The following is a 140942-nucleotide window of genomic DNA, read 5'->3' as shown; positions in this document are numbered from 1 at the left end:
ATCAACAGTTGAGGTGGGAGCCACAGGGGATGACAGGGGGGCAGATGGAGGAGGGGCAGCAGGGACTGCCCAGAAGTTCCCACCCTCCTTGTGCCCCGCCATAGTGAGCAGGGATGGAGGAGAAACTCTGGAGGGGGAGTAGGGAAAGGGGAAGCAGGTCGACCACTCCTCCCCGCTAGGCTGCAGGCAGGGGAGGAGGGCGCCAGAAGGGGGGGGCTGGAGGTGGGGCGATCAAGGACTTGGTGGGGGTTCAGTCACCAACACAGGATGGGATTCCGGCTCCTCTAGCTGCACTAGAGGAGGGGGGGGTTATAATAGCATTGGGGGGGGTGCAGTGAGACAAGGGTTCAAACTGAAACAGGGGAAGGGCACAAGCACATGGGAGGGGGCATGGGCACACAGAGCAAAGGGCTAGTCAGGGCAGAGGAATCGCGATGGGGGGCAGGGGACAACCAGGCTGGAGGGAAGACAAGGAAACCAAGCGGCTAGCTTTTAGAGGCTGGCGTGGGGCAAATAAACAAACAAAACTGCAGAGGGAAAGGGGTGGGGCAGGCAAACAAACTAAAGCTGCTGAGGGGCTGGGCCAAAAGCGGGTGGAAGCAAAGGGCCGCAAGGGGAGAGGGGGAGACTGCTGCAGGGGTGGAGGGGGGCATGTGCGCCCACGTGCGCTTGCAAAAAAAATCAGTTTTTGCTGGCTGCTGCTTCTGGCCCAAATGATGGAAACAGGTGTGGGAAGCCAAGCAAGCAGCTGAGTCCAGAGGCAGGAGCTGAGGCAGATGGTATACAGCCAGTGGGGGTGGTGGAGGGGGCAGCGATGGTGATGGTGGGGGTAGGGGAGGACACAGATAGACCAGGGGGCAGCTCCATCCCCCCCGTGTCCCCACAAACACAGTCAAGACCCCCACCACAAGAGCACAGTTTGAAAGTTACTCAGTCCTTGAAGGCCCCCTCCACAGTGGTCTGCAGAGTCTCTGCGCGCTCCCCCAGCAGCAAACAATCCTCTTCTGCCTCCTCCCGGAGGCTCCAGCAGCTCCCAGGGAGCAACAGCAGCTCTAGCAGGCAGCCTGGTGGCCAGGCAGGAAGGACCCCTCACAGGTGGTGGTGGTGTCCACAGCAGCAGTAGCAGCAGCAGCAACTGCTGGGGCTGGGGTCCCTCACTCCCCTCCTCTGGGGAGGGGGCCAGCAGCCCCCCCTCCAAGGGGCTGAAGCAGGAGCAGCAACAACCGGAGGGGTGGTCCAGCAGCCAGGAGCAGAGAAGGGGGGTCGTGTCTGGCCCAGCCAGGGGAGTAGCTGGAGCTGGAGCAGGAGCAGGAGCAGCAGCAGTGAGAGCCCAGGGCCTAGCAGCTGGATTTATTGGAAAACCCGGGAGGGGGGCGGGGGCAAGCCTGCCCACTTCTAAAGGGCCCTCCCCCAGCCTAGCAGGCACAACCACTGGACCCAGGAACCAAATGAATACTGGGGACAAGTAATGAAAAACAGGGATCGGAGTGATGGTCACAGGTTCAAAACAAGGATACTGGATGGGTACACCGAGCAGAGGACCCCAGACAGCGCCTACTGCTCCTCGAAGGTGTCTAGGGAGCCAGCGGACGCTGCCCAGTGGAACTCTGCCCAGATGCATGAGATGAGGGAGGAACGGAAATAGGCTCCACAGTCGCAGAGCACCCCCTCATCCAGCATCTTCCTCCTGGTGTTATAGATGGCGACTTTAGCTACAGCCAGGAGGAGGTTGACGAGGAGGTCTCGCGACTTTGTGGGGCCTCAGATAGAGTGTGCAAAAATGAACAGGTGCAGGGAAAAGTGAAGCCAGAACCTCAACAAGAGGTTCTGAAGGAGCCAGAATAGAGGCTGCAACCTGGCGCATTCAAGGTAAGCATGTGTCAGGTTCTCCCTCATGCTGCAGAAGGGGCAGGCCTCGAGTTTGGGGTGAACTGCGCCAGATACATGCCCACGCTCCGGCTCCATGAAGGAGCCACCAACCAATGTCCCCGGCGGGCCGTGGGACCAAGATGTAACAGAGGCTGGCCGAGCGGGGCTCCTCACCCTCCACAGGTGGTAAGTAGTCCCGCCACTCAGTGTTGGGGTGGGACGATAGGGTGAGGGAATGCAACGTGTGGAGCACGAGCATGTACAGTTGGTCCCTGGGCATGGTTCAGAAGCGAACTGGCTGCAAGGTGCACATCTGGCTCGGAGTATGGGAGCAGGGAAGCTGCGGGGGACTCGCAGAACAGGGGCCCAATAAAAAGGTCCGGAGGGCCCGGGGTGAGGGGTGGGCGGGGAGTGCCCTCTCACAGGGCCCGCCGTAGGAAGACAAGAGAAATGGGCGACAAGGCAGCGCCCACCTCCTGGAGTACACGCAGGGGGATCGGAAGGGTGGAGAGCCCCATGCATTGACCGAGCGCACGGGGAGCCACCCAGTCCCCCCTGTTATAGTCCAGGAGGTCTCTGACCCTGGTGATTTCTGCCAGGACCAACCTCCGGCACATTGAGGGAGGCTCCGTCACCTGCACACATAGATCGGGGTTGTGTAGTAGAGGCTCCGCCAGGAGGTCCACCCCCTCGGTGGCCACAATGGACCTGGTTGCCGAAAAGAGCTTCCAGGTCTGGAGGAGGTCCTGGTAGAAGGCCGGCAGCTTGGGAGAGATCTTGCAGAAGGCCCCTCAGGTGAAGGAAAAAGAGCTGCCAGTCACATCAGAGCCCTCAGAGGTGGCAGAGGAAGGCATGTGCCAGCATGCTCCACACCAGACTACCTGCACCATAAAGGAGTCTCTGAAGGGCCTGGAGGCAGAAGACATGGACCTGACTACGAAGGCAGACCAGGCCCTGTCCTCCCTCCTCCAGGGGAGGACTCAGAACCCCTGCAGAGACCCAGTGCAGTCCTGGCCAGAAAAACTCCAGGGCTGTCCTCTGGAGCCTGGCCAGGGGTCGGGCTCAGGGTGTTGAGCCGGTGCCAGACCATGGACAGGACTAGCTGATTCAGCACCAGCACCCTCCCTCACAGGGAGAGACACTGGAGCAGTCCTGTCCACCTCCGCAGCTGCTCACCCACCCTGGCCTCCAAACCCTGCCAGTTCTCCAGAGGAGAAGGCTGCATGTCGGAAAGGTAAACGCCGAGATAGAGCAGCGGACCCATGCTCCACCGGATGGCTCGAAGAGCGGGTGGGAGGGAGCTCACCTGCCACCCGTCCCCGACCACCAGGCCAGAGCTCTTGACCCAGTTGACCCGGGTGGAGGAGGCTGCCGATTAGACAGCCTGGCAAGCCTCCACCCGCACCAGGTTGCCCAGTTCCTGGACCACGAGGAGCACGTCGTTGGCGTACGCCGACAGGACCAGCCGCAGCTCTGGCTCCTGAAGCACCAACCCATCAATCTCCGGCAGAGGAGACAGAGGAAGGGCTCGATCGCCAGAGAGTACAGCTGGCCCGAGAGGGGGCACCCCTGCCGTACTCCCCACCTGAAGCTGACCGGCTTGGTCAGGGTCCAGTTGAGCCTGACCAGACACTCCACCTCAGTGTACAGCACCTGGAGAAAGCCCATGAACTGGGGCCCGAAGCCGAACGCCCACAGGGTTCCCAGGAGATACTCGTGGTCCACCCTGTCGAATGCCTTCTCCTGGTCCAGGGACAGGAGGGCAAATGACAGACCATCCCTACACCCCAGCTCCAAGAGTTCCCGGATGAAGTATAAGTTATCAAAGATGGTGCGGCCCAGGACGGTGTAGGTCTGGTCTGGGTGGACCATGTCCACCAGCATGGATCCCAGCTGCAGCGAGATGGCCTTCACTACGACCTTGTAGTCCGTGCTAAGGAGCAAGATGGGACACCAGTTCAGTAAGTCGTGGAGGTCCCCCTTCTTCAGCAATAAGGCGAGCACGGCTTGCCTGCACGAGAGAGGGAGGACACCACTTTCCAAGGACTCAGCCCAGACGGTGACGAGGTCTGGGCCAAGGACGTCCCAGAACACACGGTAGAGCTCCACGGTCAGTCCGTCCATGCCCGGAGACTTGTTGGTGGAAGCGATGGAGGGCTTCTGAGAACTCAGCCAGAGAGAGAGAGGCAGCTCCAGTCGGTCTCGGTCACCCACACTGACCGTCGGGATTTCAGTCCAGAGCATCCTACAGGCTTCAGCGTCAGTTGGATCCGGGGAGAAAAGGCCTGCATAGAAGGCCCTGGCCCTTCCACACATCTCCTGTGGATCCGTAAGGGGGGGTGCTGTCCTTGGCCAGAAGGCAGGTGACATGCTTTTTGGCCCCCCTCTTTTTCTCCAGGGCATAGAAGAAGTGGGAGCCATGATCCATCTCCCGAAAGAGACGGATGCGGGACCGAACGAAGCCACCCCGGGCCCGATGGTCCTCCAGGGCCCAGAGCTCCTCCCGCTTCTCCCAGTATGCTGCGCAGAAGGGGTGGATCCTCGGGGCCGGAGGCCAGACACCTCTCTAGCTCTAAGACTTCCCGCTCCAACTGCCCTCTCACCACATCCCCCCACTGGCTGTCGCCCCGGGTGTAGTCTCGACAGAAGAGCCAAGCGCAGACCTTCCCCACATCCCACCACCGCCGTGCCAAGGGAAAGGCGCGTCGCTGCCCCCACTAAGCCAGCCAGAACTCCAGGAAGGATGCCACGGAACCCATATCCTCCAGCAAGCTGTTATTGAAATGTCAGTAGACTAGCCCCAGTCTCTCTGAACTGAGAGAGGCCGTCAGAATCACAAAGTGGTGATCCGTGAACGGGGCTGGCCGGATGCCGGAGGCGTGGGCCCGTAAACATGAGAAATAAATTTGGTCCAACCGGGAATGACGCGACCAATTGTCCTCCACCCGGACATAGGTGAAGGCAGTATCATCATCTCAGTAGTGGTTGCACCAGACCGTCCACCAGGGAGTGATGGTCCACAATCTCCCTGAGGACGCCCGCCGTGGCCGGGGAACTCTCGAGTCCTGAGCAGTCCCGGTCCTGGAGGGTAGTGTTGAAGTCCCCACCCAGGACCAGGCACTTGTAAGGATCCAGGGTGCCAAGGAAGGCCAACGCCTGCCGGTAAAAGCGCACCCTGTGCCGGGCCCGTGTTTGGGGCATAAACGTTGACTACGTCTAAGATCAGCCCCTCCACACAGGCCTGGACATGCAGCAGGGAGCTCAGCAAGACCTCGGTGACCCCCAGCACCTCGGGCCGTAGCTCAGGGGAAAACAGGGTGGCCACCCCAGCTGTATGAGTGCTGAGGTGGCTAAAATAAACCCCGTCCCCCCACTCTAGCCGCCAGCTAGCCTCGACAGCTGGAGCCGTATGGGTCTCCTGCAGGAAGATCACAGACTACCTCCCCTCCCGAAGGAAAGAGAGCACCTGGCTCCTGTGGAGACTCACCCTATATCCCTGGGTGTTTAATGTAGCAAAGATGGTGACTGTCATAGTGAGGGCTGGGGTGGATCCTCACGGGCAGGGTGATCGACAGCCTCCAGCAGGCCCCAACAACCCAAAAGTCGATAGGGAGTCACGGAACCTGCGGGCCCGCTGGTAGGCCGCAATGCCCTGCCTCCCAGTCACTCTCCCTTCCCCCAGAAGGGTCTTCATGGCCCGGAGGACACAATGGAAGTCCCCCCAGCGCTGGAGGGCGAGCTGCACCTTGTCCTTCGAGCCACGGGTTTCAGTTAGGAAACGGCGCAGCTCTTCCCTCAGCACAGAGGGGGATGCGGCAGCCAACCCGCTGCCGTCCTCCGGTGGGGCCCCTGAGAGATCCTCACAGCCTGCGGAGACAGGCAAACAGGGAGCTGAGCCCCGGCGCGACTGCACCGGGCAGCCCATCCCCATCCCCGGCAAGGGAAGGGTCGGCGGAGGGAATACTGCAGCCCCCATGGTGTCGGAAAAGGAGAGACGAAAACTGCCCCCTGATGGCTGTCAGTGGGTCGTGGAAATGAGACAACCTCGGTGGTGGCAAAAGCATGGGAGGTAGAGGGGAGAGGGGCAGGCGGTGCTTTGGGGGCAGGAGCAGGGCCAGGAGTGGGATCAGGATCAGGGGCAGGAGCAAAGACGGGACCGGGACCAGGGGCAGGGATTAAAGCCGGGGCGGGGACTGAGGCTGGGGCTGGGGCAGAAGAGGGGCCAGGAGCAGGATTAGGGGCAGGGATAGGAGCATGAGCGGGGACAGAGGTGGGTTCATGGTCCCCAGCAGCTGAGCTGCCGGCGTGTGGCTCCTCTCAGCCAGGGCTCAGGGCCAAGGGGGTAGGGGCAGGAGGGGGGCTTTTGCCGATGCTGGGCACGGGAGTTGCCATAAATGTGTCACCCGCGGCCATGACGTTAGGCATGGTGGGGTCAGCAGCAGGGTCAGCAGCTAGCTGCTCTGTCCGGGTGGTGGAGGGTGCGCCCACATGTTCGGGGCCCGGCCACTCAGCATCAGCTGTCGCCCAGTGGGGCTCGGCGGCCTCAGATGGAGTGCTATCCGTGGCCAGGCAAATAGGGAGGGCCAGGGGCGCCCCCAGGACTAGAGTGGGGGCGACAACTGGGGGTGAGGGACAGGCAGGAGGAGGGGGCAGCAGGCTAAGCCACCGCCCAGATCAAGGCCCGCTGGTGGGGGGTCGTCCTCCCCCTGGGTGACTGGGGTCAGACCCAGGGCCTCAATCTCCTCAAAGATGGGTGTAAAATTAGTCCCCGCAGCTCCAGAGTCCTCCCCGCCAGTAACCGGGGCAGTGATCGCCCTGGCATCAGTGGCAGTGGGGTGCACAGGTGGCAAAGGGGCCGGGGGAGCTCCTGCAGAGGCCTCTGCAGGGGGGGACTCGACAAGGCGGGCGGGATCGCCTCTGTTCACTGCCACGGCTTCCAAGGCCAGCGCCTCCTGCTGGGCCCCATCCGGGTCAGGACAGAAGATATAACAGCATCAGCCCCCCACAGCATATTTTGGGGGGCCTCCTCTCCCACCTCGTCAGAGGGGAGGGATCGAGCCTGTGATTTGCGGGCGCTGTGCTTCCCTCGGATGAGCACCCAGCCCTCCGAGGTGGAGGGCCGGTCAGCAGGGGTAGGGCCAGGGGGCAAAGGCAATGGTTCCGGGGCTCAGGGCGGCAAGGGCAGGACAGCAGGGGGAAGAGAAACCTCCCACTGGGGCGGGCCCTCTCCCTTGGGCAGCGAAGGTCTCGCCGCCCTCTCCTCTACAGGCCCCACCAAACTGCAGCTGATGGACGTGAGGCCCGCCCGCTCCTCTGGATGCAATGGGGGGCTGCCCCCACAGCCCGAGCGGGGGCTATGGCAGGAGGAGGAGGGGCGGAGGCAGTGGTAGCCGGGCCACCAGGTTCACCAGTGATGACAGGGCCACCAGTGACGACAGGGCCAGTGCCCTCCCGGGTCTCGGGGGTCCCGGATGCCCCTCTGTGCCAGGCCATGGGGCAGTCCTCCAAACATGCATTGGGGAAGCATTGGGCCTCCCCCATCATGTAATGGACCCGGTAGTGGGCCCCCTGGTAAGGCACTAGGAAGGACCCCTCGAGTGCCTCTCCGTCATGCACCGCCGGTGGCAGTTGGAGTTGGACCTGCCAGCAGAAGGACAGGACGTGATGGAGGGCGGGGTCCTTTACAGCCCAGCAGGAGAGGGCTGATGACGGAAATGGGCTTCCCCAGGGCGGAGAGGGCAGGTAACAGGGAAGCATTGGGAAGGAAGGGTGGGAAGGAGGTCAACACCAGCCATACGCCCAGGTCCTCCAGGTGTTTTAGGGGGACAAACACCGCCAGGCCCTTCTCCACCCCCTCCTGCGCAGCAGCCTCCAACGCCAGGAAGAAGACGACCTTCCCATACATTTTGGAGGCCGCCACGAAGGCCGTGGGCGCCACCACCCGTGCCAATGCCCGCACGTATGTTTCAACGTGGGGCGAGGCTGGCACCAGGAGGCAGCGGACGCCGTGCTTCCTGGTAAGTGAGGGGAAGGGACCTCGGCCACCAGGGATGGTACCGAAGGTGGCAGTTGTCGTGGACGGCACGGTGGCACGTGGAGAGGCAGCGGCCACCTGGGCGTACGTTCTGGGGGCCTGAGATGGAGTGCCCCCAGAGCTGGTGGAAGGAATGGCAGGGGAAGGAGGGGTTGTGGCAGGTGTCGGGGCCACAGCGGGGAGGGCAGCCCTGCCCATGGCAGGGAGATTTTGCTTTCCGGGTGGGGCCTTTGCCCTTCTTGTTCTCCTGGCCCTTCTTGCTTGTGGAAGGGGGGGCCATGGCAGCGGTGGAGTCTGGACCAGTAGTGGCCAAGAGGGAAGCCGCAGGGGCAGGCAGGGGTGGTGGCAAAGGGGGAACCACGGGGTCAACAGGGGCAGGGGTAGGAGTAGGGGCAGAAGCAGGGTCCTCCTCCATTGTGGCAAAAAGCAGGAGGAGGCCCTAATATGGGGCTGGGGCAATGGGCAGCCACTCCTCCCCGCTAAACAACATGCAGGGGAGGAGGGTCCATCAGGAGGGGCAGGGTTGGGGGGAGAAGGAACAGGGCTAACCACTTCTCCTTGCTAGGTTGCGTTCAGGGAAGGAGGGTGCCCCTAGGGCGGTGGGGGCAGGGGAAGGAGGGAAAACCACCACTCCTCCCCGCTAGATGATGCACAGGGGAGGAGGGTCCAGCAGGAGGAGCAGGGCAGTGGGGGAGAACGAACCAGACTAACCACTCCTCCCTGCTAGGCTGCGGTCAGGGAAGGAGATACTAGTGGGCTGGGGACTACAGGGGGGACCGGGGGAAAGGGAAGAAGCAACCACTCTTCCCTGCTTGGCTGCAGGCAGGGAAGGAGGGCGCCCGTGGTGGGGGATATAGGGGCGAAAAAGCAGGTTTGACCCTGGGAGCCATGCCACAGACCTCTACTACTTGAGAGGAAAATTAATCATTAAACACGCTTGCTTTTAAACCATGTATAATATTTACAAAGGTACACTCACCAGAGTCCCTTCTCCACCTTCAGGGTCCAGGAGCCCACCTTGGGTGGGTTCGGAGGTACTGCGTCCAGGTCCAGGGTGATAAACAGATCCTGACTGTTGGGGAAACCGGTTTCTCCACTTCCTTGCTGTGAGCTAGCTACAACCTCCACCTCATCATCATCTTCCTCGCCCCCAAAACCCGCTTCCGTGTTGCCTCCCACTCCTTTGACGGAGTCAAAGCACAGGGTGGGTTAGTGGTGGCTGCACCCCCTAGAATGGCATGCAGCTCATCATAGAAGTGGCATGTCTGGGGCTCTGAACCAGAGCGGCCGTTTGCCTCTGTTTTTTTGGTAGGCTTACCTGAGCTCCTTAATTTTCATGCAACACTGCTGCGGGTCCCTATTATAGCCTCTGTCCTTCATGCCATTGGAGATTTTTTCAAACGTTTTGGCATTTCGTCTTTTCGAACGGAGTTCTGCCAGCACGGATTCATCTCCCCATACAGCGATCAGATCCCGTACCTTCCTTTCGGTCCATGCTGGAGCTCTTTGGCGATTCTGGGACTGCATGGTCTCCTGTGATGATAAGCTCTGCAGGGTGACCTGTGCCGGTGAGCTCACCATGCTGGCCAAACAGGAAATGAGATTCAAAAGTTCACGGGCCTTTTCCTCTATACCTGGCCAGTGCATCTGAGTTGAGAGCACTGTCCAGAGCGGTCACAACTGAGCACTCTGGGATAGCTCCCGGAGGCCAATACCGTCGAATTGCTTCCACTTACTCCAAATTCGACCCAGCAAGGCTGATTTCAGCGCTAATCCCCTGGGGGGTTGAGTAAAGAAATCGATTTTAAGAGCCCTTTAAGTCGAAAAAAAGGGCTTCGTCATGTGGACGGGTGCAGGGTTAAATCAAGATAACGCTGCTAAATTCGACCTAAACTCATAGTGTAGACCAGGCCTCAGGCAACAAACACAGATACTACAAACTCTGCTTGACCTGCAGGTTCAACACTCCCAAGCTCACCTCCCTCTGCAGCCCATGGAGAGCACAATATTGGGGCATCCCTCTATCCCCTCCCAAGATTCCACATGGCATCATGTTGCACTCCACCCCAGGGACATTAAAGCCTATCACAGCTTCACATACATTGACCTGTGAAAGCAACAGATGGTGTAGGTGTACCTGAAATGGAGATGAATGTTCCTTCTGCTTCATAAGGTCTGTTCCCTTAATTTATTAAATTGTAATAAGTTTTAAATATATATATATTTTCATTTCACAATTTTTTTTTGCACTGAATCCTGTTTCAAAATAAATGTCTATTTAAAACTGGTTTCAGAGTAGCAGCCGTGTTCGTCTGTATTCGCAAAAAGAAAAGGAGTACTTGTGGCACCTTAGAGACTATCTAATTTATTTGAGCATGAGCTTTCGTGAGCTACAGCTCACTTCATCGGATGCTTATGCTCAAATAAATTGGTTAGTCTCTAAGGTGCCACAAGTCCTCCTTTTCTATTTAAAACTGAACTCCTCTCCATTCATTTGCAATGTCTGCTATCAAATGTTTAGTAGGTCCAAAAGCAACCAATTACTTATTACTGCACAGTGTCACTAGGGTGACCAGGTGTCCTGATTTTATAGGGGCAGGCCCAATATATAGGACTTTGTCTTATATAGGCACCTATTACCCTCCACCCCCATCCCAATTTTTTACACTGGCTATCTGGTCACCTTAAGTGTCACACAACTCATAGGACTATTCACAATCAAAATTAATAGGTGCATTGATAATGTTATATTCCTACTTGTACAGCAATCACAGGGACAGATAGAGCAGTACAAAAAATGTGTTATTTTGGCTCACTGTTAAAGTGCTCTTTCAAAGCCTCCCTCATCCCTGGCCCCAGCCCAGAAACCGCATCCCTTCCCATACCCCAACCCCCTGCCTCAACCCACAGCCCTCTCCTGCGCAGTGCGCATCCTCTCCAGCCCCAGCCTGGAGCCCTCTCCTGCATCCCAAACCCCCATCCCTGGCGCCACCCCAGAGCCAGCATCCCCAGCTGGAGCCCCCATTTATGGACTCACCCCCAAGCCTGCACCCCCAGTTAGAGCCTGCACCCCCTCCCGCACCCCAACCCCCTGCCCCAGCACAGTGAAAGTGAGTGAGGGTGGGGGAGAGTGAACCACCAAGTGAGGGGGGAATGTAGTGGGTGGGGGACAGGGCCTCAGGGAAGTGGCAGGGCAGGGGCGAGGCCTCAGGGCAGGAGCCAGGCCATGGTGTTCGGTTTTGTGCAGCTAGAAAGTTGGCAATCCTACTGTTCAGTTTTTCAACAATTATCATAGACTTAACCCATTCCATAGGTCAATCCACCTTTGTGATCACACCTACGTTTTTTTATGCGTTCTTGTCTGAATGTGTGAATCAAAGTAAATGGGATTTTTTGTGCTGAGCACACAGTGGAAGTGTGTGGATATAGTGTAGTTACTGAATGCCTCAAATACAGCCTTGTAGCTAGTCTTTCATTGTTTCTTGTTCTGTCTCCTGCTGTTACATAGTCCTTCAGACACTGGAATGCATCTATCCTTGTAGTATAGAGAGGCTGCAATATATCTTTGTAAGTGTGCTGTAGGGTACAGAGATTAGCAACTACTCAGCTGTGTGTCATTTCCCCTATATGCTTGTGATGTGGCAGCTGCCCCACCCCATGAGAAAAAGGCCAGCAGCCAATCGACAAAAGTCTGTAGAGAGCCAATCAGGGCCAAGGAAGAGGCAGCCAATCAGGGCTGGGCTGGATCCTATATAAAGGCTGCCTAGCAGAGGACAGGGTAGTCTCTCCCTGGCTAGCAAGTGAGAAGGACTGGCTCCTGAGGGAAGGAGCTAGCACCTTGGACAGAGCAGTGTTAGGCAGGCTCCGGGGAGCAGAGGAGAGCTCCGGCCCAGTTACCTGCCAGACTGCAGCCCTGCTAAGAAGGGTTGAGAAGGTGCACAGGGCCAAAGGGGAAGTGGCCCAGGGAAGATAGGCGGATAAGAGGAGAGAGAAGAAGGGCAGAGAGAGGCTGCTGCTAGAGGGTCCCTGGGTTAGGACCCAGTGTAGTAGGTGTGCCTCATTCCCCCCTTCCCTCCTCGTATTGCACCTGGCCACAGAGGAGTGTGGCAAGACAGACTGCAACTTGCCCCTGAGCTGAGGGGCTAGACTTTGGGGTTGTGGTTGGCCACTGAGGCAGGTGCAAGCTGAAAGACTGCTGTTAACATGCCCCCCCCCCCCCCCAAAAAAAGGGGGTGAGACTGGAGTAGTGGGCACTGCCAGAGGACAGTGTCCTGAAGAGGATGCTGCCGAGCAGGGAGCAACGCGGATCCCAAGGCAACAAAGCAGACAACGGGTGAGACACCATGTGCCGAGGGTGCTCTGCAGCTGACAGGAGCTAATTCCCAGAGCACCCAGCGGGAGGCGCCAGCAGTGGTGAGTCCCGATCCCATCATAATGCTGTAACAGGATCCCTGGGGTGCAACTTGGAACTGGGGTACCACTGTTCCCCCTTAACTCTCCAGCCCCTGGGCTGTTTCTCACAATGCTTTGCTAGTGACAAGCAGCAAATCCCTCTGGGCGCTATTATCACTCAGCACAACATCAGGTGGAGTCCCACACCCAGACAGATTGCATGAAGGCACCCAAAGCCTCTCATGAATCACATGGAGAAAGGCACCAGCTAGTTCCCCCCACCTCCCCAGCCTAGGACCCCAGAGCTGTACTGTCCTGCCCTGGTCAAAAGCCTGACCAGTGTCAGTTTATTACCCAGTCTGCCCCTCCCTTGATGTGGAGAGGACATGCACCAGCTTTTGTACACTGAACAGAGGTTTCCTAAGCACTTCAAGCAAAATACACTGTTCTAGGTAAAATATAAAACAGGTTATTACCTACAGAAAGAGAGATTTTAAGTGATTATAAGTGGGAGGCATAAAAGGACAGATGATTACCAAAGAAAATAAAAATAAGCGCACAATCTAAATCTTAAACCTTATCAAACTAGACTGTATTTAGATCAAGCAGTGTTCTCACCCCACTGGATGTTACAGTCCTTAATGCACGCACTTTCCCTCTGAAGCCTGGACCAGTCGCCTCTGATGATCTTCATCTTCTAGGCGTCCCGGTTGTTTCCAGTGTAGGTGGGGGGAGAAGAAAGGCCCCTTCATGCTGCAACTGTTCCTTATTTTATACCATTGGCCCATGTGCCTGGCAGACACTAGCCCAGGCATGTCCTGGTGAGCTTTGTTGAGTCACTGTGAGCAAGCAGCCCCCAAGTCCCATTATGTGGTTCTCACATAGTTCAGTCACACAGTTGATTAATGGGTGGTTGTCATGGGGCACAGACTCTCCCAGCAGCACCTCCTGCTGGTCGTCTCGGGGAATTAGCGTCCAGCCTCCAGAGCGCATCCTTCAGGCCAGTGCCTTGCCGCCCCTGGCCCCCGTGTTCCTCCCGGACCCCGGTGCCCTTGTCTTGGGTGCTGCCCCCTGGCAGTACCCCCACAGTTCTGGGTCTCCCCCTTCCAGGGGAACCCCCCACCCACTATCCCTACCTCGCCTCAGTTGTAGGCTCCTGCCAGTCACCAGCTAGCTCCCGTGCCCTGGGACAGACTGCAGTATGAGCCACTCATCACAGGCAAGGGGGTTTGCCCTTGCAACCCCCATACCTAATACGCCTTCCCAAGCCTGCAGCCTGGGGCTTTCCTAGGCCCACGCTCCCCAGCTCCCTTGGCCTTCCCCAGCCCTGCTCCCAATCTAAGTACTTTCTCAGCCCTTGCAGCCAGGTCCCTCTTTCTCCAAGCTAGAGAGAGTCTCTACTGGACCTTCTGGCTCAAAGCCTTTGCTGGGTAGCCAGTGGTTCTCTGTGTTGGATCTTCGGAGTGGATACTACCAGATCCCTTTGGGAGAAGAAAATAAGGAGAAGACAGCCTTCATCGGCCTATTAGGTTCTACCAGTTTGAACGCATGCCCCAAGGGATTTCTGGAGCACCTGCCACATTTCGACGTCTTATGGAGAAAGTCGTGGGAGACATGAATTTACTCCAAGTGTTAGTTTATTTGGATGATCTGATTGTGTTTGGAAGAACCTTGGAGCATGAAGAAAGACTTCTTAAAGTGCTTGATAGGTTGGAGGCATCCGGTTTGAAGCTTTCAATTGACAAATGCCAGTTCTGCCAAACCTCAGTGAAGTATGTGGGTCACATCGTGTCCCAGTAAAATAGAAGCACTCGCTACCTGGCCACGTCCAAGTAACTACAGAGAACTCAAGACCTTTCTTGGATTTAGCGGCTACTACCGCAGATTTGTGAAGAACTATGCTACGAATGATCTTACCAGGGGATACCAGTCCAACAAGAACAAATCTGACACCAAGAATAAGAGGAGGCCCTCAAAGCCTCCTGTGCAGAGACACTATGGCCCCTTCGAACTGTTTGGGCCACAATGGGGTGAGAGATGTGAAAGGGCTTTTCGGGAAATCATTACTCGCCTAACTCATGTTCCAATCCTAGTCTTCACTGATACAAGCAAACAGTTTATCCTACATACTGATGCCAGTTTGGAGGGTCTGGGAGCAGTACTATACCAGGAAGTGGAAGGCAAACGTAAACCTATAGCCTTTGCCAGCCGAGGACTGTCTGACAGTGAAACTCACTATCCCATCCACAAGCTTGGCCTTGAAATGGACCATCTGTAACAATGCTGGTTCTGGCAGGACCCAACTGAGAGTGCCAATTCAGGACAAATTGCTTAAAGCAGGGCAGTTACAACCCAAGGCTTGGGTTTCTATGCACACCAAGGCAAACCAAACCAGCCAGACAGAGAAGACTTTGGTTTTACCCCACTGGCTAACCACAAATCACACAAGCAATTCCCTTAGACACTCCAGTTTCCCAGTATCACCACCAGTGCCACTCATTATGGGGATGAATGGTTATGAAAACCAATACCCCAATAAAAGAGAAAAGGTTCTCTCAATCCCAAAGGACCAAGCCCCAGACTCAGGTCACTATACAAATCAGATCTTACCCACAAATCACGCTGTTACCAATCCTTTAGAATCTAAAATCTAAAGGTTTATTCATAAAGGAAAAAGATATAGCTGAGAGCTAGAATTGGTTAAATGGAATCAATGACATACAGTAATGGCAAAGTTCTTGGTTCAGGCTTGCAGCAGTGATAGAATAAACGGCAGGTTCAAATAAAGACTCTGGAGAACATCCCCAGCTGGGATGGGTCATTCAGGCCTTCATTCAAAGCTTCAGTGCAGCAAAGTCCCTCCAGAGGTAAGAATCATAGAATATCAGGGTTGGAAGGGACCCCTGAAGGTCATCTAGTCCAACTCCCTGCTCGAAGCAGGACCAATTCCCAGTTAAATCATCCCAGCCAGGGCTTTGTCAAGCCTGACCTTAAAAACCTCTAAGGAAGGAGATTCTACCACCTCCCTAGGTAACGCGTTCCAGTGTTTCACCACCCTCTTAGTGAAAAAGTTTTTCCTAATATCCAATCTAAACCTCCTCCACTGCAACTTGAGACCATTACTCCTCGTTCTGTCATCTGCTACCATTGAGAACAGTCTAGAGCCATCCTCTTTGGAACCCCCTTTCAGGTAGTTGAAAGCAGCTATCAAATCCCCCCTCGTTCTTCTCTTCTGCAGGCTAAACAATCCCAGCTCCCTCAGCCTCTCCTCATAACTCATGTGTTCTAGACCCCTAATCATTTTTGTTGCCCTTCGCTGGACTCTCTCCAATTTATCCACATCCTTCTTGTAGTGTGGGGCCCAAAACTGGACACAATACTCCAGATGAGGCCTCACCAATGTCGAATAGAGGGGAACGATCATGTCCCTCGATCTGCTCGCTATGCCCCTACTTATACATCCCAAAATGCCATTGGCCTTCTTGGCAACAAGGGCACACTGCTGACTCATATCCAGCTTCTCGTCCACTGTCACCCCTAGGTCCTTTTCCGCAGAACTGCTGCCTAGCCATTCGGTCCCTAGTCTGTAGCGGTGCATTGGATTCTTCCATCCTAAGTGCAGGACCCTGCACTTATCCTTATTGAACCTCATCAGATTTCTTTTGGCCCAATCCTCCAATTTGTCTAGGTCCTTCTGTATCCTATCCCTCCCCTCCAGCGTATCTACCACTCCTCCCAGTTTAGTATCATCCGCAAATTTGCTGAGAGTGCAATCCACACCATCCTCCAGATCATTTATGAAGATATTGAACAAAACCGGCCCCAGGACCGACCCCTGGGGCACTCCACTTGATACCGGCTGCCAACTAGACATGGAGCCATTGATAACTACCCGTTGAGCCCGACAATCTAGCCAGCTTTCTACCCACCTTATAGTGCATTCATCCAGCCCATACTTCCTTAACTTGCTGACAAGAATACTGTGGGAGACCGTGACTTTTCTTTGCTAAAGTCAAGAAACAATACATCCACTGCTTTCCCTTCATCCACAGAACCAGTAATCTCATCATAAAAGGCGATTAGATTAGTCAGGCATGACCTTCCCTTGGTGAATCCATGCTGGCTGTTCCTGATCACTTTCCTCTCATGCAAGTGCATCAGGATTGATTCTTTGAGGACCTGCTCCATGATTTTTCCAGGGACTGAGGTGAGGCTGACTGGCCTGTAGTTCCCAGGATCCTCCTTCTTCCCTTTTTTAAAGATTGGCACTACATTAGCCTTTTTCCAGTCATCCGGGACTTCCCCGGTTCACCACGAGTTTTCAAAGATAATGGCCAATGGCTCTGCAATCACAGCCGCCAATTCCTTCAGCACTCTCGGATGCAACTCGTCCGGCCCCATGGACTTGTGCACGTCCAGCTTTTCTAAATAGTCCCTAACCACCTCTATCTCCAGAGGGCTGGCCATCTCTTCCCCATTTTTGTGATGCCCAGCGCAGCAGTCTGGGAGCTGACCTTGTTCGTGAAGACAGAGGCAAAAAAAGCATTGAGTACATTAGCTTTTTCCACATCCTCTGTCACTAGGTTGCCTCCCTCATTCAGTAAGGGGCCCACACTTTCCTTGGCTTTCTTCTTGTTGCCAACATACCTGAAGAAACCCTTCTTGTTACTCTTGACATCTCTTGCTAGCTGCAACTCCAGGTGCGATTTGGCCCTCCTGATATCATTCCTACATGCCCGAGCAATATTTTTATACTCTTCCCTGGTCATATGTCCAACCTTCCACTTCTTGTAAGCTTCTTTTTTATGTTTAAGATCCGCTAGGATTTCACCATTAAGCCAAGCTGGTCGCCTGCCATATTTACTATTCTTTCGACTCATTGGGATGGTTTGTCCCTGTAACCTCGACAGGGATTCCTTGAAATACAGCCAGCTCTCCTGGACTCCTTTCCCCTTCAAGTTAGTCCCCCAGGGGATCCTGGCCATCCGTTCCCTGAGGGAGTCGAAGTCTGCTTTCCTGAAGTCCAGGGTCCGTATCCTGCTGCTTACCTTTCTTCCCTGCGTCAGGATCCTGAACTCAACCAACTCATGGTCACTGCCTCCCAGATTCCCATCCACTTTTGCTTCCCCCACTAATTCTACCCGGTTTGTGAGCAGCAGGTCAAGAAAAGCGCCCCCCCCTAGTTGGCTCCTCTAGCACTTGCGCCAGGAAATTGTCCCCTACGCTTTCCAAAAACTTCCTGGATTGTCTATGCACCGCTGTATTGCTCTCCCAGCAGATATCAGGAAAATTAAAGTCACCCATGAGAATCAGGGCCTGCGATCTAGTAGCTTCCGTGAGCTGCCGGAAGAAAGCCTCATCTACCTCATCCCCTTGGTCCGGTGGTCTATAGCAGACTCCCACCACTACATCACTCTTGTTGCACACACTTCTAAACTTAATCCAGAGACACTCAGGTTTTTCTACAGTTTCGTACCGGAGCTCTGAGCAGTCATACTGCTCCCTTACATACAGTGCTACTCCCCCACCTTTTCTGCCCTACCTGTCCTTCCTGAACAGTTTATAACCATCCAAGAAGCAGGATTGAAGACAAGATGGAGGAGCTGCAGCAGCTTTTTATAGTCTCTTGCCATGTGGTCTCTTTCTTTGTCCCAAAGACAAGCTGTCCATCACATGGCCTGGAAAAACCTCAGAGTTCTGTCCATAAGCAGGTACCTGCATGCCTTGCTGAGTCCCAAGGCGTGTCTGCCTCCTCTCAATGGGTCAATTGTATCGAGGATGGTCCTTAATGGGCCATCAAGCAGGCTAAGCCAAGCTGACACCAACTTGTCTGGGATGTCACTCAGAAGCATAGCACAAGTTTGAAATAGACAGTATAGACAATACTTATAACTTTAAATACAAAAATGATACATGCATTTGATTGCATAATCATAACCAGCAAACCATAACCTTATCTTAGACACCTTATTTGACCCCCTTTATACAAGATTTGATGCCACTACAGGACCTTGGTTGCAACAATGTTCTATATGGTCCCAGTTCAAGTCAATAACATCACACCATCACTGAGAAATTTCGAGACTACTGGTATGGTGCTCAGTTCCAGGTGTGGACAGACAACAACCCACTGACTTATGTGTTAACAAGTGCTAAGCTGGATGCTACAGGGCAGAGATGGGTGGCCGCCTTGGCTAGCTATGAGTTCAGCATTCAATACCAATCAGGGAGAAGCAATGTAGATGCAGATGCATTGTCCAGAAGTTGCTGTGATACCCATGGATGGAGAGAGAGCTCTTTGCACTGTGAGTCGCCGAGAGCCAGAGGCCCATGAGAGCCTTCATGGATGTGTTGCAGAAGGTTTGGGCCTGCCCCCTGAATGCGTGCCTTCTGCTTCAGTGAACTATATTGCATTGGACCAATCTCCCTTGCCCATGCTCAATGCGGCTGACTGGCAAGAAGCCCAGCTGTAAGATATTGACATTAGTGATACACTACTTGCCAAAAGGGAGGGGTGAAGCCCAGCTGCGGTTGTCCCACCTAACCCAGAGGGTAAACTGCCATTGAGAGAATGGACCAAACTAAAACTGATTCAGGGAGTGCTACACCGAATTACCACGGACCCTTTACAAAAGCAACAAGCACAACTAGTGCTGCCAAAAGGGTACAGAGCCCTGGCCATGAGGGCCCTGCATGATGACTTTGGAGGTGGAGAGGACCCTGAAACTTATTCGTAGTAGGTTCTATTGGCCCCGGATGGCTGAAGATGGTCACAGGAAATGTGAGACTTGCGCTTGATGTGTTCAAAGGAAAACTCTGCCCACGAGGGCTGCATATCTGAAGAACATCACCAGCAACAAACCTTTGAAACTGGTATGCATTGATTTCTTGTCTTTAGAAGTAGACGAGGAATGTTGGGAACATTCTAGTAGTGACTGACCATTTTACACGGTATGCACAGGAATATCCCACACGTGATCAGAGGGCCAACACTGTCGCTCGAGTACTGTGGGGAAAAATATTTCTCAGTTTATGGATTCCCAGCCCAGATACACTCGGATCAGAGGCGGGACTTTGAGAGTCACCTTCTGAAGGAGGTGCTGAGGATAGCAGGAATAAAAAAGTCTAGGACAACGCCTTATCACCCGCAAGGTGACCTCAACCAGAGAGGTTCAATGGAACCCTGTTAGATATGTTGGGGACTTTGACTAGAGCAGAAGGCAACCTGGAGCCAGCATGTCGCATTCTGGTGCATGCCTACAACACCACAAAGAACGATGCTATGGGAGTCACCCCATATCTCTTGATGTTTGGGCGAGAACTAAGATTACTTATAGACTTGTGCTTTGGTGCATCAGAGGATGGAGATAGCTATGAAACTCATCAACAATACGTATCCCAACTAAGAACAGCTGTGGGATTCTTATCACGTAGCTACATCTGCAGCTCAGAAGAATGCAGACCGCAACAAACGTCGATAGGATGCTAGGGTACGTTTCCAGGAGCTCCAGCCAGAGGACAGAGTCCTGCTGTGAAATTTGGGTATTGCTGGCAAACACAAGATAGCTGACCGATGGAAGGCAATACCTGATGTAAGCAGAGTCAGGATGAGCTCCACGCTGACATCTGGTGGTGAGGTGTGGCAAGTTGTGGAAAAGAACTTCAGGGGCTGATCTTATTTGCATAGGCACACCCATCCCGCCTAGAATGAGGCCATAGCTGCCCAAATGGTCACTTTGGCTGCTGTGGGATCCCCAGTGTCTCTGTTATTGGGGCAGGAAGAATAAATTGTTACCCTGATTATGGGAACTGTGCTTGGAACTGTACTTGGCCTTTTGTTATGATGGAGGGACTCACCATCAACTAAGTAGCACTCGCTAGGTAAGGGTCATGGGTTCCAAAACTCTGTGAATTGAGAGAGGCTGGGGACAGGTATTTATACTTGGTGGCATGGGCCCCTTGGTGAGGGCCTTGCATGCTAATTGCACTTCTTCCTCTCTCCACTGTGGAATATCAGAGCTAATGTTGATTCCATTAGGAATCTAGTTACAGGCTGCTGAGCTGAATTCACTTTGGGCTAATGGTGCACCAGCACTGAGGCTCCCCTACTACAAGCTGAAATCACAAAAGAGCTAAAAACTGACTAAGAGCTGAAATCACTGAGTGTTGTGTTAAGTAGTGGGGGAGCCTGAAGATATATTGTGGAGCAGTTTGTGGACTGGCTGGTGGAGCAGTTCATGGGACGGTGGGAGCTGCTTGTGGGACACAGAGTAGTTTGTGGACTGGCTGGTGGAGCGGAGCCCTATGGAGCTGTGGGGCAGTCAGCTTCAGATCATGTAAGGTGCGCCTTACTACTTCCCCTCCCCCATTTCCACCCAGGTTGGGAGGTAAAACTCTGCAGATAAACTTTCGAACTCTGGGGCTGCCCTGACCAGGGACAGAGACTTTTGGGTCATTGGACTTTTGGTGATTTCAGTTTGCTGGACTCAAGAACCCAAGGGAAAGGACACGCCCCAATTTGCATGGGGTGGATTTTTGCTCATGGGTTGTGTTATGGTGATGGAAAAGCTGGGAGACCTGCTGGTCTACAAGATCAAACCTGAAGAGGGTCCAGGGCAAATAAAGACAGTGCATAGAAACCTTTTGCTTCCTGTAGGGGAATTGGTAGGCACCCCTTATGAGATGGGCCACAACAGGGCAACCAGGCAGAACAAAGGTGCTAGACCAAAGCCACCATCCAACATGGACAGCCAATCCCTTGCAGCTAACCTACCCCTATGCAGCACATCTGAGAGTGAGTCTGAGGAGGAAGACACAACCATGGTGTATCCTGGAATGGAGACAAGATTTCACTCTCGATCAGCTGGACCAAAAGAGAGCGCCCCCTCTTCCACCCTAAACCCCATGGTGGAATTATTTAGGCCCATTTCTGACACCCCTGTGGTGCTGATGGGACCCCTGTGTGATGACACACACAGGTTATTGGACAGTGGAGACATACAGGATGTCCTGGGCACCTCGGACCCTCCACTGTTAGAACTAGATATGCAGGGGCCTATGCTAGTAGCCAAGGGACCCTCAAAGGAAACCTCTCCATCCGTTGCTCAAGCGGATGTCCCCCCTCCCATGGCAATAGAGATTCTCAATAAATGGGACAGGGTAATAAGACCAGTAAAACGGCTAACTTATGATACACCTGGGGTGACTAGCTTCCACAAGGCTGTGTGTTAAATGTATTGGCCCCTCACTAAAGTGGGCTCCCTGAGGCCCTTTGGAGGGAACCAGTGAGTTGGTATAATAGGGAGTGTGATTTGTCGCGACGACAAATTCTCTGCTTGGGGGAGGATGTAAGCAGAGTGAGGATGAGCTCTACCCTGACATCTGGTGGTGAATTGTGGCAAGTTATGGAAAAGAACTTTAGGGGCTGATCTTGTTTGCAGAGGTACACCCACCCCGCTGAGCATGAGCCCACAGCAGCCCAAGTGGTCACTTTGGCTGCTGTGGGATCCCCAGTTTCTCTATTATTGGGGCAGGAAGAATAAAGTGTTGTTACCCTGATTGTGTGAATCAAGGACGGTGGAACTGTTTTATGATGGAGGGACTCGCCATCAACTAAGTAGCACTTGCTAGACAAGGGACATGGGTTCCAAAACCCAGTGAATTGAGAGAGGCTGGGGACAGGCATTTGTACCATGTGGTGTGGGCCTGTTTTGAGGGCCCAAAACACCAATTGCAGTGCCTCCTCTCTCCACTGTGGAATATCGGAGCTAATGTTGATTCCAGTAGGAGTCTAGTTACAGGCTGCTGAGCTGAATTCACTTTGGGCTAATGGTGCACCAGCACTGAGGCTCCCCTACTACAGCTGAAATCACTAAAGAGCTAAAATTACTAAGAGCAGAAACCACTGAGTGCTGTGATTAGTAGTGGGGGGGCCTGAAGATATATTGCGGAGCGGCTGGCGGAGCAGAGCAGTTTGTGGGATAGCTGGAGTGGCTCGTGGGATGGCTGGTGGAGTGGAGCAGCTGGCGGAGCGGCTATGGAGAGGCAGGGCAGTCGGCCTCAGACTATGTAAGGTGCCTCTTAACACCCCCCCACATTTCCACCCAGGCTGGGAGGTAAAACTCTGCAGATAAACTTTTGAACTCTGGGGCTGCCCTGACCAGGGACGGAGACTTTTGGGTCATTGGTCTTTTGGGACTTTGGATGATTTTTGGGTTGCTGGACTCAAGAACCAAAGGGAAAAGACACTGCCCAATTTGCTGGGGTGGTTCTTTGCTCATGGTTTGGTTTATGAGCCCTAGTTGTGGTGTTTTCCCAATTTAATGCTGATGTCATTTACCTCATGTTATTAAAGATTGTCTGCTCCACTGAGACTCTGTGCTTGTGAGAGGGGAAGTATTGCCTTTTTGACGTGCCCAGGGATGTGTGTAAGATTTTCCCAGGTCACTGGGTGGGGGCTTGAGCCAGTTTTGCCTTGCGTTGTTGAGAGGGAACCCCTATGTACTGAACCCGGCCCTTGCTGCTATCAACTTGGCCTGGCAGAAGGGTTGCATGTATAAAGCTTATACAGGGTAAATTCATAAACTGTCTGCCCTCTATATCACTGATAGAGAGATGTACACACCTGTTTGCTCCCCCAGGTATTAATCACTTACTCTGGGTTTACTAATAAACAAAAGTGATTTTATTAAGTATAAAATGTAGGATTTAAGTAATAATAGACAGAACAAAGTAAGTCACTAAGCAAAATAAAGCAAAAACAAGCAAGTCTAAGCCTAATACATTAAGAAACTGATAACAGGTGATATCTCACCCTCAGATGTTCCAATAAGCTTCTTTCACAGACTAGATTCCTTCCTAGTCTGGGTCCAATCCTTTCCCCTGTTACAGGCCTTGTTACTTCCAGCAGACATCTCAGGTGGTAAGCAGGGGTTTTCTCATGACTAGCCACCCCTTTTGTCCTGCTCCACCCCCTTTTATAGCTTTGGCACAAGGCGGGAATCTTTTGTCTCTCTGGGTCGCACCCTGCCCCCCCCCCACCTTCTAAGTGGAAAAGTACCAGATTTGAGATGGATTTCCATATCAGGAGACATGGTCACAGCACTGTAAGACCCATAGTGTCCAATCCCCATGGGCTGGCCCACACGTACACAGGGAGGCTTTCAAGTAACTAAGGCTATTTAAAACCGATTGTTTCTGGAGCACCCTTAATGACCTCCACTTAATGTTTACATCAGTGATACAAGTTTATATCTTCTTCTCCTAACTCCAGAAATAATACATGCAAGCAAATAGGATTAACACACTTAGTAGATTACAAGCTTTCTAATTACACCATATAAGGGGTATTTCGTGTAAAGCGTATTCCAGTTATGTCATATTCATATTTCCATAAAGAATATGGAGTGCAACATAGCTTCTGATACAGCCTGTTGTGACTGCATGCAAACACACAAGCTAATATGGACTTGCCAAGACTCCACAGTTGCTCCCCTCCTCCACTAGAATTTGGATGAATGATTTTGTCACTCATGGGGCTACATGGACTAAACGCACTACCTTTGTAAATGGACTACATATCACACATACCTCCTGTTCACGGGTGGCTCAGGAAATTGTTGGGCTGGTATGGAGAGGCATAGTGACAGGGAGGGCAATATAGAGTTGCCAGCACGTCGTAGCAAGACCGTTCAAGTTTCTATTAAAACTTTCATTGTTAAATGCTTGTTTCATGGTTTGCATTTCCCAGCCTCTATTTTGAATTCCACATGCTGGTGTGGGGAGGGTGGGAGCAGGGGGATGCTAAGCCAAGGGCGTGCAATCTGCCATTAGCAGATGCATGCTGCTACCTGCAGCTGGTAATAACATTTGAACTGGTTCATAAATAGGAAATCCCTCTGATTCCTACTTTAATACAAACTTGGAGCTAGAAACTTATCGGACTCTGGGGTGACCTCTGCCTCTTTCATTTCTGCTGCTGGTTCTGCAGCATGCCGCTCTTCTGTGGGGAATCAAAAAGCTCCTCTGAGTAGGGACCCAGGATGTGCTGTAGCTGCTCAGGGGGCAAAGTCTCTCTGGGGACCAGTGACAGTAGCAGAGTCACCTCAGGAGCCCCCTCCAGCGCCTGTTGGCTCTGCTCCGGGCCGGTACAGGGTTCGGGGTAAGAAGATTGCCGTCCCAGCGGAGCAGGCTGGCAGGAGGCACAGGTGGTGGCAGGAACTCAGCTGGCTCCTGGTGTGGTTGCCTAGCAACCCAATGAGCTTGGCTGGGCCACTCAGTGACCTCACTAAGTGACCGTGTTCTCTGATTGGACAGAAGGGCCAACAGATCCCTATTTAAGCCTGGTACCAACAACAGCACAGAGGCTGCTCAACGTATTCCACATCTGAAGCTGCATCGCACCTGCTTCCTGCTGCAGAGAATCATACAATCGTAGAACTGGAGGGAACCTTGAGAGGTCATCTAGTCCAGTCCCCTGCACCCATGGCAGGACTAAGTATTCTCTAGCTCAGCAGTGCAAGTAGGTTGGTATGACATACCAGCAAGCTACTTTTAGCCGGTATGGTGTACCGGAAAGATACAGCAGCAGCCCAGCCGGAGGAGAGGGCTGGGAATTCTGCGCCTTTCCCCACTGGCAGGGGCAGCAGCAGGGAAAGGAGCAGAACACCAGCAGCTCCTCCGGCAGCTGCACACTCCCCCTAGTCTTGCCCCCCTGCCCCGCCAGCCCTGTCTCCAGCGCAGCAGGAGGAGGACAGAACCTCCACCCCCCTCCCCCATCCCAGTAACATGGGATGGATGTGGGGAGGGGATGGGGGTAAGGTGGTGAGGAGTCACACGGAGGCTCACATGGGGAGGTCACATGTCTCCCTTACGTGGTGGGCCCCACCACCTACCAGTAAGACATGGGTTTTACTTGCACTGCTGATCTAGACCATCCCTGACAGGTGCTGCTCTTAAAAATCTCCAATGACGAAGATTCCACAACCTCCCTGGGCAATTTATTCCAGTGCTCAACCACGCTGACAGTCAGGAAGCTTTTCCTAATGTCCAACCTAAACCACCCTTCCTGAAATTTTAGCACATTGCTTCTTGTCCTATCCTCAAAGATTAAGGAGAACAACTTTTCTCCATCCTCTTTGTAACAACCTTTTACGCATTTAGAATCATAGAACATTACGGTTGGAAGAGACCTCAGGAGGTCATTTAGTCCAACCCGCTGCTCAAAGACAGACCAACACCACCTAAATCATCCCAGCCAGTCAACTAAATCATCCCAGGCAGGCTTTAAAAACCTCTAAGGATGGAGATTCCACCACCTCCCTAGGTAACCCATTCCAGTGCTTCAACACTCTCCTAGTGAAAGTTATCATCATGTCTCCTCTCTGTCGTCTCTTCTCCAGACTGAACAAACCCAATTTTTTCAATCTTCCCTCATAGGTCATGTTTTCTGGACTTTTAATCATTTGTGCTGCTCTCCTCCTGGATTTTCTCCAATTTGTCCATATCTTTCCTGAAATGTGGCACCCAGAACTTGACACTATACTCTAGTTGAGGCTTAATCAGCACAGAGTGGAAAATTACTTCTTGTGTCACTCCCACTAATACAACCCAGAATGAAGTTTGCTTCCCCCCCCCCCCCAAGAATGTTACACTGTTCACTCATATTTAGCTTGTGATCCACTATGACTCACATATCTCTTTCCGCAGTACTCCTTCCTAGGCGTTCATTTCCCAGTTTGTAAGTGTGAAACTGACTGTTCCTAAGTGAAGTACTTTGCATTTGTCCTTACTGAATTTCATCCTATTTACTTCAGACCATTTCTCTAGTTTGTCCAGATCATTTTGATTTATAATCCTATCCTCCAAAGGACTTGCAACCCCTCCCAGCTTGGTATCGTCTGCGAACTTTAGAAGTGTACTCTCTATGCCATTATCCAAATCATTGATGAAGATATTGAACAGAACCAGACCCAGAACTGATCCCTGCGGGATCCCACTCATTATGCCCTTCCAGCTTGACTATGAACCACTGATAACTACTCTCTGGGAATGGTTGTCCAATCAGTTATGTACCCATATTATAGTAGCTCCATCTAGGTTGCATTTCCCTAGTTTGTTTACAGGAAGGTCATGTGAGACAGTATCAAAAGCCTTACTAAAGTCAAGATGTCCGGCCCTTGCCTGCTCTGCTCCAGCCATAGGCACCAACTCTGGGACTCAGAAAAAACATAGTGAGTGCTCAGCACCCACCAGTCACAGCTGTTCGGCAGCGCCCGCCTGTGATGGGTTTCTCCCTGGGGTGCAACCTGGAACTGGGGCACCACTGAGCCTTCTGTCTCACCAGCCTGGGCTGCATCTCACACTGTGCTGCTGTGACAAGCTGCAGACCACTCTCACAAACCTTGACACAGGCAAGGACAAACCCAGCTGCACTTACATGAAGTCTTCTTCTCCCCGGCTCCACAGCCAAGGATCCTAGACCTGTACCCTTTTTGTGGTTTTTAGATGCTGCTTGTAATTGTTAGAAATGGGCCCCCAGGCTGTTGCAAATCCGAAAGGACAGGAAACAGGAAGGGGGGGGGGGAAGTTGAGCTGACTGAGTGAGAGCTACCGAGGGTGCAGCAGCAGCTTGGTAAAGAAGTTTCCACTTTATTTTTAAAGTCCTGTTAAAGTTTGTTAGTACCTTGCCTGGTTGCTACAACACTTTTGCCCCAGTCAAAAGTCTGAGTTTATTACTCAGTCCAACTCTCTCTCAAAGTGGGGAGAACAATGCACCAGTTTTTGTTCCTAAGTAGATTTCCCAAGCTCTTCTAGCAAAACACCCTGTTTTAGATAAAAAAATGTAAAACAAATTTATTAACTACAGAAAGATAGATTTTAAGTGAGTATAAATAGTGAGAGTACAGATTACCTAAAAAAATAAGCAAAAATGCAATCTAAACTTTATAAACTAGACAGGACTTGAATCAAGCAGTGTCTCACCTTTTTAGATAGTACAAACAGTCCACCAAGCTTTGGTACAGAAGCAGGCTTTCTTTTTTCCTGCATGGGATCTCCTTCCCCCGTTCAGTCTTTGTTTCTAAGGTGTTTCCAGGTGTTGTTTTGTAGGGGGAGTGAGGCCAAGTGATGATGCCACTTCCCACTTTTATATCTTCTTCCAGCTTGTTGGAATGATCTTTGACTGTGACATGGGTCAAACCGTCTCCACTGGGTACGTGCTATCTCTGAGAGGTTTCCATTGTCCACAGTTCCTGGGGTAATCCTTGTGAGTGTTTGCATTCTCCTCCATAGGCCCTGTGATGGGGTGGACTAGCCCTGAGGCCCCCTGCTGGAGGCCTTGTGCCCTCCTACACCCTGCACCAGAAAAGGGCAGTAGAGAGATCCTCCAAGCTGCCTAGAGCGGCTGCCTGGGAAGCAGCCAATCAGGGCCCAGCAGGTCAGTGTAAGAAGAGCTGCAGGGCCAGAGCAAGTTCAGTTTCTTCCTAGGCCTGGAGAAGAGTGGCTGGTGCTCCAGGCTGGCTGCTGGGACTGCACAAGGACAACGCCCTGAGGTAAGGGTGAAGAATACATGAGAGCCATGGGGAAGTGGCCCAGGGAATTATAGCAGCAATGCCGTTTATTTAAAAGGACATTGCGGACAGCTGCTATCTAAGGAGGGATTTAAACTAGGTTCACTGGGGGAAGGAGACCAAACCCCTGAGGTAAGTGGGATACCGGGAGGAAGCACGAGCAGGAGTGCGCGAGAGGGGAGGGCTCCTGCCTCATACTGAGAAAGAGGGACGATCAGCGAGTTATCTCAAGTGCCTATACACAAATGCAAGAAGCCTGGGAAACAAGCAGGGAGAACTGGAAGTCCTGGCACAGTCAAGGAATTATGATGTGATTGGAATAACAGAAACTTGGTGGGATAACTCACAGGACTGGAGTACTGTCATGGATGGATATAAACTGTTCAGGAAGGACAGACAGGGCAGAAAAGGTGGGGGAGTTGCATTGTATGTAAGGGAGCAGTATGACTGCTCAGAGCTCTGGTATGAAACTGCAGAAAAACCTGAGAGTCTCTGGATTAAGTTTAGAAGTGTGAGCAACAAGGGTGATGTCGTGGAGGGAGTCTACCATAGACCACCGGACCAGGGGGATGAGGTGGACGAGGCTTTCTTCCGGCAACTCACGGAAGTTACTAGATCGCAGGCCCTAGTTCTCATGGGAGACTTCAATGACCCTGATATCTGCTGGGAGAGCAATACAGCGGTGCACAGACAATCCAGGAAGTTTTTGGAAAGTGTAGGGGACAATTTCCTGGTGCCAGTGCTAGAGGAACCAACTAGGGGCAGAGCTCTTCTTGACCTGCTACTCGCAAACGGGGAAGAATTAGTAGGGGAAGCAGAAGTGGATGGGAACCTGGGAGGCAGTGACCATGAGATGGTCGAGTTCAGGATCCTAACACAGGGAAGAAAGGAGAGCAGCAGAATACGGACCCTGGACTTCAGAAAAGCAGACTTGGACTCCCTTATGTCTACACTACGGAATAAGGTCGAATTTATAGAAGTCAGTTTTTTAGAAATCGGTTTTATATATTCGAGTGTGTGTGTCCCCACAGAAAATGCTCTAAGTGCATTAAGTGCATTAACTCGGCGGAGCGCTTCCACAGTACCGAGGCAAACGTCGACTTCCGGAGCGTTGCACTGTGGGTAGCTATCCCACAGTTCCCGCAGTCTCCGCTGCCCATTGGAATTCTGGGTTGAGATCCCAATGCCTGATGGGCTAAAACATTGTCGCGGGTGGTTCTGGGTACATATCGTCAGGCCCCCCGTTCCCTCCCTCCCTCCGTGAAAGCAAGGGCAGACAATCGTTTCGCGCCTTTTTTCCTGAGTTACCTGTGCAGACGCCATACCACGGCAAGCATGGAGCCTGCTCAGGTAACCGTCACCCTATGTCTCCTGGGTGCTGGCAGACGCGGTATGGCATTGCTACACAGTAGCAGCAACCCCTTGCCTTGTGGCAGCAGACGGTACAGTACGACTGGTAGCCGTCATCATCATGTCCGAGGTGCTCCTGGCCACGTCGGCTGGGAGCGCCTGGGCAGACATGGGCGCAGGGACTAAATTTGGAGTGACTTGACCAGGTCATTCTCTTTAGTCCTGCAGTCAGTCCTATTGAACCGTCTTATGGTGAGCGGGCAGGCGATACGGACTGCTAGTAGTCGTATTGTACCATCTTCTGCCAGGCAGGCAAGAGATGAGGATGGCTAGCAGTCGTACTGTACCATCTTCTGCCGAGCAGCCATGAGATGTGGATGGCACGCAGTCCTTCTGCACCATCTGCTGCCAGCCAAAGATGTAAAAGATAGATGGAGTGGGTCAAAACAAGAAATAGACCAGATTTGTTTTGTACTCATTTGCCTCCTCCCCTGTCTAGGGGACTCATTCCTCTAGGTCACACTGCAGTCACTCACAGAGAAGGTGCAGCGAGGTAAATCTAGCCATGTATCAATCAGAGGCCAGGCTAACCTCCTTGTTCCAATAAGAACGATAACTTATGTACACCATTTCTTCTTGGAACCCTCCATGAAGTCCTGCCTGAAATACTCCTTGATGTACAGGCACCCCCTTTGTTGATTTTAGCTCCCTGAAGCCAACCCTGTAAGCCGTGTCGTCAGTCGCCCCTCCCTCCGTCAGAGCAACAGCAGACAATCGTTCCGCGCCTTTTTTCTGTGCGGACGCCATACCAAGGCAAGCATGGAGGCCGCTCAGCTCACTTTGGCAATTAGGAGCACATTAAACACCACACGCATTATCCAGCAGTATATGCAGCACCAGAACCTGGCAAAGCGATACCGGGCGAGGAGGCGACATCAGCACAGTCACGTGAGTGATCAGGACATGGACATAGATTTCTCTGAAAGCATGGGCCCTGCCAATGCATGCATCATGGTGCTAATGGGGCAGGTTCATGCTGTGGAACGCCGATTCTGGGCTCAGGAAACAAGCACAGACTGGTGGGACCGCATAGTGTTGCAGGTCTGGGACGATTCCCAGTGGCTGCGAAACTTTCGCATGCGTAAGGGCACTTTCATGGAACTTTGTGACTTGCTTTCCCCTGCCCTGAGGCGCATGAATACCAAAATGAGAGCAGCCCTCACAGTTGAGAAGCGAGTGGCGATAGTCCTGTGGAAGCTTGCAACGCCAGACAGCTACCAGTCAGTTGGGAATCAATTTGGAGTGGGCAAATCTACTGTGGGGGCTGCTGTGATGCAAGTAGCCCACGCAATCAAAGATCTGCTGATATCAAGGGTAGTGACCCTGGGAAATGTGCAGGTCATAGTGGATGGCTTTGCTGCAATGGGATTCCCTAACTGTGGTGGGGCTATAGACGGAACCCATATCCCTATCTTGGCACCGGAGCACCAAGCCGCCGAGTACATAAACCGCAAGGGGTACTTTTCGATAGTGCTGCAAGCTCTGGTGGATCACAAGGGACGTTTCACCAACATTAACGTGGGATGGCCGGGAAAGGTGCATGATGCTCGCATCTTCAGGAACTCTGGTCTGTTTCAAAAGCTGCAGGAAGGGACTTTATTCCCAGACCAGAAAATAACTGTTGGGGATGTTGAAATCCCTATATGTATCCTTGGGGACCCAGCCTACCCCTTAATGCCATGGCTCATGAAGCCGTACACAGGCAGCCTGGACAGTAGTCAGGAGCTGTTCAACTACAGGCTGAGCAAGTGCAGAATGGTGGTAGAATGTGCATTTGGACGTTTAAAGGCGCGCTGGCGCAGTTTACTGACTCGCTTAGACCTCAGCGAAACCAATATTCCCACTGTTATTACTGCTTGCTGTGTGCTCCACAATATCTGTGAGAGTAAGGGGGAGACGTTTATGGCGGGGTGGGAGGTTGAGGCAAATCGCCTGGCTGCTGGTTACGCGCAGCCAGACACCAGGGCGGTTAGAAGAGCACAGGAGGGCGCGGCACGCATCAAAGAAGCTTTGAAAACCAGTTTCATGACTGGCCAGGCTACGGTGTGAAAGTTCTGTTTGTTTCTCCTTGATGAACCCCCCCCCCCCTTGGTTCACTCTACTTCTCTGTAAGCTAACCACCCGCCCCTCCTCCCTTCAATCACCGCTTGCAGAGGCAATAAAGTCATTGTTGCTTCACATTCATGCATTCTTTATTCATTCATCACACAAATAGGGGGATGACTACCAAGGTAGCCCAGGAGGGGTGGTGGAGGAGGGAAGGAAAATGCCACACAGCACTTTAAGCACAGCACTTTAAAAGTTTACAACTTTAAAATTTATTGAATGACAGCCTTCTTTTTTTTGGGCAATCCTCTGTGGTGGAGTGGCTGGTTGGCTGGAGGCCCCCCCCACCGCGTTCTTGGGCGTCTGGGTGTGGAGGCTATGGAACTTGGGGAGGAGGGCGGTTGGTTACAGAGGGGCTGCAGTGGCAGTCTGTGCTCCAGCTGCCTTTGCTGCAGCTCAACCATACACTGGAGCATACTGGTTTGGTCCTGCAGCAGCCTCAGCATTGAATCCTGCCTCCTCTCATCACGCTGCCGCCACATTTGAGCTTCAGCCCTCTCTTCAGCCCACCACTTACTCTCTTCAGCCCGCCACCTCTCCTCCCGGTCATTTTGTGCTTTCCTGCACTCTGACATTATTTGCCTCCACACATTCGTCTGTGCTCTGTCAGTGTGGGAGGACAGCATGAGCTCGGAGAACATTTCATCGCGAGTGCATTTTTTTTTTTCTTTCTAAGCTTCACTAGCCTCTGGGAAGGAGAAGATCCTGTGATCATTGAAACACATGCAGCTGGTGGAGAAAAAAAAAGGGACAGCGGTATTTAAAAAGACACATTTTATAAAACAGTGGCTACACTCTTTCAGGGTAAACCTTGCTGTTAACATTACATACATAGCACATGTGCTTTCGTTACAAGGTCGCATTTTGCCTCCTCCCACCGCATGACTACCCCCTCAACCTTCCCCCCTCCCTGTGGCTAACAGTGGGGAACATTTCTGTTTAGCCACAGGCAAACAGCCCAGCAGGAATGGGCTCCTCTGAGTGTCCCCTGAAGAAAAGCACTCTATTTCAACCAGGTGACCATGAATTATATCTCACTTTCCTGAGGATAACACAGAGAGATAAAGAACGGATGGCTAAAGCCAGCAAACATACACTGCAATGCTTTGTTCTACAATGATTCCCGAGTACGTGTTACTGGCCTGGAGTGGTAAAGTGTCCTACCATGAAGGATGCAATAAGGCTGCCCTCCCCAGAAACCTTTTGCAAAGGCTTTAGGACTACATCTAGGAGAACCGCAAATGCCAGGGCAAAGTAATCCTTTCACATGCTTGCTTTTAAACCATGTATAGTATTTTAAAAGGTACACTCACCAGAGGTCCCTTCTCCGCCTGCTGGGTCTAGGAGGCAGCCTGGGGTGGGTTCAGGGGGTACTGGCTCCAGGTCTAGGGTGAGAAACAGTTCCTGGCTGTCGGGAAAACCGGTTTCTCCGCTTGCTTGCTGTGAGCTATCTACAACCTCCTCCTCATCATCATCTTCTTCGTCCCCAAAACCTGCTTCCGTATTGCCTCCATCTCCATTGAAGGAGTCAAACAACACGGCTGGGGTAGTGGTGGCTGAACCCCCTAAAATGGCATGCAGCTCATCATAGAAGTGGCATGTTTGGGGCTCTGACCCAGAGCGGCTGTTCGCCTCTCTGGTTTTCTGGTAGGCTTGCCTCAGCTCCTTCAGTTTCACGCGGCACTGCTTCGGGTCCCTGTTATGGCCTCTGTCCTTCATGCCCTGGGAGATTTTCACAAAGGTTTTGGCATTTCGAAAACTGGAACGGAGTTCTGATAGCACGGATTCCTCTCCCCAAACAGCGATCAGATCCCGTACCTCCCGTTCGGTCCATGCTGGAGCTCTTTTGCAATTCTGGGACTCCATCATGGTCACCTGTGCTGATGAGCTCTGCATGGTCACCTGCAGCTTGCCACGCTGGCCAAACAGGAAATGAGATTTAAAAGTTCGCGGTTCTTTTCCTGTCTACCTGGCCAGTGCATCTGAGTTGAGAGTGCTGTCCAGAGCGGTCATAATGGAGCACTCTGGGATAGCTCCCGGAGGCCAATACCATTGAATTGTGTCCACAGTACCCCAAATTTGAGCCGGCAACGTCGATTTAAGCGCTAATCCACTTGTCAGGGGTGGAGTAAGGAAATCGATTTTAAGAGCCCTTTAAGTCGAAATGAAGGGCTTCATTGTGTGGACGGGTGCAGGTTTACATCGATTTAACGCTGCTAAATTTGACCTAAAGTCCTAGTGTAGACCAGGGCTTAGGGAACTGATGGGCAGGATCCCCTGGGAGAACAACATGAGGGGGAAAGGAGTCCAGGAGAGCTGGCTGTATTTTAAAGAATCCTTATTGAGGTTACAGGGACAAACCCTCCCAATGTGTAGAAAGAATAGTAAATATGGCAGGCAACCAGCTTGGCTTAACAGTGAAATCCTTGCTGATCTTAAACACCCAAAAGAAGCTTACAAGAAGGGGAAGATTGGACAAATGACCAGGGAAGAGTATAAAAATATTGCTCAGGCATGCAGGAGTGAAATCAGGAAGGCCAAATCACACCTGGAGTTGCAGCTAGCAAGAGACTTTAAGAGTAACAAGAAGAAAGTCAAGGAAAGAGTGGGCCCCTTACTGAATGAGGGAGGCAACCTAGTGACAGGATGTGAAAAAAGCTAATGTACTCAATGCTTTTTTTGCCTCTGTCTTCATGAACAAGGTCAGCTCCCAGACTACTGCTCTGGGCAGCACAGCATGGGGAGGAGGTGACCAGCCCTCTGTGGAGAAAGAAGTGGTTCAGGACTATTTAGAAAAGTTGGATGAGCACAAGTCCATGGGGCCGGATGCACGGATCGTCCTCCAGGCTGGCTGCTGGGACTCCACAAGGACAGAGCCCTGAGCTAAGGGTGAAGAATGTGTGGGAGCCATGGGGAAGTGGCCTAGGGAATTATAGCAGCAATGCCGTTTATTTAAAGGGACATTGCAAATGGCTGCTATCTATAGGGTCCCTGGGCTGGGACCTGGAGAAGAGGGTCTCCCCCAACCAGCCACTGGGCACCCCAGAAGGGGAACTGAACTGTAGTGGCCCAGCTGAAGAGCTGAGGCTAGAAAGGCCCTGAGAGGGCAAAGACACTGCCTCCAGGGAAGGAGCTTCGGGCACTGCTCCAGTTTGGAGCAGGGACAAACTGAGAGAGACATCCCAGGGGGCACCAAGAGAGGCCCCTGTTGAAATGCAGACCCCTTTTGGGCTACAAGTTCTTTATCTCTCAGACTGCGTATGATTTGACCAGAGGGCTGAGTCACCAAAGACCCACCACAAACAGAGAGAGAGAGTGTAGGCACACGCACTCGGCCAGGGGACACTCACGAAAGGTGAGTGTGACCCTGTTACAGGCCATCAACGTTGTCTGGCCTGTTTATTGTTATACCTGAAAGGCTGCTTGTGGGTGTTCCTAACCGCACAACATGTTTCAGTTGCACATACACAGCAAAACTTCACATGCCATGAGAGCGCCTACAGCTTAACAGGATATTTAATGTTCAACATATTTAAGACTTTTAAAATGATACTCCACAAGGCATACTTCGTACAAAACATATCACAATTATAACACCATGGTGAATATGGGGTGCAGTGCCACACTCCTGATGAGCTGTTTGGTAGCGCCGCTGATCAGCTGTTCAGTGGGGATGCTGATCAGCAGTTCAGCAGCTGGGGGAGGTACTTTTGGGAGGGCAGAAAGCAGCAAGCAGTGGGTGGGCAGGAGCCTCATGGAAGGGGTTAGAGCAGGGGCAGGAAGAGGCAGAGTGAGGGCAAGTCCTTGGGGGAGAGAAGAGGTGGGGTGCCTTGGGGCAGAGCAGGGGTTGAGCACCCCTGGGGAAAACTAAAAGTCAGCACCTATGGCTCCAGCTCTGGCCCCTGCTACCTCCAAACCCCTGATTCCTAACCCTTGGCTCCAGCCATTGGCTTGTCTCCTGGCCACAGCTCTAGATCTGCTTGTTGGTTCTGTTCTGGCTCCTAACCCCTGGCTCTGACCCCTGTTTTGCCTCCTGACCATGCCTCCAGTGCTGCCCTCTGGTTTTTCTCTGACCACTAGGTTGCACTGCTTACATGTCAGTGTGTGACTAGGTGAAGTCGTTCCCCCCCCCATCTTCTAGTGGGCTGCTCAAACTATCGCATGGGGCTCCCCTCTGGAAGAGCCCCAGCAGGAGCCCAACCCATATTCTCAGACATTATTGGGTCCTACAGGCTCAGGTCACCCCACTATGCAACCCAAATCCAATGCTCCAGCCCCTGGCAGCATCTTCTGTCCCCCCAACACTCGCATCCACTTTATGCAAGCCCAGGATGCCTCTACCTGGTGAGTTCAACAGGGATCATCCCAAGTTTTATTGGTTCCTTAACCAACCACAGTCATACCTTTTGGATTGGTCCCAAGTGGGATTAGTACTTAGTCTGCTCAGCAGAGAGGTCCTGAAGTGGGCCTCCCCACTCCTGGAGGACTCCAGACCTCTCCTTGCACACTTCAAGAACTTTGTACAGGCAATGGTTGGCATCTTTGACAACGCTAATCAAGATCCTATTGCAGAAGCTGTTCTCCATGCCCTCTATCAGGGTCCTGGCTCTATTGCCAAATCTGCAGCAGAACTTCTAAGTCTGACTGCAGACGCCCACTGGAATGAGGCTATGCAGTGACACCACTTTAATAACCCTATCAAAGATAAAATAGCACAGGTGGTACCTCCACCTAGCCTGGGAGCCTTGATTGATCTTTGCATTAGGATTGGTGATTAGCTAATAGAGCAAGCCCAAGAAAAATGCCATACTACCTGGCCCCAACCAGCCAAAATTCTTCCAGCTCCTGGGGGCCAGTTGTCCTATCAGACCCCAAAGTGATGCAAAATGCTCAGCCTCAGCCCCGCCTCTTCAGACAATGAAACTGTATTGTGGGATGCCTAGGCACATTGTAGCAGGGTGCCTGGCCAAAGAACAGCTCACTTCTGGGTCAGAAAACACCAGCCCCCCTACAGGTTTCAGAGGAACAGCCGTGTTAGTCTGTATTCGCAAAAAGAAAAGGAGTACTTGTGGCACCTTAGAGACTAACCAATTTATTTGAGCATGAGCTTTCGTGAGCTACAGCTCACTTCATCAGATGTTTACCGTGGAAACTGCAGCAGACTTCCCCCACTCTGAACTCTAGGGTACAGATGTGGGGACCTGCATGAAAAACCTCCTAAGCTTATCTTTACCAGCTTAGGTCAAAACTTCCCCAAGGTACAAAATATTACACCCGTTATCCTTGGAATGGCCGCTACCACCACCAAACTAATACTGGTTACTGGGGAAGAGCTGTTTGGACGCGTCTTTCCCCCCAAAATACTTCCCAAAACCTTGCACCCCACTTCCTGGACAAGGTTTGGTAAAAAGCCTCACCAATTTGCCTAGGTGACTACAGACCCAGACCCTTGGATCTTAAGAACAATGAACAATCCTCCCAACACTTGCACCCCCCCCTCTCCTGGGAAACGTTGGATAAAAAGCCTCACCAATTTGCATAGGTGACCACAGACCCAAACCCTTGGATCTGAGAACAATGAAAAAGCATTCAGTTTTTTACAAGAAGACTTTTAATAAAAAATAGCAGTAAATAGAAATAAAGAAATCCCCCCTGTAAAATCAGGATGGTAGATATCTTACAGGGTAATTAGATTCAAAAACATAGAGAACCCCTCTAGGCAAAACCTTAAGTTACAAAAAAGATATACAGACAGAAATAGTTATTCTATTCAGCACAATTCTTTTCTCAGCCATTTAAAGAAATCATAATCTAACACATACCTAGCTAGATTACTTACTAAAAGTTCTAAGCCTCCATTCCTGTTCTGTCCCTGGCCAAGACGACTACAGACAGACACAGACCCTTTGTTCCTCTCCCTCCTCCCAGCTTTTGAAAGTATCTTGTCTCCTCATTGGTCATTTTGGTCAGGTGCCAGCGAGGTTACCTTTAGCTTCTTAACCCTTTACAGGTGAGAGGAGCTTTCCCCTGGCCAGGAGGGATTTCAAAGGGGTTTACCCTTCCCTTTATATTTATGACACGCCCCCCAAATCTCAGCTAGGGTGAAACACTGGCTGGGATTTCTTCCTGGAGCTCTAGGAAAACAGAGTTAATAAGACACATGCATCTCTAAATATACTACCAAGTACATAAAGACTAACAATATTTTCCACATCTCAAGGACGATTTTAACCAGTTGATTCTGGGAAACTTTCACGGGAGAGTGCATCAGCCACTTTGTTAGAAGCTCCCGAGATGTGTTGGATGTTGAAATCAAAATCTTGGAGAGCTAAACTCCACCGAAGAAGTTTTTTGTTAGTTTCTTTGACGGTGTGAAGCCACTTTAGTGCAGCATGGTCGGTTTGCAGGTGGAAACGCCGTCCCCAAACATATGGGCGTAGCTTTTCCAGAGCGTAGACAATGGCATAACATTCTTTTTCAGTGACTGACCAGTTGCTTTCCCTCTCAGACAGTTTTTTGCTGAGAAACACTACAGGGTGGAATTCTTGATCAGGTCCTTTCTGCATTAAAACTGCTCCCACACCATGCTCGGATGCATCTGTGGTTACTAGGAACGGTTTGTCAAAGTCTGGGGCCGTTAGTACAGGGTCAGACATGAGTGTCGCTTTAAGCTTGTTAAAGGCCTTCTGACACTTTCCGGTCCACTGAACAGCATTTGGCTGTTTCTTTTTGGTTAGGTCTGTCAGTGGGGCAGCGATTTGGCTGTAGTGCGGTACAAATCGTCTGTAATAACCGGCCAAGCCTAAGAAGGATTGAACCTGTTTCTTTGACTTTGGGACAGGCCACTTTTGGATAGCATCCACTTTGGCCTGTAGGGGGCTGATAGTTCCTTGACCCACCTGGTGTCCAAGGTAAGTCACTCTGTTTAGGCCTATTTGACACTTCTTAGCCTTAACAGTTAGTCCTGCCTCCCTTATGCGCTCAAGGACTTTTTGTAGATGTTCCAGGTGGTCTGCCCAGGAATCCGAAAATATGGCCACGTCATCAAGGTAGGCGACTGCATATTCTCCTAATCCCGCTAGGAGACCATCAGCACTCCACTCCTTGCCAAAGCAAACTGCAAACTGCCTCTCTGCAGGAATCTTGGCCACCCCTTACCAGCACATTACCCCGCTCTGTCTCCCTTTCAACTCCAGAATTCTGCCATGCCCAATGTCCACTTAGAAGCATTGGTCAACTTGGGCGCCTCTGGCAATTTCATCAACCAGGAGTTTAAGGGGCATAAAATTCCTATCCTTTGCAAAGACCTCCCTGAGATTGTTGGGGCTATCAATGGGTCACTTCTCTCTTCAGGCCTCATTATACATCCAATAGCCCTTGTCAAGGTTCCTTCCCCACTCAGAACTCTAGGGTACAGATGTGGGGACCTGCGTGAAAAACCCCCTGAGTTTATTTTTACCAGCTTAGGTTAAAATTTCCCCAAGGTACAAACTATTTTACCTTTTGCCCCTGGACTTTATTGCTGCCACCACCAAACATCTAACTAATATATAACAGGGAAAGAGCCCGCTTGGAAACGTCTTTCCCCCACAAAATCCTCCCAAACCCTACACCCCCTTTCCTGGGGAAGGCTTGATAAAAATCCTCACCAATTTGCATACGTGAACACAGACTCAAACCCTTGGATCTTAAGAACAATGAAAAAGCAATCAGGTTCTTAAAAGAAGAATTTTAATTGAAGAAAAAGTAAAAAAATCACCTCTGCAAAATCAGGATGGTAAATACCTTACAGGGTAATCAGATTCGAAACACAGAGAATCCCTCTAGGCAAAACCTTAAGTTACAAAAAGACACAAAAACAGGAATACACATTCCATTCAGCACAACTTATTTTATCAGCCATTTAAACAAAACAGAATCTAACGCATATCTAACTAGATTGCTTATTAGCCCTTTACGGGAGTTCTGACCTGCATTGCTGCTCTGGTCCCAGCAAAAGCAACACACAGACAGAGAGAACCCTTTGTTTCTCCCCACCTCCAGCTTTGAAAGTATCTTGTCTCCTCATTGGTCATTTTGGTCAGGTGCCAGAGAGGTTATCTTAGCTTCTTAACCCTTTACAGGTGAAAGGGTTTTTCCTCTGGCCTGGAGGGATTTAAAGGTATTTACCCTTACCTTTATATTTATGACACGCCCCCCAAATCACAGCTAGGGTGAAACACTGGCTGGGATTTCTTCCTGGAGCTCTAGGAGAAAACAGAGTGAATAAGACACATGCACCTCTAAATATACTACCAAGTACATAAAGACTAACAATATTTTCCACATCTCAAGGACAATTTTAACCAGTAGATTCTGGGAAACTTTCACGGGAGAGTGCATCAGCCACTTTGTCTGAGATGTGTTGGATGTCGAAATCAAAATCTTGGGGAGCTAAACTCCACCAAATAAGTTTTTTGTTATTTCCCATGGTGGTATGAAGCCACTGTAGCGCAGCATGGTCGGTTTGCAGGTGGAAACGCCATCACCAAACATATGGGCGTAGCTTTTCCAGGGCGTAGACAATGGCGTAACATTCTTTTTCACTGACTGACCAGTTGCTTTCCCTCTCAGACAGCTTCTTGCTGAGAAAAACTACAGGGTGGAATTCTTGATCCGGTCCTTCCTGCATTAAAACTGCTCCCACACCACGCTCGGACGCATCTGTGGTAACTAGGAACGATTTGTCAAAGTCTGGGGCCCTTAGCACAGGGTCAGACATGAGTGTCGCTTTAAGCTGGTTAAAGGCCTTCTGAAACTCTTCGGTCCACTGAACGGCATTTGGCTGTTCCTTTTTGGTTAGGCCTGTCAGTGGGGTGGCAATTTGGCTGTATTGCGGTACAAATCACCTATAATATCCAGCCAAGCCTAAGAAGGATTGGACCTGTTTCTTTGACTTTGGGACAGGCCACCTTTGGATAGCATCCACTTTGGCCTGTAGGGGGTTGATAGTTCCTTGACCCACCTGGTGTCCAAGGTAACTCACTCTGTTTAGGCCTATTTGACACTTCTTAGCCTTAACCGTTAGTCCTGCCTCCCTTATGCGCTCAAAGACTTTTTGTAGATGTTCCAGGTGTTCTGCCCAGGAATCCAAAAATATGGCCACGTCGTCAAGGTAGGTAACTGCATATTCTCCTCTCCCTCTAGGAGACCATCTACAAGTCTTTGGAAGGTGGTGGGTGCATTCTGCAGCCCGAAAGGGAGTACATTAAATTCATACAGCCCAACATGTGTGGTGAAGGCTGACTTTTCCTTGGCGGATTCATCTAGCGGTACCTGCCAGTACCCCTTGGTTAAGTCCAAGGTAGAGATGAACTGGGCCCATCCCAGTTTCTCTAATAGTTCATCTGTGCATGGCATTGGATAGTTGTCTGGGCGAGTTACGTTTTTGCATGGACTACCGTAAGCTAAATGCTGTATCTCCCCATCTGGTTTGGGAACTAGAACCACTGGAGATGCCCATGCACTTTCAGAGGGGCGGATTACACCCATCTGTAACATATCCTGGATCTCCCGTTCTATAGCAGTTTTAGCTTGAGGAGACACCCAGTAAGGTTGGACTTTAATTGGGTGAGCATTACTTGTGTCAATGGAGTGGTATGCCCATTCAGTCAGTCCTGGGGTGGCTGAGAATGTCGGTGTGTAGCTAGTGCACAGCTCCTTGATCTGCTGTCACTGCATACGCCAACGGTCATGAAGAGGTTCACCTCTTCCACACCACCAGCACTTTTCCCTTCGTAGTAGACACCTTCAGGCCACTCAGCGTCATCTCCTCCCTGGGCTGTAAACTGACAAACCTTTAATTCTGTGGAATAAAAGGGCTTTAGAGTATTAACATGGTACACCTTAGGCTTTTGGTTGGAGGTGGGGAATGCTATGAGATAATTAACAGCTCCCAGGTGCTCCTGGACCATGAATGGCCCTTCCCACGATGCTTCCATTTTATGGGCCCGGAGCACCTTTAAGACCATGACCTGGTCCCCTACTTTGAAGGAACGCTCTCTGGCATGTTTATCATACCAGGCTTTTTGCTCTTTTTGAGCATCCTTTAGGTTTTCTTTAGCAAGGGCTAAAGAGGTTCGGAGGGTGTTTTGTAGGTTGGTTACAAAGTCCAGAATGTTAGTTCCTGGAGAAGGTGTAAACTCCTCCCATTGCTGCTTCATCAACTGTAATGGCCCCTTAACCTTGCGGCCATATACAAGTCCAAATGGTGAAAACCCTAAACTGGGATGTGGTACAGCTCTGTGGGCAAAGAGCAACTGCTGCAACACTAGGTCCCAATCATTGGAGTGCTCATTTATGAATTTATGTATCATGGCCCCCATTAAAATTTCTCCCCCAGGCCATTTGTTTGACGGTGGTAAGGGGTGGCAACCAAGTGATTCACCCCATGAGCTTCCCAAAGGCTTTCCATAGTTCCTGCATCTGTGAGGATGTGGGAGGGCCAACCTACCCTGGCAAAAATGTCTGTTAGTGCCTGGCACACACTTTTAGCCCTGGTGTTGCTTAGAGCTACTGCTTCCAGCCATCGGGTAGCAAAATCTATGAAAGTCAGTATGTACTGCTTTCCTCTGGGTGTCTTTTTCAGAAAAGGACCCAGATTATCCACAGCTACTTGCTGAAATGGAACGTCAATGATGGGGAGTGGCTGGAGAGGGGCTTTGACCTGGTCTTGGGGTTTTCCCACTCTTTGGCATACCTCACAAGACTGGACATAGGTAGAAACATCCTTGCCCATTCCCTCCGAGTGGAATGACCTCCCCAAATGGTCTTTGGTCCTGTTCACCCCAGCATAGTCACTAGGATGATCGTGGGCCAAGCTCAAGAGCTTTACCCAGTACTTAGTTGGAACTACCAACTGTCTCTGAGGATGCCAGTCTTCCTGATGTCCACCAGAAAGAGTTTCCTTGTATAAAAGTCCTCTTTCTACAACAAACCTGGATCGATTAGAAGAGCTGAGAGGCGGTGGGTTGCTCCGTGCCGCCGTCCAAGCTCTCTGGAGGCTTTCATCTGCTTCCTGTTCGGTCTGGAACTGTTCCCTTGATGCTGGAGACATCAGTTCCTCATTGGATTGTGGACCTATACTTGGTCCCTCTGGAAGCGATGTAGGGGATGGGGCTGTTTCCATTGACTGTGAACCGCTCTCCGCTGGTGCACTATGTTGGGGTTCAGGCTCCAGCTGAGCCTCTTGTGTAGCGTTATGGGCTGCTGCTGGTTCCGGTTCTGGGACTGGCTCTGTATGGGTCTCTGGGACTGGATCCACTACTGCTGTTGCAGATGTTGGCATGGGGTCCGGGTTCATCGCCTCTGACCGGGTCCTGGTAGAAGTTTCTGGAACAGAGCTAGGCGGGACATCTTGCTTAGTCTGGCTGCGGGTGACCATTCCCACCCTCTTGGCTAGCTTCACGTGATTGGCCAAGTCTTCCCCCAACAGCATGGGGATGGGATAATCATCATAGACTGCAAAAGTCCACGTTCCTGACCAGCCCTGTTACTGGACAGGCAACTTGGCTGTAGGCAAATTGAAAGAGTTGGACTTGAAGGGTTGAATTGTCACTTGGATCTCTGGGTCAATTAAATTGGGGACCACTAAGGAAGCATGGATAGCCGACACTTATGCTCCGGTTTCCCTCCACACGGTGACCTTCTTCCCGCCCACACTCACAGTTTCCCTCAGCTCCAAGGGTATCTGGGAGGTATCTGGGCCTGAGGACCTCTCATGTGATTCTGGTGCAATGAACTGTAATCGGATGGGGTTCTTGGGGCAGTTGGCTTTTACATGCCCCGGCTCGTTACATTTAAAACATCATCCAGCTGACAGGTCACTGGGGCGAGGTGGGTTGCTGGAGAACGGTGTGGCAGAACGACAAGGTGTCTGGAGTATTCCTTGGTGTGTAGTTGGGGCCTTGGGCTGCCCCCGGTAGTAGAGTGTGGTCTGAGGTTGTCCCTTCTGGTATCCGCTCCAACTGAGACCAGGGTTGTTCCTCTCTCCTCTCTCCACCCATTTTGTTCTGGCTTGCCCCCCCTCTCTGGTGGTCTGGGACTGCTTGTATCGATCAGCATAAGAAGCAAGACTTTCTGCTGAGTCCATTTCCTTATCCCATAAACGCTGTTTTATTTCCTCCTTGGACATATTCAGGAATTGCTCCTGAGTGATCAAATCACACATTCCATCAAAGCTAGTGACACCCCTTCCTTGGACCCATTTATCTAACAGATCCTTCATCTGGTTTAGATAAGCCACATTACTTAGTCCAGGCCCACTCTTAAGGGTTTGAAATTTTACTCTGTATGTTTCAGATGTAATTTGAAATTGCTTTAAAACCAAATCCTTGAATTTATAGTCAGAAGCCTCATCAATAGGCGTCTTATTGAATATGTCCAGAGCTCTTCCAGTTAATTTTGCAACCAATGTGGTCATCTCATGAGCTTCAGGAATTTTATGGAGAGTGCACAGTCTCTCAAAGGTGAGAAAATATTCAGCAATATCACTGGATTCATCATACTGTGGACATAGTCGCTCCCATTTGTGGATTGTTGGGGAAGGATGGTTACGGTTATCCAGTAGATTCCGCTCAGCCTTTGCCTTCTCCATCTCCAGTGCATGCTTCCTCTCTTTTTCCTTCTCCTCCTCAGCATGCTTCCTCTCTTTTTCTTTTCCTCCATTTCTTTTTCCCTTGCCTCCATAGCTCTCCTGTGGGCAGCCTCCCTTTCCTCCTCAGTATGCTTCTATTCTTTTTCCTTTTCCTCCATTTCTTTTTCCTTTGTCTCCATAGCTCTCCCGTGGGCAGCCTCTTGGGCTTTTTCCTTTTCCTCCATTTCTTTTTCCTTTGCCTGCATAGCTCTCCTATGGGCAGCCTCTTTGGCTGTTTCCTTGATTTCTGTCATGTTTGCCTCTCTGTTTTTAACTAACTTTACACCCGAGAGTTAGAACTAAAACAAACAAACAAAAAACTTGGCTTGTCAAAACAAAAATAGGTTGTGCTGTAACCAGATACCTATGTTCTCGGATCGTGACTGTCAGCCTACAGACCAATCCTTTAGAAAAAACTAACACCTTTGTCTCCAGGCAAATAGACAGAAAACCCCTCTAGTTGCTCTTAGGTAAAAAAACAACTTCAGGTCTGTGAAGACTTGTGAATTTCCCTGCAGGAGGTTAACTACCCTGCCTTTAGGTAGAGAAAACTCCAGCTCACAAAAGACAATTCCCTTTTGTCTCTGCTCTGGCCCCCAAGCAGAGACAAAGAAAACTCTAACTGCTTTCAACTTAAAACCTGCTTTCCAGCAGCCCAAAGGAAAAAAAAAATTTCCTTTTAAACTCTGGGCTTCTGGTTTAAAAAATCTCAAATTGATCTCAAAATGATTTCAAGTTAATCCCACCCCTCTGCCACCATGTCAAGGTTCCTTCCCCACTCTGATCTCTAGGGTACAGATGTGGGGACCTGCATTAAAACCTCCTAAGCTTATTTTTACCAGCTTAGATTAAAACTTCCCCAAGGTACAAATTATTTTACCTTTTGCCCCTGGACTTTATTGCTGCCACCACCAAGCATCTAACTAATATATAACAGGGAAAGAGCCCGCTTGGAAACGTCTTTCCCCCACAAAATCCTCCCAAACCCTACACCCCCTTTCCTGGGGAAGGCTTGATAAAAATCCTCACCAGTTTGCATAGGTGAACACAGACTCAAACCCTTGGATCTTAGGAACAATGAAAAAGCAATCAGGTTCTTAAAAGAAGAATTTTAATTGAAGAAAAAGTAAAAAAATCACCTCTGCAAAATCAGGATGGTAAATACCTTACAGGGTAATCAGATTCAAAACATAGAGAATCCCTCTAGGCAAAACCTTAAGTTACAAAAAGACACAAAAACAGGAATATACATTCCATTCAGCACAGCTATTTTACCAGTCATTAAACAAAAGGAAATCTAATGCATTTCTAGCTAGATTACTTATTAACTTAAGGAGTTATGAAGAGCATTCCTGATCTGTTCCCGGCAAAAGCATCCCAAAGACAGACAGACCCTTTGTCCCCGTCCCGTTCCCCCCCCGCCTCCAGTTTTGAAAGTATCGTGTCTCCTCCTTGGTCATTTTGGTCAGGTGCCAGCGAGGTTATCTTAGCTTCTTAATCCTTTACAGTTGAAAGGGTTTTGCCTCTGGCCAGGAGGGATTTTATAGTTCTGTATACAGAAAGGTGGTTACTCTTCCCTTTATATTTATGACAACAAGTTAAAGCATATTCCAGACAGTTGAAATGATTCTAAGTGGTTGTACCTTGTCACAGATGGACGGTCTGTCACAGGCTGCTGACAGTAATTGCTAAATGCTTTGAATCTTATACATTTCTTTCACTATCAACACATATGTATATACATCTTTATTAATACACACACACACATACTATACTATACACTATAGTATTGACTGACAAGCTGACTATACTATACTTGCAGAGGCAACTCATTGGGGGAGTGGGGGCAGGGGAAGGGTCAAGTGCTCCCTCAGCAGCTGGCCCAGGCAGAGCCAGAGCCAGAATGGAAGAGCCAGGGCCAGAACCTTTTCCAGTCACACTGGGACATTGCCCGGTGCAGTGCAGCGGCTGGCTAGGAGAGCACCTGGCTGTGCTGCCCCCCACCCAGGCTCAGCTTCTGGGGACAGGGGCCGAGGGAGCCGGAGCGCCCCATCCCTGCCCCTCTGGCATGCTCAGAGTTAGCTCCTGGCCCCATAAGTTCCAGGCCAATGGAAGCAGGGGAGTTGGCGTTGGGGGTGGTGGCGGCAGCATGCGGAGACCCCCTGCCCCTCCCAGGAGCCGCAGAGATGTGCTGGCTGCTTCTGAGAGTGGCGCAGGGCCAGGGCAGGTAAGTAATCCTGTTGCACCGCCAGACTTTTAGCACCTAAAATCTCCCAGTTTGGCTTCAGTAGCCTCTGGGAGATAGAGCCTGAGTCCAGAAGACTCCTGGTGAAACCGGGAGAGTTGGCAACCCTAAGGGGTGCAAGCCAGAGGAGCGATCCTGGGAACCAGAAGAAAATGTTCACGTTCCTGATCTCCTGAGTGAATTTCACCAAAGATACCCTGACAAGCCAGAGCCAAGGGCAGCAGGAGGAGCCCTCAAGGGGGATACTGTCAGGAACTCAGGTAACTCTGGGCATGGCTGCCCAGGAACCCAAAGTGCTTAACTGGGCCCAATAAACCCTCACGAAGGCCTGGTCCTCACTACAAAGTTACATCACCAACTTGGGTTGACCTAGTTGTGCATGTGTCTACATGTAAATTTGTCTCCCACATATGCTAGCGTAACAGGCCACTTACATAATAACACCACTACCTTGAGCCGAGGTTGATGGGTGGAGATTGACACAGTACTTATGTCAACTCATAGAATCATAGAATATCAGGGTTGGAAGGGACCTCAGGAGGTCATCTAGTCCCACCCCCTGCTCAAAGCAGGACCAATCCCCAACTGTAACAGTCCTCCAGCAGCTGTCCCACAATGCCCCACACTGAGTTCTCCAGGGTGACCATTATGAACTCCACTGCCCAGGGGTCACAGAGACTGGACGCTCCCCACCACACTTGTCCCGCCCCCTTTTAAAGCCCTGTGAATTTTTGAAATTCCTGTTCCTGATTGCCTGGCTTGGTGAGTGCACTCAGCAGCTCTCCATTGCCCAGCTATGTGTTCCAGACGTGCTCCTGCCTGAGGTAGACAAGAGGTATTGGATCTCCTGGGCCTGTGGGGAAAAGATCCTGCCAGCTGTAGAACCGACGATATCTATGAGCAGTTGGTTTGGGGGATGCAGGAAAAGGGGCACATCAGGGCCCAGTAGCAGAGCCACATGAGAGCCAAGGAGCTGCATGCCAGAAGGCCAGCAATTGATCTGGGGGCGAGCGGGGGACCTGCTGCTCTTACAGTGAGTTGCGTGTCATACTTTGCGTGCACACAACGTTATCAATACTTCTGAGAAGCTCAAGTTACAGGCCTTTGCCATGTACAGCAAGGAGGAGTTGGAGGCAGATGAGGAGGAGGGGCATAGAGGAAGGCAACCGGGGGACAGCGGTGTATTATCGCCGAGGCTGACAAATTTATAACAGCAGCCAGAGGCGCCAACTTCCCCTGGCACCGGTGGGTGCTTGCGCCCCCTGGCGGTGCCCCAACTCCACCCCTTCCCTGCCCCATTCCAATCCCTTCCGCCAAAGTCCCTGCCCCAACTCCACCCCCTCCCTGCCCCTATTGGTCCCCTTCCCCAAATCCCCGCCCCACCCCCGCCCCCTCCCCTGAGCATGCGGCGTCCCCCCGCTCCCCCCAAACCATGCAAAGTGTTTCACGCACAAGCGCTGGGAGGGAGTGGGGAGAAGCAGGACCCGGCAGCGCGCTCAGGGGAGGAGGCGGAGCAGAGGTGAGCGGGGCGGGGCACATACTGAAACCACCAATGATGGCGTGAATTTGTAAAAAAACTAAAAACAAGTTCGTATGGGGGTGGCAATTATTTCAGGGCCTAGGGGCAGAAAAATCATTAATCCACCACTGCTGGGGGATCCAGCTGTGCAGGAAGCCAGGACCTGTTTTTGACTCCACCACAGTCCAGCCACTCAAGCACAGGTGAGCCCAGTGGAGAGGAAATAACCTCTGGTAAGGGTGTACATAAATTTTCCATTACAGGGGTGCCCCCCCCCCCCAGAATAGCAGGACACAGCTTTTGACTTTTCATCAATTTACTTGTGCTAGAAGAGGGAGAGTGCTATGCTTTTCATTTCCCGCCCCCACCCCCCAGAGTGAGGCAGGAGGTGGGGGCCATGTGGAGCACTTTATTTATGTACACAGGGATGTCCCTTGAATCCTCCTGAGAGATTTCAATGAAACTTTCATGGAGGTACCTGCCTTTGCCAAAGAATTCTAGGGAGGGCTGCCTTATTTCTTTTTCCATGGTAGGACACTTTCCCATGTCAGTCAGCGATAACTTTGGCGGGCACCATTGCAATAACCAGGACAGCAGCATACCGGCCAGGATGGCTTCAGAATGCCAGCAGCAGTGCTCCCTCTGTCTGTGTAGCTCTCAAGAGTGAGATCTCAGCTGAAATCAGAATCACCTGTGGAAAATGGCACCAATCTTCAGTGCCAATGCCCTGTGCTACTAGTGTTCATGCACCAGAGCAATTCCCTTCTCATTTCCCCATCCACTGGCGGGCCATACTCAAGTTTTGCTTGTCATAGTGAATATGCTGACGATACCTCTGTGTGTTTTATCTGCAACTTCTGCCATTACGGCCCTCAGGGTCTCCCCCTCCACACCTGTGGAATGCCTAAACCAGATAAGGCGGAGAAAGAGGAGGACTTGGGTTGACATGTTCAATGAGATATTGCAAGTCTGGACAGTGAGCACAGGGCCTGGAGAGTGGACAGCATGGAGAAGGGCAGACAGGAGAGAGGCCCAGGATGCCCAGCTGGAAAAGGAGAGGAAGATGCAACATGACATAACGGTACTTCTCAAGCAGCAGACATGGAGACTGTAGACCAGACTGTAGGCAACCTTTCAGAAGTGGTGTGCCGCCAAGTCTTCATTTATTCACTGTAATTTAAGGTTTCGCATGCCAGTAATACATTTAAACATTTTTAGAAGGTCTCTCTCTATAAGTACATATAACAATAGTTTAGTTATATAATATAGAAAGTAAATAAGGTCTTTAAAATGTTTAAGAAGCTTCATTTAAAATTAAATTTTAAATGCAGATCTTATCAGTTTAGTGTGATCCTTTCCCCTTGCTGAGTTTTCCAATGTCTGGCACGTATTTGGATATTTTAAGCTGCACATAGGCTTCTGAGTGATCAGTTGTTAACTGGCTCCAAGAGGGACAGAGGACAGATTTCATGTGTGGAAAATATCTGTTCACACAGGTATGTGGATCCAAATGCTGAAAGCATTGCAAATGCAATTTTCTTCAAACAGGTAAATTTCACTGGCAGGGACGTCCAGCAGGTAAGAATAGAGGCTCCATGATCTTTCTCGGTAGCTTCAAGTGCACTCCGCAGATCTCCAAACTTTGGTGCCCACAATTCTGAGCTTTTTAACTGAATGAGCTGCATTTCAAAATCTTCAACACCCATCCACTGAAATACAGACAAATCCAAGTCACTTTCATTGAACTTTTCAGGTTTAATTAGAAAAGAAAGCTTTGGGCCAAATCCCTGGAAATCTTGAAATCTGTCAGAAAATTCTGATTCCAGTTCTTGCATGTGCATTCCAATCTCATCAACACTGACAGTGCAATGTGTGGATAGCTCTTTTATGTGTTGGAAGTAGCAGAAAGTCGAAGTTCAAATATCCCGAGAAAAAACTGCTAGTTTTACAACAAATGCCTTCCAGGCTTCATAAAGATCCAGAACCATTTGCCCTGCACCCTGGAGACAGAGGTTGAGTTCATTTGGGTGAGCGGTGATGTCAGTTAGAAACATGAGCTTACACAGCCTTTTGTCATCATCCACTTCAGGTAGTTTTGTCCTTTTTCTTTACAAAGTGCACCAAAATCTTGCCACAACTTAGCCACCGAATGTTGCTGTGAAGTGAAATGTCGTTATACACACTGTCCATCTCTTCTAGCAGTGCTTGAAATTGTCTGTCAGTCAAAACAGATCGAGCAACAAGGAAATTCACAATTCACGCCACAGTATTCATCACATTATTAAGCTCTGAATTAGAAATTTTAGCACACAGGTTTTCTTAATGGATGATACAGTGAAATTTGACTGTCAGGTGACCAATTTGATCTTCAAGTAACTTTACAAATCCCTTCTGTTTTCTGACCATGGCAGGAGCACCATCCATTGTCACACAAGATATTTTTCTGATGTCAACTCCTCGTTCTTCAAAATGGTTTACAAAACTTTCCACTATATCTTTCCCCTTTGTTGTGCTGCGCAGGGGTTTTAGACAACAAAGTTCCTCTTGGATTTCATTGGAAGCACAATATCTTGCAACAACTGCCAAATGTGGAACGTCGTTTATATCCACGCTCTCAACAGCTGCAACGCTAAACACTGCTGTGTCTTTTAATGCAGTCGTCTGTATTTCGTTAATGTTTTCTGCCGTTTCCCTTATGCGTCTCTCAACTGTTCTGGCAGAGACAGGAAGTTCTTTTATTCTAGATATGATCATATTTTTATTTGGCAAATCATTGAACAAAACCTCCGAACTGCTGAGAAAAACTTTTTATATGTTCCCCATCTGTAAACGGCTTTCCGTTTTTTGCAATGCACTGTGCAATCTTGTAACTTCCTTCTGTAGCTTGATTTTTACTTACATTTAAGCATTTAAACACTGCTTTGCTTCTCATATCCTGCTACTGCCTTTTTGATCAATTCAGTATTGTCTGCTTCGTCAAGAAAGGTTTTTTTCGTGCTTCGTTTCAAAATGTCATCGAACACCTGATGTATGACAAACAACACTTTCACAACAGACAGTACAAACAGCACGGACCTTCTTTTGAATAAATCCAATTGTCTGTCCAAAAAGGCTGAAATGAACAGACATCTAACTTTGCTTTTTTAGGACCTGACATTTTGTCAAATGTACCCCCCAACTCACAGTGGGGGAAAAAATGGTGACAGCGGGGGCACGCAACATCAAACGCAGTGCGCTGTTCCGTGTGGCCTGATATAAGCAGCAAATCAGGACTTAAAAATATCCCAGTGGCACTGGAACAATTTTTAAGGTGGGGGTGCTGAGCCGTGTCCCTTCTTGCCCCTGTCTGCACCCCTCACTGCCCCAGGCTGGGGCCAGTGGGCCTTAGCTGGGGACGGCTGCAGACCACCAGGCCGAGGCCAGGAGCAGAGCCAACAGCGGAGACCCCCGGACCAGTGGCCGGGACCAGCAGTGGGCTGAGCGGGAACCCTGGCTGGTAGGGGGCTGACAGCTGGTACCTAGGGTTACCAGATGAAATGGAGAAAATATCGGGACACATGGGGAAAGCAAAAAAAAAAAAAGCGGCTGGAGCGGCCAAAGCCTCAATATCGGGACAAATGGCGTCCTGACCGTGCATCAGTTGGGACGCGGGACAAAGACCTAAAAATCGGGACAGTCCTGATTTTATCAGGACATCTGGTCACCCTACTGGTACCTCATGCCGGCAGCGGGCTGAGCAGGGCCGGTGGCCGGGACCCCAGACCAGCAGCGGGCTGAGCAGGGCCGGCAGCTGGGACCCCAAGCCGGCAACAGAATGCCACTGAAAATCAGCTGGCACGCCACCTTTAGCAAGCGTGCCATAGGTTGCTGACCTCTGCTGTAGACTGTGCTTGATGCAGGCTTGCCTCCCTCTGCAGCCCATTGAGAGCTCAATATCAGGACATCCCTCTATCCCCTCCAGCATTCCACATGGCATCAGGGGCCACTGCACTATCCCTTCAACTCCATCCTGGGGGACATTAAAGACTATCACAGCTTCACGTACACTGACCTGTGAAAGCCACGGATGGTGTAGGTGTAGCTAAAATGGACTGGAATGTTCTTTCCCCTTCATAGGTTCTCTTCTTTTTATTTATTAAATTTTAGTAAGTTTAAAATATATTTGTTTTAAAATATAAAGTCATGGTTTCTTTTTTGCACTGAATTCTGTTACAAATGGTCTATTTAAAACGTAACTCATCTTTTAGTTTGCAGCACCTGCTATCAATTGCTTAACAGGTCTGAAAGCAACCAATTGCTTGTTGCTGCACAGTGTAACACAATTCATAGGATCATTCATAAACAAAAGTAACAGATGTATTGACAATCTTATACTCCTACCTGTACAGCAATCACCACCCAATTCCTAAGAGGCCACAAAAGAGCAGGACCAGGTAGAGCACAGTATAACAAAATGCATTACTATGGCTCACTGTTAAAATGGTCTTTCAAAGCCGCCCTGAGCCATACAGCTCCGCATTGAGCTCTTCTAATTGCCCTTGTGTCTGGCTGTTCAAACTCAGCATACAGCTGCGCCACCTCCACCCCCCAACAGAAAGTTTTCCCCCTTTGCTTCACAGATATTATGCAGGGCACAGCAGGCAGCTATAACCATGGGGATATTTTTCCCACTGAGGTCCAATCCCATGAGTAAACAACGCCAGTGACCCTTCAGATGACCAAAAGCACATTTGACTGTCATTCTACACCTGCTGAGCTGGTGATCTACCAATGCTTGCATAACCATAGAAATGTAGCCCTTTCTGTTGATGTACTCTGCAGCAAGGTGGACTGGTGCCAAATAGGGATATGCATGGTGGCAACTCACTTCTCCACTGTCAGTACAGCTCTCCTTTTGGTATCCCTGTGCTGGAGGGTTGCAGCCAGCTCAGTGCACAGATCCAGCAATGTTGCCTTGCACATACAAAAGTTCTGCAGCCACTGCTTGTCATCCCAAGTCTGCATTACCATGCAATCCCACCAGTCAGTGCTCTTTTCTCAGGTTTAGAAGTGGCGCTCCACCATCTGCAGCTGCTCCATGAATGCCACAAACAACCATGAATTGGTTTTTGCTGTCCCACAGCAATCTGTCCTGCAAGGAATTGTCATGTCCTCCACTGATTTGGTTCTTCTTGCAGCTCTGCAAATACTCTAGGATCCTGCACCCAGTGCTTGCAATGCTTAGGACGATATTGCAGAGCTGTACAGGCTCCATGCTTTTGTTAGAGCTGGCAGACAGCAAGGAGGGCCGCACAGGTTTGTGGGATTTTTTAAAAAGATGCAAAAATCGTGGGATACAGATGACGTTATGGGATGGCAACCGTTGAAAACTGGGAAGTTGATGCCCATGCTTCCAGTCACTCATGTGACTCATTTCATTGCCACCATGCATTGCCAAAACTTCCCAAAAGGCAGTGCACTGGATGGTGGTAGGTTGCACAGTGGGAGACCTCCTCATGGTTCACCGCACTCTGCATTGATACAGAGATCCCTGGTGAGTACACACAAACGCACACACACCACCGACACAAGGAGCCAAGTATGCACGCATAATAACTGTGGTGGCTTTATGCCAACATAACTTGCGTCAACATGAGTTTGTAGGGTAAACATGGCCTCAGTGACTGTGCTCCCTGATTGGATAGGAGGGCCAACAGATCATTATTTAAGCCTGGTAGTAACAACACCCTGATGGATATTCAATGCATTCCACCCCCACAGCTGCACCAGACCCGCTTCCTGTCCAGCCCTTGCTCCCATCCTTCTCTGCTCTTCTAGAGTCTGTCCCTGCCTGCCTCCAAACTCCTGATTCCTAATGCTGCCAGCTTCTTCTCTATTTCTTGGTACACATGGTCATTCCTTGTTAAAATCATGCTTTTTGCTCATCTCACACCAGAGAGTCACCAAAATCTGGCTGTGCGCCCATGACCTGGAAGCAATGTGCTTGGCAAAGGACTTTTTCTGGTGGTGGCCATTGCAAATACAGGAGAAGGTTCAATGTGTTTGCAGCTCATCAGTCAGAATAAAATGAAAGGGTTAAACACTGAGCTGCTGTACTAGAACAAGAGGGGCCACTTCCGTTTCTTGGGAGTCATTTACCGCTTTTGGGATAGAGAGGCTAAACAATACAACAGCGTCAGCTCGCTCTCAGGGACTGAGTCTGGGGGGCCTTGCCCCGGGCCCAAGCTGTGTCCACGCTGCAAAATTATGGTATTTGGGCCCGAGCCCCCAGGGGAACCAGACTTGACCCTTCCACCCCTGTGGAGTTCTGGGCCCAGTCCCAAGTCAGACAGATTTGTGTATAGACTAACAGGGGTTTGGGTTTGCCTCTGGGTCTGAGCCAGGGCTTACATCGCAAAGTGTATGTACCCTAAGTCTCTCTGGCGGGAGCCCTGCTTTGCACTAGTGCCGTGTCTCTACACTAGAGGTTTGAACTGATGTCACTGCTGGGGCAGAGTCCCCCAGTCTAGCCAGGCTCTAAAGCAGAGCGGGGAAGTGCCTTCCACAAGGTCACACAGAAAGGCTAGCAGAGTGGTTCCATCTCCCCAGGGCTGCTGCAACAAGGGAGAATGGAATTACAAATCTTCAGAATACAGGGACTTGCTGATGTCACACAGAGGGGAGCTATTATTCCATCCAATGGCTGGAGGACAGCCGCCCCCCCCCCCCCCCCCGCCAACACAGAAGGGCAAGACACATTTCTCCGTCGCAGAAATGGAATATCAGCAAAAACTCACCAAGTTTTGGGCCCAATACTACATGAACGGCAACCAGCACTGGAAACCACGTGGGAAACCATTGCTCAACAAGCAGCACACACAGTACCACTGGTAACACTGGACAAGCATGTTTAAAGAAGGGGGATTTTCTCAGTGCCCTCCCATCTGCTGGGGCAGCTCCTGTGCGCCCAGGGGTTCTGCCCTTAGGGTTGGTCACACGCTCTGGAGGTCCTCATCTGCGGGTTTTCATTCTGCCCCCAGAATCATGAGATTCTGATGCTGAGCTCAGGTTTGAAGAGTTAACACAGGTGTCGGGTTTGAGCTATTCGCTAACAGGACAACTCCATGGCAGTGTTAGAGCCCCCTTCCCTTTGGTTCACCAGGAGCTCAGGGGAATGTCACTGGGACATTGTGCCATCCACAGTCAGGTCACAGATTTAGTAAGTCCAGACTGATAGCGACCAAACATCATCACGACCTGGCAGCTGTTCAGTGGCTGGGCAGCAGCGAGGTTGGTGGCCTCCAGTCATAGCCTCAATCTGCTATTTCCACCCCAATGGGCACCCTTGTCTGCAATCCCAGCAGCATCCCCGGGTGACTGAGCTCCATGATTCATCTCAGGGCTGGTGCGGGGAAGATTACCACTGCCTGAAACCAGCACTGCATGCTCTGTCACTCCCCAGCTCAAATTCCCAGGCCAGGCCCTGTGCACAGGGCCTGGGCACAGACCCAGTTCTTTACTGTTTTTTGTGCTGTCCCTGTTGATTCCTGTTATAGTCTGTTTGTGCTGCTCCCCACATGCTCAAAGGTGCACTCTTTGAACACAGCTGGTACGATTCTATTTTATCTGTATTTGAAGCTGGCGTCAACTCTGTACCTTAATACCCACCTTGCCACTTCTGTGTGTCATGGGGGCAGCTCCTCCCAGAGAGGGCTCAGCACTGCCCAAGGCTGTGGGGAGGGACTGATGCTCAATATGTGTCTTGTTTGCAGGGGTCGCCTGAATAGTGAACCCAGCACGCTTCTGTTACCGCAGATCAGTGTGCTGAAGGGCAGCAGTAAGTACAAGTGCCTCAGATGGCCTAGGCTAGGGGGAATCCAGCCTTGGACGGTGCTGCGGACCAGCGATGAGCTCAAACTGCTTAGCTCAGCTGAGCTTGGGGTGCTCAGATCCGGCATTTTTCCCCGTAGCCATATTTAGTAGGGACGAGAATCTCAGCAGGGACGTCAAGACTCTCTTCAGCACAAGCTTTCCCTGGAGTTTTCCCAGTGAAATGCTTTACACTGTGGCCAGCAACTGATCCTTTTTATTTATTAATAAATGGCTGCTGCAGGGAAGCGGGGCCCTCTTTTCCTTCAGCCAGGCTGGCAAAAGCCCCCGTCCTTCTGTCACCCGTCTCTCCCCTGCTGCCAACCATGTATCCCCTGCCCTACTCCTGTTGGGATACCAAGGAGGCAGGAGTACACTGTGCTGGGTGGCCATGGTCTGTCAGTGGCTGCATTAGTCAGGCCGCAAGAGACAGTGGAGACTGGCTCCTTCCCTGCTGAGATTTTGGTCCCTACTCGATATGGCTACAGGGCAAAATGCAGGATCTGAGCACCCCAAGCTCATCTCCGGTTCCTACTGGTCTCCAGGAGCAGGTGCGCCAAGGGGGCTTTCACTAGGGTCTGGGTAGCAGCACTTAGCAGCACCCAGTTGCAGGGGAGGGAGGAAGGCTGGCAGCAGCACAAACAGCCAGGCTCCCCATTTGCATGCCCATCTTTTCAAGGCCAAGGCCCAGGAGGAAGCATTGCTAGATTCCTAAAGTCCAGGATTAGCCAGCCCATGTGTGGGGAGGAAACGTCTCCCAACATTCCAGTGCAACCACAGTCACACACTAAAACACACTGAAGCTGGCTCTGTCATGGTGGCCCATGGCCTCCGCCACAGAAGAGTCCCTTATGTTTGAGCACAGAGCCCAAGTCCCGGAGAGGAAGGACGTCAGGGTGGGGGAGGCCCCAGTGGTTTGGGTCTAGGATCCAGCAGCCCAAACATACACTGAGGTCACAAGGGAGGTGTCTGCACCCAGCAGCAGACAGCCGTGCCAGGAGCCCACCCCACTGTGCCAGAGCAGGGGGTGTCCAGAGCACAAGGTCTATCAGGCAAGGCCAACCTACGCCGGTCACCTACTGCACATCTCCTGGAGCAGCTGCTCAGTGCGGGGATGTCCCAGCAAACACCCAAAGGCCTGGCTATTCCAGCCTTTGCCTTCCTGGCCCAGGTCCTGCTTCCTCCAGGATCTGCCAAGCTCCATCTTCACCCACCTCTCCTCACAGGGGACCCCTCTCCTCACCGAACCATACCCCCACTTTCCCCACAGGCCTCTCCTCTTCTCCCACCCTTCCACTCCCTCCCCCCACGTTATCTACTCCCACTCTCCTCTCCACCCCAATGGGATGGGCTCTAGTTCTGGGTATTTACCAACCGTTGGGTCAGACTTCTCCCAGCCAGTGCCAGGGCTGGCCTCTTCTTCCTCCACCCACAGGAGCACCAGGCTCTTGCTAGCACTGAGCTCCAGCACCTTGTGCTGCTGCCGAGTCCAGCTGAGGGCAGCTGGCAGAGGGGCTTGGGGGCTCCTGTAGCCATGAGTGGGTCTATAGGGCTTAGAAGGGCATAGCATCGCTGTGCGAGAACCACCTCCCACATGCCAGGGCACTGGCTTGGGCTGAACTACCCCAGGGGCGATTGCGAGAACCTGGGGCAATGCTGAACAAACGATGGCTGCTGGCAGCTGCGCTTCCCCTGAAAGCCCAGCCAGCTCCAGAGCAGCCCTGGAGCGTGTAACTTACAGATGGGGCATGGACCATGCAGCCAGCCCTTTACCCCAATGAGCTTGGCTCCTTCACCATGTTGTGCTGTTTTCCTAGGATATAGAGAGGCAATGGATAGCCGCCCGCCTCTGGTCATCAATGTAGATAGCCCTGGGCCAGCTGCCTACTCGCCACCCACCAGGAGCTGCAGGGAGACCAGTGCTCCAGCCTATACCTTTGGGAGGAAGACGCCCCCTAGAGGTATTCAGTGGGATGACCTGCTTTCAGTCACTGACCAGATGTTTCCCAGTGTGTGTCTGAACAGCACCTAGCACCATGGTGTCCTGGTCCAGGACTGGGCCTGCTACGTCCTACCCCAACCCAAACAATACTGGTATGCTTAACTTTTTGCCCTGGGATGGGGAGTAGTGAATTGCACAGCTGTGGCTCTTCAGGTGTCTGTCTGTCTGGTGGAAGTGTTATTTCAGTCCGCTCTCCCTACGTCCTACCAAGTGCTTGTATAGGCGGAGCAAAGGGCTCCTGGGTGAAGGGAGCAGCTCCCCAGACTTACCCTTTGCTGTTTGTTTTCTCCAGAGGGGGGAGGCCGCAGATCCTGGCAGAAGTCCTGGTTCCAGAGCAAAAGCCCCTTTACCAGGAAGGCGGATTTTAACACAGAGAGCAATGTAGGTGATGCTTGTTTATTTCTCTTTGGTTGAATCTTTACAAATTCCTCTCCCCCTCCCAGAGCTCAGACTGGAAAAAAACAGGAGGTGGTATTCTCCCAGGCTCTGTCCTCCACCAGCCCACACATCTGAGACCGAATGAGCCGCCATGGCAGAGACTGTGTTTCTCACCCCTGTGTGCAAAGAGCCTCCATTGTGGAGGAAAAAGATTATTGCATGGCCCTGGACCTTGTGCAGCCATTCACAGCAGTGCAGAGCCAATGCAAAATGCTTGCCCTTGGGAGCTGGTAGCATTTTACATCCACTCTGCATGCGTTTTACACTTGTGTAAATGACTGCCCAAGGCACAGGGCTGGGATGGACAAGGCTCAGACTTGAGTTGAGCATGTGGCCAGCAGGATGGCACAGTCACATGGGGAGGACACTTCAGGCAGTAGGGGGAGCAGATGGCAAAGAGAGACAGTGTAGGCATAGCATTTAAAGAGCTCTATATGACCTAGCAGAACTGGAGCAGCCTGGATCCAGACTGCTCCTCTTCACTAATGATCACGCTGGCCATCACTTTAGCCACCCATGACCTCAGCCTTTCCGGTAACTGAGGGGTCCCTGAGTGTTCCAGACCCTCTTTCCCCGTAGACCCACAGTGCACAAGTCTCCCTAATGCTCCTGCAGAGGGATCTGCCCTTCACAGTAATGTCTGTTGCTTTACTTAGCACTGTGCTTTGATAAGACTAACTCTGTTCTGGTAGTGGCCGTCTCCATTCCACTACACGCAGGCCTCGACCCTGGGCCCCCGGCAGGCCAGCAGACCAGGGTACCCGAGCTACAGCATTGGGAGAAAGGGGAAATTCAGCCTTGTCAGCAAAGGTGAGTGTTCTGATCAGGGCCATAACCAGGTGGGGTGAGCAGAGCAGCCGCCCACAAAGCCATGGGGGCAGAAAAATGACAAAAAAGCAGTATGGGGTGTAAATATGCTCTCACCCTGGATGCTAAAATGCCCAGTTATGGCTCTGCTATTAACACTGACTCCTCCCAAGTTCCTGTGCCCAGTAAGGTAGTCTCCTCTTAGCTCTCTGACCATCTTCCCCAGCACAGCTCTCTGGGCTGCTGTCAGACCTGCATGTGCCCTTCTTGGGGCAGCTAAGGGCCTACACTTTATTGCTATGGGTGGGTCCCTCTCTTCTGTCTAGCTGATCTCAGTGCAGCTCTCAGCATTAGCAGTACCCTGTTGTTCAAGGCCTCATTTAAGGTGGAATCTCCTACCTTTGAGGTTTTTAAGGTCAGGCTTGACAAAGCCCTGGCTGGGATGATTTAGTTGGGGATTGGTCCTGCTTTGAGCAGGGGGTTGGACTAGATGACCCGCTGAGGTCCCTTCCAACCCTGATATTCTATGAAGCCTGCTTCCCCAGCACTGTTCTCTAATAGTTTATATCCTTCTGTAACTCTCTAGCTGTCCCCCATGTACACAGAGAAGAGCTAGCATTTTACCTCTTAAAAGGACATGGTCAAAGTATTTTTTTTATTTTTTCCTTCACCATTGCTCAGCCTTGTAAAATTTCACCCACTCAGCTAGGGGTGTGACTTGACAAGGCAGGTAAAATACACATTGAACCAAAAATCTGTTTGCTCAAACACAGCACTTTGTTGCTGTAGAGCCACATGTGAACACAGGGTTGCACAGTGTAGTTGGTTGTTGAAAAGTCACACCTGTATATTATGGGAGCTACGGTCCTAGGTCCTGATTCTATGCTGTTAGCAAGATGATAGGGCAGACCCCAACACCACTGTCTCTTCAAAGAGTCTCCAGGTTTTATTTTAGTCCTGAGTTTGGTATCATACTTTCCCATTTCTTTTTCCAGATGCTCAAATTGATCCAGCACCAAATAAATATGACACAACACCAGCATATTTCCAGGTGTTGCAGACCTCACCTTCTTACACTATAAGAAACCGGCCACAGGGGACTCATCAATGGGGCACTTCAGGTAAAAAAAACATCAAAGCCCTGTGCAATTAAATCTATTACTCTCTGGCTGTATACACACTTCACCGTGCAAGCTAAGCAGCAGTTTGCTACAGAGCAACTAACTTCCTGCATACTCCCTGCGTTATTGCAATTGTCTCCCCTATTCTTCGTACCATATTCCCATTTCTCTTCCCCTCTGAGATTTTTCAGGGGAAGGGATGGAGCATACAGATGCCATTCTTGAAAACACGGGAGTAGTCAAGCTGGACACTGATAATTTCACACTCATGGGTGATAGTGAAACACCACTGACAGAAAAAAACTGATTAAGCAGAAGTTCTGTTTTGAGGATAAAACAGGTAGCAGCAGCCAATTTGGGGGCCACATATTTTGTCAAAGCTCAGTATGAATTGGGAAACATTGTTCTATTCAATGTGGGAAAGGACCCACAGCAAAACAAGCAGCTTTGGCATAGTCCAGTGGTTCTCACTATGGGTCACGACCAATTTTTCTGCACTAGGGCTAGTTCTGTGCTAGTTTAAAAACAAAATCACCCCTCCCCCCATTACTATAGTATCTAAAGTGAAGTGTAGACCTGACCTTAGTTGGTATTAGGACCAGAGAATTTTCAGATTTACAAGGTTTTCAAAAGAGTTTAGCTCCCCTTTAGGTACCTCAAGAAGTAGTCAGGTTTTTAGGATTGCTCAGCATCCCCTTGAAAATCTGACCGAACACAGGAATTTCTCTCCTGAAAAGGGGAACTGAGATAGAAATAGGGACTGCTCTGTCCTAATCCCAGCTGACGCAACCTCAGCAGCCAGCTTGGATAAGTCACTTGAGCTGTCTGACTCAGTTTCCCCTTGTAAACTGAAGAGGTGAGCCAGGGTGGGAGGCAGCACATGTGCTAGGTTACAGCTGCAAAGCATTTTGAGCTGCAGTTGACTAGTGTTCATATTTAAGAGATCATGATAGCACTGCACACACACTATTGTAAATCCTTCCACGGGCACATCCCTTACTTTCATACTACAGCGAGAAGAGGCTGTTCTAGCTCAGAAGTTACCCGGCAAAGGCTGCATTGGGTTTTCAGTTACAAGTTGTAGCCTGGTTCAGAAAGTTAGACTGTATAATAGCCCTGATAGGAGTGGATGTTACACCGAGAAGAGGAAGCCAGGACAAAGATCATGTGCAGAATGTGGTTCTTACAGAGGGTCTAAATATTTTAAGAATAAATCCTATGCTGGTAAAACTGCCTTTGTCCAGTGTAAGTGAAAATGGCCCTTTGTAAAGTTACTGCTGTAAAGGGCAAAACTCACTGGGAGCATGCTCAGCTTCAGAAGTTTTACAACCACTGCTGTTCCTGCCATTCATGTACGGGGCTATTGTCATTTGCAGATACCCAGCCTAATTGTAGAATGGCAATTTTAAACACGCTGGAAATCTAGCCCTTCAGACGTTCAGTTTGAGTTAGTACTTTTCCACTGAAGTGGTAGTTCGCATATTCTAGCGCTTCGGCTCCTGCACCAGATCTTTGTAGCTGGAACATTTAAATCAAAACATGCAGGCTACAGCATCTGAATTTCATTAGGTCTGTATACACCTAAACCACCCTGCCAGACACATCAAGGGGAGCAGAAGCAACTATGGAGTTGTTTTTTACAGCAGTAGGTGAAATCTTAAAGCTCACAGGATGCATTTCACATGCTAGTAATTAATTCATGGACAGCACTAAGATCCTGTTTACATGTAGTTAGGAAAGCCACGGGTGGTGGGGTCCTAATGTCTATCTGCACATGAAATGCTGAGCAGAGACTCTTAGAGGAAGCCTTTTAGTACCAAGAGAAGGGCAGATCGTCCACAAATTTAAGATGTACCAGCTGCTGGGTTCTCTTCCTTTCAGGAAACACACCAGGACCAGGATCATATGATGTTGAGAAGGGGCACATAGCTCGTTTGCCCAGCTGCCCAAGTGTCATCATCCAGGGCATCAGGAGACCTAAGAGACATGAAACCGGGCCCTTCACAACTCTCTGAACAGGAGCTGCAAAGACCAAATAACTTTGCTCATTTTCCATCTGCTTAACAGCAGCCCATGTAGTGTGTTCATCTAAAGAGGCTCACAAAGTTAACACAGACTAAGATTCATTATGCAGTGTACTCTATTACTAAGTCACCTCCCTACATGGATTCTGATCTGAAACAACCTGTTTATTCAGAGAGAGAAGTACAAGCCCAGTACACCTATGAAGCTTGGAGCTGTACTGTAATAATGGGTAGCTTTTGCTGTTAGAAATTGAGAATGCTAATGTTGACCAGACACACATTTACAAGTAATAAACCCTTGAAAATTGAAGTTTTGAATTGGACTAGGTACCTATTACACACTAAGAACCAGGGTGCCTGCCTTCACAGATGCTCAAGCAGAGGACTTTGGGAGCACTCACTTTTTACCTGTTATTAAAACAGATTTGTCTAAGTATATTTAACACAGCGGGGTGTTCAGGAGTAAATTTCCATTTAAGATGGAAGTCATGTAATGTCAAGATCATGCTGTATCCTGTTTCATCACTACCACAGGTGAAAGCTTCATAATTTAAATGCATTAGCTTAAGCTAGCCACCTGAACAATCTGCTTGCAGGCTGTATTACATTTTATGACATGACTGCAGTTCTCCATAGCCTACACATGCAAAGGTATCAGTTATTTATGCCCTTCTAGCTGTTAGGTACACATAGCACTAGCATAAATTAAGATTTGCACAGATTTACTATTCTGAATAAACCACCTGCTCACAAGGAATACATCTATTTATGATGGCAAGTTTTAAGAGGATAGGAGTTGAGAGGCAATCTCCACTTTTAACCTTTGTAAATTTCTGTGGCATGTTTTCTCCATTCCAAAATGCAGGGGTTGTCTCAAGGACAACCTGTTGGTGTAGGTACTAGATATTAGTTCAGTGTGTGACCAGAAAAAAATCCTGTAATCTTGATGTGGCAGAATACAGATTGTCTGGAATCAACCATGTGTTTAGATTCCAGCATTTTGCACCTTCAGATGACAACCTGGATCCTGTATTTAAATTACCAGACCACTCTCACTCAATGCAGGTTTTATTGAGGTTTCCCAATTGTCACAAAAAATCTTAATCAGCTTTCATGTTGAGAGTTCTTGGTTTCTGTCTTAGCTCTGTTGAAAAAACAAAACAAGCCTCCCATTAGTAAAGAGATATTTTGTTCTTAGACAATGCTAGTCAATTTCAACTGAAGTTTGAGACTTACAGCTGGGCATTCTATTGTGCCACTGTTGATGTCATCAATGACATCATGAGGATGCCTGCCATCAATATTGCAGCCAACAGACTGAGCAGTTCCTAGAATCTCCTTAATAGTTCCTGTAACAGAGAGACTGCATCTTAGACCACCTCCAACACAGTGGTGACACACAGACAAAGCCTGACTTGCTTTCAGAGTTCAGATTTTTCCATTGGGGGAAAAAAGTGTCCCTGCTAGGTACTCTGGTAGCAGCAGGTCAGTGACGTACAACAGCATGTTAATTCCTGTGCATGTCTCCCTCCTGGTGGAAGTCTGTTAAATACTGAACTGTTTGATGAATGGGTGCAAGGAGGCTTGGCGTGTGTTATATGGGAGGCTCCTCTCCTGGGGTCCAGTGACCCCTAAAAAAATTTCTAATGGAGGTGCAGACCCCTTTGGAAATCTTAGGCATAGTCTGGGGACCCCCAGGGATCCATGGATCATAGGTTGAAAATCACTGCCCTATGCCATTTTTCTATCTATACAAGCTATAACCTCCATCCCCAGAGGTCTGCAAGGTACATTAGCAGGATTCACTGCTGAGGGCATAATGAGCATATCCTGGAACCTGGGTCTCCTGCATCAGTGCAGCACACTGTCTCCTGGGTATGTCAATCTAGAAAGGCCACTGATGTTTCAGGACAGGAAGGTACATGGGACCTTCCAGAAGAACATTCATAAGTTCCCTTCGTATCCCCTTTCAGAGCTGACTTGGCTGAATGTATCTCAGTAAGACAGGCCTGTTACTAAGCAGGTCTGACCTATTTCTAAGACTAAGGTATCTTGATAAACTGAATCAGATATGGAAGCTACTTATATTGTAGTTTAGGAAGCTAGCTAATGCCCAGGTATCTGTCAGCAGGGGACTGGCTAGTCCCCTTTGGAAACAGACTGCACTGTGGCAGGGTCAGGAGTATGGGGGAAAAAAAAAGTCCTGCCATGTTCTGCCTCTGCCAGCTTGACTGTCCATGCTCATGGATCTACCCATTCACACCAGGAAATATAAGTGAAAACTGGCATGGAGCCCAGAGCTGCAGAGTAGGCCAGCTAGTGGGTAGACAAGCAGGATGAGGGGCTCTGCAGTTCAGAAGGCAGAGCTGGTTCAGGCACTCAGGACCAGCCTATGGCAGCCACCGCATTAGTAACCCCCTAGCAGCATACTGCTCTTACCAGAGAGCTCCCGGGCCAAGGACCTGTGCCTCATCTGGCGTGCAATGTTTACTATCTCATCAAAGCTGACACTGCCACTGTGTTTAACTGTGAACAAAATCAAAACACCAGTGAGTCCTCTGAAGAGCAACAAACAAATCAGTTCAACATCTCAACCCTGGGAGTGAAGAGGGTAGGGGGACAGTATAGCAGCACACTCATTCCTTGGTTTATCATCTGGTGTTCCCAGACTTTGGCACAGAGTTACCCACAAAGAGAATAACTCTGTTTCCTAAGCTGGTGTTTTCTATCAGCTCACCACTGGATTGTACCAGGCACTTCATACTAGACAGGTACAGTGGCAGGTGGCTGTTTTTCTGAAGTTTTTAGACCAGACAAACTCCAGGGGTTCTCAAACTGGGTGTCCTGACACCTCATGGGGTCATGAGGTTATTATGTGGAGGTCACAAGCTGTCAGCTCCAAACCCCACTTTGCCTCCAGCATTTATGATAGCATTAAATATAAAAAATGTGTTTTTAATTTGTAAAGGGGGTTCACACTCAAGAGGCTTGCTGTGTGAAAGCAGTCACCAATACAAAAGTTTGAGAACCATGGAGCTGGTCATAAAAGTACAATGATCCACAGGCAAATCATTTCAATACCCTGCATCCTAGGGAGTAATTTCCCCTTCAGATAGATCTTGGATTGTACTTCTGTGCCTTGCAGGTTGAAATCGTGAAGTGCTTCACAACATTAATGAAGCCCCACAATCCCCTACAAGGTTGGCAAATATTCCCATTTTGCAGAGGAGTAAACTGGAGGCAAGCAAGTTAAGTGACAGCCAGCTAGATCTGGGCTGGCTGGCTGCACCACTTAGCACCAGTGACCAATGGAAGTTAGCAAAAAAGAAAGCTTACTGTTCTTCTGCTTCTTCCTGTCACGAGGAGGCTCCTTGAGGGCTTTGATGATCAGGGCAGAGGCAGAAGGGACAACCTCGATCTGATTGGGGGAGGGGAACATGTTTTCTTTAGGAGATACTGAGGTCAGAGAGCAAATCCAGAATGCTTGACAAATATCAGTCTTGAAAGAGCTAACAGCCTCCAACTCACACGCACACAGAACTATAATAAACCTAAATGCATTGTATTTACTAGAAAATAATTGGGATCACCCTCCCACCTGTGTGTACTCGACATGCTTGTTACTATTCTTCTCTATGGGAAGACGTGTGATTCAATGTTCCCAGCCTTTCGGCACAGAGCTCTCCACACACAGAATAGCCCTGCTTCCTAAGCTGGGGATTCCTCTCAGCACACCACTGGAGTACACCAGTCACTTCAGTACAAGACAGGTATGGTGGCGGGTGGCTACAAGTATACTGAAGAGTAGTTGGAATATTCCAGTTTGGCACAGTGTTTCCCTGGTCTAAAAACTTGCTCTCCACCCCATCTCCAGTATCAGCCAACGGTTCCCCCATAGTAGTCTCTCAGAGTGTTGCCATGGTTCCAAGACCAATACAATACCAACCCTGGCAGACTGATGAACTCATTTGTTCCTCTCCATTCTGTTGTCATTAACTCTGACAGTCAGTTTGATGCCTGCTCTTGATTCAGACACACTCCACTATTTCTGAGCACAGTGGCACACACAGCATCTTTAGCCTGGACAGCCCTGAATTATACACTGAAATGCAGCTGCCTCTGGATGGTGGACCAGAGACAGTTCTGACATTGGATACACCCCAGCTCTTCAGAGATTAGGAAGGACTTTGTTTTTAAGGTCTCGTCCAGGAGACCCCCACACAGTAAACTGCATGGAACTCATTTTATCTACCTCGGAAGGATGAAGGGCTGAGTCAACCCTGCCGGGATTGACACTTGTGGTTCAAGCAAACGCAGGTGTTTCAAACCTGGCGCTTCTCCCACCAAGCCATCCCTTCTGGCGTTTAGTACCTGAGCTTGCCTGTTCTGGATAGTGAGTTTCACGGTGATCCTCAGCCCCTTCCAGTCACCTGTTGCCTTGGCGATGTCATCACCAACCTTTTTGGGAGACTGAAGGCAAGAACAAGCATTTAATTGATTATTTTCTCTTCAGAGAGATTTTCCAACACTCATTAGTTTGAACTCCCGTATTATGCTGTACACTTCATGCCCTGTACCGGCAGTTATTTTTATTGCTGTATTTGAAAGATTCCCCTCTTCCCAAACAGCTAAATTCACTGATGTGAGCAAATACAAACCCCTCTGTGGATCTCTGAAATCTCATGGAGAGAGCAATGCCTCAGCAGAGCGAGCCACAAACCCAGAGTAAGTGGCAGCGAGGACTGCTAGACACACATTAAACAGCTTTCTGCAGTTTTTCCTCTGCCTTAACTGGCTATTTGCGCCAGTCCACTCCCACTCTCAGTCATTTCCCATGCCCAATCACACTTCTCACTCCCTTCAGTGGCCCTTCTATTTTGCTAAATTCCCCCCCCCCCCCTTTTCAAAAAGCCCATCTCAAAACCAGGGCCCCCCTCACACCCAGGGAGGTGCACTAACATGTTCACACACCACACCCAAAGAGATACAATAGCCTAGTTATACAAAAACAAGGCTAAGTTCAATTTCTTGCAAGTTTGCTCTCTGCCCAGTCACAAGGAGCAAACTCACATCCATGGCAAAACCTACAGCATTTTAGAAGAGCTAACTCCTTTTATGTTGAGCAACTGACCAGTTTACAGCCTTAGCAGTCTCTGTAAAGAGGGCTCCTATCTAAACGGGAAGCGGGTACACTGGATTCCTGTACTTAAAGAGGCAATTGACTCAGTCTAGCTCAGGACTCACACAGTTGGAGCTCAGGATACACGGTTAGATTTCAGCTCATGGCTATCCTGTAGGGGGGTTTTAGAGGTTCACGTTAGGACAAAAATCTCTCGATTAGACTAAAGTAACTTCACCCTAATCATACCCCTTTAGCAGCGTAGCCATCCAGGCATCAGTTACAGACAGTTTCAGCAGCATCTGCCAAGCACCTGGTCATACCGCGAGCGACACAGAGCAACCCCCTCCCAGCGCCACTCACCAAACCCAACGGGCCGATTTTAGGCGCCAGAGCGGAAGTGGCGCCGACCTCCCCGCCGGTGCACCTCAGGAACACTGCGGAGAAAGCGAGAGAGGCGTCAGGGCGCTCGCGCAGCACGCGGGCCTTGCCAGGCCCCTGGGCCCGGCGGGAGCGGCCTGAGCCGCGCAGGGGACCCCGGCGGCCGCGTCTCCCCGCGCGGGAGCAGAGCGGCTGGCCGGGGGCTCTCGGCGCCCAGGCCGGGCACCCGCAGGCAGAGCGCGCCAGGCCGCCCCGCGCAGGGGGACGCTCCCCGCCCGGGCACAGGGCTCCCCGGCCGCCGCGGCCCCAGGCCCGGCACCTCACGGGCCGCCCCGCACCAACGTACCGACTTTGATCTCGTTGGGGTCGAACTTGGGCGGCATGGCGGCGGCGGGCCCGAGGCGGATGGAGCCGGAGCCGGATCCGGGACGCGAGACTCAGACAGCTCCTGCCACCTCCCGGCCTAGAGCAGCGCGCATGAGAGGCCGGAGATGCCGTCGGCCGCGCAACATATACTAGCCGAGATCTCGCGAGACCCATGCAAGCCACACCCGGCCGCCATGTTAGGCGTGGGCAAGAGCCCCCAGGAGGGCGGGGGATTCGGCCGCCATGTTGTGTGTGGGCAAGGCCCCCAGAGGCGAGCTAGCCGCCATGTTAGGCGTGGGCAAGAGCCCCCAGGAGGGCGGGGGATTCGGCCGCCATGTTGTGTGTGGGCAAGGCCCCCAGAGGCGAGCTAGCCGCCATGTTAGGCGTGGGCAAGAGCCCCCAGGAGGGCGGGGGATTCGGCCGCCATGTTGTGTGTGGGCAAGGCCCCCAGAGGCGAGCTAGCCGCCATGTTGGGGTGGGCAAAGCCCCCAGCCTAGCTCGCACGGTAACGAATCCCCGTCTAGCTGCAGGTCCCTGGGACTCCGGATCGCGAGGCGGCTCGCTGTGCGGGCGCCGCCCGCTCCGCCCCCACCACTCCCACGCCTGGAGAGTGGGGCGCTCTGGCCTCGCCTCCGTGGCGGCGCGGTCAGGTCATGTGACCCCGCAGCCGCGGGGCGGGGAGCCCGGAAGTCCCTGCGGTGACAGCGGAGCGCGGTGAGTCGGGGGGCGAGGTCGGGCGTGAGGGGAGCCCGCCGGGGGCCGTCGGCGGAGCTCCCCGCCGGCCCTGGCTGTAGCTGCCCGGGGTCCCGGCGGCCGGGCCGGCTGCCCCGCCGCGAGGTGGCCGGTCCTGTGGGGCTCCCCCTGCCCCGGGGTTTCCGCGCTGGGCTGCGGCGGCCGCCCTCCTCCCGGCCCGCCGCGCGGCCTGAGCTGGGAGCGGAGCGGCTGGGCCTGGCGTTCCCCTCCGGCCAACTGCCCGCCAGCCCCCGGCCCTGGCGAGAGGCCCCGTCCTGCCTCCGAGGGGTTGACGGCCGGCTCGGGACTCGTCAGCGCCTTCGGATCCCGGCTGGCACGGTCGCCGCTTGCACATCGCAGGTGCAGCTTCGCCTGGTCAGCGGCGTGACGTGCACGTACACCCAGAAACCTGTGACAAGAACATTATTAAGGTTGGAAGTTCAGGCATGACTCAAAGTTAGGCAATGCCAGTATTCAAACTGGAAATAAGGCGTAAATGTTTAACAGTGAGGGACGGTAATTAACCACTGGAACAATTTATCAAGGATTGTGGTGGATTCTCCATCGCTGACCATTTTAAAATCAAGATTGGCTATTTTTCTGAAAGATCGGCTATAGGAATTATTTTGAGGCAGGTATCTGCTCTGTGTTGTACGGAAAGTCAGACTAGGTAATCACAATGGTCCCTTCTGGCCTTGGACTGTATGAAAGAGTGCTTGTGCAGCCTTCAATCAGCGTCCTTGCTTGTATGTATGATACAGTTTTGTAATTACATGGTCATATGGTATAAGACACATTGACACCCATATGTGTCATCAGTGTGGTTGGAACCTTTAGATCCACCACACAGACTTCTGCCACTTGAGCTAATGGAGTAACTGATAGCAGGTTGTGCACTGGAGGGGAATAAGAACATGAGAATGGCCATACTGGGTCAGACCAATGGTCCATCCAGCCCAGTATCCTGTCTTCCAGCAGTAGCCAGTGCCAGGTGCTTCAGAAGGCATGAACAGATTGGGCAATCGAGTGATCCATCCCCTGTCATCCACTCCCAACTTCTGGCAGAGGGTAGGAACACTCAGAGCATGGGGTTGCATCTCTGACCATCCTGGGTAATAGCCATTGATGGACGTATCCTTCATGAACTTATCTAGTTCTTTTTGAATCCTGTTGTTGTTTTGGCCTTCACAACATCCTCTGGCAACAAATTCCACAGGTTGACTGTATGTTGTGTGAAGAAGTACTTCCTTTTGTTTGTTTTAAACCTGCTGCCAGTTAATTTCATTGGATGACTCCTGGTTCTTATGTTATGTGAAGGAGTAAATAACACTTCCTTATTCAGTCATGATTTTATAGACCTCTATCATATCCCCTCCTAGTCTTTTTTCCAAGCTGAAAAGTCCCACTCTTTTTAATCGCTCCTCATATGGAAGCTGTTCCATACCCCTAATCATTTTTGTTGCCCTCCTCTGTGCCTTTTCCAATTCTAATATATCTTTTTTGAGGTGGGGCAACCAGAGCTGCACACTATTCAAAATGTAAGTGTACCATGGATTTGTGTAGAGGCATTATGATAGTTTCTGCCTTATTATCTATCCCTTTCCTAATGATTCCTAATATTCTGTTTGCTTTTTTGACTGCTGCTACACATTGAGCAGGTGTTTTCAGAGAACTGTCCTCAGCGACTCCAAGATCTCTTTCTTGAGTGGTAACAGCTAATTTAGACCCCTTTATTTTGTATGTGTAATTGGGATTATATTTTCTAATGTGCATTACTTTGCTTTTATCAACATTGAATTTAATCTGCCATTTGTTGCCCAGTCATCCAGTTTTGTGAGATCCCTTTGTAACTTCATAGTCTGCTTTGGACTTAAGTATCCTGAGTAATTTTATATCGTCTGCAAATTTTGCCATGCCACTGTTTACCCCTTTTCCCAGATAATTTCTGAATATGTTGAACAGCACTGGTCCTAGTACAGACTCCTGAGGAACCCCGCTATTTACCTCTCTCTATTGTGAAAACTGACCGTTTATTCCTACCCATTGTTTCCTATGTTTTAACCAGTTACTGATGCATGAGATGACCTTTCCTCTTATCCCATGACTGCTTACTTTGTGTAAGGGTGAGGGACAGTTACAGTCTCCTTGTGCATCCAGTTTATAGAATCATAGAATATCAGGGCTGGAAGGGACCTCAGGAGGTCATCTAGTCCAATCCCCTGCTCAAAGCAGGACCAATCCCCAACTAAATCATCCAAGCCAGGGCTTTGTCAAGCCTGACCTTAAAAACTTCTAAGGAAGGAGATTCTACCACCTCCCTAGGTAATGCATTCCAGTGTTTCACCACCCTCCTAGTGAAAAAGTTTTTCCTAATATCCAACCTAAACCTCCCCCACTGCAACTTGAGAGCATTACTCCTTGTTCTGTCATTTGCTACCACTGAGAACAGTCTAGAGCATCCTCTTTGGAACCCCCTTTCAGGTAGTTGAAAGCAGCTATCAAATCCCCCCTCATTCTTCTCTTCCGCAGACTAAACAATCCCGGTTCCCTCAGCCTCTCCTCATAAATCATGTGTTCCAGTCCCCTAATCATTTTTGTTGCCCTCCGCTGGACTCTTTCCAGTTTTTCCACATCCTTCTTGTAGTGTGGGGCCCAAAACTGGACACAGTACTCCAGATGAGGCCGCACCAATGTCGAATAGAGGGGAATGATCACGTCCCTCCATCTGCTGGCAATGCCCCTACTTATACAGCCCAAAATACTGTTAGCCTTCTTGGCAACAAGGGCACACTGTTGACTCATATCCAGCTTCTCATCCACTGTAACCCCTAGGTCTTTTTCTGCAGAACTGCTGCCAAGCCATTCAGTCCCTAGTCTGTTGGTGCATGGGATTCTTCCGTCCTAAGTGCAGGACTCTGCACTTGTCCTTGTTGAACCTCATCAGATTTCTTTTGGCCCAGTCCTCTAATTTGTCTAGGTCCCTCTGTATTCTATCCCTACCTTCCAACGTATCTCCCTCTCCTCCCAGTTTAGAGTCATCTGAAAACTTGCTGAAGGTGCAATCCACACGATCCTCCAGATCATTAATGAAGATATTGAACAAAACCAGCCCCAGGACCGACCCTTGGGGCACTCCACTTGATACCAGCTGCTAACTAGACATGGAGCCATTGATCGCTACCCGTTGAGCCTGACAATCTAGCCAGCTTTCTGTCCACCTTATAGTCCATTCATCCAGCCCATACTTCTTTAACTTACTGGCAAGAATACTGTGGGAGACCATGTCAAAAGCTTTTCTAAAGTCAGGGAACAACACGTCCACTGCTTTCCCCTCATCCACAGAGCCAGTTATCTCATCATAGAAGGCAATTAGATTAGTCAGGCATGACTTGCCCTTGGTGAATCCATGCTGACTGTTCCTGATCAGTTTCCTCTCCTCTAAGTGCTTCAGAATTGATTCCTTGAGGACCTGCTCCATGATTTTTCCAGGGACTGAGGTGAGGCTGACTGGCCTGTAGTTCCCAGGATCCTCCTTCTTCCCTTTTTTAAAGATGGGCACTACATTAGTCTTTTTCCAGTCGTCCGGGACCTCACCCAATCGCCATGAGTTTTCAAAGATAATGGGCAATGGCTCTGCAATCACATCCGCCAACTCCTTTAGCACTCTCGGATGCAACGCATCCGGCCCCATGGACTTGTGCTCGTCCAGTGTTTCTAAATAGTCCCGAACCACTTCTTTCTTCACAGAGGGCTAGTCACCTCCTCCCCATGCTGTTCCAGCCTATCCTCCCCACCCCAGCTCCACGTCTTCTTGCCCAACCAGCCTCCCTGTGCAACCAGTCCTAGCCCCCCCTTCCTTCCTCTCAGTCTAGCTTCTTGCCCAGACAGTTCTAGTCTCTCCCTAACTTCCTGTCACAATCTGTTCCCCTCCCAGTCTCACCAGACTCCTTGCCCCAGTCAACTCCTTTCCCACCTCCAGGGTCCAGCTTTTGTTCCTTCTGTATCTGGATCAGGCAGCTTCCTCCTCCACACTGCCTGGGTGCCAGCGAGAGGGGGTGGCGGTGGTGTCTCTGAGAACACAGGAGAGACAGGCTCCCTGCTCTCAGTTCCAGTGACCTGTTCCGCCCCAGTCTGGAGCAGTAATTACAGGTAAAGTCCAGCTTTTCCCCTGTAGCCCTGGATTGACGCATGCGCAGTCACTTGGTGGGGATGGCACAAGCGCAATCTGGTCACAGGTAGAAGTTGTGAGAGGATGGAGCATGCTCAGCCTGTGTGAACTGTGATTTTTTTCCAAAGGCGTATAACTCAGCCATGTTTGTGTGGGTTTTCATACGGAAGACAAAATACCTTTGTTTCAGCAAAGTGCCATCTCCCTGCTGAATGTCACCAGCTCCAAAGCACTAGAGCATATCAAAAGATCACCAAATATTTTTTTTTAAACATTGCAAAAGGACTTATTTTTCCCTAGTGTTGTTCTCGGAAATGGCTGAACCATTTTGGCTGAAATTTTCCAAAATAATTCAGTCTGAGTCAGACACCTGGCATGGAGAACTTTACTTAAATGGTTGAAATCTGTCAAAGTTATAAGCAATTGAAAATAGAGTGTTATAATGGGATGTGTCAGGCGACACGAATAGGCAGTACTACCAGCCCCACCTATAGTATAGTGATGAGATAGCTTTCATGTATACAGCACCTGAAAAATGATAGCCATGTAATACGCTCCTTTTATCATGCACCCAGGTCATGTGCTGTGTGCCAGCTAACCCACATCTGCTGGATGACTTCCTGAATTTCCGAGCAGTTTCCAAGCAGCTGCCATTTAAAGAACCCAATTTGCCAGACAACCAGTTGAAATTTCTCCTTCTAAACTGCTCATCCTGCCCTTCATAGCAATCTTCAGTCTTGGAGCAGTGGCATAGTTAAGGGCCCATGTCTCAGAAATGATTGGGGATAGAACCAGGTCTTCACTTTCCACTGGGATGCCCAGCACCCAGTTCTAGCCCTGGAAGGACCTGAGATATCAGACCTTCCACTTCCCTCATTGTTATATCAGAAAACTATTTTAATGTTTAGAGGTCTTTACAATGTATTATTTACAACTGTCCTCACCCACTGGAGCTCTGCGTGTTTGGGCGCATATAATCTACAGCAGCCTACCTTTGTAGGTGAAAGGCCTTGAAAATTGTATCAGTTTAGAAACCTAAAATCTTGCAAACACTTTTACAGTGTTTGACATATACAAAATATATGTGGAGATATTGTAGGCATAAAGAAACCGTGCCTTCCCTGACTCACTTATGCCTTCACTTCTTGTGAGTTATGCAGCTACCCCAACATCAGCCAATAAAACCTTTGTAATGGACCTGTACAGTTGTGTATTGTGTGTGTGTAAATTTCTACGTAGAGTATCATGTTATAAAGCACTAGGGGCCATTCAAACAGCCAGATCTATATTGGCTGAATATTCCTAATTCTCTCATTCTGCAGCTAGTGCAAGCTGCTCTTAGTTTCGTTTTGGCTGCTGGACTTTTCCATTTTAATGTTATTCTGAGGTAATGAAAGCTGCCATATTTTTCATGAACTTAATGTCATTATTTTGTTTTTCATATTATAAATCTTAATAATGTCTGCTGCTGTGATGCTCCCTCTGATGGTACTGTATCTGCCATGGTCGTGTACAGCAGATAGAAAAGGAGGACTTGTGGTACTTTAGAGACTAACAAATTTATTTGAACATAAGGTTTCGTGAGCTACAGCTCACTTCATCCAATGCATTCAGTGGAAAATACAGTGGGGTTCTCTGTGTATATAAATCTCCCCACTGTATTTTCCACTGAATGCATCCGATGAAGTGAGCTGTAGCTCATGAAAGCTTATGCTCAAATAAATTTGTTAGTCTCTAAGGTGCCACAAGTCCTCCTTTTTGCGGATACAGACTAACACGGCTGCTACTCTGAAACCTGTCAGTATAGCAGATAGTAATACCTCAGTAATATATAGTCTTAGTCACAGCTCGTCTGAGAAAGAACCATTCAGTTACACTTTGCAACCCTCTATCCCAAAGCTCTTTGAGGTTTTTGGGTACATTATCTCCAAACAGTAGTAACCCCTAGTGCAGGTTAGTTCATGCAGGCCTCATTTCTGAAGATAGGAATGGTCTTGGTGTGCTAACAGCACTCTCCTCTTATTGCTATTGACACTACATGACTGCAATATTGTTTGCATAGTTGCTGGTTAATTCAGGATTGGCCAAATGTGTCCCACAGAGTCCATAATTCGGTGTAACAAGGCCACCCTAGTGTTTAATATGGCAAGTGTTTGTGCTGCAAAAACTACAGGTCGCAGCATCAATGCTCCAGCTTAAGCTGAGAGGCTTGTGCTCCAGGCACTGCAGTTTGGAATTTATTGTCTCTGCAGCCCATGCCACCGCATATGACTAATGCGGTGGCAATCAACTCTTATTTTATGGGCAAAGTTTAGGTGCATTTGTGTTAACATAGGTCCGAATGCAAGTGATTGTATCTTGAAAAGTCTGCCAACTGAAAATGGGCTTTAAACTGCTAGATGTTTTAAGCAAAAGTACTAGGTGAGTAAAATTGGAGAAGTATTCTGTATTTCTGTCTAAAAAGCAAGTGCTTGAAAAGTATTACATTAGCACAAGGCAAAGGTGGGGTTTAAAAGCATAAAACAATCTACTGTAATGGCAGGTACTACCTGGATGCAACATTAGCACCCAATTGGGCACTCTAATCCGTGTGCCAACATGGAGCCCCAATGACTTCTGGGGATTATCTGGCAGAATCAGAGCCTAAACCAGGACAAACTCAGGGATGGTGATTTTCTCTTCTTTTTACTTAGAGTGCAATTCCTTAACCCAGGCTCCCTGTCAACACCTGTTACATACATTCCCTGCCTCTTCTGCCTTTGTTTACACTGGTCGCTTTCTGCCACTGAGACAGATCTGGAGTGAAAAGTGAAAGATGCTGCTGTTCTTCCGTAAAAGGAAACCCAGCGATGCGGCCCGGAAGCGCCTTGAATACCAAATGTGCCTGGTAAGCTTTGGGATGATGCTTTTCCCTTTTCTGTATCCCTGTATTGGATAAGGATGCTAAGCTGAACTCCCAACCACTGGTAACTACAGATCCTATGGCACTTTCATTACTAGGTGCTAGTGCAGTGCAAATAATAATAATGAATAAAAGTTCAGGTGTTTACCTGCGCTGTGATTTGGCTAGGACAGCTGGGGTAGATGCTCAACTGGTATAAATTGTCATAGCTACATTGAAGTGAATGAAATTACATTGCTTTATACCACCTGAGGGTCTGTCCCCTGGTTTATAGTCTGCCTCCTTAAAACCATCCCCAGGTAGTTTTTTCACCACTTCTAAAAGTAGTTGTGGAGTGGTGCATGGCATAGGCTGCCATGTTCTACCCCAGAGGCAGCCACATTTCGCTAGTGGGAGATTGATTCCTATTTAAGCAGACAGCAAAGTGCTTCAGGATGAAAGGCCTTATGCACTGTATGAATATATGTAAGTAGCTGGTGTAACTGAGAAGAGATAAGTGGTTTTAGACTTTTTTCCCTATTCATAATTTTAATAGTTTAGAGACACTATCTAGCCAAAAAGAAAAGGAGTACTTGTGACACCTTAGAGACTAACCAATTTATTTGAGCATGAGCTTTCGTGAGCTACAGCTCACTTCATCAGATATATACCGTGGAAACTGCAGCAGACTTTTGAGCTGTAGCTCACGAAAGCTCATGCTCAAATAAATTGGTTAGTCTCTAAGGTGCCACAAGTACTCCTTTTCTTTTTGCGAATACACACTAACACGGCTGTTCCTCTGAAACCTATCTAGCCAAAGGATCAAATGTTGCTTTGGATGCCTGCATCCAGTGTGTGTATTTTAAACTAGTATGATGCATAAGCTCCACTTCTCTAAGCTCTTCCTGACATCTTGCTCTGCACTAAAACTTCATTTAAAGCTGAATTTGGCCCCTGTATTTTCTGACATGTATTTGCATGACATCAGTTTCACTACCTGGGTTAATAACAGTAGTTACATCTAATTGTCTGGTGAAAACAGGAATGAATAAATATGTATTAATGATGCTACTCCCTGAAGTCGTTACTGTGGAAATGATTAGACCCCCAAAACATAATTTACCTTAGAAGCTGCGGAGGACTAGAAGAACTCTTCTTCCAACTGGTCATTGTATCTTTTAATAGCTCAGAGATGAGGATGCTGGGTGTTATGAAGAATTGCCCTTGTGACTTGCAGCTGCTTCTAATTCTTCCTAGTAACCCCAGCGGCCTGACCAGTGAAAGTGATGGTTTTCTTTGAGTCTGAACGTTACAGTGATTTATGTGTTCAGAGTCCAATCAACTAAATGGACTGGCTTGGCAGTTGTTGTTAGCCTCTGTCGGGTTCCCCATCATAACTCCCTTTCACTTTTAAGTTCATGTAAGCTGCCTTCATTTCAGTAGACTGTGTGAAATGAATTTGCGGGGAGGGCGTCTCTGGCTAGTTCCTGGTGGGACAGGTATACATGTCACAAAATACACAAAAATGGTCACTTATTGGCCCCCTTGTTGACAATCTCAGCAGAGAGGCTAAGGACAGTGAACTTACCTTCTTGCCCCAGATATGGTTGCACCATGTCACGATTGGCACATTGGTTTGGGCAGTAAAGGGGCAGTTTTCCCTTCCTTGTTGGGGCTATACCCGTTCTGGAAATAAATGGGAACTTTGGTCTCCAGGGCTATCAGTCTGTCAATCCACCAACCCTAAAATTCACTCAAACTTCCACCTTCACGGATAAAGCTTAGGTGGTGTTTAAAATTGACTTTTTGCTCCTTGAAACTTGTCTGAGGGCCCCAATTCAGCAAGGTGCGTAAGCACGATAGCGCTTTTGAGTCAGTTGGACTATTCACAAGCTCAAAATTACACATGTACTTAAATATCCTTCTGGATCAGGGCCTCGGTGCTTATGCACTTGAAGACCCTGATCCAGCCCCCCTCAAAGTGAGTGGTGAAACTCCCATTGCTTGCACTGGAGCAGGGTCAGGCCCAAAGTGTGTCTCTGCTCTGGAAGAGTGTCTGTAAAACTAGCACTGTGGGGTCTGGTGTTTGCTGTCCCAGAATTATTGCCATAGGGGCTGTGCTTAGTCTCCAAGTGAAAGGATTTTTTTCTAACTGCCAAGCCCTGCAGACTCAGTCTGGGCTCCAAGTCAAGCTGGACTCTTTTCATCTTATGAGCATCACTAATAATAACAAGTTCGGGAGGCCAAGTTACGCTCCCTGGTGCAACCTCATTATCGCCTTTAGTGGTAGCAACAGGTTACACAGGTGCTACAAGCTGGAACATAACAACTGCTTTACACGAGAAGGAATGAACCCCAGCTCCCCTTTCTGCAGCTGAGTTAGCCCTGTAGCAGGAATAGAAAGCAGCAGTAATTACTTTTGTTCCCCTAGATAGCAGATCTGATTCTGAATGCACAAAGGGAGTAAGAGGTACCATTTTTACAGTAGTCCCTTTATGTAGTAGAGCCTCCCTCTCATTCATGGCATGATCTATTTATCTCCAGTCCTAGAGAACCGGGAATTATGTCACTAAAACACTTTCATATGCTCTCTGTTAAAATCTTCTCGCACAAGTAAGTGACATCTCTGCTCTTGATGCAGAAATTCACTTTTCTGCACAAACAATGTTTGTATTGTAGAATTTAGTTTCTTGGTTGCATGAACAGGGCTTCAAGTATAGCTATGGAATATACTTTGCATCTAATACTGGCCTTTGATTGGGGTGGCGATAGCAAAGAGCTGTGATTAAATTTCTAAAGAGAGGTCAGCAGGGTAGTTTAGCCAACATGCAGCAAGAGGCCACTTTTCTCTCTTAGCATTCTAAACGTGCAGCACATATTTCTCTCTCTCTCTCTCTCTCTCTAGGCAAAAGAAGCTGGTGCTGATGACATTCTTGATATATCTAAATGTGAACTCTCTGAGGTATGTGATTTGCAGAGTGAGGGGACCTGTCCAGCTCTCTCATTTCCTTCCCAGTATAGAACGCCAGTTGTTATAACTCTGAGACTAGAGCAGTGGTCCCCAACCAGTTGATCCCGAAGGATCTCTCAGTCGATTGCGATCTCTGGCTGTGCAACGGGGCTGCTGCTAAGACAGGCTCCCTGCCTGCCCCAGCTCCAGGCTGCTCCCAGAAGCAGCTACCACGGCCCCAGGGGTCTCCCTCCACACACTGCTCCTGCCTGTAAGTACCACCCCCACAGCTCCCATTGGCCAGGGATGGGGAGCTGTGCCCAATGGGAGCTGTAGGGGCCATGCTTTGCAGAGAGGGGCAATGCACAGAGCCACATGCCGCCCCCCCCCCCCCCCCCCCGGGGTGGCAGGGGTGTCTTGGCGCTTTCCAGGAGTGGCATGGGGCTGAGGTAGGCAGGGAGATTGCCTTAGTGGCAGCCACGCTGCACCGCTGAGCATGAGCTGCTGGAGGTAAGTGCTGCCTGGAAGGAGGCCGCACCCCAAGCCCCAGCCCTGAACCCCCCTCCCAGAGCCAGCACCTGCACCCCCTCCTGCATCCCAACACTCTGCCCCAGCCCGGAGCCCCCTCCTGCACCCAAACTCCCTCCCAGAGCTTGCACCCCTCACCCCCTCCTGCACCCCAACCTCCTGCCCCAGGCTCAGCCCAGAGCCCCCTCCCACGCTGCAAACCCCTCGGCCCCAGCCCAGAGCCAGAATCCCAACCCCCTACCCCAGCCCAGTGAAACTGGTAGTGAGTGTGGGGGAGAGTGAGTGATGGGGGGGGGGGAAAGGAGTGAGTGGAGTTGGGCTTTGGGGAACGGGAGGGGCCTCAGAGAAGGGGCGGGGTAGATCCTGGGTTGTCTTTAAATTCAAAAAGTGATCTTGGGTGATCTCGCTGGTCTGGAGACAGAGATGAACTGCTTAATTTATCTGTCATGGCTTTATCTGTGCAGAATTGTTGCCTCTTTGTTCAGTCTAGTTCATCTCTTGAAGTGTGGGGCTTCTGCCCCTTTTTTGGGAAGTCTTCTCTGTGGCCTAAGACAGTAGTTCTGCACCTTTTCCATACTAGGAACGCCAACATATGTAAAGGCATCTGTCCTCTCCCCTTTCCCATTTGGCCAAGTTGTGTGCTGGGAGTTACAAAGACATGCTGGGATTCCCCATTTGTATAGAGACTCACTGAGAATGTGCCTGGCCTTCTGAGGGATCTGTGCACTGCCTGTTAAGCCACCCAAGTCCTGGACAGCTGTCCAGACCTAGCAGCACATTCTCTGTTAGCCTGAAGTCCCTGTCGTGCTGCCCAGAGCCACTGGTTGATGTTCACAGCAGTGCAGTGAAGTGCTGGGTCCTGGGACCAGCTATTGACTAATGACAAAGACAGTAATCTTAGTATCAGTTTGGTTTTTAATGAAAGCGGATTGTTGAGTCCTGTGGATGGATACTTTAGAAGTGCTTAGAAAATTAATGGCACGTTGCAATGTATTGTTGTGATCTATTGGGCTATTTTTGTGCTTGATTTCAGATTCCTTATGGCGCTTTTGCAACATGTAAAGTTTTGCAAAAAAAGGTAAGAGAAGTCTAAATACTAAGCGTTATTACAGTATGTGAAGTGCCTATGTAACGTATATGGGCTTACGTGATGCTTCAGAGGAAGGTGAAATCTCTGTCCTTAATGCACTTGACCAGTTATGCAATGCTATACATAGAGGGTGTACTGATGTTTTCTTGAGGCACCCAGGATTCTGTTATCTTGTTACTCCCCTGCCTCAGTGAGAGAGAGACTTGCTGGTGCTAAACATGGTGTCAGCTTCCTGTCACTCTAGTCTGGTAGCCTAGACTCAAACAATCTCCTCAGAAGCTCTGCCAGCCTTGCTTTGCCTTGCCGGTTAACTTTAGGTGCACTCCAATCACCCTTGAAAGCATTCCCCACAGTATCCAGCCCGTCACTGGACACTCACAGAAATTACCAAGTTTGCTATCTCCAAAGGGACACTGCACACACCAGCCTGTTTGATTCAACGAAGGATTCACCGTCTGCTTAATATTACAGCACTGAGAAGTACTTATGATAAAATAAAGAGAAGTGTATTAACAAAGATAGAGATTTAAGTGGTACTGCGTAAAGGTAATGAAAACAGAATTGGTTAAAAACAAAACTATAACACACTTCTAAAAGACTAAACTTTAGCAGGCTACCGTCCTTTGGCTAAAGCAGTTTTCTCACCCTCAAAGTCTGTCTGCAGAGCTTGCTGGTTTTCAGTCAAAACCAGCATCCACAATGGTCACGAATCACTCCCCTCTGCCAGAGACATGGATAACAAAATGTCTTTTAGCTTCTCCTTATATTTCCTCAAAACTTATTGTTTTGACCCCAGAAACAAGACAACCCCCCAGTGGTTTTAGTTTTTGGTGCTTTCCCAGGCTGATTTCACACTCCCTGCTTCCCCGGTCAGCCTGGCTTTTCCTGTTGTCTTACATGCAAATGCAGCTCCCATCATATTGGCTTTTGAATTGCTTGATTTACCTGCCTGCCAAGGTCTCTGATGTAAACCAACATTCCTGTTTCTGGGACAGACTTGTTCATCACCCCTGCTGGGTCACGTGGTGAACACATTTTTAGCACATACATACAGCTTCGTAGTTATCACCCATATATACGTCTCGCAACGCTTATGATGACCAGTATACCATAAGCCAGAGGTCCCCAAAGTGTGGGGCGCACCCCCTTATGGGGGCATGGAGTGGGGCCTGGGCCAGCTGCCATGGGGGCAGGGAGGGAATGCCACCCAGCCCCTTTCCACCCCCAGCTCTGCTCTGGTCCCGCCCCCAGGAGTCCCCGGCCCCACGCCTGGCCCTGGCCTCAGCCTTGGCGTGGCTCAACTCACGGCCCCGCACCAGTCCCCAGCCCTGGCACCCCCACTGCAGCTGGGCTGTGGCCCTGCTCCCAGCCCCAGACTCGCCCCTGGCTGCAGCCCCAGCCTTGGCACCCTTACCCCTGTCCACATTCCTCCTCCCTGAGCTGTGTCCCCATTCCTGGCCACTTTGGGGACCACTTTGCGGTCTCTCGTTTGGGGACTGCTGCTTTCAGCTTTCATTTAATACCTCACATAGAATATCAGGGTTGGAAGGGACCTCAGGAGGTCATCTAGTCCAACCGCCTGCTCAAAGCAGGACCAATCCCCAACTAAATCATCCCAGCCAGGGCTTTGTCGAGCCTGACCTTGAAAGCCTCTACGGAAGGAGATTCCACCACCTCCCTAGGTAACGCATTCCAAGTGCTTCACCACCCTCCTAGTGAACAAGTTTTTCCTAACATCCAACCTAAACATCCCCCCTGCAACTTGAGACCATTACTTCTTGTTCTGTCATCTGCTACCACGGAGAACAGTCTAGATCCATCCTCTTCGGAATCCCCTTTCAGGTAGTTGAAAGCAGCTATCAAATCCCCCCTCATTCTTCTCTTCTGCAGACTAAATAATCCCAGTTTCCTCAGCCTCTCCTCATAAATCATGTGCTCGAGCCCCCTAATCGTTTTTATTGCCCTCGGTTGGACTCTCTCCAATTTTTCCACATCCTTCTTGCAGTGTGGGTCCCAAAACTGGACACAGTACTCCAGATGAGGCCGCACCAATGTCGAATAGAGGGGAATGATCACGTCCCTCCATCTACTGGCAATGCCCCTACTTATACAGCCTAAAATACTGTTAGCCTTCTTGGCAACAAGGGCACACTGCTGACTCATATCCAGCTTCTCGTCCACTGTAACCCCTAGGTCCTTTTCTGCAGAACTCCTGCCTAGCCATTCGGTCCCTAGTCTGTAGCAGTGCATGGGAATATTCTGTCCTAAGTGCAGGACTCTGCACTTGTCCTTGTTGAACCTCATCATACTTCTTTTGGCCCAATCCTCCAATTTGTCTAGGTTCTTCTGTATCCTATCCCTACCCTCCAGCGTATCTGCCATTCTTCCCAGTTTAGTGTCATCTGCAAACTTGCTGAGAGTGCAATCCATGCCATTCTCCAGATCATTTATGAAGATATTGAACAAAACCAGCCCCAGGACCGACCTTTGGGGCATTCTGCTTGATACCGGCTGCCAACTAGACATGGAGCCATTGATCACTACCCATTGAGCCCGACGATCTAGCCAACTTTCTATCCACCTTATAGTCCATTCATCCAGTCCATACTTCTTTAACTTGCTGGCAAGAATACTGTGGGAGACCGTATCAAAAGCTTTGCTAAAGTCAAGAAATAACACAACCACTGCTTTCCCCTTATCCACAAAGCCAGTTATCTCATCATAGAAGGCAATGATCTTGTCAGGGTTCCCTCCCCACTCTGAACTCTAGGGTATAGATGTGGGGACCCTCATGAAAGACCCCCTAAGCTTATTTCTACCAGCTTAGGTTAAAAACTTCCCCAAGGCACAAATCCTTCCTTGTCCTTGGAATGGTATCGCTGCCACCACCAAGTGAGTTAGACAAAGATTTAGGAAAAGGACCACTTGGAGTTCCTGTTTCCCCAAAATATCCCCCAAAGCCCTTCACCCCCTTTCCTGGGGAGGCTTGAGAGTAAACAAGGTGAGCACAGACCAGACCCTCGGGTTTTTAGGACACTAAAAACCCCAATCAGATTCTTAAAAACAGAACTTTTATAATAAAAGAAGAAAACGTAAAAGAAACACCTCTGTAAAATCAGGATGGAAGATAATTTTACAGGGTAAGATTTAAAACATAGAGGATTCTCCTCCAGGCAAAACTTTAAAGTTACAAAAAAAACAGGAATAAACCTTCCTCTTAGCATAGAGGAAAATTCACAAGCTAAAATAAAAGATACTCCTTGCTCTTATTTACTATTTCTGTAAGTTTAAATGTATCATTCAGTAGGAGCTGGATTACTTGCTTGGTCTCTCTCTTTGTCTCCGGAGAGAACACACAAAACCCAAAACAAAAATCTTCCCCCACAGATTTGAAAGCATCTTCTCCCGTTATTGGCCCTTTTGGTCAGGTGCCAGCCAGGTTATCTGAGCTTCTTAACCTTTTACAGGTAAAGGAGGGATTTTATGCTACCCTTAGCTGTATGTTTATGACATACCTTCTTTACAGACAAATACTATGATAGCAATATGTTAGGTGTAGTGAGTTTGTCAAGCCTGAGAGGAGTTGCTGTCAGAGAGTAGTGAACCATCAATGAGCCTCTTTATCACAGGAGAATATGTGTAGGAATTCTTGCTGAGCCTCTACAGGAGTTAACTTAGAAAGAATCAAATCTCATGCTGTCTTGGCCTGCATGACCTCAAGTATTATTGATCAGAAAATTATCCAGACCCCTCTTTAAATTCAGCTGTGATATCTGACTCTGGCCTCCTATGGCAGCCAGTTCCACTCATGCAAATACATATTTTATTTAATATTTAATCTAATCAGGTCTGAACCCCTTACAGAAATAGAACAATTGAATACAGAATGAAATCCACGGGGATGTGGTTGTTCAGGCTGTAATATCTCCTGTGATGTTATTCCAATATTATTTTTTTCTTCAGGTGCTGATTGTTCATACAAATAATCTAACATCTCTGGTTCCAAAGTCCTGCAGTCTCCTGAATCTCATAACTGTGAAGGTAACCTGTGAGCCTGTAACAATGTCTCTGTTCGCATTCAGTCAGGGTTAAAAATAAACCCTCTACCCATCAAACTGATTCTCACCTCTAGGGACTGACAGCAAGATGTAAAGTCTTCTTCACTGACCTCACCCCTTCAGTTTCATCCCCGGGAGGCAGTGGCAGGAAGTCTTTACCATCTGGGGGCTGTTGAGCTCCTGTCACTGGCACTACAGTGAATCCATTTGTTTGTAGAGGCTGGGATTTTCTTGGCCATGTCTACACTACGAAAGTACTCTGATTTTACAGAAGTCAATTTTTGGGAACAGATTGTATAAAATTGAGTGCATGCGTCCATCCTAAGTGCATTAATTCGGCGGTGTGTGTCCACAGTACCGTGGCAAGCGTCAACATTCCGAGCGTTGCACTGTGGGTAGCTATCCCACAGTTCCCGCAGTCCCCGCTGCCCATTGGAATTCTGGACTGAGCTCCCAATGCCTGATGGGGCCAAAAATTTGTCGCATGTGGTTATGGGTGAACGTTATCAGTCAACCCTCCTTCCCTCCATGAAAGCAACAGCAGACAATCGTTTTGCACCCTTTTCCCTGGATTGCCCGAGCAGACGCAATCCAGGGAAAAGGGCATGAAATGATTGTCTGCTGTTGCTTTCATGGAGGGAAGGAGGGTTGACTGATGACATTTACCCATAACCAGGCAGAGGACCCAGCAAACAATGGGACCATACGCTGCCAAGCTTTGTCATGCAATGATACCAGTTTACTTGCTACTAGCATGGCGTGGTAAAGTGTCCTACTGTGGAAGATGGAATAAGGCTGCTCTCCCCAGAAACCTTCTGCAAAGGTTTTTAGAGTATCTCCAGGAGTGCTTCATGGAGATGTCCCTGGAGGATTTCCGCTCCATCTCCCGACACGTTAACAGACTTTTTCAGTAGCTGTACTGGCCATGAATGCATCCCAAGTCTTCAGGGCTACTTAATCATTAAAAAATGCTTGCTTTTATAACATGTATTATATTTAAAAAGGTACACTCACCAGAGGTCCCTTCTCCAGCTTGGTTGGGTTGGGAGGGTATTTCAGTCAGGGTGATAAAAAGATCCTGGCTGTTGGAGAGAACGGTGTGCTGTGTGCTCTCCTCAAGCTCCTCCTCCTCATCTTCCTCATCCACAAAATCCTCAGGCATGGCGGAGAGTGTCCCATCACGGACAGGGGTGGGGTAGTGGTGGCAGCCTCCCCTAGGATTGCATGCAGCTCAGCATAGAAGCGGCATGTCTGGGGCTCTGTCCCAGAGCGTCCTTTTGATTCTTTGGTTTTCTGGTACGCTTGTCTGAGCTCCTTAAGTTTCACACGGCACTGTGTTGCGTCCCTGATGTAGCCTCTGTCCCTCATGGCCTCGGAGATTTTTTGAAATGTTTTGGCATTTCGTCTTTTGGAATGTAGTTCTGATAGCACGGATTCCTCTCCCCATACAGCGATCAGATTCAGTACCTCCTGTTCGGTCCATGCTGGAGCTCTTTTTCGATTCTGGGACTACATGGTCACCTGTGCTGATGAGCTCGCCTGGCCAAACAGGGAATGAGATTCAAAAGTTCCCGGGGCTTTTCCTGTACACCTGGCCGGTGCATCAGAGTTCAGAGTGCTGTCCAGAGCAGTCACAATGGTGCACTGTGGGATAGCTCCCGGAGGCTTTGTATTGTGTCCACACTAACCCTAATTCGAAACGGCGATGTCGAGTTCAGCGCTAATCCCCTCACTGGGGAGGAGTACAGAAATTGCTTTTAAGAGCCCTTTGTCGGAAAAAATGGCTTCATTGTGTGGACTCCGACATAAACTCATAGTGTAGAGTCATAGAAATGCAGGGCTGGACAGGATCAGGAGAGTTCATCAAGTCCAGCTCCCTGCACTGAGGCAGGACCATCCCTCACAGCTTTTTGTCCAAGCTGTTCTTAAAAGCCTCCAGTGACAAGGATTCTCTACAAGCTTCCTTGGTGACCTGTTCCAGTGCTGAACTATCTGTAGAGTTAGAAAGCTTTTCCTAATATCTAACTTAAGTATCCCTAGGTCCAACCTGAGCCCATTACTTCTTGTCCTTCCTTTGCTGGACGTGGAGAACAGTGGATTACTGACAGGAGCTAGGTGCCCAGCCCCTACCAGAAGTCCATAGGAATTGGATGCCTGATGTTCTTAGGGCCCTTTGAAAGTTGCAGACTGACTTTCACTGCTGGGTAACTCCTCTCTGTGCTTACTTCACCACAAGCTTGATTGATGACAGAATCTTCTCCTCCTGTCCTAGGTTTTAGATCTCCATGACAACCAGCTGACATCACTTCCTGATGATATTGGCCAGCTGACATATCTCCAGGTAAAGGGTTTGTGGGTTGTATCCTGGGTGCCTGATTTAAGATTCTGCTCTAGGACAGCGTGGTTGATTTGTATTGCTATTAAATAGCTAACTAGTATTTTAAATGACAGTTGTCAGTCACTGGATCCTTATCACTCACTTGACTTTCCCTAAGAGCCAAGTTAATCGCATTGAAAATGGCAGTTTGGGGCATAGCAGGCACGTCGCATTCCTTGGTGCCAGTTTACACCATTCTGCTATAACTGGCCTTCAGGATAGGGCAACGGCTGGCAAACCACTCACAGCAGGTCACCAACCATGTGCCGGAGGCATAGAGAGGCTGCAGTTTCCAGTCCAATTTCTTTCTGAAGTACTCAGGTTCTGCAGCTCCTATTGAAATGAATGTGTCGGGAGCGACAGTCCCAGTGTGCCTACTGTAACTCTGACGTCCTGTCGTCACTGGGGAAGAAGATTAGTCCTCCCCTCCATGCGCCCTTGCCATGGAGAGCATTGGAGTTCATTACTCCCTGTTGCTCTAGGAAGTTACTGGACATTCCACGATGGGAACCCACTGGAGCACAGGGATCTTGTCTCCTGAGAAATGAGGAAGAGCATTACAAGACTTAAAGTATGTGTGTTTTGTACATAATATGGAGGGGGCATATGTCCTATGCAGCCTGTTAGAGACCTGCCCTCAGCAGTGACTTTGGGAGCCCTGTTTTTTAGAGCATGGGAAGCTGTGCATTGTGGAGGAGGGAGATGGTCTCCGTGGGTAGGGTAGGATTGGACCATTATGTGAACAAACTAACTGAGATCCCAGAAGCATGCTCTGATTGGGTTGAATGCTCTGCCCTTCTGTTGGGAAGGTGGCGCTCTAGCAATGGAGGCTGGGAAATATGCTAGATGGGGAAGAAATAAATCGGCATCTGCCAGTCTGAGAGGGGATGAGACTTTGCTCCGTGCTTTGACTGGGGGGCTAGATAAGAGCCTCTCCTAGTAAACACTGAGATCCCACAATAGTCCCAGGCAAGGAATAATGGTTGAAGTGTCTAATGAAAAATAGACTAAGCAGTAACTAACTAATGTGTAGATCCCAATAGGATCACTCTCCTGTAGCCCTCTGGCCTGGAGGGAGAAGGAGGGAGAGGGCTGCTGCTGCTCCTGCTGATACTGATACTGCTGCTGTTAGGCCCTGGGCTCTCCCTGCTGCTCCAGCTGCTCCCCTGGCTGGGCCAGACACCATCCCCCTTCTCTGCTACCTGGTTGCTGGCCAGCTGCTGGACCCCCCACCCTCGGGTACTGCTACTGCTCCAACTGCAGCCCATTGGGGGGCGGGGGCCTGCTGGCGGGCTCCCCAGAATGGAGGAGTGAGGGATCCCAGCTGTTGCTGTTGTGGACACCACCACCATCATCACCTGAGAGGGGTCCTTTCTGCCTACCCGGACCACCACCTGGAGTTCCTGGAGCTGCTGCTGCGGAGTCTGCTTCCTGGAGCTGCTGAAGCCCCGAAGAGGAGAAGAAAAGGACGATCTACCAGTGGGGGAGCACCTTGAGACTTTGCCGGCCTCCGTGGAGGGGGCCTTTGGAACTGAGTAACTTTCAAACTGTGCTCTTGTGGTGGGGGTCTTGACTGTGTTTGTGGGGACACGGGGGTGTGGTGTGGAGCTGCCCCCCGATCCATCTGTGTCTCCCCCCCAACCCCCACCACTACTACCACCACCGCTGCCCCCTCCACCACCCCCACTGGCTGTATACCATCTGCCTCAGCTCCTGCTTCTGGACTCAGCTGCTTGCTTGGCTTGCCACGCCCTGATTGCACCATTTGGGCCAGAAGCAGCAGCCAGCCCAAACTGACTTTGTGTAAGTGCATGTGGGCGCACGTGCTCCCCCCTGGACTGCCCACCTCACAGCTTTTCCCCTTGCTATCTGCCCCATTTGCCCCTTCCAGTCCTTTGCCCCAGCCCCCCTTACTAGTTCGGTTTGTTTGCCTGCCCCGCCCATTTCCCTCTGCAGCCCTTGTTTGTTTGCCCTGCCCCAGCCTCTGAAGCTAGCCCCTTGCTCTGTGCGCCCATGCCCCCTCCCATGCGCTTGTGCCACTCCCCATGTTAGTTTAAACCCTCTTCACTGCACCCCAATGCTGTTGTATCCCCCCCTCCCCTAGTGCAGCTAGAGGAGCCAGAATCCCACCCAGTGTTGGTTATTGACCCCAACCCCTGATTGCCCCCCCATCCAGGCCACCCCCTTTGGCGCCCTCCTCCCCTGCCTGCAGCCTAGCGGGGACAAGTGGTCGACCTGCTTCCCCTCTCCCCTCCTCCTTCTGGTGTCTCCCCTTCCCTCCCTGCTCTTGATGGCTGGGGACGAGACGGGTGGGGCCCCACCACCCCTCCCCCACCTGCTGCCCCGTTGCCCCCCTGAGCCTCTACCTCCAGTGCCGCAGCCGAACCACCTGCTACTGCCCCCGCTGGGGCACCGGCAGAGGTGGACACCGGGGTGACCTTCGCTGCTGCCACGTCCCTCGCCCCTTCCGACCCTGGGGAAGCCCTCCCAGCCGGCGGGAAGGGCCAGGGTAAAAAGAAGGGCAACAGCCTTGCAAAAAAGACCAAGCCCTCCATGGCAGGGGCTGCCCACACTGCTGCGGCCCCGCCACCGACCACGGCGCCCCTCCCCACAGTTCCCTCCACCAGCTCTGCGGGTGCCCCTCCCACGGCCCCCAGGGCGTACGCCCAGGAGGCGGCAGCTCCCTGGCCTACTGCTACGTCCTCTTTCCCGCCCACCTCCTCCGCTACCATCTATAGCGGCCAGGGCCCCTTCCCGACCTTGACCAGGAAGCATGGCGTCCGTTGCCTCCTCGTGCCCGCCTCGCCCCATGTGGAGACGTACATGCGGGCATTGGCAAGGGTGGTGGGACACACGGCCATTGTGGCAGCCTCCAAAATGTACGGAAAGGTCGTCATCTTCTTAGCATCAGAGGCTACTGCCCAGGAGGCGGTGGAGAAGGGCCTGGCTGTGGGGGGCGTGTTCATCCCCCTGGAGCTGCTAGAGGACCTGGGCATCCGTCTGGTCCTGACCTCCGTCCCTCCCTTTCTTCCCAATGCCACCCTGTTACCTGCCCTCTCCACCCTGGGGAAACCCATCTCCGTTGTCAGCCCTCTCCCACTGGGCTGCAAAGACCCTGCCCTCCGTCACGTCCTCTCATTCCGCTGGCGGCGCGTGACGGAGAGGCACTCAAGGGGTCATTCCTTGTCCCCTGTCAGGGGGCCTGTTACCGGGTGCACTACTCCACGGGAGAGGCCCGATGCTACCTCTGCCGGGCGATGGGGCACGTCCAGAGGGACTGCCCTTGGCCCTGCAAGGAGGGGCATCCGGGACCCCCGATCCCCGGCAGGGCGCCGACCCCGTCATCGCCGGTGCCCCTGGCTGCCCGGCACCTGAAGCCACCCCTCCTCCTTCCCAGCCCACCACTGCTCCCACTTGGGAGAATCTGGTGGGGCCTGCGGAGGAGGGTGCGGCAGGGACACCACCGGGCATGGGAGAGGGCCTGGCCCAGGGGGAATCCTCCCTTTCTCGTGCTGCCCTACCATTGCCCCTCCCCGAGTCCTGAGCCATCGCCTCTGCCCCCTGACACGACCCCTGCTAGCCAGCCCCCAGATGATACCATGGAGGGCTGAGCCCTAGTACAGGGGAAGCAGGGCAAGCGGAAGGTTCGAGCTCTGCTCCTCCCAGCCGATGCAGAGGCCCCCCAGAAGACCAGGAAGGGGGGCACCGATGCCGAGCCTTCCGCTTTGCCCACGGGTGTGATCCATCCACCAGTGCCGGCTGGGGAAGATGTGGCAGCACCGGAAGGTAGTATCTCCCCTCCACGGGAGTTCCTCCCCTCCGAGGCCCCCGAGGGAGCCCCTCCTGCCCTGGTACCATCTGAAGCCCCTGTGAGCCCTGAGGCAACCGTCGCTTCGAGTGCCAGCGCGGAGAACCCTGGGGTGGTGGAAAGCAATCTCCTGTCCATATATGAGGAGATCGAGGCCCTGGGTCTGACCCCGGTCACCCAGGGGGAGGACGACCCTTTGCCAGCGGTCCTCAATCTGGGCGACCTCACTCCAGCCCCTCTTTCCCCATGCTCCCTCCCCCTGACTGTTGCTTCTGCTCCCACCTCCGAGGAGTCCCTGGACTGTTCCATCCGCAGAAGGCTCCCTGCTGACAGCCGCCGAGCCTGTTGAGCCGATGGCCAATGCCAGGCAACCGGGACCTGAGTCACCAGGGGCACCCCTCGTTGGTGTGGAAAAATCGACTTCCTTCCTGGGCAGGGGCTTTACAGAACACAGTCCACCTCCTGATGCCGTGGCTGCCAAACCCACCATAGAGCCTGCACCCGGCATCACTGAGAGCCCCTCCCCACCCCCCCCAACCCTTGAGCCTGACCGAGAAGTGCCACCGCCCAGTTGCTTAGCTTCTGGAGTTCAGAATCTCGCCTCTGCCTCTGCCCCTACCCCTGTCCCGGACCCCGGCCCTGCCCCGATGCTGACCCTGTCTCAATCCCCTCCATTTCCTGTGATGTTATTGCCGCCCCGGGGCTGTCTTCTTCCCATTTCCGGTAAATGACCCCCAGGTAGCGGCCTTTGTGTTTCCCTGTCCCGATCCACTAGGGGCTGCTGTCTTCCCTCCGCCGCTCCCTATTGCCCCAGGGTTCGAGGTGGGCCGCGTGGCACCAGCCCATCGGGCGCCCCGTCGGGAGTCCGCACCCTGCCGGCCCGTCTCGGTGGGCCACGGGGCTGTGCCAGGGGCCCTGTCAGGGGATGACCAGGAGACAGTAACCCCACCCCCGCTTGTGCTGCGAGAGGAGCTGCGGGAGTTTTTAGAAGACATCCGTGGCTCCCGCAACAAGGTACAGCTCGCTCTCCAGCAATGGGGGGACTTTCATCTGGTCCTCCGGGCCGCAAGGGCCTTTATGGGGGAGGGTAAAAGGACCGGGAAGCAGGCTGCCGCAGCCTACCAGCAAGTCCGCGGCTTCCGTGACTCGTTACTCACCTATGGGGTAGGTCACAGTTTGCTGTGTGTCAAATGGGGGCCGCGAGCGTCCCTGCCAGCAAGGATCCCCCCCAGCCCTCCTCATGGCACTGTTCACCATCGCAACATTGAACACCCGGAGCTGTAGGATGGATCTCCGCAGGTCCCAGGTGCTCTCCTTCCTTCGAGAGGGGGGTACTCTGTGGTTTTCCTGCGGGAGACCCATACAGATCCGGCCGCCGAAGACAGCTGGCAGCTGGACTCGAGGGACAGGATCTACTTTAGCCATCTCACAGTTCGTACGGCTGGAGTGGCGACCCTGGTCTCCCCTGACCTACAGCCCGAGGTGCTGGGGCTCGCCAAGGCTGTGCCGGGCCGCCTGCTGCACCTCTGGGTCCATATGGAGGGGCTCATGGTCAACCTCGTTAATGTCTATGCCCTAGCATCAGGCCCGGAGCGGCTACGATTCTATCAGCAGGCGTGGGCCTTCCTCGGCACCTTGGATCCTCACGAATGCCTGGTCCTGGGCGGGGACTTTAACACCAGCCTCGAGGAGTGGGACTGCTCACGGACCGAGCAGTGCCTGGCTGCCGCGGACGTCCTCCGGGAGATAGTCGAACACCACTCCCTGGTGGACGTCTGGCGCAACCACCACCCGGATGACATTTCCACGTTCACCTTTGTCCAGGTGGAGGCCCATTGGTCGTGCCACTCCCGGTTGGACCGCATTTATTTATCACGCTTCCACCTTTCATGAGCCCACTCCTCCAGCATCCGGCTGGCCCCATTTTCTGACCATCATTTAGCCACCGTGACAGCCTCCCTCTGCATGGAGAGGCCGGGGCCAGTCTATTGGCATTTCAACAACAGCTTGTTGGAGGATGTGGGCTTCATGACATCCTTCTGGGAGTTCTGGCTGGCCTGGCAAGGGCAGTGGTGGGACCTGGGGAAGGTGCACGCCCAGCTCTTCTGCCGTGACTACACCCGGGGCGCCAGCCGATGGAGGGATGCGGCGATAGAGCAGTTGGGTCGGGAGGTCTTAGAGCTGGAGAGGCATCTGGCCACCAGCCCTGAGGATCCGCCCCTCTGCGGAGCGTGCCAGGAGAAGCGGGAGGAGCTCCGGGCCCTCAAGGACCATCAGTCCCGGGGTGCCTTTGTTTGATCCCGCATCCGTCTCCTTTGGGAGATGGATCGCGGCTCCCTCTTCTTCTGCACCCTGGAGAAAAAGGGGGGCCAAGAAGCGCATCACCTGCCTTCTGGTAGAAGATGGCACCCCCCTCACGGATCCGGTGGAGATGTGCAGGAGGGCAAGAGCCTTCTACGCAAGCCTTTTCTCCCCAGATCCGACCGATCCTAATGCTTGTAGAATGCTCTGGGAGGAGCTCCCTATGGTCAGTGCAGGCGACCGAGACCGGCTGGATCTGCCTCTCACTCTAGCCGAGTTCACGGAAGCCCTCCGCCGCATGCCCACCAATAAATCTCCGGGCATGGACAGGCTGACTGTGGAGTTCTACCGCGTGTTCTGGGATGTTCTCGGCCCAGACCTAGTCACCGTCTGGGCTGAGTCTTTGCACCGCGGGGTCCTCCCTCTTTCGTGCAGGCGAGCCGTGCTCACCTTATTGCCAAAGACGGGGGACCTCCGCGATTTACGAAATTGGTGTCCTGTCTCACTCCTCAGCACAGACTACAAAGTCATAGCAAAAGCCATCTCGCTGCGGCTAGGGTCCGTGCTGGCAGAGGTGGTCCACCCAGACCACACCTACAGTGTCCCGGGCTGCAGCATCTTTGACAACCTATATCTGGTCTGGGACCTTTTGGAACTCGGGTGTAGGGATGGTCTGTCATTCGCCCTCCTGTCCTTGGATTGGGAGAAGACGTTCTACAGGGTGGATCACGGGTATCTCCTGAGCACTGCGTGAGCGTTTCACTTCAGACCCCAGTTTTGGGGTTTTCTCTGGGTGCTGTATGCCTCCGCAGAGTGTCTAATCAGGCTCACCAGTCAGCTTCGGGCAAGGAGTACAGCAGGGGTGCGCCCTCTTGGGCCAGTTGTACGCTCTGGCGATTGAGCCCTTCCTCTGTCTCCTCCGCAGGAGGTTGACAGGGTTGGTGCTGCGGGAGCCAGAGCTGCGGCTGGTCCTGTCAGCGTACGCCGCCGACATGCTTCTTGTGGTCCAGGACCCAGGCGTCTTGGTGTGGGTGGAGGCCTGCCAGGCCATCTATTTGGCAACCTCCTCCGCCCGGGTCAGCTGGGTCAAGAGCTCTGGCCTGGTGGTCAGGGACGGCTGGCAGGCGAGCTCCCTCCCACCCGTGTTTCAGGCCATCTGGTGGAGCGCGGGTCCGCTGCTCTATCTCGGCATTTACCTTTCTGCTACGCATCCCTCTCCGCCGGAAAACTGGTACAATTTAGAGAGCGGGGTGGTAGAGTGGCTCCGGAAACGGACAGGACTATTCTGGTGCCTCTCCCTTCGAGGGAGAGCGCTGGTGCTTAAATCAACTAGTCCTGTCCATGCTCTGGACCCGGCCCCAGGTTTTCTGGCCAACCTCCGGACATCGATTCTGGAGTTCTTTTGGTCAGGACTGCACTGCGTCGCTGCAGGGGCTCTCCATCTACCCCTGGAAGAGGGAGGGCAGGGCCTGAAGTGTCTGCACGCTCAGGTCCATGTCTTCCACCTCCAGGCCCTGTAGAGGCACCTTTATGGTGCAGGTAGTCCGGCGTGGAGCGTACTGGTGCACGCCTTCCTGCGCCGCTTCCGAGGACTCCGAAACGACCGACAGCTCCTTTATCTCCATCCGAGAGGTCTTCCGCGAGACCTCTCCGGGCTGCCGGTCTTCTACCAGGACCTCTTCCGGACCTGGAAACTGCTTTCAACGACCAGGTTCGTGGAGGCCACCGAGGGGGCAGATCTCCTCACGGAGCCCCTGCTACACAACCCCCAGCTTCGCGTGCAGGTAGCGGAGTCTCCCTCGGTGCGCCAGAGGTTGGTCCTGGCAAAAGTCACAAGAGTCGGAGACCTCCTGGACTACGACCGGGGGAGACTGGCTGGGTCCCCTGACGCTTGCTCAGCACATGGGGCTCTCCAGACCTCGTACTCCCCAGCACGTACTTCAGGAGGTGAGGGCTGCTTTGCCACCCACTGCTCGGGTTTACCTCGACCAGGTCCTGCACGAGGGTGCGCCCCGCTCACCCTCCACCCCTCATCAGGCCCCTGCCCCGTGGACCCAACCGACCTCTCCACCCCTTCACCGTGAGCCGGCTCCACGAGCTGCAGCCAGTCTGCTTCCAGACCACGCCAAGGAAACATCTATACACGCTCGTGCTCAATACCCTTCACGCCCTCACCCTTGTGTCCCGCCCCGATACAAAATGGCGGGACCTCCTGCCACCTTTGGAGGGTGTGGAGCCCCGGTGGGCCAGCCTATATTCCACCTTGGTCCCGGGGCCTGCTGGGGATATCAGTTGGCGGCTCCTTCACGGAGCCGTGAGCACGGGCGTGTACTTGGCGCAGTTCACCCCTATCCCAGACACCTGCCCCTTTTGCGGCATGAGGGAAACCCTGGCACACATATCTGGAGTGTGCCAGGCTGCAGCCCCTATTCCAGCTCCTCACAAATGTTTTATTATTCTTTTGGCTGCACTTTTCCCCTCACCTTCTTATTTATACGCTCCCTATCCGCAGCCCCACAAAGTCACAGGATCTCCTGGCCCTAGCTAAAATGGCCATATATAAAACCAGAGTGAGGAGGTTGGCCGATGGAGTCTCCTGTGATCGTGGGGCCTATTTCCAATCCTCCGTCCGTTCACGTATCCAGGCAGAGTTCCTCTGGGCGGCGTCCACTGACTCCCTTGACGCCTTTGAGGAGCAGTGGGCGCTGTCTGGGGTTCTCTACTCGGTGTCCCCGTCCGGTTCTCTTCGTTTGACCCTTTGACCACACTCCTGTCCCTGTTATTTCATTAGTTGTCCCCTGTATTTATTTGGTGTCCAGGTCCTGTGGATCCCCCTCTTAGGCTGGGGGGGATCCTTTAGCAGTGGGCGGATCCCAGTAGGATCACTCTCCTGTAGCCATCTGGCCTGACCCTGTTGCGCGCGCGCGCGCGCGCGCTCTCTCTCTCTCTCTCTCTCTCTCTCTCTCTCTATATATATATATAGACACGCACACAGTATAAGTTTTAAACAAACAATTTAGCACTGTACACAGCAATGATTGTGAAGCTTGGTTGAGGTGATGGAATCAGAGAGTGGGATGTTTCCCAGGGAATGCGTTACTGCTAAATGATGAACTAGCACTTGGTTGAGCCCTCAAGGGTTAACAAGTTGTTAATGTAGCCTCACACTCTACAAGGCAGCACGAATGGAGGGAGGGGAAACAGCATGGCAGAGAGAGACAGAGATGTGTGAGAGAGAGAGAGATGCGCATTGCCCTTTTAAGTACGCAGCCCACTCTAAGTACACTGCCCTTTTAAGTAGATGAGCAAGTTGAGACAGCAGCTGCTGGCAGTAGGCTCCCTCCATCCCGAGCCCTGTCATGTTCCCCTTCTCCCCCACTCTGTGGAGATGGGGGGCAGGAGTGGGGGGAGGATGACACCCTGACATTAGCACCCCTTTTCCCCCAACCCTTGCACAGCAAGCAGGAGGCTCCGGGGAGCAGCTCCAAGGCAGAGGGCAGGAGCAGCACATGGCAGTGGGGGGAGGGACACCTGAACTGCCCAGCAATTGATAGCCTGCTCTGTGGCTGCCGCACAGGGAACTTAGGGGAGCTAATGGGGGGCTGCCAGTCCACCCTGGTTCCAAGCCCCCACCAGCTCACTCCAACCAGCTGCTCTTTCTGCAAGCAGAGGACAAAGCAGGCAGCTGCCAAGCAATGTTATCAGGGAGCATTGCGCAACTTTAAACAGCATTGTATGTGTTGAACAGGGTCACCTGTGGTATGAAAATGTTTCTCTGGAGTCTGGACCTTGACTATGCTCTGGCCAAGAAATTTGGACCTTGACAAAAAAAAATTGACTACCCCTGCCCTCGACCCCGATACTCCTGGGGGAATTCTGCTCTATTATGCATGTGCAGAAGTCGTGTTCCACAGAATTCTTTTTTTTTCCAGCAGAAAATACATTTGTCCCAGAAGTGCTGCAGTTCCACCTTTGCCCAGCAGAAGCTGCTGTGGCACCAGAACAGCTAGCAAAGAATTCCTCCCCCCCCCCCCCAAAAAAAAAAAAAAGCTAGGAGGACTTGTGGCATCTTAGAGACTCACAAATTTATTAGAGCATAAGCTTTTGTGGGCTACAGCCCACTTCATCGGATGCATTGAGTGGAACATATAGTAAGAATATATATATATATATATATACACACACATACAGAGAAGGTGGAATTTGGCATACAAACTGTAAGAGGCTAATTAATTAAGATGAGCTGTTATCAGCAGGAGAAAAAAAACTTCTGTAGTGATGATCAAGATGGCCCATTTAGACAGTTGACAAGAAGGTGTGAGGATACTTAATTTAAGGGAATAGATTCAATATGTGTAATGACCCAGCCACTCCCAGTCAAACCCAAGTTAATGGTATCTAGTTTGCATATTAATTCAAGCTCAGCAGTTTCTCGTTGGAGTCTGTTTTTGAAGCTTTTCTGTTGCAGAATTGCCACCCTTATGTCTTTTACTGAGTGGCCAGAGAGGTTGAAGTGTTCTCCTACTGGTTTTTGAATGTTATGATTCCTGATGTCAGATTTGTGTCCATTTATTGTTTTGCGTAGAGACTGTCGAGTTTGGCCAATGTACATGGCAGAGGGGCATTGCTGGCACATGATGGTATATATCACATTGGTAGAAGTGCAGGTGAACGAGCCCCTGATGTCGTGGCTAATGTGATTAGGTCCTGTGATGGTGTCACTTGAATAAGTATGTGGACAGAGTTGGCATCAGGCTTCGTTACAAGGATAGGTTCCTGGGTTAGTGTTTTTGTTGTGCGATGTGTGGTTGCTGGAGAGTATTTGCTTCAGGTTGGGGGGCTGTCTGTAAGCAAGGACTGGTCTGTCCCTCAAGAGTAACTCTGAGGAGTCTGGGACAGCCATGGACTGTTACAGGTTACTGGGTCCTCAGCCTATGTGTCAGTATATTGCGCCCATCTGATCATAGCTGGCTTATTTTTCTGTGCAAATAAAGGGAAAAGATGGCGGAAAGTCAGCCTGTTTTCCACTTGCTGCACCTGGACTCAGTTCTGTGTTCTGCTTTCACCAATGAATGGGGATCACCATTGTTCTGAGTAACTGGACATGCTCTGGGTCTTGCTCCTAAAGGATAGCTCTGCAGGATCTCTTACTAGCAAAGAGAAAAGGAGTACTTGTGGCACCTTAGAGACTAACCAGTTTATTTGAGCGTGAGTTTTTGTGAGCTACAGCTCACGAAAGCTCATGCTCAAATAAATTGGGTAGTCTCTAAGGTGCCACAAGTACTCCTTTTCTTTTTGCAAATACAGACTAACACGGCTGTTACTCTGAAACCTGAATACTAGCAAAGCGAGACCCTTAGGCCATGTCTACACTACAGCCTGTGTCTGCAAAATTTATGTTGCTCCGCAGTGTGAATATTCCACACATCTCCGAGTAACATAAGTTACACCAACATAAGCGTTTGTATTCACAGCACTATGTCAGCGGGAGAGCTTCTCTCACCAATATAGCTTATGATGCTCGTGGGGGTGGTTTTATTATGCCAACAGGAGAGATCTCTCCCATTGGCATAAAATGTCTTCACCAGATGCGCTGCAGCAGTGCAGCTATATCGATACAGCTGCGCCACTGCAATGCTGTCCGTGTAGACATGGCCTTAGGGACAGCAAATTGACAAATCCTCTTAAAGTGACTCGATGGGAGCTTCCAAAAACAGCTCTTCCCAGCTAGGCCAAAACTGTGCTCATGTCTTCTGGTCAGCTGCAGAATCCCAAGTCTCCCTGAGTGACTGGCCAATGGCTCTTTCCAAGAGCTTTGTTACCCGAACAGCAGTTCCTAAACCCATTGGGCTCATGGGCACCCTGACAGAACATAAGCAAGCAGAGGTTCCGAGGCTTACGGAATGAATCGCCTGAATATCTTCTCTCTCTTAACATCCTAGGTCCTAAACTTTGAAAGGAATCTCTTAAAAGTTCTTCCACGGTCTATAGGGGACCTCGCCCAGCTCCAGACCCTCAATGTGAAAGGTATGGCAAACTTTTCTAAGGCTGGCCACCAGAAGAGCAGCAGTAACAATTTCCCAACTCCTAATTTGCATGTAATTTACGTATTTTAAAACCATATTGAACTCTCACACCTGTGGCTCTTGCTTGCCCTTGTATCTTCCTTGTTAGATGACCAGAAACCGTTGCTAGTTCAAGCTCTCCGTCAATGACAAACAATGGCCCCGCGCCTGCTCAGACCAGCGGTTCTAGGGCGAGAGCATTTTAGAGCTCCCCAGTCTATGTTTCGCCCTCTGGCTGCACTTTGGGCACCCTGGCTTAGATTACACATTCCTTGAATCTCCCAAACATAGAGGGGAGGAGAGCAGGGATCCTGCATCTGTGGAGGGAAATACAGTCAGAGAATGAAAGTAACCTCTTTCTGCCTGGTGACTTTGCCTCTGCAGATGCCAGCGGTGCTAGACCGGAGGAAGAGGACTGGAGGGCAGGGGAGTGGGAATGCTGTGTATGCTGGGTGGGGTACTAGTGATCTCTCAGGGATGGGGGGATGTAGATCACATGTGCTATTTATCACCTTAACCGGTCATTTCCTCGATTTTGTGTGCTTGTTACTTATGTACAAAGCCCACTGACACTCAACCCTTTGCTAACAAAGTTTTTGTGTGGAAATTCCCTTTGTGTAAATTCAGACACAAAACTCTTCTCTACTAAGTGCTATGTTTTGGGAGCGCATGAATACAGGTGATTGACATGACAGGAGAAGTCACGCAAACAGAAGATGACTCTTAAATATTTGAGTGCTGGGGTTGTTTCTCAAACATGTTGACATACCTCTTGCTTCTTGATCTCCTGTGAAATCCCCCTGCCCCGAACCAGGCGCTAGGTCGGTTCAGTTTTCTGCTAGGCTGGTAGAAAGGGCCAGGAAGCAGTAGGATTGGCAGATCTGCTGTAGGCTATTGAAATACTCCCCTTTTTGGTTTAGTTGTGACAATGTTTTTGGTGTGGTGTTGTGGGGGGTGGGAAGAGCTAGACTCTGTGCTGTAAGCCTAGTTCCTGGCAACAAGAGAAATGAAGGTCTATAAATATAGAAAGCTCTCAGGAAACCTGTCTCTGACACTATGTATAGAATCAAGATAATGAGAGGGGTGGGCAGCGGCAAAGGGGTAAGTCAGGTATTGTAACAAGCAGAAGTGGCTGCCTGGAAATAGCTTGCACTAGCCAAACTTTAAGGCAGGCCCACCAGAACTCAGCAGCCAAACAATTCTCCTGGATTTGCCAGGCCTGTATCTCTGCCTTGGCCACAGTGGGCCAGCGTCCCTACAGAGCAGCACAGGCTTAGGAGAACCCACGAGAACACTCTGTTAAAGGGAGCATTGTGAAGCAGGGAAGGGACTGGAGAGTGTGGGTGCTTAGGTAATCGCTGTGTTCATCTGGAACCCTGTCCTCTTTCCCCTTAGATGCACAGGCCAATAGTCAGTGTCCTTCCCTCCCATCCCATGTCTTTGCAGCAGAGTTAAGATGTTCCAGCACTGTGTGTAGTCCTCTTAGGGTATGTCTACACTGCAAAAAACCCCACGGCAGCAAGTCTCAGTGCCTGGGTCCACTGACTCAGGCTGACGCTGCAGGGCTAAAGCTAGCAGTGTAGATGTTCCCGCTCGGGCTGGAGCCTGGACTCTGAGACCCTCCCCCTTTGCAGAGATGCACTCACAGACTCAATGTCTCAGAAAGTGTGACTGAGGAAGGAGGTTCTGTGCCTGCTGAACTGCCCAGCACGTTGTAGTGCTTAGCAATAGCTGATCTGGTAAGCCTCAGGCTGGGGCTGTCAGGATAGGCCCTGATGACCTAGCGAGCTGTGGCCAGCTCAGGGCATATAACAAAGCATTAGCCATACCAGAGTGTGTGTACAGTTTGTGCAGTTTAATAAACAGGCTGGAACCAAGAGGTCCCGTAAGCCCAAAGACTAGGTCTCTCTATGAACTAGGTAGCTGGCAGGGCTGATTTCACTCAAATGACCAAGAACAGCAGTTCAGCTATTTGGGGGCATCTGTGCCTGCTCCTGGCTTCCTTCCCATCTGTTCCCCATGTGGCCTCGCTGTCACATTAGGCTCCTCGCCCCCATTGTGGCTGTTGGCAAGTCTTGTCATTTGTGGCTGTCCACAGTCTCTATGCCCCAGCCTCTCCCCTGCTCTTACCCATACGGTGACATTCTCACTGCCCCACCCCCTCATCCCATCTGGCTCCTCTCCAGTCTGGACACTGCTGCCAAAATCCCTCTCTCCTAGCTGCTCAGCCCTAGGCACTTCCACTCTTGGAATTCCTCAGTTGGCTTCCACTTCCCTCCCGTGCCCTGTTCTCCTCCTCCCCTCCCAGGCCCTGACCAGCTCCACCCCTTCCTCCAGCTCCCCTCTTCTTCCCTCCTGCCTTCTGAATTCTCTTTGTGGGTTTTACTCCCACTTTCACTTTTGTTCCTTCCATGCAGCCACTTAAGCCTGAAGTCCCTTCCCTCTGCTTAGGGGTCAAGCCCTGCCCCTCTGTGAAGCCCCTTGCACTCAGTCCACTGAGTCCTTAACCTGGTACATTTGGGTTCTGGGTTGTAGCTAACTAGTCAGCCTCTTAGGCCATTAACCATCCTCCCAATATCTTTTGTAAGGGGCTGGCTGGTCACATGGTGTTGGCTTCCAGCTGGCTGTGTCCCACTGTTACCTTCCCAGGGAAGCAACTGCTGTAGTGACCCCAGGGATGTTATGTGGCACAGTTGTCGAGCGATCTTGACTATGAGGGAGGAGTCTACAATGGCCTCTGTGTTAAAATGTGCTGAGCCTGCACCAAGTTTTGAGATCCCCTCATGTATGGTACATAATGTAGGGACAAAGTGATTTTTATGCACAGACTAGTGTAATCTCAAGTCAATGTACTGAAAATACCAAGCTAGCTGGCAGCTGAGGGATTTGCAATTCAGAGGAGTGAATTCTCTGAAGGATCAGTTTGGGGGGTGGACTAATTTGGGGGGTGGACCTTTTCTCCCCAGGTAATGGGGGGCGGACCTTTTCTCCCTAGGTAATAAGCTGAAGGAGCTGCCTGCTACCCTGGGTGACCTGCGCAGCTTGCGCACCCTTGATGTCAGTGAGAACCTGCTGCGGGAATTGCCCCAGGCGCTGGCTCACATCCGCACACTGGAGGTACGCAGCCCCTGCGCACATGTGGCAGTGTTAGGCCCCCGCAACCCAGGCAACTGCAAGGGGCCCCGAGGCAGTGAGGTGACTCTGTTACTTGTCCCTGGTGACAAACACAGTTGCAGCCGAGCTGGAACACTCCCTACCTGTGCGGATGATGCCATTTTTCTCAACAGAATGGCATCCTCTAAGCGCAGGAAATGTGAGATCACGGTGGCTGCGGGTGATGCCTGCTAGTGCAGAAACATTCTGCCATTCAGTTATAGTGGGGTGCAGTGAAAGTACGGCAGTTCAATCTCCAGGGTGAAACCCTCCTTTTCTGCTGCTTTGACCCCCTGGCTTTGAGCCAGCGGGACTCTGTCTGGGTTGTTAGATTGTGAATGAAAGCTGGAGCTCTGTGTGCTTTTTGTTTTGGAGACTCTGACGCTGGATGCTTCGTCCATGACATACCCGCCATATGATGTTTGCAATGCTGGCACAGAGTCTATCCAGCAGTTCCTGTGCAAAGGTAAGCAAGGGGAGCAGCCTGTGGATGGGGGTGAAAGGTCAAGGGTCTGCTGCACAGCGTACCTGGGGCTAAATGCCAGTCAGGTCCTGCCCTGAGTTCTAGGAATGTGTCTGTGAAGGTGTGATGTTCCAAAGGGGTTTGGTACTTCATGGGCTGTACCTGGTACCTCTGGGAGCTCTTGATTGGCATTTTGCTCATGTGGCAGATACGTTAGACAGCATGTAAGCCGTAGCTGGCAGACATCCAGAGTATGAGCTACGGGATGGGTATTGACTTCTTACTGGCTTCTTGAAATTGCTGACCAATTTCTGAAAGGGGCAAGATTGGTCTTGTGGTTAAAGCATAGGAGTGGGAGTGTGATGGCGAACGTGGACCCCACACTGACCAGGAAAGGGTTAATGAGCTGCTGTGAGCTCAGTCAGCCCTGCTCCACTCCACCTGCAATAGGCATCAGTCTTGGAGGGAAGGTTACCAGGGGAACAGCACAGCTCAGTGAGGGATGACTGGGACGGAGAACAGGCTTCCAGCTCTCATTCTGAGAGGTGTCTGGCTGGGGCTGCAGACGGCTTGAGAGACAGCTGGCTGCTAGAGCCTTCCTGGGGGAAGGTGCGCCCAATTCAGGACTGTTCTGATTTGCTACTGATGACTTACCTGCAGTTGCAGAAGCAGGTGACTGCAGGTATTGCCTTGCCTGAAGGGGGCGACAGCCCGATAAAACCTTTTTGCTTTTTTACACCTGCCCGAGGACTCTGTAGTGGTCTATCCTGAGCCCAGGAGAAATCAAGGTGCAGGGAGTCTGGAGAGCTATTCTAGGCTGCATTACTGACTCTGCGTGACTGTGGACAAGCCACAGTCTCTACGTCTTCTGTTTCTCATCCATAAAATTGGGACAATGTGACTTCTCTTCCCCACGAGAGGATGTCAGGCTTATTTCACAAAGGGCTTGGAGGCCCTGGGAGAAGAACAAGGGACTGTATTAAAACACAAACCCTTAAGCCTGCTCGATGAGAATAGGGCCAGGGTGGAAGCGCTGCTTGTGTGTGTAAGCTATATAGCCAATATGGGGGGTGCCAGATGGAAGTGCCGAGTCAGACTTTCAGCTGAACTCCCCGCGATAAGAGCGATCAGGGTGAGAGTCAGAACTGTAACGTTACTGTAATTCTGACTGGGGGCAATCTCCCCCTCGGCTGATCCCCATGCAGTCCAGTCAAAGTGGGTCTGGTGACGCAGAGTAGCCTTGTTTGTCCCTAAGGTGAAGGGGACACTAATGCTCCTCCCATCCCAGTGTTTGAGACCATTCATCACAGCCACCATCTTCCTAGGTGAGAACAAAGTCACATCACTCCCTTCAGAGCCTGCCATTGCCAGCTCCTAGCTGGCTTCAGGGATCAACGAGCTCCTTCAGGCACTTTAAGAGGGTGGGGAGTGAGAGACTGGTTGGAAGCAGAGTCTCCCTAGGCCAGCCCTGACCCATGTGTTGTTGTAACTGGGTGGCTCTGTGTGCTTTGCCTAGAGTCTGGAATCAAATACTGCCCTCCCTCCCAGTATCTGCTTCCGGTCCTGGAAAGTGATGGAGGAGAAACATCAGTGGATGGTGTCAACAGGCGTGTGCATAAATACATGGAGGAAGAGAGCGAGTGGCAGGTGAGGATCTCAGCCACATACAGAGCGGAATACCAGCACTTTGCACTTCTGCAACACCTTCCATCTGCAGATTTCCATGCCCTTAGTTCACTAACCGTCAGGATCTCTCACCACGGGAGATATGGAAGCATCATCCTTACATCCATTGGCTAAACAGAGTCACTCGGGTCATGGAGTGAGTCGATGGCGGAGCCCTGATGCCCTGGCACACAGCTCAATTACCATGGCCCTGTTGCTCAAGGTGTACAAAGCGCTCTGGAAGCCAGTTGCAAAAAGCACATGTTCATGTTAGTATTTTCCTGCACTAATTTCATTTTAGGTCAGCATCTTGAAAGCAAGGAGGCAGGATAGCTAGAGGGACGCACAGAGTGTAATGCGGTGTGTGCCTGGCATTGCAATATTAGGGAATTCTGAGTTTTCTCCAAGGGGCATCAATTAAGGTGCCATATAGGCGACTTTCCTGTTCGAAGGTCAGGCTTTAGAATGAGAAGTCCTTCAGCTCCACCCAGGAAGTGTGGAGTCAGCCCTTGTAGGTCTCAGTTTGATACTGCTTAGCTACTGATGCCATGTGGCAAGTGTGCTGGGAGAATCTGTTGAGAATCCTTCTCCCATAAGCCATACTGTGTTTTATTTGAACTCTTTCCTCACTTGGGTTATTGTGTGCAAACCAGCATGCCCCACTGCTTGCTTCTCATTTGGGGGGCAACATGCCTAATTAGGCCCAGTTTACCACCACGTAAATGCAGAATTACTGCTTGTGGTCAACAGATTTACATGAGAGCAGAACCTGGCCCATCAGCTTCTGTGTCTCACATTTCAAACCCTTCCATGGTAGCTAATTGGCATTGGCTTTAGATGGGCCATGGTACTGTAAACTGAGGACCCATATTTCTAGATATAGTATGGGGCATGCAAGGTCAGCCCTGTACAGGGCTGTGTGTAGAAGAGCTTTTTCATTGGACCAGCTTTAGCTATTTGGGTAGGGCTAGATACCTTTTCAGTTACAGGTTCCCTCTGGGAGCTTAGCTGGGAAATCTACTGCTTGAAAGTAGGTAACTGTAAAACCCTCATATTCATTTATTTTTTCATAATAAATGAAGAGATTTGTGTGTATTCGGTTTTCCTTCAACGGCACTACAATCCCGACATTGCAGCCTTGTCCTAGGGCATGAGAACCCGAAAGTGACAAGCTGGCTGCTAAGCTGCAAGTTGTACAAAGGTAACAATAATGCTAAGCTTCTCTATGGTATATCTGCATTCTTAGGTTGCCAGGCTCTTTACAAAGGGGGGTGAGCCTCGTTATCCCTGGTTTATAGATGAGGAGCTCTGCATGTTCACAGCCCTTGCCCACCTCTTCTGTGGAGTTGGGCTCTTCTGTGACTCGGGGTCTGAATTTCCTTCTTTGCACGAAGTGTAGCTCCTTTCACAGACATGGAGTTACTCCTGATTTACACCAGTGTGAGAAGAGAATCTGGCCCCGGGGACTGGTGGGGGGAACTGAGGCACCTCCTACAGACTTGGCCCTGAATCTTCAGTGGCCCCAGAGCATACTCCTTTCCACCAGGTTCTGAATCTCAGTGGCACCTGGCTGGGACAGGTGCTTCTCCCAAGTGTGCCTGGGCAGGGGCAGCGTGCTCTCAGAACAGCAACTGTGTGTTGAACCACTTCCTCTTTAATCTTACTGTCCCTTTAACAGATTGTCAGGCTATGTCTGCACTACAGCAGCACAATTATGGTGCCGTAGCTATGCTGCTTCCTCCGACAGTGACAGAAAGGTTTTCTGTCTCTGTGGGTAATCCACACCTCTGAGCGGCAGTAGCTAGGTGGACAGAAGCATTTTGCCATCAACCTAGCTGCATCTACCCCAGGGGTTAGGTCGGTGTAGCTACAGAGCTCACAAGTGTGAAACACTGTAGCTATGTCAACCTAACTTAAGTGTAGACCAGGCCTTAGGCCATGTTGACAGTAGAGAGCTTACAGTGGCGCCGCTGTAAAATCTCCAGGGTAGCCGCTCTATAATTAAGCCACCTCCAACAAGTGGTGGTAGCTGTGTTGGTGGGAGAAGCTCTCCTGCCGACATAGGGCTGTCCATACCGGTGCTTACGTCGGTGTAACTTATGTCACTCGTGTGGAGAGTATTCACATCCCTGAGTGACCTAAGTTATACCGATGTAAGTGGTAGTGTAGACATAGCTCAGTTGAGGAAGAGGGAATGGAGTGGTCTAACATTACCTACAGAATGTGGTTCCCCTGATTAAATACCTCTCTCCTAACTATTTCATTTACTTTTCAGAACAAATTCTTGGATTATGAGAAGAGGAAGGTAAGGAAGAGTTCCTGCAGCGGCCTTTTCTGGGAGTTCTGAGTGTGCTCGCTTTTCTTTCTGTGTAGTTGAGCAAACTAGCACTGAATGCCTTGAAACCTGGAGCTCTGCAACCCCTCGCTCTCTGAGTGAGAGAAGCATCTGAACACACACTCCACATCTGGCTCTGAAGGCAGGAATTGCCTGACACGCATTAGTTGTTTTCCTTTCAAATCAGTTTGTTTTGGCAGCCGTGGCATATTTTTGCGTGAGAAGTCCCAGTTCAGGTTAAGCTTGTGTCCATCTCCATGTGGAAGAAGCAGGGCTGCTTCTAGTGCTTATGCTGTCTGGAGCCCTCCAGACACTTTCTTCACTTCTTTTCTACTCTCTAAGCTTCAGGAGTTTTAGTGCCTAGCTAGATCCAGACACAGTGTGTAAACGTATCCACACACAGCTGTGCCAGAGCACCCGCGTCCTGACCTGTAGCCCCCTGCTACTGCAGTCCTGGGCCCCATTCTGCTGAGGTACCTCAGTACTGCCCCACAGCAGCTGCTGTTCCTGACCCCCTTCCTCCTACCATATAGCTCTACCAATGCACCTGCAAGCCAGACCTGCATCCATAGTGAGAGCCCTTGTTGCTGCACCACTCCTTTGCACATGCGGCTAAAATGTCCGTGATCTTTTCTGCAGCCAGAGTGCTGATTTGCTGTCAGTTGTCACCCCAGGACTGACATTACTGCGCCTCTGGCTTCCACCTCTCATTGAGCCTCTGGCTCTGGGATTCTTTCCCCTGATGCGTTGACTGGCTGCATTTTTTCCTCTGAAATCTCACTTTATTTCTTGCCCCTTTCTCTAACCTCTGCCTGTCCTCGCTGTTAGGCCAAGTCCATGAATGTTCTGCATCAGCACTGCCGACCTCTGTTAGTCACTCACTCTGTGTGTCACCCAGTTCCCTCTCCCTCAGCTCAGACTTTCTGACTGGCTGACTCTATTGCTGACGGCCTTCTCAGCTGTCATTCTGGAGCTCCTAGGGATTTCACTGGCCAGGCTAACAGTACTTGCTGCAGCTCTCTCTTCCCTACAGCGTGTTGTGGGACTGGGGGAGAGGGTGAGCTCACAGAGTGTGAACTGACTTTCTGACCATGCTGAAATGTTAGTAGCATGGCAGCTGGAACACCAGTTTCCTCTTGATGGTGTTTGGATTTCTGTATAGGAATCACCGGATTTTTCTAGTTAAGCACTCTAGCTCCCTGCCTGGTTTAGCCAGGACGTACAATTGGGATCTCATTTCCCTGATACTGTTTTTATCAGCCTGGGTCTTGGTTTGAACAGGGGAATAGCCTGCAGGCTGCCGATCCCAAACCTCACTCTGCTTCTCGCTCCTCTGCCAGGAAGAGAAGATGCTGGAGAAGCTGGAGTTCGAGCGTCGCCTGGACATGGGGCAGAGGGAGCATGCTCAGCTTCTTCAGCAGAGCAGCAATCAGAAGGAGGAGATTCTGCAGACTGTGAAAAAGGTACATCAGCTGGGGACTGAGGCTCTGGCACCCAGCCTGTGGCTGAAGTTTGCATTTGATCAGGGCTGTCCATCTGTCCAGCTCTGGACAGATTTGACCATTTCCCACCTGCTCCCTTTCAGAACAGGCATTTCATGTATCGACGTGTGGGCCCCACCCATGCAGAGGGGCCCCCCAGAGGTAGCACTGACAGGGTTCTCTCAGCTCTCTGTTATTTTTATTCCCAGTTTCTCCTCTCCTTTTGACTTTCCAGAGGACCTTTCAGGGATTGCAGGGACAGTCCTGCACTGACCCCTCACACTGGCCTAGGGGTGGCCTAGCATGTCTCTGTCTCTCTAGTGTCTCTGGCTTTCATGTGGTTCTGTCAGTGTCGGTGTAAGCTCTGGATAGGCTCCCTATCCACCCTCTTGGAACCTTTCAGCTCCTTGTAATAAAACATCATCCTCAGCAATTCTCATGGGCTGTGGGCACAGCCCAGCAGAGTTGTCACTTCTCTCTTCTGCTAGTTTCCCTTTTCCCCTTGCCACAGGAGCAGGTGAGGCTGGAGAAAGGTCTGACGAAGCATCAGCGCAACCTGGAAGGAGAGCACCTGAAGCTGCTGGAGCAGCTGAAGCAAATGGAGCAGGGCATTGCCAGCCGAATCCAGAAGCTGCTGAAGGAGAATCAGAGGTTGGCCTCCTCCCTGGACGCCTTGCAGTCAGCTCTGCCCCTCTGCGCGTTTATTTCTCTGTGTCCCATTTTGTGCTGACCTGCTGCTCGTGACCTGTCCATTTCTCTGAGGTTTTTCCATAGTCAAACTCCCCAAGCAGCGCAGAAATGACTGAGCAGTGAGGGTGAATCCCTGTGGCAGGGCAGGGACGAGGCTGGAGAACAACCCCAAGGGAAACCCTCCGTGCTGCGAATCCTTGTTTGCAGGCACATTCTATCCCACAGCCTTTCTGGTACAGACTATGGGTAAAACTAGTCAACATGCCTAACGCCTTGTCCATACATCCAAGATGTCCTACTTTGTACAGGTATAAGCCCCTAGTGTGGAGAAAGATCTTCTACACTTTCCACAGTATGCATCCGATGAAGTGAGCTGTAGCTCACGTAAGCTTATGCTCAAATAAATTGGTTAGTCTCCAAGGTGCCACAAGTACTCCTTTTCTTTTTGCGAATACAGACTAACACGGCTGTTACTCTGAAACAGTTACACAGTGTCTCTGGGCCTTGTACCCAGAGAGCTGGCCTTGGGCTTAAGACACCGGACAGGGACCTGAGCTTTGGTTCATTTCACAGCCCTGCTAGTCTCTGCTTCTTCTCTGGCTTTAGCAAAGTTTTTGGAGGTCTGACTGAATGACTACAATAGTCCTGTCGCCCAAGTCTGAACTCTGTGAAATCCATTAGGTGCGAATCAGCCACAGGCCGCTGTTATCACTGGGGCTGGCCACTGGAGGGCGGCATGATCACATATGTTTAGCCCATGGGGGACAAACCTAAACTTTCAACCCAGAATTCCTGGTTCAGATAACTCTGAACAGAAGAGTTTGGGCCACGGTGGAAGCTGCTGCATTCTGGGTGTCCCAGCTCCCACTGCCTGGCCTGAGTCTGCTCGGCACAGTGCTGCAGATGGATTGGTGCTGAGCTGAGCCCAGACGCTGCGGGGAGGGAAATGTCGCAGAGGCGCTGTACCCCAGGAACTGTGTGTCCTCTTGCCTTGCAGGAGAGGGAAACGCCAGCTAGTGTGTGTGGTGTATGGAGTTATATGATGAGGCTGCCAACAGCAAGGAAGGCTGCCAAGCTCTTCCATGCTCCAAGGGGTAAATCCTCTGACTAGCGCCTAGCCCAAGCCCTGGGAAAATAGGTACAAGGAAGGACTCCTGCTCCACTTCCACTCCCCCAGTCATGGGATTAGCCTCCCAGTGGCTCCCCCGGAGGGGCGAGGATGGGAAGATCTACCAGAGGCAGTGTCCCCCACCCCTTGCCTTTTCCATGCCTGTGCCCTGAGGAGTGGCGGGGGAGCTCACATAGCTCCTGCCCCCACATAGCAGAACTGCACCCTGGCTGCAGCTGACAGCTCCACCAGCACAGAGGCAGGGACAGTGGCCAAGCCAGTGGGCTGGTGGTAGCGGCATGTGGCTTGCTCAGGGACGACTCCACTCCCTGGGGAGAAGGGTGCCCTACTCTGCAGTAAAAACCTTCTGCTTTATTTTTCTAGGCAGAAACAAAGTTCAGAACTTTTGAAATCCCTGGAGAACGAGAGGTAAGTGCCCTGCCTAGGCTCCTCTGGGCAAGGGTGAGTGGCTGGGGTGGAGGAATGGACTCATTCACCTCTAGATTCACATCTGAATCCAGCTCAGGTCAGCAGGGATGGAAAGTTGTTTGCATCTGGCAGCCATTAGGTGGCCTGTGTACAATGAGTTTGCTGGGCCTCGGCCTGGTTCCTGATGAAGCAGGAATCCACACCACAAGAACCAGATCCACAGTTGGCAATAATTGGCAGGCTCAGCAGAAAGTTCAGGGTCTAACCAGGCTGTGAACGTTGCTGAGGATAACCAGAATACCTACGGTTGTTACAGCTAACAGTATGGGAAGGGCGAGGAAACAGTGTCTCACTCTTTGGGATCAGGATGAGACGTAATGTGAGGGCAGATTATCCCTTGTCTGCCTGCTGCAAGATTCCTTACATCTCCCTCTGAAGCATGTGCTTTGGGTGCTGTCAGAGACCTGACACCAAGCTAGATGGCCCCAGTCTGATACAGTCTGATTCCAATGGGAAAATTGACCTCTCCTCTCCTCCACAAAGTCCATGCAATCTCCTGAAGCCCTAAAATGTGGGTCAGAGGCGTCTCCCTTCAGAGGACTCGTGGCGAACGGGGGAAGTCCCGGATGACTGGAAAAAGGCTAATGTAGTGCCCATCTTTAAAAAAGGGAAGAAGGAGGATCCTGGGAACTACAGGCCAGTGAGCCTCACTTCAGTCCCCGGAAAAATGGAGCAGGTCCTCAAAGAATCAATCCTGAAGCACTTACATGAGAGGAAAGTGATCAGGAACAGTCAGCACGGATTCACCAAGGGAAAGTCATGCCTGACTAATCTAATCGCCTTCTATGATGAGATTACTGGTTCTGTGGATGAAGGGAAAGCAGTGGATGTATTGTATCTTGACTTTAGCAAAGCTTTTGACACGGTCTCCCACAGTATTCTTGTCAGCAAGTTAAAGAAGTATGGGCTGGATGAATGCACTATAAGGTGGGTAGAAAGTTGGCTAGATTGTCAGGCTCAACGGGTAGTGATCAATGGCTCCATGTCTAGTTGGCAGCCGGTGTCAAGTGGAGTGCCCCAGGGGTCGGTCCTGGGGCCATTTTTGTTCAATAACAAAAACAAGATTTTGTTCAATATCTTCATAAATGATCTGGAGGATGGTGTAGATTGCACTCTCGGCAAATTTGCGGATGATACTAAACTGGGAGGAGTGGTAGATATGCTGGAGGGCAGGGATAGGATACAGAAGGACCTAGACGAATTGGAGGATTGGGCCAAAAGAAATCTGATGAGGTTCAATAAGGATAAATGCAGGGTCCTGCACTTAGGACGGAAGAACCCAATGCACAGCTACAGACTAGGGACCGAATGGCTAGGCAGCAGTTCTGCGGAAAAGGACCTAGGGGTGACAGTGGACGAGAAGCTGGATATGAGTCAGCAGTGTGCCCTTGTTGCCAAGAAGGCCAATGGCATTTTGGGATGTATAAGTAGGAGCATAGCGAGCAGATTGAGGGACGTGATCGTCCCCCTCTATTCGACATTGGTGAGGCCTCATCTGGAGTACTGTGTCCAGTTTTGGGCCCCACACTACAAGAAGGATGTGGATAAATTGGAAAACGTCCAGCGAAGGGCAACAAAAATGATTAGGGGTCTGGAACACATGAGTTATGAGGAGAGGCTGAGGGAACTGGGATTGTTTAGTCTGCGGAAGAGAAGAAAGAGGGGGGATTTGATAGCTGCTTTCAACTACCTGAGAGGTAGTTCCAGAGAGGATGGTTCTAGACTATTCTCAGTGGTGGAAGAGGACAGGACAAGGAGTAATGATCTCAAGTTGCAGTGGGGGAGGTTTAGGTTGGGTATTAATAAAAACTTTTTGACTAGGAGGGTGGTGAAACACTGGAATGCGTTGCCTAGGGAGGTGGTGGAATCTCCTTCCTTAGAAGTTTTTACGGTCAGGCTTGACAAAGCCCTGGCTGGGATGATTTAATTGGGGATGGGTCCTGCTTTTGAGCAGGGGGTTGGACTAGATGACCTCCTGAGGTCCCTTCCAACCCTGATATTCTATGATTCTATGACCCAGGTACATCTGCTGGCTCTTGTAGGGCAGAGGGTTTCCGGGAAGGTGCCACGCTGTTGGGTTGAGCACTTTGGGGCCATCGATCACCACCATCCTTGTTTATGCAGTGCCATTGATGTGCGTAGCAAGGCAGAGATATAGAGTCCTTGGCAATCTAGAGGCTGGGGGTGTGTATATGGGGGGACCCCAGAGAACAGGAAGCAAAAGGAGGGGCTCACGATTTAGGGAGAGGAATAGAGGTTTCATAGAAGTATTTTGTTTCACTTATTTCTTACTCCCTTGGGTTTTCCCAAGGGCAGACAGCCCGCTGGCAATGCCCTCTGGTTCGGCCCTGCTCTGAGCAACGTACGCACCCTCCCCAATGGACAGGCAGCGTCCTGCCTGCGGCTGAAGATTCCTGAGCCTCTCCAGGCCTCCTCCTGGCATCTGTCGCTCACACGGATGAGTGACCAGATGGAATCACTCAGCCATTCAAGTCTAGGGTGCAGCTTTGAGGAGGGTGGAGAGGGCGTGGCTGGCTGGCAAGGGTGAAATGTGGCTCTGCTTCTTTCCTAGAATAAGGATGGACCAACTGATGGCAATAACGCAGGAGGAGACGGAGCAGCTACACAGAAGGGAAGTGGCCTGTAAGTCCAAGGGAAGGGGGCTGTGGTAGTCATCTGGGGAGTGGAGGGGGGCTGAGAGGTCCATATCCTCTGGGGAGTGGAGGGGGGCTGTGAGGGCCATATCCTCTGGGGAATCGGGTTGGGGCTGTGAGGGCCATATTCTCTGGGGGATGGAGGGGGCTGAGAGGGCTGTATCATTGGGGGGAGGGCTGTGAGGGCCGTATTCTCTGCGGAATCGGGAGAGAGAAGGCAGGGAGGGCCATATCCTCCTGGCTACACATGACTCTTACTGCTATAGCTTGCCTGAAACAGTGGTGTGAGCAGGCGTGTAGCTAGCACTTGGTCCCTGGATGGCAGCTGATCCATTATCTTCCTGCACTGCACCACTAATCCCAAGGGAGACACATCCCTCTGGTCACTGCCATAGCCAGAGCAGTGAGAGATCTGGCAAGGGATCAATCCCCAGCACACACACAGCACTTCGTACTTTCAAACCAGCTATAACTGGCAACCAGCCGGGAGAACGAGGCAGCACTCAGACCTGCCTGCCTGCCGCGGGTAAATGCTGTGCCCTGTGGGGGCGGGACATGGGGGTGCTGGCTGGATCCCGCTGAGCCACCTTTGCTGTATGGGGGGGGAAGAAACTGACTTTGAGGTGTGGAAAGCAGCCTAGTGTGTGCGCTCGTCACACAGAGACACACGTCTCACGTATGCTGTTGGCATTTGCTGCTGGGATTAAAATGTGCGTATGCAGGAGCAAGCGCGTGCACTGCTGTGACAGAGACATCTGTGCCGAAGCTCTCTCAGAGTCAGTCTCCTGCTTCAGCCCCTATTTGTGGATATTTCAACCCTCGAAGCAGTGACTTAAACCTGCCTTAGTGGGATGGCAAAGTTTTCACCCATCTCTCTATTTCTCTTCAGCAGCTGCGTGGAGGCCCCAGGCTGCAGTGGGGAGATCAGACCTGCAGCCCAGTGAGACCACTAGTTAGTGACTCTGATCCTACAAGCAGCCGCTGGGGAGCTGAAACTGGGGTGGTGCCCTGCAGAGGCTGAGAGCATGTTGTCTGTGCAGAGCAGACTCCGCAGGGCACGCTCCTGGCAGGCCTCTCATCGAGCCCTGATTAGTGGTTGCCCATTGGGAGGGTGCAGCTGGCTAGCTTTCCTGTCTGAACAGCTTTACATGGAAACAGGGATGGAATGAAAATTGGTGGGGGGGACCCCAATATTAGCAAGTTCTTGTAGCTGAGTGGGGAGCAGGAATGATGCTGGACACAGAGTTAACCTGCTTCTAGCACTAACGGCTCCTCTTTGTGTCTCCCAGCTGCCATGCAACAAATGCTGGCTGAGAGCTACAAGAACAAGCTCATCCACATGACCTCTGAATCTCGCCGGCAAGACCTTGTCAACCAGGCCTGCTCCAGGTATCTTGAGAGAGCAGTGTGACTGGTAGCAATGTTGTTATAGAACCCCTTTCACACCAAAGGGCCCCAGCACAATTCTGATCACACACATAGGGATCTCTGCAGCCATTTCTGGAGTAGAGCACGACAGCTATTTAACAGCAAACAGCACTAAAGATTGAAGAACAAAAGGGCCACCAAGATAGAGCTCTTATGTTTAAACACAAGTAATACGAGTGTTACGAATGCTCTGGATTAGTAAGAACTGAAAGAACAGAGTAAACATGATTTATTTTATTTCTTACATTTCACTTGGTTTGGAGGGTGAAATGAAACCAGTCATTTCATTTTTGAGTCGTCACTTTCACTGCCATGCAGTCGCACACTGCTCTTTGGGGTCCTCCACGCTACCTGGAATCCATGGGGCGCTTTGGGGAGAGGAAAAGAATCAGAATGTTGGTTCTTGTCCCTTGAAAGCAGCCAGAATAGTTTTCTCATTGATCTTCAATCAATTACACTTACAGCACAGTTTTGCTTTGAAAGTGACAGTACAAATGGCCCACTGGGACATCTTTGTACTTGAGATCTGAGACCATTTCCTCTGCAATCACTGAGGCAATGCACTTCATGGGACTATTTATACAAAGTCCTCTCTTGGAGCAGAGGCCACGCTTTACATCCAGGGAATATGATCCCCACACTGTGATGTTTTATGAGCTGTCGGGCATGGACACTGAGTCACTCACAGCATGTGCACCAGTAAGTTGTGCATCTGTTTTTGTTTCATTTATCGGCCAGGGTTGGTTGGTGGGAAGGAGTTTACACACCTGCCAAGAGCAGGTTAATGTCACAGTGTGAGAGCTCTGGCTGTTCATGCTCAGTAATAAACTCTCATGTTTTAGGAAGTCCCCATTCCTGGATTTCTCTGGGTTCATTTCCATGGCCAGCTTGTCCTCTTATTTGCATTGCAGTCTGAGACCCTGTAATAATCCCCTGGTGATGTATCTCTTGCAGCCTGGCAGAGATGGATCAGAAGTTCCAACAAATCCTGGCTTGGCAACAGCTAGATCAGAGCAAGGCCACTAGTCAGATCCTGCGGGAGGTAGGCTTGTGATCAGGGAAGCTAAGTGCATGTTGTAATGGGGGTGGGGAACAGAGCTGGCATGACAAGCACATTGGCTATTCTAAAGCCTTGTTAAAACTAGTTAGTTGGGTGCAGAAATTTCTGGTGATCTGGATAATTGGCTGCAGTGGCTAAAGGGAAGCTATGTAATTACTTGTTTCAGAGTAGCAGCCGTGTTAGTCTGTATTCGCAAAAAGAAAAGGAGTACTTGTGGCACCTTAGAGACTAACCAATTTATTTGAGCATAAGCTTTCGTGAGCTACAGCTCACTTCATCGGAAAATGTTTGGCCTTAATTTCTTTGTGCCTCAGTTTACCATCTGTAAAATGGGGCAATTGTGTTTTACTTCTTGGGATTGTGAGAAGGCACCCAGATTCTGCAAGGGTGAGCACCAGGGAAGTGTTTGTAAATCAGATCATTTCAGCGTAGTGAGGGTTGCCTGTGTGTTTGCATCCCCATGATTGGGCATCGTTCCTGGGCTAAGCAGAATGTAATGTTTCGTAGAGTGAAATGCAGAAAGCGGCCTTTGAAGCCCTTCAGGTGAAGAAGGATCTCTTGCACCGGCAGATCAGGAACCAGGTGAGTTGGCGCTGGCAGAACAGAAGCAACAAAAGATTCAGCTTGTTCATCTGAGTGGTGAGACCACTGCAAGGAAAGTTGTTGTGCTGCGTATGCAGCGCAGGGTCTGAGGAAAACCAAGCACCCTTCTGTTTCTGTAGGGCTGTGTAACACAAAGTGTCAGATTTGATTTAACAATACTTCTCTCCACCATGGAGGAGTGGCAGTGAGGCCTAATAGATCCAAGGGAAATGCTGGAATCCCCATTACTTGAGTCATCTGAAACTTGACTGGCCAAAGCATGTGAGAATGGGTTATAGAGAGCAATCCTGCACTGGCTTCTAGGGATGAGCCAGAGAGAGCCAGGCCTCTGCCATGTGACAGGCTGCATAGTGAGCGGGGCTGCTGTCTCCATAAGAATCCATTGCATCTCCATCCAGACCATTAGACTTGTACATTGCGGCATGAGCTCATTATTATTTGTTTCTGTTGCCAACCTGCTGTTTGATCTCCATTTTGTTAAAGATGAAGCATGTTACTGGGGGTGGGTAGTGGAGACAGTTCTGGGGAGCACGGCACCGGGATGCCCCTCTGGTTAAATGACAGAGAGGACCTGGCCAGTTTCTCAGCGGAGTGCTCCAGACTTTCCCCCATCTGACCCTAGGAAAGGAGCTTGTGTAGGAGGTGGGGAGAAGTTGAATGGCTTTGCTTTGTTATAATGAGCTAAACAGGGCCAGTCTTTGCAACTTGTGGGAAGCCCACAGGCTGCTTGCACATATATATGGACCTCGTCAGTGATCAGATCACACAAATGTGCTTTTTGCTTGAACTTGTACCTTCCGTGCAAGGTTCCGTTGCTGGAGTTCACCAGCAACAAGAACCTTGCGGATGGTCAGTTTGCTTATCTTTGGTCTACAGTCCTAGGGTGTCTTGGGGACATGTCTGGCCTTCAGGTCTCAACTGCTGGGCACCTCTCTATTAAACGCTTCGCTCCTGGGCCTCCACTTCCCCTGCATTCCATTGGCATGCTGTGCACCTAATGGAGTGTTAGGATGCCTCCGGAGCAGTCAGCTGCATGCCAAGGGTGTTCTTCCTGAATGGTCATGGGACGTATAGCAGCAGATAAAATAATGGTTCAAGTACAAGCCTGGGCTACGGGCTATCTGGGATCTGTTCTTGGCTTTGCTACTTATTTGTTGTGGGATTGTGGACAAGTCACTTTGCCTTTCTGTGCCTCAGTTTCCCCATCAGTAGTATCTGTTATTTGTATTGTAGTAGCACCTAGAAGCCAAGTGTTGTGTGCACTGTACAAACACCTACGGAGCTTACAATCTAAGGAGCTGCATTAACACAGAGTTAATGTGTCCTTACTTTCCAGGCTGGCTGGGAGGCTTGAATGAACCAACTGACTGCAAAGCACTTCCAGGCCATAGGCTAGAAGGTGCTTAGAGACAGGCACATAAAATGCCTTCTGTTGTTGGGGGGCAGAACACAGCTAGTTAGCATCAGGCAAGAGACTAAGCACGAGCAGCTGACAGCGCAGTCATGCAGGCAGTGCAAGTTAGCTTGTGGGTTGTTTACTTGGCCCTGGAGAATTGACAGAATGAAGAGAGACAACAGGCTTTCCAAACCACAGCCCAGCCCCCTGTCTCCCCGAGGGCAGCTGTGCAGTTTTGCCAGCGCTAAAGCAGCTAAATAAAAGTCATTTCAAATGTCAGTAAAAAACTGTTTCATCTTCTGTTTAGATTAAGTTAATAGAAACAGAGTTATTGCAGCTGACACAGCTGGAGTTAAAGAGGCAAGAACTGGACACAGAGACACTGCAGGTATGTAGGGCTCTGGGGCTGCCCCTCTTCTACCCTCTACCTTCACTCTGGGGGTCTCAAAAGCTCTGCTCACTTCCTGTGCTCTTTGCAGTTTCTAGGCAGTTTCATGCTTAGTCAGAAGGGGATGTTCCCCAAATTCCCCCTCTCCTGCTGCTTTCTGCAAACATTGCTGCTGCTCCTGAAGATCTTGAGTAATTTTCAGTTTGAAAACTTGGCACAAGCAGGCTCATTGGGCAGGGAAGGAGCTTCTCCTAGCACACATCTGCCAAGCATCTCATGTTTTCTTGCATTGTTTTGTTTTAATTTTAATTTGTTTAAGTATCTGCCAAAAATGACCCACACCTCCCTCGTCCTCCTTTCTAAGCCATGTCTCCAAGGCCATGACAGCATCCCCTCTGCCCAGCCAGCCTTCTATCTCAAGGGGAGTTTTCGTCCAGCTGTAGAGGGAGCTCAAGTTGGGTTAAAGCAGCTTAGCTTTAGTTTTTTTTCATATGCCTTTGCAGGAATTGTCTTCCTATGTGAATTATCCCATAGGATTTGCCAGTTCAGGTCCCTGGTCCAGTAAGTCTGGTATCTGTAGCCAGTAGCTGATGTGTCAAAGGAATATAGTTTGCTTAGTACACTCAGCAGCCATGTAATACTGTAAGTGGTGGGGTGGTGTTGGGAGTTCCTTCCTGACCCCGGAACTGATCAGTTGACACCCTGAAGCATGAGATTCAATTGCCACCTAGTCAGCAAGTGTGACTGTAAATGCTTTTAGTCATAAAACACTCCAGTAACTGACCTCTGGTGGCAGGGAACCCTCCATGCTCATTATACCTGGGGGAAGCAAGCCAGTCGCAATTCCCTCTCTTCCGGAAGGCTCCCAAATAGCTCAGAGTAGATTGTTAAGAGCTGGGCATGTCCCTGTGCACCCTGATACACAGCCCAAGGATCATGGCGCAGCAAGTCGCAAAGCAGCGGCTACAAGGGTAAAGAGTGGGAAGTCCTGTGGTCAAGTGAATGAGACGGGGCTGGAGTGTAGGCAAACTATGGCAGTACCAGGGATGGTGTTAAAGTGTCAGAGACTGTGTCTTGACCCTAATCTGTCAGCTACTCTTAGCACCGACCGCTTAGAAACTAGAACTGAGCCGCATTCCCCCGGTAACCCATTAGCCAGCGTGGTTATAAACAAGCCCATAGCACAGTAGTCTCATGCATTGTCTTGAACCCTTAATACAGGATCAATGCCCAAAATGGGGTGCAGCAGGAACGCACCTGAAGCCCAACTGTTGCACTAGATGTGCATCAAGTGGAGCAGACTGCAGCTGCCACCTTCTTTAGTACCAAAGTGCCGCCTGCAGAGATGCCAGGTCCCATCATACAGTGACTGGCCTGAGCACCCTTCCAGCTGCTGCGAGCTACAGCCTGTGCAGGCCACAACCAGCCAGGGTAGTTGGAGAGAAACACTGGAGAGCTCTGTGGTTGCACTCCAGCCACACGTGCTCCAAGGGGCTAAACCCCCTGAATCGGTACTGCGTGTGAATGTTCTCCCCTGGTAGCAGCTTGAACTTGGGCCTCCGTGAAGTGGGTGCACTGGGCATACCTAGGGGCTGTGGGGAACCTAAGAGAAGGCCTGAATAACTGGCCAAGGAGAGCTGGCCATGTGGGGAGAGGAGCACCAGGCTGGATTCGCCATGTGAGAACTAAGCGGCTGCTTCTGAGCCGTGCATCAATGGCTAAAGCCTCCAGAAATATTACTTACCCTGTCCTGAGAAAATGGGGAGAGAGTCAAGCCACTTAGAGTGGGACAGCCTGGAGGGATGGGAGCAGATTGCTCACAGAGGTATGTTTCCAGCAGAGCTTTCCAGGTGGCTTTCTCCAGGGTAGTTGTCTTATGACCTTCAGGGAAGCTGATCTGTTCTGTGCTCCAAACCAGCCCTTTCTTGCTCACAGAATCCTGGATCTGTGTCTCTGTGGAAATGAAAGAAATCAACAATTACAAACAAACGTGAACACAACAGTTCTGTGTTGAGGGAAATGTCTTCTCCAAATGAGATCAGCACAAGACAGAGGGGTTGTGTGGCTGGTGTCCCATGCCTAGTATCTCCCTTTGGGACAGAGAGGAAGTCAGCGGGTATTTCACAGTCTCCTGCTGCACCACTCAAAGTTAGGAGGCTCTTGTCATTAAATCCTCTGCTGAGACATAACCCCCTCAAGAGTTACGCAAAAGCAGAGATCAGAACCCACTGTTCCTGTCACAGGAAATTTCCGCCAGCAATGTGTCTGAGCCCTGTCAAGGCTATGCTCGATGAGAGCTTCTCTCTGCTGCCCGGGCCTCTTTTGGAGGGTTGACTCCAAATAACGTTGCTGGCACCTTGGTCCCAGCCATCTAAAATGTCCAGCTCCAGTGTTCTGTTGGTTTCACCATACTCTACGTTCCTCCACACTAACAAAGAGCTATGTGGATAAACCTCTGCAGCTGCATCCCTCTCGTGGCCAGCGAGAGGCGCTGTGATTTGGAATGTCCAAGCGGTATTCCAGCTGTTCCGCTGTCATCACTGTCCTTGATGACAATGGTTTACAATGATGACTGCACCTCCACAGCATCCTCCCCTTCCCCACAGCCACAAGCTCAGGGCAGCATACAACAGAATGAAGATCAAATCCAAGCCCCATGACATACAGCTCCATCAAACCAAACAAGCACCCTGCCATGGGGCCTGATTCTATCTGATACTCATGAGATCTCAAGGAGTCCACCCATCTCCAAGGCCATGGAGATGCTGTTGCCTAGGCCCATCCCCACCCACCTGGGTACCTGCAGGCTTGCAGAGCTCAGCCTCTGTGGCCTTGTTGCAGATAAGGAAGGGGAATACAGATGTTCCTATTCTATAGATCGAGGCAGAGTCTCCAGCTGGAGTGTGCGGGTGGGTTATGGGCGGAGGGCTGCCTCAGTGAGTCTGGTCACTCTGCACAGCGTGTGGCGGGACTGGGGTAATGGACAAGTTCAGGGCGTTACGTTGAGAACAGGGGAACTGCCATTACTGGGTCTAATGCACATGGCAGCGACCCCTGGGCCCCAGCAGAAATCTCCCTGAGAGCAGGATTGGGCATCTGCTCAACTTTGCTGAGGTTCAGTTGGACACGGCTCAAAAACTTGGGTTGAGTATTTGAGCAAAATAAATGCTCTGCCCACTGGAGGCTGTAGGGTGTGACTGAGGGACAACACTCTGCAGCTGCACCCCTGCCATAGCCTCCATGTGGTCTGGAGACAGGGCTGCCTCTGCTTCTGTTGCAGGAGATGATCACAGAGCAACGCCAAGCCCTGAGCTACATGCTGCAACAGCTGCTCAAGGAGAAGAAGCAAAGGGAAGAGGAACTGCAACAAATCCTGGTATGTGGTGGGACTTGTTAATGACTCTGCGTAGATCAGGAGCAGCAGGCAGTGCCATGTGGGGGGTGACCATGGGTGCTCTTGGCCATGGGGAGAAAAGGGGACTGAGATGAGGGATGTGATATTCTGTGCTCGTAGGGCCCGTTAGTGTCAATGGGAGCCTTGCCAGTGACTTTGGAGGGCTTTGGATCAGGATCGTAGTGTCCTTGGACCAGTGTGGGTACTGTTTGGCAGAGGTCAGCATGCATCCTCCATCCTTGCCAGAGCAATGGCAACCATTGCAATGGTTGTTTCAAGGGGAGAGGTAGGGAAGGAGGGGAGCAAGACGCAGAGACCCTATGCAGTATGCATGGTCTGCCGATGTGCTTCATCTTCTTGAGCCATAGTCACTGGCAGCCCCTTAGCAGTTTGGTCCTGGGGGTGAGCAAGAGGAGGGATGTGGGAATCAAAGCAGAGTCAGCCCCAGGAGGCCGTTAAGGTCTGACTGTGCCCAGCCCTGGCTCTCCATGGCAATGTGAGCTACCATCGGTGTATCTGAGCTTGCTCCATGCTGACGGTGCTGTTGGCTTCCCCTTTGAGTCTGTAATTCAAACTCCCCTAAAGCCCGAATTCTAATTCACCTTTTTCTTGCAGCTCGAGATGGAGGCAAAAAGTGAAACGAAGCAGGAGAACTACTGGCTGATCCAGTATCAGCGCCTGCTGAACCAGAAACCTCTCTCACTGAAACTCCAGGTCACTGGGGGGTATTGCTGGGATTGCAGTAGTGCTGGGGCCATGGTACTAGGCGCTGCCCCAAATCTAAGCCGGTAACGAGCACTTTCCATTGCCCTGCCCATGTGCTCAGCTGGAGCTAGGGCTGGAGAGCAGTTCCATTAGCAATGTCACCACAGAGGCTGAAACGCTGCCAGATCTGCTCCCCTCTGATCCCCTTGTGCGGTGCATTGCTAGACCTCCCTGCGCTGCGCAGGGTTATGGCTGCTCAGCATCTCCACAGAAATCCCAGTCCAGCTGTCAGGAGGAGATGCTCTTCCCTTTGAGCCTGCAGTGAGCCAGTAGCTCAGCATGGCATTGGAGGGTGCTGGGCTGCCAGAGGTATGGGCCTCACCCTGAATTTTTAGCTCCTGGTGATGATTACACTGATAGCCATTTTAAGAATAGGACTTTTGGTCTTAGCCAAACTCCAACTCAGGCAGCTGCATTCAGCTTCCCCAAATCCCCCTGCAATTTCAGTTGAATGCGGGAGTCTTTTCACTTCCTGTCCATAACTTTTGCCCTGTGTCATGCACTGTTACGTAACTGCTGGAGTGGTGCAGAGGTGGCTGATTTCAGCAATAGCTGAATGATCCCTGTTGGCTTGCATATCGACTGGTGTTTGTAAAGAACTTTGGGAGGGCAGGTACCTGCCAGAATGGGAACTGTCAAACCGTTGGTTTTATTCTTCCAGAAATGGAACATTTGGGTTGTGGCAGGTAAACTAGAAAGGTGCAAACGCTGCTCAGATGCATTGGGTGCTTCCAGGGATGCAGCATCTCTTGGGGAGCAGCCATACCTGTGAGGAAGGCTTCTAACCAGCTACTGCCTAGAGCAGGGGTTCAGCCTAGAGAGCCGGTTTGGGAGCAGTGCCTGTTCCTCTGACATGGCTTTGGAACGGGGTCTGATCCTGACCCGGGGCTGAACCCTGCACACTTCCTGGCTGGGGGATGGCTGGGACTTGCCTTGTCTTTTGCAGGAGGAGGGCTTGGAGAGGCAGCTGATAAACCTGCTAATTGAGCTGTCAGCTGAACAGTACGTACCAATCTTTGCCCATCATCGGCTGTCACTGGAAATGCTCAGCACCATGACCCTCAGCGACCTGGCAAAGGTACGATGGCAAATGCCACTCCCTGCCTCTGCCCTGCACTCCAGGAGCTGATCCTGCCATGGCCCTGGGTCTGAGCAGCCTGGGGAAGCCCTGTTGGGTTTTGTGTGTACTGCTGTGGGGGCGGGGGAGTGGGGACAGGGGACTGGATGGAGTGCCTCATGCAGCCCCATGAGCCAGATCCAGTTGGGTGCTTTTAAAGAGCCTGTTCCCCGACACAGGGAGCCTTACCAAATGGCTGCTGCTGCTCAGAAGCCACTCCCTGCAATGTCTCCTGGGAAGGAATCTGTACAGCTGGCTTGGTACCTTCATCCTCTCCTGAGTGCTCTCCAGGCCTTTTGCTGTCCCATGCCAAGAAATGCTTTGGTTCTGGCTCCAGGGCCTAGTGGAGACACAGGATGGCATCACCTGCTTCCCAAGGCATTGCGGCATGAAGCCAATGAGCTTTGCCCAGGCCTTGTATCCTGTTCTCAGCCCTGGCCTCTCAGAGCTAACTGGCTTCTCCTTGTGCTGCAGATTGGAATAACAGAAACTGGCCTGCAGCGTGCGATCCTCAGGCGAGCCCAGGAGATCCTGGCTGTGGCTAAAACAATCCCAGGTACCACCAACTTATTCCTCTGCCTCATTGCTGGATGTCGGTGTTCTATAAGAGTCCTGGTCCCCTTCAGCCCAGAGCAGCCTCCTAGCCCTCTGGGCTGAAGGTCTGCAGCTCTGTGCAGGCACTGGACAGCCCAAGAGGGGAGGGGGAGATGTGCAGGGCTGAGTGGGAGCCAGAGAAGAGGCAGGCCAGGGAGGAGCTGCAGAGCCGGTTGTTCAGAGAAGGGAGTGCTGCAACCTCCCACCAGTCAGATGGCAGGGCTCTGTGCTGTGCTGCTTGGCGTGGGGGCTGGTGTTAAGAGGAGGCTAGTGCTGACACTCATGCTTTCTCCTGCTGACTGCAGAGCTGCTGACGAGCACTGAGACCAAGGGCCCTGCAGCCCCAGAGCCAAGCACCCCCCCTGAAGAAATCCTCCCTTCTGCACCCCAGCTGGAGCTGGACGAGAGGAAGTCTGAGTGCGTGGTCTGCATGGAGCAGGAGGTGAGATCCTGGAGCCGGGGAAGGGACTGTTGACTGGAATGCCACAGCTGGGCAGCAGTGTACAGCAGGGAGCTCCCAGAGGCTGACCTACTGGCTGGGATCAGCCTCCTAGCCTGGGGCAGGGCCCTCTCATCTCTCCCTTTATGGAGTCTGACACGACACCCACCTCCCACCTCAACAGCTGGCTGCTGTAGGGAGCTACTTCTGATCCTCGGCACTTGCCAGGAGCCCAGTGTGTCCTCATCACGTCTGTGAGCACAGCCCTGGGCTGCCAAGCAGAATGCTGAGAAGAGCAGTGAGTGGAGATGCTGGCCCTGCTCGCCTTGGCTTCCATCCAAGCGGTGCTCACAAGCAGGAGACGGGGAGTAGGATCAGTCGCCTGGTGGGTGGGGGAGAGATTTGAGTTTTCACCTGGGTTTATCCCTGAAAATGGGGCAGAGCAAGATTCAGGGTCAGGCAGGGGTTGCCAACAGCTCTGATCCCCGCAGACTGGCTCTGTCCAACCCCAGCTCTCCAGAGTGGCGATGCCTGAGCTCTCTGCTTTGGAAGCCCTGCTTTGCTCAGTGTATTCAGGAACATAGGAGAGTGAAAGCTGGGCCCGACACTGGATCTACTTCAATAGGAACGTGCAGTGCTTAGAGGAAGGGACCAAAGATCAGGACACCTGGATTCTAGTCCCAGCTCTGCCACGGACTCAATGGGTGAGCTTGGGCAATTCACAGCCCCGCTCTGTGCCTCAGTTTCCCCTCTGTAAAAGGGGAATGATACTGCTCTTCTACCTGGAGGGTGCTGCGAGGCCTAGCAGGTGACTGTGTGTGCCAGTCTTTCTGCTGTGCGGTGGACTGGGCGGGAGCAGTATAACCCCATCTCTGCTCTGCCTCCTTCCTGCAGGCCCAGATGATCTTCCTGAACTGTGGCCACGTGTGCTGCTGCCGGACGTGCTGCGAGGCCCTGCGCACCTGCCCCCTCTGCCGCACAGACATCGTGCAGCGCATCCGCATCTTCCGCAGCAGCTAGCCCGGGAGCAGCTGCTGAGCGCTTGGGGCTGCAGGCTCACTGCCCAAGGCTCCTCAGAGGTCTGGGTCGGTGTCAAATCTGCTCATCCCCATGCCACAGTGTATCAACCGCCCCTCCCACTGTGATGTGTACACTTTGCACTGGCTCAGAGCCTGGGAGGCTGCTTTGGGGGGGACTGGAATGTGCAGTCCCCTCATGTCCTGGGGGGGTAACTCTGGGGTTGAATGTTCTCGTACGATCCTGTAGGCATGTCTAGCAACACCCCTCTTCCCCCCACAGTAACCCCTGCAATCGCCCCCTGTGCTATGCAGATGGAAGCGGACTCTGCTGAGGGACTCATGGGTTGTCTCAAGTCCCCCTGAGTGTCAGTGGATTTCTGCCTCCCTTGCCTTTGCATGGCCCTCTCTGTCTGTGTGCTCCCAAGTTGCCTGGGGGGGCTGAAGCCCATCCCCCGCCTGTCTAATATATTTATTTGCCTTCATCAACGTGATCTCACTACACTGTTTCCTCTGAGCCAGAGGAGACTGGCTCAGTCAGTAGCTTCCTTTTGTGCTCTGAGTAGCTCCCTTTCAGCATGGACCTGGGCACCTGGGAGACCAGAGCTACTCCATGGGGTGCTGTTGCTGGGAAAGGACAAGCATTTGGCAGCAAGCGTGTGATTCTCTGGGAACCCTGCCAGGCCCTCACACCCAGACTGCTCCAAGCCCTCACCGGCCTGCACCATGCACCAGAGAGATCTGACCCTTAGCAGCTGACCATGCTGGGAGAACCATGATTACTCCCCCCCCCACACACACACACACACTCTTTAACCCAGCTCCCGTTGCAGGGGGAGGGCCCATGGGTCTGCTGGCAAGGAGCTCTTTGTCAGGTTGGATCTGCTAGCTAGACATAGAGGGGGCTGGTTCTGGATGTCAGTGGCTGCTCCAGTCTTGGCATCTTGGACTGCAGGCTGATAGCGTAAGTCATGCGTGGTCCGGGAAGGCCCACTCCTGTCACCGGGTTTGGGGAGGGACAAACCAAGTGGCATCCATCAGTGATGTGACCGGAGAACTCGCAGCTGACCCTGCAGGATGGGGCTCACAGGCGGTCTGCTGGGGCCATTTGTCCAGCCCTGCGGGGTCTTGGCTGACAATAGCTGTGCGTCTCTTGAGCTAAGGCTCTGATTTCCTCAGGGCACTACTGCTGCCCCAAGCCAGCGGCGCAGAAGAGCAGGGCCCTCTTGCCAAAGCTACGGGCTGGAGCTAGCCATGCGGGGGGGTGGGGGGGAGAGAGTGATGTTCTTCATGTAGCTGTTGGCTGCTTTGCATTGGGCGCAGGGCATTTGGTTAATTGCTTTTCCATTTTAATTAATAAGTAACTGTTTCAGTAAGTCCCCACTCTCTAGACCTTGACCTACAAGCTTAACCAGCCTGACTTGTCCCCCGAGTGCAGCTAGTTTGTGCTGGTGGCTATTTACTCACGTTTCTCTCGAGAAGTGAGAGGGCAGTTGAAGGGTGACTCAGTGTTGTGCACTGGCCTTTTACCTCCAGGGGCCGAGGTTCAAAGCCTGCCCTGGGTCGCCAGTGGCAATGGGACTTCTGGGATCTCACTGGCTAGCCTCATCTGTCTGCATCAGCGAGGCCCAGCTCCTCAGAGCCGGTGGTGTTGGCTCACCTCCCTCCCAGAGACCAGTGGTGGGCAGAGCTTGTGGGGGGGGAAGGCCACGGCGTAGGACTGGAATAGGAGGCTGTAGGACTCAGGGCAGGTGGAACTAGACCTGCTGATGCCAGGCCTGGCTCTCCAGAGCAGCCCTAGACAGTTCCCTCCCTGATCTCCTCAGCGGCTGAGCTCTGGAAGGAAGGCTCCAGAACGTGGGACCCACTTGCTGCTTCTCTGTCCCCAGCCCCATGACTGGTGATGGCAAAATGGGAAGGCTTATGGGCCTAAGTCTGCAAGACGTGCCTTGGGGGAGCCACGTGCTCTCTGTGCACAGTGGTCACGTGGATCCTAGGGGCTGGGGCTACCAAAGAGACTTAGAATCATAGAATATCAGGGTTGGAAGGGACCCCTGAAGGTCATCTAGTCCAACCCCCTGCTCGAAGCAGGACCAATTCCCAGTTAAATCATCCCAGCCAGGGCTTTGTCAAGCCTGACCTTAAAAACCTCTAAGGAAGGAGATTCTACCACCTCCCTAGGTAACGCATTCCAGTGTTTCACCACCCTCTTAGTGAAAAAGTTTTTCCTAATATCCAATCTAAACCTCCCCCACTGCAACTTGAGACCATTACTCCTCGTTCTGTCATCTGCTACCATTGAGAACAGTCTAGAGCCATCCTCTTTGGAACTCCCTTTCAGGTAGTTGAAAGCAGCTATCAAATCCCCCCTCATTCTTCTCTTCTGCAGGCTAAACAATCCCAGCTCCCTCAGCCTCTCCTCATAACTCATGTGTTCTAGACCCCTAATCATTTTTGTTGCCCTTCGCTGGACTCTCTCCAATTTATCCACATCCTTCTTGTAGTGTGGGGCCCAAAACTGGACACAGTACTCCAGATGAGGCCTCACCAATGTCGAATAGAGGGGAACGATCACGTCCCTCGATCTGCTCGCTATGCCCCTATTATACATCCCAAAATGCCATTGGCCTTCTTGGCAACAAGGGCACACTGCTGACTCATATCCAGCTTCTCGTCCACTGTCACCCCTAGGTCCTTTTCCGCAGAACTGCTGCCTAGCCATTCGGTCCCTAGTCTGTAGCGGTGCATTGGATTCTTCCATCCTAAGTGCAGGACCCTGCACTTATCCTTATTGAACCTCATCAGATTTCTTTTGGCCCAATCCTCCAATTTGTCTAGGTCCTTCTGTATCCTATCCCTCCCCTCCAGCGTATCTACCACTCCTCCCAGTTTAGTATCATCCGCAAATTTGCTGAGAGTGCAATCCACACCATCCTCCAGATCATTTATGAAGATATTGAACAAAACCGGCCCCAGGACCGACCCTTGGGGCACTCCACTTGATACCCGCTGTCAACTAGACATGGAGCCATTGATCACTACCCGTTGAGCCCGACAATCTAGCCAGCTTTCTACCCACCTTATAGTGCATTCATCCAGCCCATACTTCCTTAACTTGCTGACAAGAATACGGTGGGAGACCATGTCAAAAGCTTTGCTAAAGTCAAGATACAATACATACACTGCTTTCCCTTCATCCACAGAACCAGTAATCTCATCATAAAAGGCAATTAGATTAGTCAGGCATGACCTTCCCTTGGTGAATCCATGCTGGCTGTTCCTGATCACTTTCCTCTCATACAAGTGCTTCAGGATTGATTCTTTGAGGACCTGCTCCATGATTTTTCCAGGGACTGAGGTGAGGCTGACTGGCCTGTAGTTCCCAGGATCCTCCTCCTTCCCTTTTTTACAGATGGGCACTACATTAGCCTTTTTCCAGTCATCCGGGACTTCCCCCGTTCGCCACGAGTTTTCAAAGATAATGGCCAATGGCTCTGCAATCACAGCCGCCAATTTCTTCAGCACTCTCGGATGCAACTCGTCCGGCCCCATGGACTTGTTCACGTCCAGCTTTTCTAAATAGTCCCTAACCACCTCTATCTCCACAGAGGGCTGGCCATCTCTTCCCCATTTTGTGATGCCCAGCGCAGCAGTCTGGGAGCTGACCTTGTTAGTGAAGACAGAGGCAAAAAAAGCATTGAGTACATTAGCTTTTCCACATCCTCTGTCACTAGGTTGCCTCCCTCATTCAGTAAGGGGCCCACACTTTCCTTGGCTTTCTTGTTGCCAACATACCTGAAGAAACCCTTCTTGTTACTCTTGACATCTCTTGCTAGCTGCAGCTCCAGGTGCGATTTGGCCCTCCTGATATCATTCCTACATGCCCGAGCAATATTTTTATACTCTTCCCTGGTCATATGTCCAACCTTCCACTTCTTGTAAGCTTCTTTTTTATGTTTAAGATCCGCTAGGATTTCACCATTAAGCCAAGCTGGTCGCCTGCCATATTTACTATTCTTTCGACTCATTGGGATGGTTTGTCCCTGTAACCTCAACAGGGATTCCTTGAAATACAGCCTTCTTTACTTTCAAACAAAGCAGAGTTACTCTGGAGTCAGTCAGTGCCCATGCTCTTCCACATGACCCCTCCCTGCAATGCTGTACGAAGGTGCCAGTGTCCCCATCGTTACGGTGGCCTGACACGTCTCTTTACAAGACCCTGTTTTCGGTGCTTACACCTTTGCCAAACGTTATGCATTTGGGCTAATGTTTCCTAGGCCCAGTGTCTGCCTCAGGCTGAATGGTTTTGGGAAGCTTCAGCAAAAACCATTCAGCCACTTCTCAGGTAAAATACGTTCTTGTGCCCATGTCAATCAAAAACTCTGACCCCTGTTTCCCTCCGGAGCAGGGACATGAAATGGGGCAGGGGTGGCCTTGGTGTCAGCGATGTGCCTTTTGCTACCCATGGGGAAATTCACACACATTTGGCCAAACTGGGCATATGCAACCTCCCCACACACACACGTGCGCACACAGAGCACCTGAGTCCAGAGCTATCAGGGCTGAGCAGGACTTTTCCTGCAATTACTGCTCCCGCTACTGGGGACTGCTGTGGGGCCGGGCACCAGTACTGAGCGCAAGATCTCTTGCCCTGTGCTCCTACTTCCCCCCCTTGGCCCCTCCTGGGTCTAGGCAATGAGGAGGAAGCACATTGAACTGCAGAAGAGAGGTTGGAAGGGGAATGATGGGGGGCGGGATTCAGCCTCCTTGTGCATAGGTAGTGTTCACGTAATCACATTTCGTGCAGAAGCTGGGTGCTGGGCAATGCATGAGGCAGGGCTGGGGGAAGAGGAAAGAGTCTCATGGTTACGGCAGCTGAATGCTGCCCTGGACGACTCAATTCTATCCCTGCCTCTGCCACAGAGTTTGTGTGCAGTGATGGGTATGTCACTTACACCAGTCTTTTCACAGTTCCTCGTTTTCTGGGTATCCAGTGCGTGCCCCTGGCCCGTAGGGAGATGGAGGGTGACTACTGCTTGGGGGAGCTAACACTTAACAGCTACCTAGAGGGCAGGGGTAGGACAGTGAGCTTACTGGGCCCTGCACTCACTGGGGGGTGTCGGAGAGCAAGCTAGCCTAGCTGTGCGCTCGCTGGGGGGTGTCGAAGAGCAAGCTAGCCTAGCTGTGCGCTCGCTGGGGGGTGTCGGAGAGCAAGCTAGCCTAGCTGTGCGCTCGCTGGGGGGTGTCGGAGAGCAAGCTAGCCTAGCTGTGCGCTCGCTGGGGCAGTGGTGGCTCCTGTCCCATGGCCGCAGGGGGGCTGCAGGGCAAGCCCACCCAGCTGTGTCCTGTCCCATGGAGGGGGCAGCTACCTTCAGCTACCAGCTACCTCCCACCCCCAGCCTTTTGGCTCCTTCTCACCACAGGTTGGATCAAGGCTTCCCCTTGAGCTGGACGTGCATGTGGGGGGCAGTGGGAAGCTGGGCTGATAGATGTGGGGGGGGCTGAGCCCCCTCTAGCAATAGCCACCTGTACCTGGGGCTGGCTCTGCAACCGTGGCAGCTGAGGTCGATCGGCGCTCTGCTTCGATCACAGAACAGGCTATAAAACACTGACTGGCCTGGAAAAGCAGGAACTGTGTCACAAGTTGGGCGACTAAACCGAGTAGCCACCCTTGGTGGTTTTGGCCTTCCCTGCTCTGTGCTGTGTTCACCGGCTGACCGAGGAGGATGAGGCTACCATCTCCTTGCACTGGGTGGCGTGAAGCTGAATTCATGAGTAGCTGTGGTGGACGGAGGTGCTGTGGTGAAAGCAGCATAGCAAAGCACCCGAGGAAACAGCTCCTCTTGTGTTCAGTGCAGGGGGCCGTGGTCAGTAACGCCCAGCGTGTCCCGCTGACCCCAGTGGATACAAGAGAGAGGAAGGTGCCTGTGGAGAACAGAGCCTGTGAGCTTTGTGGCAGCTGAAGGGGGTGGGTCAAGGTAGCCAGGCAACCGATTTGTGATTCTGACGGCCCGATTCTGCACCTTCAGACTGCACTTTGGAGGCAGTTGGATGGAGGCGGCGTTCCCTGGGAGCGGGCAGCTGTGCCAGCCCGGCACCTCTGGGCGCTTGGTGAAATGCCTGATGGGGGAGGGCACGAGGTTCAGAGCATCCGTAAACTGGGGTACGCTGAGGCCTGGGCGTGTCATGCTGCCCGAGCCTGAGCCTGCATGTGCTGCAGCACGTACAGGAAAGGCCTTGTCCTGCAACTCCAGGGTCCCTAGGGAGGAGAAATCAGATTTCAACACCCTCATGTCAATAGGTGCTGCGGGGGGAGATAAATTGGGGGGGTCAGGCCTGAGCCATCTCAGCCAGTTGCTGTATTTGCCTTCTGCAGATAACCAGCTAGGCACTTGGGGGCAGAGGAGGGGGGCAAGGAAAGATGGGGAGGATTCCACCCCACACCCAGGCAGTAGAGGGGGTCAAAGCAAAGCCTGGCAGCAAAGCTGGGGTAAGTGCTCCGACTCCAGCCATGGTGGGGGAGAGGGGCCTTTCCTGAGCCAGTAGCTTGCTTACTGAGCCCACTGCAGCCTTAGGGGCAGCCTGGGAGCCCCTCATTGCATGCCCCCTCCTGTCTGCACTGCAGCACACAGCACACATGGGGGTTTACTGCTGAGCCCTGAGGTGCTACCACCCTCCTGGCGTAGGGGCAGGGCTGGGCTCATGAGGGGAGCTGACGCAAGGATGGTGGAAGGGGCCAAGGGCTTTCCCCTTTCCTTGAACATTCCCTGTTCCAAGGCTGTTGTCGCGCACACAGTAACCAGTGACTCCCGTGACGAGTGAGTGGCTCCTCCCAATGCAACACTGCATCGCCTTGCTCTTCATGCCAAGTGCCAGACGAGTGGGCTGGCAGCTTGGGGGAGGGCAGCTGGTGAGCCCCAGCAAGTGGAAGCAGATTCCTCAGCGGCTCGCCTGCTGCTGGCTGGCTGGGTTGACTCTGTTCAGCAGCTGAGCTGGTGCTGGGATGGCTGCAGTAAAGGTGGGGGCAGAAGCACGTCCATGGTTGCTGCTCGTGCTCCCATCCTCAGCAATGGGGACCTGGGGCTGCTGGATTAGTCAAAGAGCACCGGTTTTGCTGCTGGGCCAGGTCCTCTGAGCTGCCTCACCCCCCTCCCAGCTCTGCTCCTACTGGCCAGTTCGGTCAGTACGTCGCATGGGCTCTGACAGACAGGGCTTCGCCCGATCCAGCTGAGCCTGGGGGAGCGGGACAGGGCAGGGAGCGGAACTGAAACAGCTGCTGGGGGAGTGGGTTATGTACTAATCTGTAGTGAGCTCAAGGCTGTGCCATTAGGCCAAGTCCCACACTGCACAAAACAGCCATGCACAACAAGGTGGGAAAGGAAGCAGACTAGTGGGAAATGTAGCAGCAAATCCTCCCTGGCAGGTGCCTCCCAGTGTGGTATTTCATAGAAGCATAGAATATCAGGGTCAGAAGGGACCTCAGGAGGTCATCTAGTCCAACCCCCCGCTCAAAGCAGGACCAATCCCCAACTAAATCATCCCAGCCAGAGCTTTGTCAAGCCTGACCTTAAAAACTTCTAGGGAAGGAGATTCCACCACCTCCCTAGGTAACGCATTCCAGTGTTTCACCACCCTCCTAGTGAAAAAGTTTTTCCTCAGATCCAACCTAAACCTCCCCCACTGCAACTTGAGACCATTACTCCTTGTTCTGTCATCTGGTACCACTGAGAACAGTCTAGAGCCTTCCTCTTTGGAACCCCCTTTCAGGTAGTTGAAAGCAGCTATCAAATCCCCCCTCATTCTTCTCTTCTGAAGACTAAAACACCCCCAGTTCCCTCATCCTCTCCTCATTAGTCATGTGTTTCAGTCCCCTAATCATTTTTGTTGCCCTTCGCTGGACGTTTTCCAATTTTTCCACATCCTTCTTGTAATGTGGGACCCAAAACTGGACACAGTACTCCAGATGAGGCCTCACCAATGTCAAATAGAGGGGAACGATCATGTCCCTCAATCTGCTGGCAATGCCCCTACTTATACATCCCAAAATGGCATTGGCCTTCTTGGCAACAAGGGCACACTGTTGACTCATATCCAACTTCTCGTCCACTGTAACCCCTAGGTCCTTTTCTGCAGAACTGCTTCCTAGCCATTCGGTCCCTAGTCTGTAGCGGTGCATTGGATTCTTCCGTCCTAAGTGCAGGATTCTGCAATTGTCCTTGTCGAACCTCATCAGATTTCTTTTGGCCCAATCCTCCAATTTGTCTAGGGCCCTCTGTATCCTATCCCTACCCTCCAGCATATCTACCACTCCTCCCAGTTTAGTGTCATCCGCAAACTTGCTGAGGGTGCAATCCACACCATCCTCCAGATCATTTATGAAGATATTGAACAAAACTGGCCCCAGGACCGACCCTTGGGGCACTCCACTTGATACCGGCTGCCAACTAGACATGGAGCCATTGATCACTACCCATTGAGCCCGACAATCTAGCCAACTTTCTTTCCACCTTATAGTCCATTCATCCAACCCATACTTCTTTAACTTGCTGGCAAGAATACTGTGGGAGACCGTGTCAAAAGCTTTGCTAAAGTCAAGGAACAACACGTCCACTGCTTTCCCCTCATCCACAGAGCCAGTTATCTCGTCATAGTAGGCAATTAGATTAGTCAGGCATGACTTGCCCTTGGTGAATCCATGCTGACTGTTCCTGATCACTTTCCTCTCCTCTAAGTGCTTCAGAATTGATTCCTTGAGAACCTGCTCCATGATTTGTCCAGGGACTGAGGTGAGGCTGACTGGCCTGTAGTTCCCAGGATCCTCCTCCTTCCCTTTTTTAAAGATTGGCACTATATTAGCCTTTTTCCTGTCGTCGGGGACCTCCCCCGATCACCATGATTATCTTTTCAAAGATAATGGCCAGTGGCTCTGCAATCACATCCGCCAACTCCTTTAGCACTCTCGGATGCAACGCATCCGGCCCCATGGACTTGTGCTCGTCCAGCTTTTCTAAATAGTCCCGAACCACTTCTTTCTCCACAGAGGGCTGGTCACCTCCTCCCCATGCTGTGCTGCCCAGCGCAGCAGTCTGGGAGCTGACCTTGTTCGTGAAGACAGAGGCAAAAAAAGCATTGAGTACATTAGCTTTTTTCACATCCTCTGTCACTAGGTTGCCTCCCTCATTCAGTAAGGGGCCCACACTTTCCTTGGCTTTCTTCTTGTTGCTAACATACCTGAAGAAACCCTTCTTGTTACTCTTAACATCTCTTGCTAGCTGCAACTCCATGTTTCTCTGCCCTGAGTTGATTGACTGCCTGTTTGCTCCCACCCTCACCATCCCTCACACCCGCTTCACCTCAGCATCACTCCCCTTACCCTTTCCTGCCCCCTGCAACCTCTCACCCTTTTCGCCTCAGGGCCCTCTCCCTTCCCTTTAGGTTATTCCCTCCTAACCACCACCACCTCCCCAAAAAAACATGGCACTGCCATGCTGTTTGCCACTGTCCCACGGTCCCTGCTGGGGTGTGCTCTGCTCTCCCTGCCCTGCCCAGGGTCTGTGTGTGCTGCTTTGAGTGTCAGCGCTTTGGGGCAGGGACTTTTTGTCCTGTCCTTGCATGGTGCCTAGCACCCTGGGTGCCTGGCCCATGGCGAAGACTCACAGGAGCAATGGTAGGACACACAATAAATAATAACAATAAGCCACCTCAGCCAGGCATTGTCTGTTCCAGGCTAGCTGTGGGGCCTACCAACAGTGAAGGGGGCTGTGGGAACACACACACACCCAGCTCCCAGACCTGTCTGACAATGGCGGGGGGCGCTACCCCATCCAGCTCAGTCTCCCCCTCCCCGCTTTGCTGGTTGTGTTTGTTTGGCCGGCACTTTCCTCTCAAGCTCTGCTCCTGCCCCCAAGGAGTCACAGCTGTGAGGGTGCAGACTAGTGCGGATACACCACGGCCCCTGCTAAGGAGGGGAGAGGAAGCTGAACATACCAGCGCCTGCTGTTAACAGCTCATCACAGCCAGGGTATAGCCTGGCCAAGCCAGTGACCAGCTGGTCCCGTTTCCAGCCTTTCACCCCGTGCAAACAGCGCCCTGTGGTGTGCGACTCCCCAGCCCTGGCCTGTTATTCCGGCTTGGGCTACACTTAGAAGTTATGTCAATCAGAACAGTCAGAACTGTTACGCTCTGAGTCCTGAGATTAGACGGATCTAGCCCGGGGTGGATGCAGTGTGGTCACCAAAAGAATTCTTCCACCTTAAACGTAGCTACGGCCTGGGGAGGAAGTGGCTCTGTCACTGCCCTGGAAAATCCCCTTCCCTCGCTGTACGAAGGGTTCACACTAGAGTGGCACAGCTGCAGCGCGGCCGCTGTAGCCACAGCCTCAGGCCTTGTCTACACTAGACAATTAAGTTGGCCTAAATATGTCCCTCAGGGGTGTGAAAAATCTAGACCCCTGAGTAAAGCCCCTAAGTCAACCTAACCCGTGGGGTAGCCAGTGGTAGGTCAACAGACGAATTCTCCCGTTGCCCTAGCAACCCCCTGTCGGGGAGGGGGATCGCCTATGCTGATGGGAAAAGCCCTTGGTCGGGGAAGGTGATGGCTAAACTGAAACGCTCCTGATGGGCTCAGAAATCACCTTGGTGCCTCCAGGCAGGTCTCGCCATTGCAGGGCACCGCTGGCTCCCCAGGGCTGTGGCCAGCACAGTTGGGTCACAGCGAGGAGCTGAGGCAGCCACGCCGTTCCTGCTCCCGCTGCGTGTGTTGGCTTTGGCTCGCCTCAGGGACTTCGCGCTCTCTGCAGTGGCAAAGCAACAGCCCAGGATCCGGCTCAGGGCAGGATCCGAGGACCCAGACAGCCAGCAGGACAGCCAGGACTCTCTTACAGGCTGATTTCATCCCTGGGGGCAACTTTCCTCAGCACCCAACTCCTCTGGGGTGGGAGCCAAGGCCAGTCCAGCTCCTGCCACCCTGGGGACGGGCCCTCAGTAACAGCCTGCGCCAGCGAGCTCAGCTGGAGCCCTGCTACTTCCCAAGGCAGCAGGTCCCACCCCAGCCCAGGCCTCATGGCGCCGGCTCCGGCTGACGTCCCGCTGGACGTGTGTGCCAGGGAATGTGGGATTTGCTACGAGGCCTACAAAGCCGCTTCCCAGGGGCGGGTGCCCAAGCTGCTGCTGTGCCAGCACTCGCTGTGCCTCGCCTGCCTCAGGAAGCTGGTCTGCCAGGCCCGGGCCATCTCCTCTGTGGTCTGCCCCTTCTGCAGGACTGTGACCCTGGTGCCCGAGCAGGGGCTGCAGGCCCTGCAGAACGACGAGGACATTCTGCGGGAAGCGTCGGCCCTGGGCAGCCCCAGGGTCCTGGCGGGGGCCAGCTCGGCCCCAGGGGAGGAGGAGAGGGAGGACGAGGCAGCCCCCAGCGCCTCGGAGTACTCCACAAGCGACTCCTCTCTCTCCCTGGACGTGGAGTTTAACTACGTGACCCATTCGTCCATCTTCACCATAAGCAGCATGGTCTCCCCGTATGGCTTGGCGGGGCCGGGCAGCCCCAGGGCCTGGAGCGGTCTCCGTGTGCAGGAGGTGCAGAACACCTTCTTGGTGGGGCTCCCAGGCCCAGCGGCACCCGCGGATGCTCAACCACCCATCTCCTCAGTGGAGAATCTGCGCCTGTGCTTCGCCATGGGCATCCTCATCCTCGTCATCTCCGTCTTCTTCCTGCTGGTCTTCCTGAAGTAGGCCAGGACCTGGGGGTGCAGCCGGAGGGGCGGCCGGAACCAGCTCAGGACAGAACTGACCCAGTAGCCACGGGGACCCAGGGTCAGGCTGCTGATGGAGTAGTGGGGAGAGGCCTTTTCAGATGGATCAGCTGAGCTCTGACCTGGGACCCCTGCAGGAGCCCAAGCGCGGCAGCCTCCACCCAGAGCCTTGCTGAGCCACGTGCATGGTGTCCTTAGTGGTGGGGATGCAGGGTGGGCTGAGCGTGGGTGCCAGGGAAATCCCCCACAGCCACCTCGTGGCAGCATGAGAGTTGGGGGTGACCACTGGGCCCCAGGCTTGGTCCCAGCACTGAGTGTTGTGGGGTGGTACTTAGCGGCTCTGGGCAGGAGGCAGCCGCTGCGTGGCTGAATTGGCTGCAGCTTTGTCTATGGGTCAGTGACTCAGCGTGGAGTGGGCACCAGAATAGCTGGGGTAGGCGTTGCGTGGGTGTGGCTCCACGCTGGGTACGGGCGTTATGAATGCGCAACACTGTGGACAGTTCTGCCAAAGTTAGCCCAGCTGGCCTCCAGGAACCAGAGGCACTCAGAATTACAGGCCCATTTTGGATACTGCCTCATGTAACAGGCAGGGATTGAACTGCTCCCTGCTCTAGCTTGACTGAGTTACTGGCTAGAGCTCACAGCAGCAGCAGCCGCTGACCCTCAGCGTCCTTAAGTGCCAAGGCTTCTAGGCCCAGAGCCTGAAAGGGACTGGGGGCTGCCGCCCATTGTCCATTGACGTCCGTGGGCGTTAGGAGCTGAAATAGCTTTGAGGGTCTGGGCCTTACTGCCTGTGCACGCTCGGGTGGGTGCGCTTGTGGGGTGAGAACCTCCCTCCCCCTCCACCTGGAGTTGCTTCCCTTTGAGCAGTCTCAGCACTGCCAGTCAATAATGGTCAGGGGTCAGGCTCCGCACACAGAAGCCTGAACACTGATATTTTGGGTTCTTTGGCTTTGCTGCTGGTTTCTGAGGCTTTAGCTCATGGTTTTAGGCTTTTTGGCACAACCATGAGGGCCAGAAGTGACTTTTTTGTTGTGTTTTCTTTTTGTTAATGCAAGTTGAGCTTCTCTCCTAATCACATGACTCCAGGTGCAGGGGCTTCATGAAACATCTCGCACTGTGCAAGGGTTGTAACACTGCCATGTTGAGTGATGACTCCCCAGGCTGTAGCTCCACACTCAGCTGCCAGTTTTTAAATGTGGCAGCCAGACCTGGGAGGCAAGAGTCATCGGTCTGTTCTCAGCTCTCCCACAGACTCACTGAGTGCCCATGGACGAGTAACTCCCCTCTCAGTGCCTCAATTTCCCCTTCTGTAAATCAGGGATAATGACATGGGCCTATCTCTCTAGGGGAACTAGAATAGGGGGCAGTGTCATGGTACTGGTGCTGTGGACCAGCCCTGGGATGAATCCTTGCATGGCTGGCCGCCCTGCCCTCACAGAGCCAGCAGCCCGTGGAGCCCACATGGTGCACTTAGGGCAGGGCAGGGCAGCGATAATTAGGGCCATAAAGCCCAACAGTCCCAGGTTGCAGCAAATGGCCACTGCCTTGACAGCACAAGCCTACCTGCTGCCATTGGCACCCCACAGTGGGCCACTGGTCTCAGTGGCTACTGAAGCAGGTCTCTCAGGAAGGGAGCCAGGCCTGTTGCTAGAGTTCCCCCACCTGGCCGAGGTTCCTAGCCCTCGTGGGGACTGGGTGCTGCCTTCTCCATCCTGCACCATCCCGATGCTGGGCATGGCAGGATCCCAAGGGTGGGGGAAGGAAGGACCCTCGGTAGGGGGGAGGGTGAGTGGTGTGGGCAGCACAGGGAGTTGTGGGGACCAGGAGATGAGAGAATGAGGCTGGTAGGAGAGAGCGTGAGGGGGGCAGAATAGCCCAGCTGAAGCTCTGGCCAAGCTCCCAGCAAGGGAGGGAGGAGCTGGGGTGACCAGAAGGGTGCAGGGCATTTAGGGAACCCCTTGAAAGGGAGCAGGACTCTGGGAAAGCTCCTGTTTGGCTGGACAGGAGCAGGAAGCTGCAGAGGGGGCGGGGCAGAGCAGCTCCCATGGGCAGGAGCTGTGCAGGGAGATGGCGGGGGGGCTATTCTGCTGCACCCTAAGGGTATATCCACACGGCAGAATTTTATCTGGAGTTAACTGATGGGGCATTAACTGCAGCTAATTAATGATTGTAAAGCTGGTGTGGACTCTCCCCAAATGTCATCCAGGGTACAGAGTCCTGCCCACCCTTACAAACATGTTAATTACCTGGAGTGAATGGGCAATCAGTTAACTCCAGGGAACTCTCTCATGTAGAAACAATGAGGAGTCCTTGTGGCACCTTAGGGTATGTCTACACTACGGAATAAGGTCGAATTTATAGAAGTCGGTTTTTTAGAAATCGGTTTTATAAATTCGAGTGTGTGTGACCCCACAGAAAATGCTCTAAGTGCATTAAGTGCATTAACTCGGCGGAGCGCTTCCACAGTACCGAGGCAAGCGTCGACTTCCGGAGCGTTGCACTGTGGGTAGCTATCCCACAGTTCCCGCAGTCTCCGCTGCCCATTGGAATTCTGGGTTGAGATCCCAATGCCTGATGGGCTAAAACATTGTCGCGGGTGGTTCTGGGTACATATCGTCAGGCCCCCCGTTCCCTCCCTCCCTCCGTGAAAGCAAGGGCAGACAATCGTTTCGCGCCTTTTTTCCTGAGTTACCTGTGCAGACGCCATACCACGGCAAGCATGGAGCCTGCTCAGGTAACCGTCACCCTATGTCTCCTGGGTGCTGGCAGACGCGGTACGGCATTGCTACACAGTAGCAGCAACCCCTTGCCTTGTGGCAGCAGACGGTACAGTACGACTGGTAGCCGTCATCGTCATGTCTGAGGTGCTCCTGGTCGCCTCTGTGAGGTCGATCAGGAGCGCCTGGGCAGACATGGGCACAGGGACTAAATTTGGAGTGACTTGACCAGGTCATTCTCTTTAGTCCTGCAGTCAGTCCTATTGAACCGTCTTATGGTGAGCAGGCAGGCGATACGGACTGCTAGCAGTCGTACTGTACCATCTTCTGCCGAGCAGCCATGAGATGTGGATGGCATGCAGTCCTTCTGCACCGTCTGCTGCCAGCCAAAGATGTAAAAGATAGATGGAGTGGATCAAAACAAGAAATAGACCAGATTTGTTTTGTACTCATTTGCTTCCCCTCCTCCCCTGTCTAGGGGACTCATTCTTCTAGATCACACTGCAGTCACTTACAGAGAAGGTGCAGCGAGGTAAATCTAGCCATGTATCAATCAGAGGCCAGGCTAACCTTCTTGCTCCAATAAGGACAATAACTTAGGTGCACCATTTCTTATTGGAACTCTCCGTGAAGTCCTGCCTGAAATACTCCTTGATGTAAAGCCACCCCCTCTGTTGATTTTAGCTCCCTGAAGCCAACCCTGTAAGCGCCCCTCCCAGCGTCAGAGCAATGGCAAACAATCGGGCATCTGAGAGTGCTGTCCAGAGCAGTCACAATGGAGCACTCTGATGGGGCTAAAACATTGTCGCGGGTGGTTCTGGGTACGTGTCGTCAGGCCCCCGTTCCCTCCCTCCCTCCGTGAAAGCAAGGGCAGACAATCATTTTGTGCCTTTTTTCCTGAGTTACCTGTGCAGACGCCATACCACAGCAAGCATGGAGCCCGCTCAGGTAACCGTCACCCTATGTCTCCTGGGTGCTGGCAGACGCGGTACGGCTTTGCTGCACAGTAGCAGCAACCCATTGCCTTCTGGCAGCAGACGGTGCAATACGATTGGTAGTCGTCCTCATCGTGTCCGAGGTGCTCCTGGCCGCGTCGGCTGGGAGCGCCTGGGCAGACATGGGCGCAGGGACTAAATTTGGAGTGACTTGACCAGGTCATTCTCTTTAGTCCTGCAGTCAGTCCTATTGAACCGTCTTATGGTGAGCGGGCAGGCGATACGGACTGCTAGCAGTCGTACTGTACCATCTTCTGCCAGGCAGGCAAGAGATGAGGATTGCTAGCAGTCGTATTGCACCATCTTCTGCCAGGCAGGCAAGAGATGGGGATGGCTAGCAGTCGTACTGTACCATCTTCTGC

General features: G+C 51.5%; 3 protein-coding genes and 2 non-coding genes across 10 annotated transcripts; 2 read left to right on the top strand and 3 right to left on the bottom strand.

The window, feature by feature from the left end:
• The first annotated feature begins 54570 nt into the window (after positions 1 to 54570).
• On the top strand, positions 54571 to 62143 carry STPG3 (sperm-tail PG-rich repeat containing 3). Its single transcript, XM_048823444.2, has 7 exons — positions 54571 to 54686; positions 55569 to 55633; positions 57483 to 57626; positions 57960 to 58048; positions 58798 to 58915; positions 59908 to 60033; positions 61915 to 62143. Exons 1-7 carry the CDS (start codon positions 54571 to 54573, stop codon positions 62046 to 62048), a joined length of 792 nt encoding a protein of 263 aa, XP_048679401.1. The 3' UTR covers positions 62049 to 62143.
• A 964-nt stretch (positions 62144 to 63107) lies between these two features.
• Positions 63108 to 68067, bottom strand: RPL12 (ribosomal protein L12). The gene is made up of 7 exons (XM_048823442.2): positions 67904 to 68067; positions 67540 to 67613; positions 66429 to 66527; positions 65394 to 65475; positions 64497 to 64583; positions 63294 to 63406; positions 63108 to 63201 (listed from the first exon to the last, which is right to left on the bottom strand). Exons 1-7 carry the CDS (start codon positions 67938 to 67940, stop codon positions 63196 to 63198), a joined length of 498 nt encoding a protein of 165 aa, XP_048679399.1. The 5' UTR covers positions 67941 to 68067; the 3' UTR covers positions 63108 to 63195.
• Positions 64714 to 64841, bottom strand: LOC125623706 (small nucleolar RNA SNORA65). Its single transcript, XR_007353084.1, has one exon. It is a non-coding gene; the product is annotated as a small nucleolar RNA SNORA65 (small nucleolar RNA).
• On the bottom strand, positions 65711 to 65840 carry LOC125623707 (small nucleolar RNA SNORA65). Its single transcript, XR_007353085.1, has one exon. It is a non-coding gene; the product is annotated as a small nucleolar RNA SNORA65 (small nucleolar RNA).
• Positions 68068 to 68359: 292 nt separating the features above from the next.
• LRSAM1 (leucine rich repeat and sterile alpha motif containing 1) lies at positions 68360 to 125604 on the top strand. Of its 6 annotated transcripts, none has more exons than XM_048823438.2 (25): positions 68504 to 68637; positions 75517 to 75710; positions 78610 to 78666; positions 80216 to 80260; positions 84236 to 84313; positions 86603 to 86671; positions 98759 to 98843; positions 101877 to 101998; positions 102410 to 102500; positions 104014 to 104144; positions 106438 to 106467; positions 107838 to 107960; positions 108490 to 108629; positions 110161 to 110205; positions 112838 to 112908; positions 114209 to 114308; positions 115302 to 115389; positions 115915 to 115989; positions 117714 to 117794; positions 121075 to 121170; positions 121804 to 121902; positions 122900 to 123031; positions 123545 to 123626; positions 123970 to 124106; positions 124998 to 125604. In XM_048823438.2, the coding sequence occupies exons 2-25, from the start codon at positions 75639 to 75641 to the stop codon at positions 125121 to 125123; spliced, it is 2175 nt and encodes a 724-aa protein (XP_048679395.1). In that variant the 5' UTR covers positions 68504 to 68637; positions 75517 to 75638; the 3' UTR covers positions 125124 to 125604. The 6 variants fall into 6 exon arrangements, with proteins under 6 accessions (XP_074976526.1, XP_048679395.1, XP_074976529.1 ...); XM_075120427.1 differs by having other exon boundaries at positions 68515 to 68637; positions 75618 to 75710; XM_048823437.2 differs by lacking the exon at positions 68504 to 68637 and adding an exon at positions 68693 to 69086.
• The last annotated feature ends 15338 nt before the right edge of the window (positions 125605 to 140942 follow it).

The sequence above is a fragment of the Caretta caretta genome, chromosome 16, assembly GCF_965140235.1.
Source record: "Caretta caretta isolate rCarCar2 chromosome 16, rCarCar1.hap1, whole genome shotgun sequence".
NCBI lineage: Eukaryota > Metazoa > Chordata > Testudines > Cheloniidae > Caretta > Caretta caretta.
The sequence above is the reverse complement of the archived record's forward strand: the minus strand, read 5'-3'. Positions and strand labels throughout refer to the sequence as shown.

Excerpts from the sequence above, each read along its gene's own strand:
- RPL12 (XM_048823442.2), bottom strand. The coding sequence starts at position 67,940 with ATGCCGCCCAAGTTCGACCCCAACGAGATCAAAGTCG. Across the intron at positions 66,528-67,539 it reads AAATCGGCCCGTTGGGTTTG|TCTCCCAAAAAGGTTGGTGA; the intron begins GTGAGTGGCGCT and ends TCTTGCCTTCAG. Across the intron at positions 65,476-66,428 it reads TCCAGAACAGGCAAGCTCAG|ATCGAGGTTGTCCCTTCTGC; the intron begins GTACTAAACGCC and ends TCCCCCAATCAG.
- LRSAM1 (XM_048823438.2), top strand. The coding sequence starts at position 75,639 with ATGCTGCTGTTCTTCCGTAAAAGGAAACCCAGCGATGCGGCCCGGAAG. Across the intron at positions 75,711-78,609 it reads TTGAATACCAAATGTGCCTG|GCAAAAGAAGCTGGTGCTGA; the intron begins GTAAGCTTTGGG and ends CTCTCTCTCTAG. Across the intron at positions 121,903-122,899 it reads CTCTCTCACTGAAACTCCAG|GAGGAGGGCTTGGAGAGGCA; the intron begins GTCACTGGGGGG and ends TGTCTTTTGCAG.
- STPG3 (XM_048823444.2), top strand. The coding sequence starts at position 54,571 with ATGGAATATCAGCAAAAACTCACCAAGTTTTGGGCCCAATACTACATG. Across the intron at positions 55,634-57,482 it reads CAGTGTGCTGAAGGGCAGCA|GATATAGAGAGGCAATGGAT; the intron begins GTAAGTACAAGT and ends CTGTTTTCCTAG. Across the intron at positions 57,627-57,959 it reads GAGGAAGACGCCCCCTAGAG|AGGGGGGAGGCCGCAGATCC; the intron begins GTATTCAGTGGG and ends TGTTTTCTCCAG.